Source organism: Mesoplodon densirostris, chromosome 4 (assembly GCF_025265405.1).
Source record: "Mesoplodon densirostris isolate mMesDen1 chromosome 4, mMesDen1 primary haplotype, whole genome shotgun sequence".
Lineage (NCBI taxonomy): Eukaryota > Metazoa > Chordata > Mammalia > Artiodactyla > Ziphiidae > Mesoplodon > Mesoplodon densirostris.
This window is the reverse complement of record NC_082664.1, coordinates 7,582,615-7,726,793: the sequence shown is the minus strand read 5'-3', so window position 1 is coordinate 7,726,793 and position 144,179 is coordinate 7,582,615.

The following is a 144,179-nucleotide window of genomic DNA, read 5'->3' as shown; positions in this document are numbered from 1 at the left end:
ATGAAGGTAAAATAAAGACAATGAAAATAAAATATTGTTATGAAATTCTAGCTAGATGCTGTTGCCTGCCAAGGTTGGAGCCTATGGCTTGCCATCTCTCTGTTAAGAAGAGAGATTCGGGGTTTGTGTAGAAAGGTGTTAAAAATATACATGCTTGTGGACTCCAACCTGAAGCTTTCTCCCTGAAGCAATTGAAATAAGGTTGAAAACCATAGACATTTTTCATCATGAGATTTGGTGTTATCTGATGCTATTGCCATGCACTGCCTAAAATCATCTCGGGTCCCATCTGTGTAGAGTTGTGCACTCAGAGAAGCATTGATAGGAAGGAAAGAGCACTGGGCCCTCATTCAGAGACCTGGTTCTATTGCCAGTTCAGACACACATGTCCTTCAGCCAGTAATTGAACCAGTGTGTCTACAATGAGGATAATAGCAGACATTACATTTATTTCCATGGAGTCATTCATCCGTTAATGTTTCAAATATCCATTGTACTCCTACTATGTGATAGGTTTTTTCCTGGGCTCTAGGCTGTTTTGAAAAACAGATGAGATATTGGATCTGAAAACACACTGGGAAGGGATAAACAGCCATTATCTTTACCATAACAATAAGCTTTGAAAATGTGTCCTCCTCTGCTGCTGCTATTTCCAGTCTGCCCACATCATGCTTGGAAGAAGGTTTTCTTGGCCCAGGAGTCCAGAGATGCTTGAGTTAGACCCTCTGCACGTGCCCTGAAGCATGGTCCTGAAGTCCAGGATGCTGCGTTGTCTTTGATGCACTGTCTGTACATCAGGGCAGTTACTGTTACTTTAAAACTGTGCCTGCTGCAATTAAAAAGCCTGTGAGATAAGATCAGAAGCTGAAGAGAACAGCTGAAGGGCAGTCAAAATATTTTAATAATGTAACCATGCTTCAAATGTTAATTTGGTTTTACTTTGCGTGCTTTATTATCTGAATGGGACAAATGGAAATGCAATAAATTTCAGAGGTTTGATCAGCTTGAGCCTTAAAATTCTTAATGATACTGAGTGTAAGGCTCCCTGGTGCTTCTCAACACTATAAGATCAGATTATAGAGCGCTCTGGATTTAGTGGGGGAAGGCTTGGGTCTGGTCTTACCTCTGACCCTGATGCTTGTGCCCTTGGGTAGGTCGCCCCTCTACTCTCAGCTTGCTTCCTCTTCAGTCAAATGGGAACAGTGCTCCCTGCCTGGTCCATGTCTCCCGAGGGTCTCCATAGACTTCAGTGATTATATCTCAGAGACATATCTGGACAGCATACAGAGAAGACAAGCCAAGCCCAGCATTTTGAATAATCCAGAAACTTGCCCCAATCCATCTTCTTATGTTGGCTCTTTCCAAAAGGGAAGATCTACTGATACCTGCACATCTGCTTGCTTGCCTCTATGTGTTCCCTTTGATTTATCTTATAAGGTTTCAAAGTTCACCTTTTCCCTGTAGCCTTTTCAAATTCTATCAGCTGGAAAGGACCTGTCCCCTCATCCCTCCACTGGAAACTCCATTCATCAGAGAGTTAGCACACTCTACCTGTAAGAGAGTGGTTAGCTGCTCACTCTTTTCTCTTCTTCCCATGCATGTAGCCAGACTATATTTCCAAGACTCCCTTGCAGATATGTGTGGCCATGACTGAGCTCTAGCTGATGGGATGTAAGCAGAAGTGATGTGCACCTCTTCCAGAACTGGTCCAGGAAAACCTCCCATGCATCACCCCACACGTCCTTTTGTTCTTCTGGCTTAATGCAGCTGCACATGGAAATCTAGGAGACCAGGTTTTCAAGATGATGAAGTCATGAGATAGGAGTCAAGAGCCTGAATCATCCCTTGGAGGAGCTGCTTGTCAGTGGGGATATCTGCTCTGGACTTTCCACGAATGAGAATTATGCGTCCATCATGTCTGAGCCATTATATATTCCACGATGTGGAATTGCCTTATGCATCTTTAATGAGGTGACATCCTCTGGGGGAGGGCACTTGCTCAAAGCAGGCCCCATTCTGATACTGTGTGTAATTGTCCTCACTAAAATATGGGTTTGGTGGAGAGTTTGATAACCTGAAGGGAATATACTCACCTTTTTAGAGGAATGTTGTGACAAATTCATACTTTCTACACTATAAATTAGGTGTAGAGTCACAGACTCAGAGTTGCATTTCGTATTTCCCAACATAGGTTATAGGCCCAGTTCAAAGGTGCATATGATAAAGAAATATCAGAGGGAAGGATATTTTCCATAATTGAGTACATAATAAGCATAAATATATAGATATATATCTTAATTTTGTAGATTATTGAAATATATTTTCTCACTTGTCTACCTTTCTTCCTTTAATTTCTTCATTAATTCATCAAATATCAATAATATCTGGGCCCCTACTCAGTGCTAGATGTTTTCCTGGGCTTCGGAGATATATCCATTAAGCAAAGTATTTGCTTGCATAGGGCTTACAGCCTACTGCACACAATAAATAATAAACAAGTGTATTTGTGTGATGCCAGATGGTGATAAGTGCTCTGGATAAAACGTAAGGAGGCAGAAGCTTCACAGACAAGATGACATTGAAGCAGAAACCTGGACAGAACGAGGGGGCGATCTATGTGAACTTCAAGGAAAAGAGTATTCTAGGGAGGTTTAATAGCAAGGGCAAAGGTCCTGCGGTGCGAGCATGTTTAAGGAAGAGTAGAGAGTGTGATGCAGCAGACTAAGCCAGTGGGAGAATGGTACCAGGATGGGAGGTGAGGTTGGATTCATAAGTGGGGACAAGAGCGGCAGATTACGCAGTCACTTGCCTCTGAATGAACTTTGTCTTTTACTCTAAATAAGATAGAAAAGCATTAGACTTTTCTATCATTAGTTATTAGACATTATTAATTAGACATTCGTTATTAGACTATCATTAGACATTTCTAGCGTTAGTTTTGAGCAGACTATGATGATGCGAATATGTCATAACCAGCTCACTCTGCCTGCTCTGATGAGAACAGAGGCTAGAGCAGCAGAACTTACTGTAATGATGGACATGCTCTATATCTGTGCTGTGCCATACAGTCACCACGAACTCTGCATTGCTCACTAGTGGCTACTGAGCCCTTGAAATGTAGCTAGTTCCACTGAGAAACTGAATGTTTAATTTTGATTTAAATTAAAATTAATTTGATATACCACAAGTACCTAGCAGCTAGCATATTGGATGGTGCAGCCCTAGAGAGACAGTGGCTAAGCAGGTGACAAGTTGGGCTGAGGTGATACCAAAGGTGTGAGAGGAAGACGCCCCAGCTCTGGGCCTGATGAATGTGGTGAGAAGTCTTCATAGTTCAGATGATTTTGGAAGCACATCTAATAGGATTTCCTAACAGAGAGAAGAAGAGAAAACAAAGATTCCTGAAAGACTTCTGGTCCAGTAGTAGAAAGGAAATGCATTTTCCTGGGATTGTAAGACAAGGGAAGGAGCAGTTTTGGGGAGGAGAAGAGAAATCAGAAGTTTAGGTTCAAACCTGATAATTTGGGGCTTCCTGGTGAGCATTGTCATGGAGCTGTTGGGAAGGCAATTGCATATACGTGGCTAAAGTTGAGGGGTGAGGTCCACAATGGGGCTATATGCATGAGAGCTGATATTTAAAGACACATGACTGGGTGATAACATCCGGGGAAATGAAAATGTAAAGAGAATAGACGTATCTGGAAACAGAGTTCTAAGTGCTCCTATGTCCAGAGATCTGGATGATAGAGAAGCATCAATAAATGGTGAAGACCTGGCAAAGGGAAGGTGTCGAGAAGGTGGGGCAGGTCAGTGGGATCATATCACTGACAAGTCACATCACTTGGGGAGAGGAACTGGACACTGGATTTCACAACAGGAGCCATGGGTAACCTCGGAGAGAACTGTCTGAGCAGGACAGAGGGGCTGGAAGCTTGGCGGGAGTGTGTTCCTTGGGAGGATGGAGACCTTGGGGGTCCAGTGCAAGGACTTTTGCTGTAACTGGGGACAGAGAAATACAGGTCGGTCCGTTTGTAAACATTTACTGAGTCTGCTCTGAAGCACGACTGGGGTGGGGATGGGAGAGACAATTCTAATTAGTTAGACGGAGGTTTCCTTCTTTCTTTTCCTCACTCCATCCTTTCCTGGACCTTGAATGGCTGCTAAACAGAGTGGCTTCCTCAGAGATATCCTCTGGCCACACAGGTGGAGCTGGAGCCCCCTCTATGCCTGCCCAGTGCCCCCATCACCCTTGCCTTGTCCTTGTCACCCTTTCACTGCCCCTCGACTAGAACAGGAACTCTTGTGAGATGAGTCCATCATCCTCATCTTTTCCTGCGTGGAGTGGGGCACAGAGTAGGTGCTCATTAAGTGCTTGTCAAGGAGATGACTATAAAAATGAATAAGACACAATTCCTTGCTGTGGAGTTGCTCAGGGTCGAGTGGGAAAGGGAGGGAAAGTTGGGAACTGTTAATGAGAGCCTGGAATAGGAGGGGATCTGAGAGAGAAGAGGAGAAAGCCCAGAGGCAGGTTAGTGATCACTGAGGCAGGGAAGGAAGGAAGACCTCAGTGTCCTGAGAGGGAGCAAGGATGCTCGGCTGTGCTGGAGAACATCCCTCTGGCTGGGCTCTCCAGTGGGCAAGATGGAGTGTTCGCTGTGCCCTAGAGACAGGCTTCCATAACTCTCTGGGTGTGAACCCAGTTTCCCCCCAGACCCCAAAAGAACACTGCATTGTCCTACTGCACATGAATAGCACATAGCTCTCACCACATGAGCCTCAGCATCTGCTTCAACAGGCAGTGCTGCCTTCCTGGGCCTGCAGTTTGCCCCGCTGGACCCTGGGCTCAAAGGCCCCAACACTCGGTTCCATGCTCTGTGGTCACCATTTCGAAATTCTTAGTTTTTGAGCAAATGACTCCATGTATTCATTTGGTGTTAGTGTCATGTATTATATACCAGTTCCTGTCAGCCTTTACCCTGTTCAGTAAGATGAGGCCACTGATACACATCTGGATATCTGGGCAGGGTCAGATTCCTAAACACATTTCTAAATGCTGACTCTCCATTTCTTCATACATCTCTTCATACATGAGCCGTTGCCTATGAACCTAGAACTGCCTACCCCCCAAGGAGTGGTGTGACCCTAAAGGATGACTGAGACTTGGGAAGGGCTATTGTTCCAGGTAGAAAGAAGAGGGCACAGTTTAACTCATCACATATACATATATGACAGGGACAGACACAGAGAGAAAGAGAACCTCCCAGGCATCTGGTTCGGGCTCGACACTGTACCATATAAACAATGGATACTGGATCCATATCCTGTCCCCTAGACAACAAGGGACACATCTTCCTTGTGATGCTTAGGGTGCCAGGATAAGGCTGTTTATAACAATAAATGCATCTTTCACATCCATTACAACAATCCTTATAATCCTCCCAGCAACATGTGCAAGGAGCGGGTAACCTTGGCCACATTTCCCAGGTAGGAGAACTGAGTCACAAAAAGTTGATTGAGCTGCCCCAAGCTCATCAATCAGTCCCTTGAATCCAGGCCCTCTAAGTCTGAAAGATGCATGGAACCCACTCTCTGCCTGTTGAGTGTGGAGAGCAGCCTTCCATTTCCAAATGTAAAAATGTATTCTTTTCCCCTTTTATTTCTATGAGTGAGCAAGCTGTCATTTTAGCAGGAGCCAGAAAGGTGAATCGTTCTGTGAAACTTTCTTTAAAGAATTTATGAAGATGAAGGCTCTGAGGACCCAGCCTGACTGCACTGGAGTCAGGAGGCGCTCAGGAAGGCACAGCCACTTCTCACCAGCTCACCGTCTATTTACCTTGGATTTGACCTCCAGCTAAAAGCCTCCTGCTTGGGGAAAGAGTAAAGAGGATTTTTCTTTCTCACCTTTAATGCTGTGCTCCCTTTCAGCAAGTGCCACTCTGCAGGACTGGGCTCTCCTGCTTCACCTTCTGAAGCCCAGCGTTGGCTATGGGAGTCTGAGCTTCTGCTCAGAGGCTCCCCTTAAACCTGAGTCTTAATAGGGCAAAATGCACTCTCAGATTCACTACTTTAAATAAATGCATTTAGCCAAGAAATGTCCCTTCTGCCACAGATGTTTTGCACTGGAACAAGAGTGCAAAGGGGAGTTTAATTAAAAGCTAACAATTCCCAGGTCCAGCATTGGCATGCTCAGCCAGCCTGAGTCTGGAAGTGAGATCCCTGTTGCCAGCGTGTAAGGTGGAGGCCGGGGCAGGAAGGTGTCCTTTGAACAGACTCCCGTGGAGCAGATGCTGCATAGCTGTTGGGAAGAGAGCTGAAGGAAGACTCCTCTGACTCTGAAGAATTGTTCACTGCGTCAGTGAGAGTTTCATTACATGTCAGGCACTGGCATCAGCATGACAGGTGAGCACGAGGGGACGAGGGCTTCTGGCATTCATTCACTCACTCATTCCTTTAGTCAACACTCACTCAGCCTCGACTGTGACCAGCACTGCGCCCAGAGCACCTTCCCATGGGTTACTTTGCATGGTCGTCATTTTGTCCTGCAAAAGATGTTGAAGGTGACCTTATTTAGAAATAGGGTCTTCACAGATGATCAAGTTAAAATGAGATCAATAGGGTGGGTGCAGATCCAATATGGCTGGTGTCCCTATTAAAGGGGGCCTTTTGGATACAGACACATAGAGAGAGAAGGCTATGTGAAGATACATGTGGAAATCAGGGTGATGCTTCTACAAACCAAAGAACACCCAAGATTGCCAGTAAACCACCAGAATCTAGGGGGGAGGCAGAGAGCGGATTCTCCCTCAGAGCCTCAGAAGGAGCCCTGCCAACATTTTGATCTCAGACTTCGAGCCTCCAGACCTGGGAGAAATATTTCTGTTGTTCTGAACCATCCTGTGTGTGACACTTTGCTACCGCCGTCCTAGCAAACTGACACGGCAGTCTGGTGGAGAAGAGCAGAAGGAGGATGTTTCTGTAAACTGCACGATGGAGGTGGGCGTGGAAACCTCAGGGATGTCGGGGGGAGGGACTTGTTCTGTGTGAGGACACTGGGGGGTCCTCCCAGGGATGATGACCTCCAAGATCTCCCTTAACCTCTGAGAAGACAGTCCCGTCCAGCAAGTGCACCAAGGCCACGGGTAAGGACAAGGGATGCGGTGCTCAAGAAAAGGATGAAACAGGAGGGGGTTACATAGAGCACAGGGCTGGCCCTTCACCTCTCTCCCCAACAGTGAAGTGCTGGAGAGGCATAAAAATCCATAGAAACACATGACAAAATGTTCATGAAAGACAGGAATCGACACATCTCACAGTGTTTGGGGGAGGCAATATGTCAGCCTCTCTAACATCACCCACCCCCCAAATATTCTTTTTTCACTAGGCCTTTCCAAAGTCGTGAGTTACATTCCTTGTTGATTTCATTAATGTCCTTCATTTCAAGCTCTCTTAAAAGCAATATGTGCTCTCACTTTTAGGGCCTCCCTGGTGGCGCAGTGGTTGAGAGTCCGCCTGCCGATGCAGGGGATACGGGTTCATGCCCCGATCTGGGAGGATCCCATATGCCGCGGAGCGGCTGGGCCCGTGAGCCATGGCCGCTGGGCCTGCGCATCCGGAGCCTGTGCTCCGCAACGGGAGAGGCCACGACAGTGAGAGGCCCGCATACCACAAAAAAAAAAAAAAAAAAAAATATGTGCTCTCACTTTTAAAAGACATCAACAATAATAATGATACCTGTAAACGCATCTCATTCAAAGGGCAGCGTTAGGATTTGTAAGGAGAAGAGCAATGATCTATCTTTGCTTCTAGGTCCCATGTTACTCAAAGACAAGCAGTGAAATGGGTTTATGGTGCTTGTGCCCAAACCTGGCAAACTATACGGAAAGATATTGGTCCAATGTGTCCTGTCTCAGGAAGGTGTCGGAAGTCAAGAAGTTCTTCCAGGCCAAAGTCAGATGTAGGGTCTGTGTCTTCTGCATGTTGGACTATTTTATTAACCATAACATCCCTGTCCAGCCAGACTAGACATTCAAGGTTACACTCAGAATCATGCACGTTCTCCAAGTACAATTGCACGCAGCTGTGCGTCTGTCGTGGTGCTTCAGTTTAAAAGGTTGGGTCGCCATCAGTGGCAGTGGCAGGAATGACTTTCTATCACTGTCAAACTATTGGTCAGTGGGTTTAGATTTCCATGGGTCCCTGGTATGAGTCTCTAGGACCCAGCTGGAATCTGAGAGGCTTAACCCTGTCCTCATAGCATCTTGGACGGTCACTCGCAATTCTGTTTTAGTACTCATATTCTTTTTCTTTTTTTTTTTTTTTGTGGTATGTGGGCCTCTCGCTGCTGTGGCCTCTCCTGTTGCAGAGCACAGGCTCTGGACGCACAAGCTCAGCGGCCATGGCTCACGGGCCCAGCCGCTCCACAGCATGTGGGATCTTCCTGGACTGGGGCACGAACCCGTGTCCTCTGCATCGGCAGGCGGACTCTCAACCACTGTGCCACCAGGGAAGTCCTTTAGTACTCACCTTAATCAGGTTTTCATCATATTTGTTATAAAAATAGCAACTAATAATTATCAAATATGCTAGAAACTCTGTGTTTTATATACAATTATTTTTTAATTGCCATTCACTAATCACATGCCAAGACACCAAGCTGGCATTGGTTAAGAGACCTGGCCCTCCAAAGACAATTCCTCATTTAATCCTTCTGATAAGCTGTGACTTATATCACCCCTGTTTACAGATGAGAAAATTGACATTAAAAGGGGCTAACTAAAGTGCCCAGCCTCATAGCTGAGACTTCAGGCCATCACTGCCTCTTCCACACACAGGCTATGTATCTCATTTCACATCCTCCTTCTCTTGGACAATGTTGCTCTACAATTGGGTGATGTTGCTTAAGGCAATGTTACATCCTTTCTGGGTAACTCACTGAATTTCCAAAATGGGATAAAGCAGACCCAGGAGGAAAAGAAGAGAATTGGGTCATAGCCTCAGTCACTGGGAAGCAGGAGGCAGAAGGTCAACGTTATCGGGGATATAAATTAGGAAGCAGTGAAATGGGGTCTCTACATACTGGCCACCTCTCTGACCCTCTGCTCATGGAGAACCAAGAATTTTAGGGAAAAAAAGTTCTCATCCACAGTAACAGCTAAAATATAGCACTGGGGTTGATTCCAGAAAACAGCTGCCTGAATAAACTTAGTGGACACACTGCAGGAACCTTCTGTGTGTATCTAATTTCCACACCCTTGAGGATTTCTAGCCAGTCCAAGTTGGCAGCTCAGACATCCAAGTTTTGCTGCGTGCTTGCTATTTAATACCTAGTCTTGTTCCCAGCTGTGTTCTGCAGACCCATAAAAATCAAGCAAAATTCCAATAATGTAGGCAAGGAAAAAGCATTCAGCCCTGCCATGTCCTGGGCGTGCATGTTGGAGCCATGGAATAAGAGCTGGAGGACTCAGATTTGACTCTAAGTTCTGCCACTTACTAGCTCAGTGACCTTGGAGAATTGATTTATCTTCTCTGAGCTTCAACTTCTTAATTTACCAAAGGGACAGTTCTACCACCCAGGACCTGGTAAGCATTAAATAGGCAATGTGTATGAAAGCCAGCTTTTGAAGCTTCCATAACACTTTTCCTGTGTACATAGTTTAAGACCTTCCTCTTGGCTTCCTCTTTATTTAGTACATGTTTCTCAAAGCTCTGTGCATACACCTTAGCACTTTATAACGAGCTGTTTACAGAGATCACCTGTTCCTGTTGTTGGCACGTGGTCAGGCACTGCAGAGGTAAGTAGGCGTGTGTCCCCCAGAGACACCCTCAGTCTAACACAGGGATGGATGTAATAATGCAGATGTCATCAACATCAACACAGTTGTCAATCCTGAGAGCTGTTATAGATGCAGGAACAGAGATTGGCAAAAACCAAGAGGAAAGGATGAGTCCCTCCACCTGAGAGAGTCTGAGAAGTTGACTTAGACCTGAAGAAAGTGCTCCGTGAGCTGAGGAGTGAGTGGAAGATGATAGACTGACCAATCAACAAACTCACAAGCCCAGGTCACACCAGGACAGAAAGGTGGGACACAGAGAAAGGGATGGCCATCTGGGATTTGTCATAGGGAGATGTATTTGAGTCAAAGTTTGGAGGATGAAGAGGGTTTGTGTTGAGAGGTGGACCACTACATTTCTCCCTGAAGGGTGAAGATAAATGGTCCTTAATGGTTCTGAGGGTGATTGAAGATTTAGATCATAGAGAGTTAGTTAAAGGGCACTAAGGAGCTTGGAATTCCTTCTGAAGAATCAGTTCAGGTTCAAGGGGAGCAAAGGAAAGTAACTTGTGCTTCATGTAGATACCTCAGGCTCTTGGTGGAAGAAGCAATGAAGCTTGGAGATAGTAAAGTCAAGAAGACCAGACAAAAGATGATGGTATTTGACACTATGCCTTTCATTCTTGTTCAATGGATAAATAGATAAAGAAAATGTGGCAATATATATTATGTATATATGTATATTATATATTTTATATATGCATATAATATATATATATTGTGTGTGTATATATATATATATATATATATATATATATATATATATATATATATATAATGTATATACTTAATGGAATATTATTCAGCCATAAAAAAGAAGTAAACTCCTGGAGGACATCACGATAAGAGAAATAAACCAGAAAGAGAGAAACGAATCCTTTGTGATCTCACTTATATGTGGAATCTAAAAAAAAAAAAAAAAAAAAAAAAAAGGTGAACTCAAAGAATCAGACTGTAGAGTGGTGGTGGTTTCCATGGGCTGAGGGCTGAGGAAAATGGGCAGATGTTGGTCTTCTTGTAATCTTTCACCTACAAGATGAGGAAGTTCTGGGGACTATAGTTTATAATACTGTGTTGTATACAGTGCTTGAAATTTGCTAAGAGAGTAGATCTTAAGTATTCTCACCAAAAAAACAAAAGTAACTATGTGAGGTGATGGATTTGTAACTTGGGTGTGGTAATCATATCACAAATCATCACACTGTTCACTTTAAACATATAAAATTTTATTTGTCAGTTATACTTCAATAAAGCTGGGGGAAAAGTAAATTGTGATCTACCATAGAAATTGCATTCTCCTTGCTGGTGATTGGCAAACTGGGGATGTGTAACCCAATGCTGACCAATGAAAGGTAAAAGGAACAGTTGTTGTTTCTGGGAAATATTTTCTATCTTATTAAAAGATACACAAAGCAGAGATATCCCTTGATGTGAGTTGAATTCAGTCCTCCAAAAGAATATGTTGAAGTCCTAACTCCCAGTAGCTCAGAATGTGAGCTTATTTGGAAATAGGGTCATTGCAGATGTAATTAGTTAGGATGAGGTAATTCTGGAGTAGGTTGGACATTTAATCCAATATTTCTGATGTCCTCATAAGAGAGGAGAAGAAACTGAGAGAGAACACCGTAGGGAAACATGGAGACACAGAGAGAAGACCGTCATGTGATGATGGAGGTAGAGGTTGAAGTGATGCAGCTACAAGCCAAGGAACATATGAGAAGATGGGCAGCAAATCCCAGAGACTAGAAGAAATCAAGAAGGGATTCTCGGGCCTCCCTGGTGGCGCAAGTGGTTGAGAGTCCGCCTGCCGATGCAGGGGATACGGGTTCGTGCCCCGGTCTGGGAGGATCCCATGTGCCGCGGAGCGGCTGGGCCCGTGAGCCATGGCCGCTGGGCCTGCGCGTCCGGAGCCTGTGCTCCGCAACGGGGGAGGCCACAACAGTGAGAGGCCCGCATACCGCAAAAAAAAAAAAAAAAAAAAAGAAGGGATTTTCTCCTATAAGTTTCAGAGGGGGCATAACTTCCATCCTCCAGAACTGTTAAACACTGTCTTTTTTAAAAGTTGATAGTTTGTTATAGCAGCCCTATGAAACTAACACACCCCTCATTGTGGGGTTTGCATCTTTGTAGTGTTGAACTTTGAAGGATGCTGTCCTGGGAACATTTTCCATGTGCTCAGGAAGGTCGAGAGAAAACAGAATGATCTTTGGCTCCTTAGCTGGGCTGATTTCTCCAGAGTCTCTCTACCATCCATCTCTTCGGAGTGTGATGTAGTATATCACCCAGTCCATTTGAGTTGTGGCTCCTATTATTTACTGGTGAAAACATCCTGTTTAGTCAGGTTGATGCTGCCTGGTCCAGCAAGGTGTATATCACACTCAAGAGAGGGGCTTTTTAACCTGATACTCTGCAAAGACAACAAAAGCAGGTTTTGAGAGTTACCATCCTTTCATTCTTCATAAGAACGTTATGTGACTCTTCGATGGACTGATGTACGATGAGTTCAGTGTCACTCTCCATTTCCTTTCCTAAAATAACACGTGTTCCCGGGAATGTGTGTCTGTGCCAGGCCACCCTGGCTTCTTCATTGTCTTCTAGAGTGTCCTGTCCCCTCACCTCTGAGCTGTACTAAAAAGGGCACATTTTCTTCAGTGCCTTCATTTATTAAGCCACATTCTTTACTCAACACTTGCTTAAAATGCAGCCCTTAGTAAAGAGCATTTCTACAGACAGCGTTGATTCCATCCCTTATCCTCTGCAAACAGCCAGCTCTCTGCTTGACTCCTTGACAACGAAGGACCTGGGACAGTGGGCTGAGTGTCTCTCCAAGCTCAGTGTCCATGTAGCTGCTGTGGCTCCATTCTCTCTGTCTGAGGACAGTGTCCCGAGGTAGCAGGGTAACTGGAAGGGCAGGATAAGCCCCTCTGGAAGAAAAGAAGCATCTCATGCTTGGGGATCTAGTGGAAAATGGACCCACCATTGCACAGGTCCAAAGTACTACCTGGGTGACACCAGGGATGTTCTCTTGTGCCAGCACCAAATGCACCCCACCCCACACTTCTGCTGCAACCACTGGAACACAGGAACAACTCAGATATATGGCTATTTCATCCTTTCATGTCTCATATTGCATGACTTATACATAGCACAGTACAGGGAGAGTGTCTCTATTCACTAAATGTGGGCATGGTGCCATGCATCTTGGTAAGGAATTTACATGAGTAACAGAGAGAAAATATTGCCTTAATAGAAAAACAATGTGGTAGATACTGTTATTATCCACAGTTTGCAGATGGAAAGACTGAGGCCCAAAAATGCTGAACATTTTACCCAAGAATACACATCTGGTATGTGGTTGAACCCTGTGCTCTTATTTCCCGAATATGTATTTTAGGGTACGATCAGAGAAAGCAGGGGCAATGGGCGACAATAGTGATCAAAAGACAGGGAGGGAGGGAAGCCACTTCAGACCAGGCACTGAGTTCTGAGAGTGAGGATGAGAGACAGCCTTGGTGGTCCAGTCCAGGATTGTAGGCATTTCTGGACTCTCATGAAATGGAGACTTATTTTATTCATAAATGAAAAGGAAGGGAAAACTAAAGTGCTGGGTGTTGTCAAGATTCTGGAGGAGTCTGATGTACCTGCTGAATATAAACGGAGTGGAACTAATGTTTTAAATGTCCAGTGTCAGACATCATGCTGGGAGCCTTGGGAGCCCAACCTCATTTCTCTCCACTTACCTTTCTCAGGTAAAGAGAACAGGGCATAGGAGGGTCAACAAGAAGAGTTACTCCAAGTGTAGCAACCTAAGTGTCCATGGACAGATGAATGGATAAAGAAGATGTGGCACATATATACAATGGAATATTACTCAGCCATAAAAAGAAATGAAATCGAGTTATTTGTAGTGAGGTGGATGGACCTAGAGACTGTCATACAGAGTGAAGTAAGTCAGAAAGAGAAAAACAAATACCATATGCTAACACGTATATATGGAATCTAAAAAAAAAAAAAAGGTTCTGAAGAACCTAGGGGCAGGAGAGGAATAAAGATGCAGATGTAGAGAATGGACTTGAGGACACAGGGAGGCGGAAGGGTAAGCTGGAACGAAGTGAGAGAGTGGCATGGACATATATACACTACCAAATGTAAAATAGATAGCTCGTGGGAAGCAGCTGCATAGCACAGGGAGATCAGCTTGGTGCTTTGTGTCTACCTAGAGGGGTGGGATAAGGAGGGTGGGATGGAGACGCAAGAGGGAGGAGAAATGGGGACATATGTATATGTATAGCTGATTCACTTTGTTACACAGAAGAAACTAACACACCATTGTAAAGCAATTATACTCCAATGAAGATGTTTAAAAAAAAAAAAAAGAAGAGTTACTCAAACTGTAATAGCCAGGAAGGAACAGAGAGAGGGTCAGAACCCAGGCTGGCCTGATTCCAGCATGTGACTTGTCCCTACTCACCCAGTCACCCACCAGGAAAGTGTTTCCCATAGCCCAGGGCTTGCACACAGCTGCCTGGTCATGATTTGACGAGGACTCTTCCTGTTGAGGGCAGCCTACTCCTAGAAAAAGATTTTGGCTTCCCTTGGGGAGCTCTTAAACCCTGAATCCTTCCTGAGTGCTCCCAGTTTCTCTGGAGCATGACTACAACCATCCTGGGAGGGTCCACGTAAGCTAGCATCTAAACAACTGTTCAGGCTCTATGATGTGGGGAAAAGTAAATCTACCCGCTGTAGTCACCAAGAGTCCAGGGCACCTCCACCATGTGCTTCCTGCATTGCTCTCTCTGTGTCAGAGAAGTGGAGATGTGCAGATGGCTGCATAGAGATTTGCTCTTCTTTCCCTCTTATTTGATTTTTCCCTCTTACTTTCTCAACCTCTCTTTCGCTTTACATTGGCACTCTATGTTCTCAATGAAAATGTGATTTCTCTCAGGTTTTCCTCCTCTGAAATTATTCGTTATGTTCAGAAAGTATGCTGAGGACACTGGAGGAGAAAAACCCTGTTTGGTAAATATGCTAGCCTGCTTGGTAGTTGAGTAGGTTGACCAGCTGATCCAACAATGGATAGATGATAGATGGATACATAGATATGGGCAGATATGGGTACATGCATATCTGTCTATCTATCTATCTATCTATCTATCTATCTATCTATCTATCTATCAGTCTATCTATCCATCTATCTATCCAATCTGTCATCTAGTGGAATGGGAAATACCTTTATCCTCCAAGCATCTACCCTTGAAAGAAGAGGGAAATCTGAGCTCCCACCTTTGTCGTATGACTCTTCTGCTTCTCCTTGTGCAATCAAGTCAAGCCCTATAATGTGTCTTATCATTGTCAAACTCTCCAGAGAGCACACCTCCCTGGGACCAGTGAAAGGATCTACACCAGGTCTTTTATTTTTACTTTTATTTTTTTAAGGCAGAATTCAGCACTGTTGGTGGCACCGAAAGAAACCACTGCCACTAGTTGAAAAGTTAATTATGGATTGCCCCTTGAAATAAAACATAAGTTTTATTGGAAGTCGAGGGATAAATAAAACCAGCTGGAGGGAGACTGTCATGAAACGGCTGTGATGAAGCCCATGATGTTCTACTTAGAATAAACAGTCCTTTTATTTTATTTTTTTAAAGCCCGGGTCTGCCGAGTAAAAGTCATCATCCCTTTCATGTGGGACAAAAGAGGATTTGGAAAGGGAATTTTCTTAAACCTGTGCATTGAAAATGCAGCTTATGGGAGCCTAAAGAAAATACATTTCGCCTTTTCTTACAGTGGGTGCCTCTTAATTGTGACTTTTATAAACCCCTTCTGCAGCCATCGTAACCATTCAATTAACTAACTTCGTTTTTGTATGATGAAAAGAGTCTCTCTCATTGAACATACGGCAGTTATTAGAATGTCTCTAAAGTCCTTTTTTTAAGTGATATGAGAGTCTTCTAGATAAAATAAGGTTTTATTTATACAATCCTAAAATATATGTGACTCTGAGAGCTATAAATAAATACTCTATAGTAGATGCAAAATCTCATTATAAGTAACACTTTTATTAGCATATCCATTGAGCAAAAGGCCTTATGATGTTAATGTTAACAAAATTAATCTGGAGCTTTTCCATTCAACTAATAATTCCTGAGCTCCACAAATCAGGCACTGTGCTAGGTACTGAGTCTATATACATACGTGTGCGTGCATGTGTTTGTGTAGGTATGTGTACTTTTTTATTCAAGAGTGCTCATTATCAGGGAAAACTACTTTGTAGCTAAATTAATGCCACAGTAAAACTAAGATTGATGAGAACTTTCTGTGTGCCAGTTCCTATTCTAAGTACTTTATATCTGCTAGCTCACTTCATCCTCACATCAAGTCTGAGAGGTAGGTAGTTACCCAGAGATTCTGAGAGCAGAAAGGGAAAGCAAATTGTCTGTGTTTACCTAGATACCATCTGGCTCAGCTGGGGTAGACAGTAAAGCATGTCTAACAAAGCATTCTACATTTGAACTAATAGACATTTATTTAGGTATCAAATTCAGAAATGTAAAAAGCCATTTGTTATATTTTGAAGAACCAAGAAAGCTTTGCTGAAGAGGCAAGTCCCAAGCAGGCCTGAGAAGATAAGATTGGACAGAGAAAGAGCCCCCAGTAAGAAGGAATGTAGATTAGATCAGTCAGAAAGATAGACATTGGGGTGTTTTTATAAAACCAACAACCACAAAATGAGAACCTAAAAACTCAATGAGAGGGGAATGGTAAATAAATTCTTATATAGTCACAATGGACTGCCAGTCATAAAAAGTTGTATTTCAGAATAATTTGAACACTTGCAAAAATATTTACAATACAGAGTCGAGTGAAAAAAGGAAATGAAAAAAATATATATTCAATATAATGGCCACAATGAATATAAACACAAGCACACATGAAAAATTCTAAAAGACAAATAGTATTTTTTTCTTTGTTAGGAGATTATGGGTGATTTGTATTGTCATCTCTTTATTGTTCTGGAGTCCAAGTATATATATATATATATTTTTCATAATGGCCAGGTATTTGCTTTAAAATCTGAAAAAGTCATGAAAATATGAAGATAAACAATTAAGGCACTTTGTATATTTGTCATCATTTTCCTGGCTTTGATGTGCCAGAATCTATACCATTCAAAAAACATATAGTATACAGTCAAAGCACAACTTTAGACACAAAGGATAAGCCTCCCTCATATAATATGCTTCCCTTAGTGCTCACAATATTCAGGTACTGGTTTCTGTAAATTAAACTGTTTTCTGCCCATGGTGTGAGTGGAGGTAACAAGGGGAGATTGTATTGACCACCAACTGTGATATATACATAGAGCAAAGAAATGGAGAGGGGTGGCAGGGATAGGAAATTCCATCAGTTTCCTTGGCTGGTAGGCTAGCAGCATACGATGGTAGTGAAACCAGGTATGGAAGCAGAGGCACGACCTTGAATTTCAGACCAACATTTGAGCCGGGGGGTTGTCTGACTGCTGGTGTTCTGTCTCTGTTTCTCTTCCTCTTGGAGATGATTTTCTTATGGTCAGAGATTTGCCCCCAAATTCCACAGTCTGTTAGAGGCAAACTGAACTGGATTATGTTTCTTCTCTGTCTGTACTTTCCACAACCCATTAGTGAAACTTGGCAATTGTTCCCTTCTTTTGTAACTCTTCTTTTCATTCTTCTCTTGCTTTTCAACCATACAACTGTCTCCAGGGCAGGTGGCTAATACTGAGCTCCATTTCTGCACCATTTTAAAAATTTCATGGAACACTTTTTCCTACTATACCAGGAATCCCTGAGTAATGAGTGAGAAAAACCTTCCTGAGTCTATTTTTTCTAATTAAATAGAAGTTATAGGCCATGCAAACTGTCACTATGTATCTGAAACCAACTCTTGTCCAGTTTGGGATGACTACAAAAGGAATCTTCTCCAATACCTGGAAAGGCCCAATAGAACTGAATTTAGTTTGAAGAAGCATTCAGAGCACATGGTAATTTAAATTTCAGCTTCCTAATCAAAAATCACTAGAGGATTTTTTTTTTTTTTTTTTACTGTTTTACAGGTGTAGAGTTTTGAACCAAAGTTATAATGTCCACAGTAAATAAAGGATGAATCTTAACCTGGCAAGGAGAATGTGCCTCTGATCAGAATTTGTGCAAGGGGCTTCCCTGGTGGCACAGTGGTTGAGAGTCCGCCTGCCGATGCAGGGGACATGGGTTCGTGCCCCAGTCCAGGAAGATCCCACACGCCGTGGAGTGGCTGGGCCCGTGAGCCATGGCCTCTGAGCCTGTGCGTCCGGAGCCTGTTCTCCACAATGGGAGAGGCCCCAACAGTAGGAGGCCTGCGTACCGTTAAAAAAAAAATGTGCAAGAACAGATGTATAACAACAAATTCAATATTTTATTACCTTTTATTTTCATAATAATTTTTAATGTATATGAATTCTAAATTATATTAGTCATAATAGTGGCAATTTATTTTGGGTGACAATATTACATTTATTGGACATTTTCAAATAGCAATCAAGATGAACAAGGTGGAGAAAAACAACACTGTTTTTTGCCTGTATTCCGTGTTATAATTCTCAGAGCACTTCTGTTTTGTAAAGTAAATTTTTCCTCAAATTAAAATGTGAAAAGGTATGAAATTCTTATTAGACTCATATTAAACAAAGGGAACATGGGTTACAAAAAATTAGGAAAAATAGTGAATTTAAATAGCTTAGAGAATTTAGATAATTAGATCATTTCTAAGGCTTGCCTTTTCATAGTTCATTCATCCATCCATCCATCTGTCCATCCATCCATTTGTCCAATCTTTTTTTGCAATACCTATGTATCTGTGTATTTTTCTCTATATATACATAACTATATGAGTATATGATTTTGAGTATGAATATATAAAAATACCAGTATATTTTAACAGACAAGCAAGGTCCTTGCCCTCATGGAGCATGGCTTGATGATCCAGTGGCTGGGACAATGTTAAATGTTAAATGGGACTTGAATGTGAATGTCCATAGTGATCCTGTGTCTTCTTTTAATACTGCTGACCTGGGGGAATATCCTCAAACTGAAAGCTATAATCCTGGGAGGGTCTCCTGGGGAATTAATTATAGGAGAGAGGGTCAGTTTGATGTGGATGACTAGGTAAGGAAGAGAAGAGCCTGGAGGTGAGGACTCTGAAGTTAACTGGGGCAAAGCAGGATTAGAACATCCTTCTTATATTCAAGACATATATTCATGTAGCCCTTGGATAAGGTAGAAAACAGAGTCTGAGAAGGGTAAACCGAACTGTATGACTTCTACACTTAAAGATTTCCTGGACCAGGGGTGGCAAACTACGGCCCTTGGGCCAAATCTGGCCATCAACCTGTCTGTGTAAGTAATGCTTTATTGGAAGCCAGCCACTCCCATTTGCTTATATATTCTCTATGGTTGATTTCCTACGAGCAAGAGACACCTCTGGCCTTGAAAGTTGACAAGATTTACTATCTGGGCCTTTATGGAAAAGTTTGCCAAGCCCTGAGGAGGGACAGTTGCCCAGGTAGGCATCTCAGCTAGGTAGCACCTTTATGTCTCAAGTTCTGAAAAGACACTAAACCTGGTTAGTGTGCCAAATAAATAAAATATTACAGACCTTCCCAGTCGAAGGAACAGAGTACAAGGAAGAAAGAAAAACACTAATAAAAGGTAATCCCATTGGATTTATTGTTTCAGCCCTGAAGCAAGGCGGGTGCATCTGAAGAGTCTTTTCCTTTGGGGACAGTAACCCCCCCACTGGAGCCGACAAGCCAGCTGGGATATGAGGACTGAGGACACAGGCAGGAGAGGGGCTGCAGGGACACACAGTCTCAGCCTCCCCAGGTCAACGCCAGGAGGGAGGCCACAGCTCTCTGAAGACTGGCCTTCATTCATCAGGGCTTTTTGGGCTCCCCGAATCTCACAACTAATGTGGGAGCGCTTCTCTGTTAAAGCATGATTTGTAATTAAAAGATGATCCATGCATTATTAATGCCAGGAGCCATTCTGGGTCGATTTTATTTACTCTTGTGCAGTCTAAAGATTCACACAAGAGTAAGGAAAAAGCAACAGAAGGACAGGGGAATCACGGAAAGAAAAAAAGGGAAAAAAGGGAGGTGGACAGAAAGAGAAAAAGTGGGAAAGAAAAGAGAGGCTCGCTTTTTTTTTTTTTTTTTTTTTTGATGTGTTTGCCTTCACGACTTCGAAGTTCTCGCTAATTCCATCTGTCCACAACAGAGCCATCGACGGCGAGAAAAAGCATTTCCATATGTGCAAATTAGCATCCAGCCTCCCTTAATCTGTGCCATGGTCCTCTGAAGTCGATGGTGAGCTCGCCTGCCAAACCCACTAATGGAATCCGAAGAGAGGCATGATTGGCTGGAGCTGCTGTTCTCCCTCCAACTCTGAGCCGGCCCTTCTCTCCTCTGTATTTTCCACTCTGTTCTAAGGGTGTCACTTTGCTCATCTTCCAGAAACACATGGCCCCAGCAGCACCGCTCCCTTAATGAAGGACCACTTCCCTCCAGACCTACCCATCTCCCTCCTAATGAGAGAAGACCCTTGTAGGGTGACATTGCAGTCGCCAGCCCTGCAGCAGATCACACACCCAGTCTGCCTGTCAAGGCTGTGCAAGGTGCAGCTGGCTGACTGCTCGGAGCCTGTTCCGGAGTCACAGGGAGTTGGGCAAGCCCTGCCCAAGTGGCCCAGACTGGCATCCACAGGCAGTCACAGGCCCCATCTCTTGTTCTCTTTTTGTCCCACTCTGAGTCTGTTTCCTCTCCCTGCTTCCGTCTTGCTCCTAACCTGGCACTTTATTCCTGCATCCAAGTCTTCAAGGTCCATTTATGGAATTTGTCTGCAGTGCAAGGAAACAGCAGAAAATGGACCTGGGTCCTTTTCTAACAAAGCTTATATTCTTGTAGAAACAGTAGCTTGAGAACAAGTCAGGAGAAGCTTGGGGCGCCTTTCAAAGCAGCTGTGTAAGGAGCTTGAGGGGTGTCAGCACCCCAACCCAACTCAATGTATGATTTTGGTTTCCTAGGTTTCAGCCTTGGTATTTCTGCAACATTTTTGCTTGAGCTCATCCTTTCACTGCCCGTCCACCCCTGCCCCCAGTCATGATCCCCTTGGGTGGCTGGTGTCTCCTTCCCAGCTCAGAGCACCTATCCCTGGCCCTGTCTTCCTTATAGGGTCCAAGCAAAATACTCCCATGCCTGGATGCTATTTTTTCTATAAACTCCTTTGGAAGCCTCCACCTGTTCATCTCCTATGGAGCCCACGGGGTAGCCAGAGAAATGGGAGGGGATGGTCACTTAAAGTCACAGAGCTTGACAACATCCTCCCCACCCCATCCTGGTCAGATTTTCCATCCACCTGTTGGGACTTCTTACGGTGCTGATGGCATTTTTGCCATTGCTGTTCTTTGTTGTTGTTCTAAAAATGAAGGGCCAAGGACGCACCGGCGGGGGGGAGTAAGACATCACTCCCACCTTTCTCCTTTTTTCTGTGCCCTTTTCATTCCCTCTAGATATCAACATGTGAGAATCAAGACCAATATAAATAAGTAGATAAAACATTGGTCATCACAAATGCCTCTTGGAGAAGAAGAAGGGGGTCTCAAGTGATCAGGGAGACACTCACTCACCACCAGGAGGGTGATGCTGTGTGCATTCAGGTCTCCTGGTTCAGAAGCCCTGGGACTGAACTTCAGCTGTCTTTCTGGAAGCTCCTACCTTGTCCTAATGCTGTCATCAGCCTCCCCTGGATCTCCAGATGATAGATGAGCCGCCATGCTCTGATTCATATCCTCAAGGTTACAAGGCACCACGGCCCCTCCCTCTACCCATGTTCCTACTCGTTGACCCTCCCTCACCCTCTTTCTGCATGAACCCAGATTCCCTCCTAGGGGACTCCACTCCACCTGTGGAGAAGTTCAGAGACCAATCCAGAAAATTCCAGAATGTGCAGGCTGCTAATGGGTGGGATAGGGCGTAGAGAGCACACTGTCTTCCTTTCCGACCTCTTATTTTACAGGAGGGAAGAGAAATTCCCAAAGAGATCGATGGAATGAGACAAGCACTTTCCCTCAGGGAGGACTTGGACAAAAATCACATCACTCTTCAGTGTATCCAAATCTGCTCTCAAAGACCCCAAGGACAGACTGGGAAGAAAGAACAGAGAATGTGGGTGCAGGACAACAGCCCTCAGACCCAGGGATGGTTGCCATGGGGAAGAATGGTTACACTTATTCCATGTGTCCTGAGAGGAAGTCCTAGTAAGGTGGATGGGAAATTGTAGGGAGACAGATAACAGGGCTTGAGTTAGAGAATTAGTCCCTGACACTCAGACCGGTCAAAATATGAAACCAGTGGCCTCGGTGTGAGTTTCAAATAATTACTGCTGCTAACAATGGAAATTATGTGATAACTGCTATTTGCGAAGTGTTTTATAGACCACTGAGCCCATCTCACACAATGTGATGTGTACCTTGATCCCTACACCATACCCATCGGGCAGGTATGAGCAGTTCACGCACCTTTGACAAATGAGGATACCGAGGCTCCCAGGGTTTAGTGAATGGTGTAAGCTCTCACGGCTAATAATGAGCAAAGCCAGAGCTGGCTGGACCTCCTCCTGCCTTTGAGCTCCAAATGAGTCATTATCATGAACACTTTATCACCGACAGGTTCAGGAACACAGTGGACAGTGCCGGGATGTTGTTGTACAAGACTCCAGCTTTGTGTGGGTGCCCACACTGGAGCAAGAGAACGTTCCTCCAGAAGGCTAAGAGCCAGGGGTTCTGCAGGTGAACCAATGGTCTGTGATCACACAGCAGGCTCTCAGAGAAGCTGGGGTGATAGATACTCGTGACTTCCAACATATGACCTTTTCTGTATATCATCCAGGAATGCTGCATGACATTCCTTCTTTCTGAAGTGTCTCTTGCTCTTCTACTTTCTAGGATTCTTAATAAATAGTAACTAAATATAGACACATAAATGTGGGAGAAGATCCTAAACTCAAATCAACTACCATCTTCTCAATGTCTCATTTGCAGGTGCCCACAAAATCCCTGCACCTTGCAATTCTCAAACTGGTCTGTAATTTGTATTACCTTTCCTGTATCTTTAATTAGAATATGGATTCTTTGAAGACAGGACGTAGGTCTTCTGTATCTTAAACAGCTCTGTCCCTGGCACAATGTAGATGAATAGATTTGAATGAATAAATGAATCACGTATATACCGAGATTATTAGAAACTGATTGCCTTAGGATATCCAAATTTTTTCTCCCCCATATGCCCATAATACTTGGGCTCCTTATCCAAGGAAGGTAACCGCACCTGATTGCCTGGGCCGCTCAGATCTGAGAAGGTCCCCTTTGTTGCTAATCCTGACTTGCCTGGTGGTGCCAAAAATAAAACCACAGCCTCTTGAGCATAGCAGACTCCATATGCTAGCCCCCTAGTCTGCTAAATCACCAGCCAGCCTAAATTTGAAACATTTCTAAAGTGTTATACAATGTTGCAATAATGTTTTTACAAAACAAAGGCTGAGTTACTGGAAGCCATTTTTGACCAATCAGCATCTTATTGGAAAAGGAGCCCTGATGGTACCATTGGTGACACAGTGGAAAAATATATATGTATCTATGTATCCCAGTCAAGGCTCAGCCAGGAAACATCTGCTTTCTAAGTGGGGAAGAGGTGACCAACGGGCTGTGGTTGAAGTGGAACTGGGGAGGAGCCAAAGAATGGGGGTGGAAAATGGTTAAAAGTGAAGAATGTCAAGGAAGACTCCACTCTTGGGTCCTGGGGAGATATTGAGATAATCTGGTAGATAAGACTTAGGCACAGAGTTAGGAAAATTGAGATCTTAGTTCACACTAGAACTTCATTCACATGGGGATATAAGTCCACTTAACAATGCTTCATGTTCTTAGACTATATTAACAGTGGTCGTGTCTCAGGAAAGGGAGGTGACAGCTTTGCTCTTGTCTGTGCCGGTTAGAGCACACTTGGCATTTTTTTTAAATTTAATTCTGAATGCTGAGCTTCACAGAGGATGTGCAGGGGAGACTCCTCAGGGAGGAGTGATGGAGATGCAGACAGCATGAAACATCAGGGCATGTAAAGAAAAACATAAAGAATATTAAAGTCAACTTAATTATCTTCAAATAGCTACAGTACTGTAATAGGGGACCTGAATTTTGTTACCCCAAAATTCTTTTTCGTGGAGATTTCAATTCAGGCTTCCATTATATTTTTAAATAAATTGAATTTTATAGTCAACACTACAAAGAAGATATATGGAAGCCAGGCTTGTGTGTGTGTGTATGTATACACACCCATACACATGAGGTTTTTAATTATTTTCATACAAATGAGGATATATTATGATATCCATATCAGTGTGGTGTGTGTCTGTGTGAATATGTACGTATACACACATATATCAATATTTATGTCTGAAGGCATGAAATGTATATGATATATATGTGTACATACAGAGAGAATATATGAAGAACTAAACGTATGAAGAGCTAAACTTCATTTCTTCATTCTTTTTAAGAACTATGCTTCCACTGTGTGTGTATGTCTGCATGTAACCGAATTTGCTTAAGCAACTTTCTGTTAATATTTAGGGCACTTATATTTTGATTCTACAGAAACTATTTCAGTAATTATCTTTACACACTTTTCTTCATACACACTTGCCATAAAGTGTCTGTGGATGTTTATTCTCACAGCACTCACTGCCTGGCCTCCCTCTAGTGGGGTAGCAGTGGTTGTCACTCCCAACAGTAGTGAAACACTACACAGAGCTGCCTCTCCTCAGCCCACACTTTGTTTTATTAGACTCTTTGATCTTTGCCAATCTGATAGATGAAAACTAATATCTCACAATAGTTGTAATTTGCATTTCTCTTATCTTCAGTAAAGTTTGCATATTTTCATAGGCTTAAAAGCCATGTGTATTTCCTTTTCTATAAATGACCTGTTCTTGTCTTTTGTCATTTCTTTCCCCTAAACTCATTAGAATTCCTTAGATGACTAAGTTCCAAAGAAATTAACCAAACTTCTTTGTCCCATCTTTTAGATCATGAAATCATCAGGAATCTGTACACATGTGACACAATTCATACCTCCTCTTTGTTCTGTGGACATGGGAGATATGCACAGGCAGGGATCATAGGTTGTCATCTTGTTTCCACACCAGATTTGAGCTGGGACTTGATCAAGCCATGGCCGCTCTGGGCCTTCACCTCCTGCTGGGTTGTGAATGCAAAATCCACAGGAGCAGTGCTGGTGCTTCATAGCAGTGGGGAGACTCCAAGGAGAGGATGAGTGAGAAAGCCCTTCCACACTCTAAAGCTCAGGGTGTGTGTCTTGGCTGTTTTAAGATGGGCAGATGGAGATGTTTCACTTATTTCCATCTTTTCTGGGCTCATCAGTTGTCTCCCAGATGTTCAACAACAAAGGCCAAGGATAAGGCAAAGACCTTGAATAAAGGATGCCAGCGGGATGACTGCTTAGACTGACCCCATTGCTGAGAGGTCCTCCTCTCAGACCTGGAGGCTCTGTGGGTGGGGTAGTGATCCGGACCCCTTGAATCTCCCTCACTGTACCCAATGCCTGACCTGAACCTTGACTTCCACCCCTCAGAACATGAGCTGCCTGGGACCACCATTCAAAAGCCACCAACTCCAAGCCATCAGAGGACTTTCAGCACCTGAATCCCCAGTTCTCAGTGGGCAGAGGTGGGTTCTGAGCAGAGCAGACAACTGTGGCCCGAGTCTAAATCTTCCTTCCAGCTTTCCCCGTTTCAGGACTTATGAATTATTAACAAGCCCTCTGTTTGTAATGCTGGGCTCTCTGCTTCTTCCAAATTAAATTACCGAGGGATATATTTGATTATAAACATACTTAGTAAATGTTTTCATTGTTGCTTTCTGTAGCTTTCTTTGTACTAAAGTGTTATAATGTCAAAAAGTCAACCACAAACATCTACAGCATGCCGTGGAAAACCACTTAAAGCAAACGTTGGGCAAATTAAGTAATCAGAAATGAAAACCACTTTAGGACAATAGTGAATATAATTTGTCATCTCTCAAATAAAATGGGGGGGGGTCACTTCTTCCAGCAGCTGAGCATTTCTGGAAAGGGAGCTGAAATTGTCATATGAAATCTGAGTCAGTGTCCAGAGTGTTCCCTCTCTCTAGTGATGTGACCTTGACTAAGGCAAAGTTTCTCTGTACCTCTTTCCTCATCTGCAAATTGGGTTAGGTCTCTCCTACCTACTCCATCAAATCTTCAAGAAAAGCAGTTTTATCAGCTGTAAATGATCTTCAGATGTGAATGCTAGTTACTGTTTTACCAAAAGTCAGCTACAAAATCTGGAAAGATGCAATTGAACAAGCAGTTGGTAAGCAAGGACTGTGTGCAAACTGGGCTATGGGTTCGGGGCTTCAGAGATTCAATGGGTGTGCATCACATGGACCCTGTCCTTCTGAAGCTATGGTCTCACAGAGGAGCAGACACACAAAACTGTCACTGGGGTTCACCTGGGAAAGTCTAGCCCTGTAGTACAAATCAACCATTCTAGGCAGAGAAGATGGTGCTATGTTAATTATCCTGGGGAAGTGAGGGGACAGCGGTCCATGTGTAGACTTGATAGCAAAGAGAAGTTGGACCAGAAAGGTGGTAAGGATGCTCCTGGGTGGACAAAACAGGGATAGAGTTGCAGGGAGGGGAGCAGTATGTGCACAAGTCCAGGAGTCTAAGAGAGCCTTGAGCTGAAGACCAGCACCCCAATCATGTTTAAAGGTGGTGTGGAGAGAATAGAACTGGACAAAATTGTCTGGGGCAGATGTAAGGGCCTTGAATGCCATCTTAAAGTCTGGATTCTCTTCTGTAGCTCATGGCAACCGCTAGGGTATTTAACTAACAGATCATCATCACAACTCTACCTTTCAGAAAGATAACTCGACAACGAAGAGCAATGAAATGGAAAGAGAATGGGCTCAGAATTGAGAGAGACCTAAGTTTAACTTCTTAACAGTTCTGTGACCTGAATGGAGAACTGAACCACTCTGCATCTTACTTTCTTCACCTGTGAGAAAATCATGCCGCCTCCCTGAGTTGTTGTGAGGATAGACGAGACCATGTGAGTAACATTTCTAGTCTGTGCCTCACAGAGAAATAGGCGACTATTGGTGTTTGTCTTCCTTTACCTGTGGAAATTCTGATCTTTTGTTCCCGAATAAACATAGGAGAAAAAACCTACGAACCCCACAGGAAAATGGTGAGCCTGTGAGATTGTGCAGACATCACATTTACCTGCCCAGCCTTGGTTTCCCCAGGCATAAAATGAGAGGTTCAGAGCAGATTCATTTGAAGGCCCCATCCAGCTTTAACTGCATCTCATGATAGCAAATGGACCATGTAGGAGGCAGAGTGTGTTTAAGGGATCAGAGTCCAGGGGCCCTTCTAAGACCATAGCATGACAAATGGCATTTAATACAGGCTACAAAGGCACCAGATGCAGATTTTAATGAAAAGAAAATGGTGTCACCATATCATCACAGATTAACTCCATCTATCTGCACAGCCTGGAGTGCTGAAGTCATAGTTTGAAATTCAGCGACACTTATGGCTAACACATGCTGTTTTAGTCATGTTATTTTCTTCATTGAACATTTAATGAGCACCTACTAATGCCAAGAACCATCCTAATTCCTGGGGATATGGAGATGAAAGATGTTGTCTCTTAATGAAGTTAACCATTCTCCCCAACCTCATCAGAGCTCCTGGAGGGCATTGGTGGTATTTTGTCAGCCTCTGCTGATATGGTACCAGCTTGGTGCCTGTTGGACATGAGGAAATCAATAACATTCTTGTTGATGATGGGGATGGAGATGGTGGTGGTACTAGTATGAGTTTTTTTATCATTGCTGTTGGTGGTGGCGGTTGAGGTGATGCTAGTTTGGGTGGTCATGGTGGTTGTGGTGTAACACTGGTACTGGTGTTAGTGGTGGGGTTGCTGGTTGCGTTGATGATGGAAGTTTTCACTTGAAGAATTATTTTGTTGTTCTTACTGTTATTGAAGCCAGTGTTTTCTAAATAATTGTGTTTTCACAAAGGAACACATGTTCGTTGTAAAATAAGATACTGGCCAAGAGAAAAAGATGGAAACCACCCATAATTACACTACCAACATTTTGGTTGTTTGATTACAATATAATACCATTACGAAGCTTTCTTTTTTTTGGGGGGGTGGGGCTGTGCCTCACGGCTTGCAGGATCTTAGTTCCCTGACCAGGGATTGAACCAAAACCCTCAGCAGTGAGAGTGTGGAGTCCTAACTAGGTCACTGCCAGGGAATTCCTATGAAGTTTTGATACACACACTTTTAAATGTGCACATGCATTTTAGAGAGAACATATTGTTTTATAACCTGTTTTTGTTAATTCCATCAAAACCATTTCATTTTGAGAAAACAAAAACATAAATCACATACAGCATTCCTTTATGGTAAATAATGTCTACACCTATTCTTTTTTTTTTTTTTTTGTGGTATGCGGGCCTCTCACCATTGTGGCCTCTCCCATTGTGGAACACAGGCTCCAGATGCGCAGGCTCAGCGGCCATGGCTCATGGGCCCAGCCGCTCCGTGGCATGTGGGATCCTCCTGGACTGGGGCACGAACCCATGTCCCCTGCATCGGCAGGCGGACTCTCAACGACTGCGCCACCAGAGAAGCCCTACACCTATTCTTAAAGACATTATATTATTCCATTGTTGGAAACTATCATTCTTTACTCAACCTGTTCTTGAGCATCTTCTTTCTAAGAGTGATGTGTATGGACTTGAGAAGGGAAGGACCAAGGCTCAAAATCAAAGTCCACTTAAAGGTGGGTGGCATTGGAGTAGGTTCCTTTATCTGGCATGGTCTCAATTGTCCTCTTCTATAAGATGGGTGTAAGAATGCCTACCTCCAAGGGCATTTTGAGGTTTAGGTATAATGTTTATATAAAATTTCAAGCCCACTGACTCAGACATAGATATCACAACAGAAAAAATTGTCCTGGTGAGAGAGAAACCTGAATATAAGGGTGACTTTATGGTATGGAAGCTTCCAAGATACAATTGAATCCAATAATGGTTTTAAATGATGAGGGGATAATCCAGGCATGTTTGAGGAGAAACAATTTTCAGGCATGTACAAGAGCACTGAGCAAGGAAGACAAGAATGTGTCCTGAGATGAGAGCAGCATGAGGATGGAAACATGGGTCTCTCTTGGTTGTGGGGTGAGTAACGAGGAGGGTTATGTACCATGAGGCCAGGTCACAGGAGTCTTTGGATTCCATGCAAGATATCTGGACGTTTTATTCCGGAAGTGTGTTTTAAGAAGACTGTCTGCAGGCCAATTGTACCTTAAAGAGATCTCTTAGCACGCAGCTCCCTAGACCTTCCAAGTCAATCCCTCTGTGATGGTGTGAAGACATTGCATTTTTAAGCTGCCACACTTCTCATGCACAATAAGATGGGCGGACCCACCTTCTGAATAACAGTGAGCCTTCAGAGGCCATTGGACAGTGGAATCACAAAGTTGACGGTAATTTACAGTAATTCAGCTAAAACTCATTTACAGTGCAGAGCAACCTTTCAAGAATCTTCCCAAACTCTACATGGAACATGGCCTTGGAGTTCACATCTGAGTTTAAACAACCTTTACTTCTTGTGCCAAGCTACTAAGTTAGGAATTATAATTTCTCTCTTACAAAGGCAGAAACCTGGGTCAAGGTAGCACAGTCTGATCACGGCTAAAGCCTCATAAGGAAAAGAAGCAGAGTCCAGGTGAAACTGAGCAGGAACGCAGTGAGGCTCCTGGGCATGGATGCCTTTCTGTGTAGGAAGTAGACTTCAGCCTCCATGATCTTCCCTGAGTTCCAAAGTGCAGGTTCAAACAGTTGTTAATCAGAAAAAGGAGGGTGTGCAGAGACAAGGGAGGAGCAGTCAAGAAGCAATAGTGCAGCCTTGGGGCAGGGTCCTGGTTCCTCCTCGAGGGATACACATAACAATACCTTTGAGCTCTTCTGCAGATCAAAAACCTCCACCAAATGGAGGATGTTAACTACTTGATGAAGCATTCTTCATTCCAGAGAGAAGGTCATAGTTTGTGGAGAGCCACAGAAGCTCATCAGGAGACCACGTGAGGCCAAATTAAAGGAGTGCAGGCCCTGCACACACCCTGATCCTTATCAGCAACAGTGCTCTTGAACCATTGCTATAAAACTCCTCACCAAATCTCCTCCCCACCCCACCGCCCCAGGGTTGGGCACACAGGTTTGAGGGCATTAGCCCACTGTGTTCCCCTTTGCCTGGAGAAGCAATAAAGCTGTACTTTTCTACTTCACCCAAAACTCTGTCGCCGAGATTCAGTTCAGCACCAGTGCACAGAGACCGAGCTTTGGCATCACAGGGGCCAGTGGTCTGTGCTTTTCTCACGTAGTAGTACCCCTTGGTGGGACTGGTCTGGATGTCCAACCAAAGCCATTTTGTGAATTGAGGAAAATTGAGGTGAGATGACCTTCAAAAGTCATACAGTAAGTCATCTGTAGACACAGAATGAAGCCTCATGTCCTTCTGCTCATTGGCCTCTGTTCCTCCATTCTCTTTGGCTGCCTGTCTTGAGTCTTCCCTTGACTCTCCCGCCTCTTACCACTGCCTTCTGGCTGAGTGGCAACATTCCTGGTGACAAGCAGAAACTAATCACTGTTGGTCCCTCCTCATTATCTCAGACAGCAGGAACAAGAACCATGGACTGTACATCCCTGTCATTTTTCTCTAGCATTTTGGGTGTCGGGATGAGAGAAGATTCTTTGACCAGATTTCTATAAATGGACATGGTTAACTATAATCCCCATGTATGCTTGTAAAATGTGTCACTTAAAGATGTTTTCATTGGCACTTGGAAATCTGAAATCAAAACCAAGAAACAGTTTAATTCAATTACAAGTAGAGAAAGTTAAAAAAAAAAAAAACTGAACAAAAGCTGACTTCTTCTAAGCATCCAAATGAAGAAGGAAAGAAACATAATGATTATGTGGCTTCATCAAAACCATGAGGGGTTTTTCACCCCAGTGCCATTCAACTTCTTCTTCTGACGTGTGAGAATCCACCTTTTCAACTCTTCGGGAAATAATGCATGTTTTCAATTTGGTTAAACATGCCCATTCAGCAGCTACAACCTATCAGACTCTCAGGGAAACATGATGCATTTTAATAAACCCAATATTTAGCGAAATACAGCAAAATCCCATAATAACATTTTTCCAGAGGGTGGGAAATGAGAATACATTAAGCGGGAAATATCAAATGTGTGACCACCCAACCATGTCTTGAAAAGGTAAATGTTACATGTGGGAAAAGATTATAAGTGTGATAAGTGAACTTGGACTCCTACGTGGGGGAGTCCTTTAGAGGAGGAGAAGGGGACTTTCATGCGTGGGTGAGGAGGGCAGTGAAGGGAGGGTGCCGGGCCTCCCTGGTGGCGCAAGTGGTTGAGAGTCCGCCTGCCGATGCAGGGGATACGGGTTCGTGCCCCGGTCTGGGAGGATCCCATATGCCGCGGAGCGGCTGGGCCCGTGAGCCATGGCCGCTGAGCCTGCGCGTCCGGAGCCTGCGCGTCCGGAGCCTGTGCTCCGCAACGGGGGAGGCCACAACAGTGAGAGGCCCGCATACCGAAAAAAAAAAAAAAAAAAAAAAAAAAAAAAGAAGAGAGGGTGCCAATCAGTGGTTCTCTGCATGCCTGTGACGGTCCCAGCCATCCTGTTGCTCCAAGTGACATTCAAGGCTCTTGGGAGTGAGTGTTGGAATGAGGCCTGGGACCCTGTCTAACCTGCTATTTCTCAAGCCTTGTCCCTTTGGACAAACCATTTGAGATCCCTGGGCCTCCTCTGATGCAAACATAAAGGGATTTAAAATACCCCAGTTTCTGGAAACGGGACCACCAGTTAGGATCCTCTTCAAATACCCCCCAACCCCGAAATAGGGTGATCTTCCATTTACTGAAAATACTCCCATGTAAACAATAAAATGCACTTGTGAGAAAGTTCACTTTATTCTTCCCTCCGGAGATAGTGAGTGTTCAAGTATTATTATCTAAATGTGCATTACAGTATTTGCTAGGCAGCATAGGAAGTCACAGATCAGCTGTCATGGTTGAAAGGGAAGGTGGTCCAAAAATGTGGCTGCTAGAAAGACTGTCCAGGCACAGGTATGCAGACACAGACAAGGTCTATGAACTTGGCTGCAGGCTCACACTGGCTGGCCATGGCAGCAGACCTCTAAGACTCTAGGTCTTTTGGTCCTGGTCCCCACGTCCCAGAAGAACTTACCACCCAACCATCCTGGAGTTAACTGATGCTGCCACCAGAACACACCATGCCTCATGCTTCAGGTCCATGCATCCTTCTTGCTTTCATGCTGATAAATATTTGGTAGGTTCATTCAGGCTGAGACTAAGACTTACTTTCACTGACACAGCTCCTGGTACCCAGTGTGCATGGGAGGAGAAGCAGCCCCCCTCCCTGGAATCATCAGAGGCTGCTGATATTTACCAAAAGAAACCATAAACTATTGAGTGGCCAAAAGGGCTTAGCACCATTCTCCATGCTTCCATGACATTCTACAAGTTCCCATCTCTGAGTCTCATCTCTGATCCACATCCCTGGCTCAGTAAAGACCAAATGAAGTTCTGGATCCTTTGGTTTCTCATTCAGGACTTTTGTTCCCACAGGCAGCATCTGTTACTCTCCCATCTTAAAGTATGCCTGTTGCTATGGAAAGAGACTAATTTCCCAAGTCCATTTTTGAACTTACCAGCCATCTGCATATTGGGGTAATAAGTCCTAACACAGAGAGCTACAGGCTGAGCAACTGAGTCTCAAAAATGACTGAATTTTGGTGGGCATGGGGGTCATCCTGGGACTTGGTATAATTCAGTGATTCTCAACCAGGGGCAACTCTGGTTGCATTTGGCAATGTCTAGAGACAGTTTTGTTGCCAGAACTGGTGGTGCAGGGAGGGATACTACTGTCATCTAGTGGGTGGAGGCCAAGGATGCTGCTAAACATCCTATAATACCCAGACCAGCCCCCTCATGACCAAAAAAGTATCTAGCCACAAATGTTCATATTGCCAAGATTGAGAAACCCAAGTCTAAATGGAATCTTTTCTCAAAGGCTTAGAAGTATTTTATCACTTAAAAAAAAGCACAGAATTCATACAAAAATGTTTTTTCTCACTCTGTATGTTCCATGTTCTCTATAAGAGGTATATATATATGTACTGTAATTATATGTATTTTATGTTACAAATATATACTTTATAGTATAAATATATATTTGTTATAAAATATTTATATAATTGATGACAGGTAATATAATTATTATAATTATCAATGTAATTATGCATTATAACATAATTTTATAAATAATAATGCAATGATACCATGATATATAATGATTACATAGCCAGCAAAATGGAGTAAGAAAATAGCCTCTTGCAAACTGAAGAGTAATACACGCAGGTTATACCTGGAGGGAAAAGTAAGCATCCCTCCTGCTTGCCATGATTATCCAATCACCTGCAGGAAAAATTCCTGGGCTTTGTGCCAATTCCTGGACCCCACCCCAGACCTGCTGAGTTGAGTCACTGGGACTGGAAATCAAGATTCTGCAGAAATTCTTCAGGAGATCATTATGCAGAACAAAGTTTGAGAATCACAGGACCAGCCCAGCGTCAAGTTTAAAGCAATAACAACTATAAGTTGATGTCAGACTCAGCTCTGAGCAATGGGCAGGAAAGGTACAATAATTATTTGATGTACAAACATTAGAGATTAGGGTTTTCTCCATTCACCAAGACAAAGCAGTATGTCCTAAACATTCCAACAAGGACCCGCACCCATGCTTCTGCTTCTCCTTTGCCACAGGGCTTTATGTCTGAAGGACAGTGAGAGATTATTCCATACCTCACCAAAGTATGCTCACCATTTTCTGAGAATGGGGCAGCCAGTTGGCTTTCTAACTGCTAGTATTTGCATATTGAAAGACAGTCATATTGAGTCTTAGATTGAGGATGAATCAGGCAGTCTTAACTCTCTCACTTCTGACTGGAGTGCAAAAATCAAATCAATTACTCATAAACACTTGTGATAAGATTAATTTAATTTTTTTTCTTAAACAAAGAGGGTAAATTAAAAGAATCAGCTTACTCCTTCCCACACTGTAGTGACAAGATTAAAAATTAAATTTATACATATTTCATTTCTACATAATAAAGCCTTTTTGCAAAAAGAAAAAAAAATGCCACAGTTCATCTAATTAAATCAAAGAAAATTGCCTGCAGTGATGTTATAGTATTACAATTAAGCGACTGCCAAAAGCAGCCCTTGGAATTCTTAAACACCACTCTGGGTTGAAAAGCCAAATCAGCTTTCAGTGTGTGAATTTTTGGGGTGACTTGAAAAAAATGTGGAGCCTTTTCCTCTATAGGTATATAAGGGTAGAAAAAAAGATTTTCCAGCTATTCTGGAGTCACTAATATATTGAAGATAGCAACAAGATCTAATTTTGGTTAAAATAAATAAATAAATAAAAGAACCCAAAGCTTGGCTAAAGAAACAAACCAAGGGTATTAACATTCCCTCCTTTTTCTCTCTCAAATATGGAGGCCACTGAAGTTGAGAAACTTGAAATAAAATCCTTGAGGTAGGACAGTTTCCCAAACCTGCCGAGATTGCCTCCCAATACTTTGGCCCATTGTTCATATAGACATCATCAGTGTGTGGCTCCAGCTTTTTCAAAAACTGCAATGTCCAAGCACAGCTAGAAACCCCTTGCATCCCTGCTTGGATTCGGGGAGTTGATAATATCGAGCTGGCCTTAGAGGGACTTCTTGATGAGGAGGCTGGACAGGTGGGTGGAGGTGGCAGTCACCCCTGCAGAAACAAAGAAGCATGGCACGTGGCCTCCTCCTCCCCGCACGCAATGAGGTCTACAGGAAGTTCCTCATTTGGCTTCTGATAACATTCTGGCAGGACTGAATTTTGTTCTTGGAAATCAGGCCCTGGAACAGGGAGAAACTCACACAAGCCTTGGCCTGGATCCTGGTTTTGGTGAATCATTCGTGCCTTCTTTTAGGTTAAAACAATGTCCCATGACAGGTGCTGAGCAAATGTTGACTGAATAGGTGTTTCTTTCAGCAGCGGCTTGGCAAGCAGTGTCGTGGGCCCAGTGGAGCCCATGCAGGTCATCACATTCCTGGTTTCTTCTGCTTGGTGGGGGGCAAGAGTTTGAGCTTGAGACCATGTGTTTACTCGGAGGCTGATAATTCACTATCTTTCATGGCAGAGACCAGCTACCACGTGGCTTTGCAGCATTTTTTTTTAAATCTTTATTCATACATAGATAGAGAGCAATGTTTATTTTTTTTCACTCGTTTTTAGATTCTTTTCCCATATAGGACATTACAGAGTATTGAGACTAGTTCCCTGTGTTATACAGTAGGTTCTTATTAGTTATCTATTTTATATATAATAGGGTGTATATGTCAATCCCAATCTCCCAATTTATCCCTCCCACCCTTTCCCCTCTGGTAACCATAAGCTTGTTTTCTAAATCTGTGACTCTATTTCTGTTTTGGAAATACGTTCATTTGTACCAATTTTTTTTTAGATTCCACATATAAGCAATATCATATGATATTTATCTTTCTCTGACTTACTTCACTCAGTATGACATACTCATGTCTCTCTTCAGATTGTATGACTCTTTTGCCTTTTACCTCTCCTTTTTCTTGTCTGATTGCTGTGGCTACAACTTCCAATACTTCATTGAATAGAACTGGTGAGAGTGGGCATCCTTGTCTTGTTCTTGAATATAGCAGGAAGGCTTTCAGCTTTTCAGTTGAGTATCTGGATTTGGGGATTTCAGATAAACTGTCATGGACTTTTGCCCATCCCCAGGGATGTTGTTGGGTTCAAATGACAAGGTGCTTGGGGAACACACTTAAAAGGCTTCAAATACTCAACTTTGCAGCTTTTTAAGTGTGTTCCCCAAGCACCTTGTCATTTGAACCTGACAACATCCCTGGGGATGGGCAAAAGTCCATGACAGTTTATCTGAAATCCCCAAATCCAGAAAGCTCTGAAACACAGATATTTGTTCATAAATTTAGCACAAGTATGACAGCAAACTCTAAATAAATGTAATGTTATTTATGATTTCCATGTATCCTACAGAATGGAAATAAGCATAGGTTTATATGTGGAAATGTTAATGATTTACTTAGAGGATCCCCTCTCAGACCCCATTGGAGGTGGTACAATACCTTGCATATGCTGTATCATCTCAGCAGCAGCAGCAGCCGAGTAATAGACTCTTTATTTCTATAGATGAAAAAGCTGAAGCTCAGAGAGTTTGAGCAACTTGTCTAGGGTCACACAGCTGCTGAGTGATGGGACCCAGAGTCAAGCCAGGGTTTACAGGGACTCCAGAGCATGTCGTTTTTCCACTAGGCTAGACTTAACCACTCTGAGGATGAAGGTCTTACACCTGAGAGTTTCTCCTAACCTTTGTTCACCTGTATTAGTCATTGATTGCTGAGTAACAAAGTAGTCCAAAACTTAGAGATTCAAACAACATGCACTTAAAAAAAGAGAAATTTATTGCAGTATAGTTGATTTACAATGTTGTGTTAGTTTCAGGAGTACAGCAAAGTGTATTGATTATACATATATCCACTCTTTTTTAGATTATTTTCCCATATAGGCTATTACAGAGTATTGAGTAGAGTTCCCTGTGTTGTACAGTAGGTCCTTGTTAGTTATCTATTTTATATATAGTAGTGTGTATATGTCAACCCCAATCTCCCAATTTACCCCTCCCCCTCCCTACCCCCTGGTAACCATAAGTTTGTTTTTTACATCTGTAACTATTATTGCTTTATAGATGCACTATTTACAATAGCCAGGACATGAAAGCAAATGAAATGTCCATCAACAAAGGAATGGGTAAAGAAGATGTGGTACATATATACAATGGAACGTTACTCAGCCATCAACAAGAAGAAAATAATGCTATTTGCAGCAACGTGGATGGACCTAGAGATTGTCATACTGAGTGAAGTAAGTCAGACAGAGAAAGACAAATATCATATGATATTGTTTACATGTGGAATCTAAAAACAGGGTACAAATGGCTCACGTGGTTATCAGCAGAATTCAGTGCTTCTTGGGATGCTGGACTAAGGGCTTCAGTTACTCACTGGCTCTTGGCCGGTTTCTCCCCAGATGGTCCTCTCTATCATTGCAAGTCTGTAAGAAGGACCAGAGAGAGAAATATCAGTAAGAGGAGAGTCAGAGTCTCTTGTAACATAATCTTAGAAGTGACATCCATCTCCTCTCCCATATTCTCTTGTTACATGGGAGCAACTCAGTCTATCCCATACCCAGGGGAGGGGACTTCACAAGGACGTGAACACTGGGGGTGGGGGTCTTTGGGAGCCATGTCACAACCTACTGACCACATTATCTTTCAAAATCTGAATCCCTGCAAACCCTGAGGGAGCTCCATTACCAGCTCCACTTGACAAGGATAATAAGTTCTGGGTGGTTACGGTTGTTCCAGGTCTTAAGACTCATGAGGGGTGAGTAAATACTTGAACCTGAGTCTGTCTTTGCTTATCTTTCCCACTCCTGTGTGACATGCTTCTAACTCCACCCTCAGAGTGGTTAAAGTTAACCTCGTAGAAAAGACATGCTCAGGAGTCTCCACAAACCTCGGCCAGATTCCATCACTCACCAGCTGGGTGACCCTGGGCAAGTCACTCACACTTGAGCTTCACTTCCAACAGCTCAAACCCTGGCAACACAGAGTCACTGCTTTACAAAGAGTTGTTGGAGAAATCAATGCCTGAGTCCCAGTTTTCCTCCCTAAACTGGTTCCTCAGCTGGACCAACCTAAAACGTGCAGCACTTACTCAGTGGCTTTGAATGACATGCAGGAACAGTGGTTTTGACAGTTTGTATTCATTCATTCAATCACTTTCTTTGCTGGTCCTAGAAAAATCTGAAAAAGTTATCAAATGAATGTACCCAAAGCTTAACAAATTCAGAAACTTTCAAAAAGGCTTTCAAAGACATTCTGAAGCCCATTCATAAACCCCTGGGTTAAAAACCCCAGTTCTAGAGACATATTTAAGTAGAAGTGTTTTCACTCTCATATAAGCTAGCCCACACATACCCAGCATTGCTGTTTACTGAAACAACCTCATGCAGTTAAAAGAGACAGAACGTGAGGTTCTACTGTGCCCAGTCCTCATGACCACTAACTTGGCTTTTAGGAAAGAGCCATATGTCTACTGCTCCTTCCCACTCCCTCACTCCCAGCCCTGGCAGAACACAGTCTGGTGCCAGCAGCACCTCCTCTGGGATACCAGAAGCCAGGATCTTTCCCATGTGGTCTTTCTCCCCATCCAGTGACCCCCTCCCAGACCTCATCACCTCCTGGGCCTGCTGCCTGCACACCAGTTCCTTCGGTGTTCCTGGATTTGGAACCCTTATCTGGTTCCAAATCCAGGGAGGGCTCACCCATCGGGGATTTTCAGGTGACCTGCCCCATGCCGGGGTTCAGATGCTTTAGCCTGGGGATGCGGGGCAGTGCCTCGGCCAGCCACCTAGCTCCACCACCTACTGACTGTAAATGACTTGGGCAAAACATTGACCTCTGGGGCCTTCAGCTTCCCTGTCATTAAAGACAGAACAGGTGGCCCCTCCCCACCTCACAGGCTTTGAGCGGGGAAAAAAATGGCTTATGGAACATAGAAGGGTTGACCTCGCTGTCCAGGACTAAATTTAGGGTTGCCAAAAAGAAGTGCAGCATGGTACTGCAGGCAGTTAGGGACATGGGGTCTATGAGTTCAAATCCCTGCCCTGATCCCTCGACTGTGTAACCTTGGGAAAATTATTTAACCTACCTGAGTGTCTGTTTCCTCATGTGTGACATAGGGATGACACCAGCAGACCTCATCTGCTGTTGTGAGGATTCAGTGAACACAAAGTACACAAAGCAGTTGGGGCAGTGCCTGGCTTATCATGGTAAGTAATTTAGGAATGTTCCCTGTCAGATTATCACGTTGGGTCCTTGATGACCCTGAGGCATGCCCACACATGTGCCTGGTGTGTGCAAGGGAAGCCCACACATCTGAACCACTAATGTCCTGCCCTGGGCCACATTATTTAATCTCTTATGGCCTCAGTGTTGCCATGTAAAAGTAATGAGTGGACTGCCTTAAGGAACTGTGTTATAGAAACAGGGTTCTAAAAATACCCTACTACTTCCTGAGCTTAGATTCAAATGAAGACTACATTCTCAGTCTCCTTTTAGTTAGGTGGTGTCTTGCCTTTGAGCCCTGGTCAACAGGATAAGTGTGGAAGTCCCCTTCCTGTTCCTCTCATTCCCAGTGCTCTCCCCTTCTTCAGAAGCCATGAGTTACAGATGGTCTGGCCACTAGAAGGAAGCATGTAGGTCCCTGAGTCACTGCATGGAAGGCAGCTGCCTATAAAGGGCACCCACACATAAAGGATGGTAACATGCCCAAGGAAGAATTCTAGAAGGGACTCATTCTAAAATGTTTATTGACCATTTCTATATATGGGATGAAGAGAGGAATCTAACATCAATTCTTCTTAAAAAAAAAAAAGAATATCTAAACTTTGAATGATTACCATGTGGCTGGGCTAAGTGCTTTTCTTCCATGATCTCAATTTTGTTTTAACAATCATTGAATCTGATATTGTTGGCATCTCCACTTTATAGATAAAAAATCAGATAGATAAAGAATTTAAGGAAATTTCCTGAGGTTCCAAAGGTAGTAAGTAGCAGAGTCTAAACTTAAAGCCTAGGCATTATGATTCTAAATCTATGCATGTTTTTAGTCACATTGCTGCCATGATCTTTCTTCCTTAAAAGGATTCATGATCTCCTTGTAGAAACATCCCATGGGCACAGAGAGCCAAGTTATAAAGCAGAAAGTCTTGAATACCATAAGAGAGGGCAGATAAAATGCTGTCAGGATTCAGAGGAGGGAAGAGTAACTTCAGGCAGGGAACTCAGGAAACCTCCCTGGTGGATGTCACATCAGCTCTATAAACCTGTAATATCACATCCTGAACACCTGGACTCTGCAGCACCATCCCTCAACTCTACCCCTCCCTCTATCAGTGTGGTCCTTCCTCCTCCTTCTCCTCTTCCTACCCAATCATACAAACATTGTTTGTCCAACTGACATCTCATGCCTTCTGGAAAGCTCCTCTGAGAAAATACAAGAATCCTTACATGTGTTTTGAAATATTAATAGAAAGTGCAGCTATCCATATAGGGGTGTGCTGTCATAGTTCACAGAAGTATCTCAGAGAACACAAGGGTACAGAGGGCCAATGGGCTGGTGCCTTGGAGAATCAACCATAGAGGAAGGCAAAAATGATTCTCTTGGCAGCAAAAAAAAAAAAAAAAAGAAAAAAAATCATCAAAAAGTCAAGCATGCTGATGTGAATGTGGTATCAGTGGCAGTTGGTTCCTGTCACCAACTGATGGGGATAAAGCCTGGGGGAAGTTGCCCTCAGGCCCATAGATGAAGTTATTGATTTCAACTGGGATTACCATAGCACACTGCATATTACTTTCCTTACAAAACAATTTGTGGCAAGTTACACTGGAAATGCTTTACATTACTATCTGGGTGACCTAGTATGTTACAGTTTTGGGGATATGGGCCAGGAGCATATATTTTGATAAAGCTCTGTAGATGATTCTGAGGCATTCTATTAGATTATAAAATCTGTTCTGGAATAGAAGGTCAGTGTCATGCTTCAGTTATACCCAAGAGCCTGGGCATGGGGTACTGAGGCACCAGGTACCTGAGTAGAGGTGCACAGACTCAGTGCACAGACCCAGACATGATACAAGCAAATCTCAGGTTCTAGTATGGGGATTAGACCTAATTGTCTGGCTGTATGCTTCTCTCCTTTGAAGTCTTTCCAGGTTATTTGTTCACTTGCTCGTGGAATGGGATTATTTGGCAGTCAATGCCAAGAGGAGAAATTTTCCTTCAGAGATCAGAATTAGGGATAATTAGTCAGTGCTATCGATGGTAGAAGGAGGATGAGAAAATGTAACTTCAGAGGCACAGTAGCTTCTGCTTAAACCGGAACATTTCTCACAGACTGGAGCAGAGAAATAGAACAATCCACCCAAACTCCCACTGGGAAAGTGTCTGGAGTAGCATGTAAGAAACAGAGGCAAAGCTGTCTTCTCAGAATGAAAATCGACCCATCCATTCACAAAGAGGTTGGCAACAAAAGAATTCCAGTGCCTATTTGACTCCACTATCTAGCTATGCGATGCAGAGAAAATTCATTTTTTTTGCCTGGGTCATTCTACTAAAATAAAACATTTTGGCCAACTTGGTAAAGCAATTCATAGCAGTGAGTTCCATACTTTGACTTTCCAAAGTGGCTATCTACAGTCAAAATCATTATATAAGTAATACTAATTATTTCTAATGAACAAAATTATGAGATCACTTTACCCAATACTATCAAGTTACACATGGGGAACCTGAGCCCAGAAAAAAGAAGAGGCTTGACTGTCATCACATAGTCAGTCAGTGGCCTGTGTTATCAAGGTCACCCATGATTTATAGTTTCCTGAAGGAACTTGCAAGACCCATGGCAGAATCTCAATTGTTGAAATGACCCAACCAGGCTGTAAGCAGAAAGAAACTGAAAAAAACACGTGGAGCAAACCATGCATTTTATAAAAGAAACGAAGACTTGAAGAAACAAAAGGCCTGAAACACAGCTTTCTGGACTTGATTTACCATGAGAAGGCCCATTAGATATTAGATGATACCATACAAATTTAAGCTATTATCACTGTGTTCGGTAATTTTTTAAAAACTCTTTATGGAATTGAGTACATCACATGTATTTCTTTTACACACTAGCAAGTTAGGAATTCTTGTCTCCATTTTGAGGTTGAGGAAGTGGGTTCCTGGGGGTGAAGCGACTTGCTGTGGCCACGAAGCTTGGCATATGTAAGGTCAGGACTTAACCCAGGGCTATAAGGATGCTTTTGGCACCATTCTTCCCAAGCCTGCCACACTGCTTCCCTCATTTAGGCTGATATGTGCATACTCAAAGGTCATGGGAAAGGAAGTATAATACTTCGGGGAAACTTTGGAATCAGGACAATATTGCCTCTTCAGGAAGTAATAACTTGCTGGAAATAAATGAAGAGTGAAAAATCCAGACAGCTTGACGTTTTCTCATACAACAATAGGTCGCTTTGCAGTTTTGCTGTGAAAAATGTTCATTCATTACTCAGACACTGGCTGAGTACCTACCACACATTAGCCACAGTGCCAGACCTTATAGAGGTCACAGTGGAATTGTTCCCAGACTCTGCTTTCCAGGAGCTCAAAACCAGGGTGGTAAGTCATGGTTGATTGCGATCATGGTTATCCATGTTAACCTTAAGCTGGGTCATCTTCATTGACCTTGGACTTGGCCAGTAGTATGTAGAAGACAAAAAGTGTATTATTTCCAAAGTTTTAAAAGACATTGCAAGTTTATTCCACTGCTCTTCTGCCCTTTGCCATGACAATGACAGGTCCTAGAGAGTGTTGCTCTATCTGTCTGGGTCCCAGAATGAGAAGACATCTGGCATTGAACCTCACCTCATAGAGTTGTATCCTGGAGCAGAGTCAACCAGCATCCTACATGAGTGAGAAATGAATACTGCTCTACACGGCTGGGCTTGTTTGGGGTTGTTTGTTAAAGAAGCAAAGTGGACTGACAGAGGACATGAAATTCTAATACAAGGTAGAAGTTCTGAGATGATGAGTTCTGAGAGAAATACAGACCCTTTTTTTTGAGTTTATAGAAAGAAATAGATTGCTTATGTTGATAAAAATCAGGAAGGCCTTATGAAGATGATGGTATGTGAGGTAGACACTGAAATTAATAGGACTTGAACATGGAAATAAGGTGCGATGGTTTCTGATGCTCCCGTTATTCAGGGCTGGGGCAGGAAGTTGGGGAGGGGACAGTAGAGTTAGAATACCTGAGAAAAAATCTGTTTCTTCTATGTTATCTTACAAATCCTTTAGGGCTGTACTCATTTTGGTGAACTACTCTTCATCTATAGAATCTCAGGAACTGATCATAGTAGACTAACTTTTCCCCAGAGATGTTCTGGAGAATAGGGTGCCTGATGAAATATGCAGATTGGGAAGCCTGCCTTAGATTCAGAAGGCAGGAAAAGTGAAGGAAAAGTATGAGACAAGACATCAGAATAGCTGGGCTCATTGCTGTTCTTGAGATTAAAGGACTTTGTGATTTGGGTTTATGTTCCTCCCCCTACCTGACCTCAATCCCCCCACCCTTTTACTGAGGGGATAGAGTAAGAGGCTCTGAAAAATCTGAGCAGCTAAGGATTCATTTTAATGAAAGACTCCAATGTTAGGTTTGACTTCAGCTGCCAATTAAGTGTCATGTCACACATGCATATAAGGTCGCCATGTTGACCTAGACAATGGAAAACATCAGCTTTGACTCTGATAAAGGTCTGCCAGTTAATTGTCACTCTCCTCACTTCCCTGGATCTTATTCTTTCATATCCATGTTAACCTTAATTTTTTTCCTCTATCATTTCTTAAAAACTGTATATATTCTTTAGGAAGCTTTTCTTTCCCTCACTCTTTAAATCTTAACTGCTTATAAACAAATACTGAATTCCATATTCAATTTCTTCCATTTATAACTCCTTCATCACTTCCTCTAATTCTGACAGAAACTAAAATTTCTCACTCTGTGACTGATTCTGAACTGTTCAAGCTGAAAAACCCGTTATTCCTGCCTTTTATCCCAAACACAAAAACTACTGTCTCAGAAAATTCTGTTGGCCCTATGTTAAAAAATAGATAAAAAATGTGAGCTCTTCTCACCAACTCCAATACAATCACTGTACTTTCCCATCATTGTTGCTGTAGTGTAATGGGTACTCCTTGTCCCTACATTCTACACTCCACACAGTTGCTAGAGGGATACTTTGAAAAGTAAATTAGATTTGGCAGCCATGAAAATGTGCGGCTCAGATCTCCTGTTTCAGGGAGCATAATCGATTGATGAACCCAGCTACTGTCCCTTAGATACATCACCATATCTGTGCCAAGACAGTGTTTCTCGAGGTTTGCTTCTAGTCAGTGACCACACAGAGTGGGGTACTGATGCAGGCCCATTCCTGCAATATGTAGGATACTACCAATAGGTAGCTTTGGCTCAAAGACAACCATTTGTTTGGCCAAATCCTTCTTAGAACAGTCCAAGACTCTTCCTATCCAATCCTCCTTTCTCTCTCTCTCTTATATTTTTTTTACAGGAATCAGATCTATATTGAGATCTGAAGTCTTTCCTCGACTACTCTAGCCTTCATAGGCATTTTCACCAATGCATTTCTTTTTTTCTTTAATTGAATTAAATTTATTTATTTTTTTATAAAGCAGGTTCTTATTAGTTATCTATTTTATACATATTAGTGTATACGTGTCAATCCCAATCTCCCAATTCATCCCACCACCACCACCACCACCCCAACCGATACATTTCTAAGTGAACTCCAATAGGATGAACCCAAATAACTCTATTTTCAGACACATAATAATCAAGCTGTTGAAAATTTAAGATAAAGAAAAAAGTCTGAAAAGAGCTAGAGAAAAAATGACACATTACTTCTAGAAGAACAATTACATGAATGACAGGATATTTCTCATCTAAAGCCATGGAGGCCAGAAGGAAGTGGGCAATATTTTTAAAGTGCTGAGAGAAAAGAGCTGTCAACACTGAAATCTATAGTCAGTGAAAATATCCTTCAGGAATGAAGGTGAAATAAAGACATTCTCAGATGAAAAGAAACTAAGTAAATTTGTCAATAGCTTATTGGTTTTTTAAAAAATGCAGAAGAATGTTTTTTCAAATGGAAGGAAAGTGATCCTAGAGGGAAACTTGGAGCATCAGGAATAAAGAAAGAGCAACAAAACATAGTAAAATTCTTGGCAAATATATTATTCTCTTCCTCTTAAGATCTTCAAAATACATATGATAACAGAATACAAAAATTAATGACATTGTCTGATTGGGTTTCTTGATGTTTTTAAATACAGTGTATGTAAAAACAACAACAGGAAGGGGAGAGTGTAAAAGGATGTGCATGATGGTAAGCTTTGAACGTTAACTTGAAATGGTAAAATATTAATTCTAGGTAGAAAGTGAAATGATTCATATGAATATTGTAATCCCTTGGGCAACAAATATAAAGCTATAAAAGAGTCAAAACCCCAATAGATGGATTAAAATGGGATACAAAATATGATTTAAATAATTCAAAATAAGACAGGCAATAGAAAACAAGTGAATAAAAAAGGTAACATGTGATACATAACAAAATGGCAGACTTGGCTCTAAAACAAACAAACAAACAAAAACAATAATTACATTACACATAAAAGATTTAAGCATGATAATTAAAAGACAGAGAGTATCGAATTGTATAATAAAGAGTAAGACCCAACTCTTTGCCGCTTACAAGGAACTCACTTTAAATATAATTATATAAGAATGTTAAAAGTAAAATAATGATAAAAGAAGATATACTTTGAAAACTCAAATCAAAAGAAAAATAGAATGGCTATATTAACATTGGACAAAGTAGACTTGAGAGCAAGGAAAAATGCCAGGTATAAAGAGGGAGACATATGATAAAAGGGTCAATTTACCAGAAGACAAAACAAAACTAAATGGTCATATACCTAACAACAGAGCTTCAAAATATATGAAACAAAACCTGAGAGAGCTAATAACATGGAAAACAGGAAAACAATAGAGAAAATAAATAAAACCATAAACTGTTTCTTTGAAAATCATCAATAACATTGATAAATATCTATCTAAACAAACAAGAGAAGAAAAAAGACACAAATTACTATAACAGAAACAAAAAAAGGGATATTATTACAGACTCCGTAGATAGATGTTTATTGAGATATAATTGACATATAATATTAGTTTTAGGTATAAAACATAATAATTTGATTATATATTGTAAAATGAGACTCCATAAATATTAATAATAAGAGATTATTATGAATAACTCTACATGTAGAAATTTTGACAACTTCAATGAAATGGACCAATTCCTTCAAAACCACAAACCATCAGAAGTCACCCAAAATGAAATTCACAATTTGAATTGTTCCTCATCTATTAAATAAATTGATTTCATTGTTAGAAACTTTCTGAAAAAAATTTCCAGGTCTAAACGGTTTCACTGGCAAATTCTGTGAAACACTTAAAAAGAAATTAAAAATTCTCTACACTGTCTTTCAGAAAATGAGAGGAAGGAACACTTCCCAACTTATTTTATGAGTCCAGTATTACCCTATCACCAAAAGTAGATAAAGGAAACTACAGAATAATATTCTTCATAAACACAGGAGTAAAAATCCTCAACAAAATCTCAGCAAATCAAATCCAGAAATATGTATAAATTATAATACACCTTGATTGAATCCACTATTTTAATATAGTAAAGAAGAAAAACTACATGAACATATCAATTTATACAGAAAGCAGAATTTAACAAAATTCAACATCTATTCATGATAACAAATAAACACTCAGAAATTTAGGAATAAAAGGGAACTTTTTTAATCTGAAAAAGAGAATCTACAAAAAAAGTTGACAGCTAACTTTATACTTAATGATGAAAGACTGAATTAGTTTTCCTCATACTGGGAACAAGGCAATGAAGTTTCCTCATCACTCTGATTCAACCATACAGGAAATCTAGCCAGTGCAATAAAATAAGAAAAAGCAATAAAGAGTATACCGCTTGGAAAGGAAGAAATGAAATTTTCTTTGCAGAAAAATCTAGTGGGATCCTATATTTATCAAAATTGCAAAGGCAGATCAATGGAGAAAGGATAGTTTAGTCAATAAATAATTTTGGAAATATTAGACATCCACATGCAAAAAAACCTTAACTTTGACTTAAACCTCACCCCTTCACTAAAATTAACCATATCAAAGATCTAAATGTAGAAAATAAAACTATTGGAAGAAGTCATAGGAGAAATTCTTATGGCCTTAGGTATGACAACAAAATCATGATACATAAAAGAAAAAAACGATAAATTGGATTTCATCAAACTAAAAAAACAAACAAACAAAAAACCCTGTGAATGACAAGGTTAAGAGAATGTACATATAAACAACAGACTGAGAGAAATACTTGGAAATGAGATAATGAATAAAAGAAACTTATATTCACAATATATAAAGATTTCTCAAAACTCCACAGTAGGGAGACCTTCAAGATGGTGGAGGAGTAAGAAGTGGAGATCACCTTCTTCCCAATAAATACATCAGATATACATCTACATGTGGAACAACTCCTTCAGAACACCTACTGAACACTGGCAGAAGACATCAGATTTCCCAAAAGGCAAGAAACTCCCCATGTACTTGGGTAGGGCAAAAGAGAAAAGAAAAAACAGAGACAAAAGAATAGGGATGGGACCTGCACCAGTGGGAGGGAGCTGTGAAGGAGGAAAGGTTTCCATATACTAGAAGCCCCTTCACGGGCGGAGACTGTGGGTGGCGGAGCAGGGAAGCTTTGGGGCCGTGGAGGAGAGCACAGCCACAGGTGTGTGGAGGGCAAAACGGAGAGATTCCCGCACAGAGAATCGGTGCTGACAGGCACTCACCAGCCGGAGAGACTAGTCTGCTCACCCGCCGAGGTGGGTGGGGCTGGGAGCTGAGGCTCGGGTTTTGGTTGGAGCGCAGGGAGAGGACTGGGGTTGGTGGCATGAACACAGCCTGAAGGGGTTAGTGCACCATGGCTGGCCGTGAGGGAGTCCGGGGAAAAGTCTGGACCTGCCTAAGAGGCAAGAGACCATGTTTTGGGGTGCGTGAGGGGAGAGGATTCAAAGCACCACCTAAATGAGCTCCAGAGACAGGCACGAGCCACGGCTATCAGCGCGGACACCAGAGACAGGCATGAGATGCTAAGGCTGCTGCTGCCGCCACCAGGAAGCCTGTGTGCAAGCACAGGTCACTATCCACACCTCCCCTCCAGGAAGTCTGTGCAGTCTGCCACTACCAGGGTCCCGTGATCCAGGGACAACTTCCCCAGAAGAACACAGGGCACGCCTCAGGCGGGTGCAACGTCACGCCAGCCTCTGCCACTGCAGGCTCACCCTACATTCCATACCCCTCCTTCCCCCTGACCCGAGTGAGCCAGAGCCCCCAGTCAGCTGCTAATTTAACCCCCTCCTGTCTGAGTGAAGAACAGATGCCCTCAGGTGACCTACATGCAGAGGTGGGGCCAAATCCAAAGCTGAACCCCAGGAGCTGTGCAAACAAAGAAGAGAAAGTGAAATCTCTCCCAGCAGCCTCAGCAGCAGCAGATTTAATCTCCACAATCAACTTAATGTACCCGGCATCTGTGGAATAACTGAATAGACAACGAATCATCCCAAATTGAGGTGGTGGACTTTGGGCGCAAAGATATATATGTATTTTTTCCTTTTTCTCTTTTTGGGAGGGTGTGTGTGTATGCTTCTTTGTCTGATTTTGTCTGTATAGCTTTGCTTTTACCATTTGTCCTAGGGTTCTCTCTGTCCATTTATTTGTTTGTTTGTTTGTTTTTTAGTATAGTTTTTAGTGCTTGCTATCATTGGTGTATTTGTTTTTCGGTTTGGTTGCTCTCTTCTTTCTTTCTTTTTCTTTTCTTTTTTTTATTACTTTAATTTTATTTTATTTTTAAAAATATTTTATTTTTCTCTTTCTTTCTTTTCTTCTCCCTTTTCTTCTGAGCTGTGTGTCTGACAGGGTCTTGGTGCTCCAGCTGGGTGTCAGGCCTCTGCATCTGAGGTGGGGGAGCTGAGTTCAAGACACTGGTCCACAAGAGACATCCTGGCACCATGTAATATCAAATGGTGAAAGCTCTCCCAGAGGTCTCTGTCTCAACACTAAGACACAGCTCCATTCAATGACCAGCAAGCTACAGTGCTGGACACCCTATGCCAAACAACTAGCCAGAGAGGAACACAACACTACCCATTAGCAGAGACCTGCATAAAATCATAATAAAGTAACAGACACCCCAAAACACATCACCAGATGCAACATGCCTACCAGAAAGACAAGATCCAGCCTCATCCACCAGAACACAGGCACTAGTCCCCTCCACCAGGAAGCCTACACAACCCACTGAACCAACCTTAGCCAGTGAGGGCAGACACCAAAAACAACAGGAACTACGAAACTGCAGCCTGTGAAAAGATGACCCCAAACACAGTAAGTTAAGCAAAATGGGGAGATATAAAAAACAGCAGATGAAGGAGCAAGATAAAAACCCACCAGACCAAAAAAATGAAGAGGAAATAGGCAGTCTATGTGAAAAATAATTCAGAGTAACGATAGTAAAGATGATCCAAAATCTTGGGAACAGAATGGAGAAAATAAAAGAAATGTTTAACAAGGAACTACAAGAACTAAAAAGCAAACAAACAATGATGAACAACACATCAAATGGCATTAAAAATTCTCTGGAAGGAATCAATAGCAGAATAACTGAGGCAGAAGACTGGATACATGACCTGGAAGATAAAATAGTGGAAATAACTACTGCATAGCAGAATAAAGAAAAAAGAATGAAAAGAAGTGAGGCCTGTCTCAGAGACCTCTGGGATAACATTAAATGCACCAACATTGAAATTATGGGGGTCTCAATATTTGAAGAGATTATAGTCAAAAACTTCCCTTATATTGGGAAGGAAATAGTTAATCATGTCCAGGAAGTGCAGAGAGTCCCATACAGGATAAAACCAAGGAAAAACACACCAAGACACATATTAATCAGACTATCAACAATTAAATACAAAGAAAAGATATTAAAAGCAGCAAGGGAAAAACAACAAATAACATACAAGTGAATCCTCATAATGTTAACAGCTGACCTTTCAGCAGAAACTCTGCAAGCCAGAACGGAGTGGCAGGACATATTTAAAGTGATGAAAGGGAAAAACCTACAACCATGATTACTCTACCCAGCAAGGATCTCATTTAGATTCAATGAAGAAATTAAAATCTTTACAAACAAGCAAAAGCTAAGAGAATTCAGCACCAGAAAACCAGCTTTACAACAAATGCTAAAGGAGCCTCTCTAGGCAGGAAACACAAGAGAAGGAAAAGACCGACAATAACAAACCCAAAACAATTAAGAAAATGGTAATAGGAATATCCATATTGACAATTACCTTAAATGTAAATGGATTAAATGTTCTCACCAAAAGACATAAACTGGTTGAATGTATACAAAAACAAGGTTCATACATACGTTGTCTACAAGAGACCCACTTCAGTCCTAGGGACACATACAGACTGAAAGTGAGGGGATGGAAAAATATATTCCATGCAAATGGAAATCAAAAGAAAGCTGGAGTAGCAATTCTCATATCTGACAAAATAAACTTTAAAATAAAGACTATTACAAGAGACAAAGAAGGACACTACATAATAATCAATGGATCAAACCAAGAAGAAGATATAATAATTGTAAAAAATTATGCACCCAACATAGGAGCACCTCAATACATAAGAAAAATGCTAAGAGCCATAAAAGGGGAAATCAACAGTAACACAATAATAGTAGGAAACTTTAACACCCCACTTTCACCAATGGACAGATCATCCAAAGTGAAAAGAAGTAAGGAAATAAAAGCTTTAAATGATACATTAAACAAGATGGACTTAATTTATATTTATAGGACATTCAATCCAAAAACAACAGTATACACTTTCTTCTCAAGTGCTCATGTAACATTCTCCAGTATAGATCATATCTTGGGTCACAAATTAAACGTTGGTAAATTTAAGAAAATTGAAATCATATCAAGTATCTTTTCCGACCACAATGCTATGAGACTAGATATCAATTGCAGGAAAAATATCTGTAAAAAAATACAAACACATGGAGGCTAAACAATACATTACTTAATATCCAAGAGATCACTGAAGAAATCAAAGAGAAAATCAAAAAATACCTAGAAACAAACGACAATGAAAACAAGATGACCCAAAACCTATGGGATGCAGTAAAAGAAGTTCTAAGAGGGAAGTTTATAGCAATACAATCCTACCTCAAAAAGCAACAAACATCTCAAATAAACAACCTAACCTTACACCTAAAGCAAATAGGGAAAGAATAACAAAAGAACCCCAAAACTTAGCAGAAGGAAAGAAATCATAAAAATCAGATCAGAAATAAATGGGAAAGAAGTGAAGGAAACAATAGCAAAGATCAATAAAACTAAAAGTTGGTTCTTTGAGAAAATATACAAAATTAATAAACCATTAACCAGACTCATCAAGAAAAAAAGGGAGAAGACTCAAATCAATAGAATTAGAAATGAAAAAGAAGTAACAACTGACACTGCAGAAATACAAAGGATCATGAGAGATTACTACAAGCTACTATATGCCAATAAAATGGACAACCTGGAAGAAATGGACAAATTCTAAGAAAAGCACAACCTTCTGAGACTGAACCAGGAAGAAATAGAAAATATAAGCAGACCAATCACAAGCACTAAAATTGAAACTGTGATTAAAAATCTTCCAACAAACAAAATCCCAGGACCAGATGGCTTCACAGGCTAATTCTATCAAACATTTAGAGAAGAGCTAACACCTATACTTCTCAAGCTCTTCCAAAATATAGCAGAGGGAGGAACACTCCCAAAATCATTCTATGAGGCCACTATCACCTTGATACCAAAACCAGGCAAAGATATCACAAAGAAAGAAAACTACAGGCCAATATCACTGATGAACATAGATGCAAAAATTCTCAACAAAATAGTAGAAAATAGAATCCAACAGCACATGAAAAGGATGATACACCATGATCAAGTGGGGTTTATCCCAGGAATGCAAGGATTCTTCAATATACACAAATCACACAATGTGATACACATTATTAACAAATTGAAGGATAAAACCTTATGATCATCTCAATAGATGCAGAAAAAGCTTTTGACAAAACTCAGCACCCATTTATGATAAAATCCCTCCAGAAAGTAGACATAGAGGGAACTTTCCTCAATATAATAAAGGCCATATAGGACAAACCCACAGCCACCATCATTCTCAATGATGAAAAACTGAAACCATTTCCACTAAGATCAGGAATAAGACAAGGTTGCCCACAATAGTGCTCTCACCACTATTACTCAAAATACTTTTGGATGTTTTAACCACAGCAATCAGAGAAGAAAAAGAAATGAAAGGAATACGAATCGGAACAGAAGAAGTAAAGCTGTCACTGTTAGCAGATGACATAATACTATACATAGAGAATCCTAAATATGTTACCAGAAAACTACTAGAACTAATCAATGAAGTTGCTAAAGTAGCAGGATACAAAAATTAATGCACAGAAATCTCTTGCATTCCTATACACTAATGATGAAAAATCTGAAAGAGAAATCAAGGAAACACACCCATTTACCAGTGCAACAAAAATAATAAAATACCTAGGAATAAACCTACCTAAGGAGACAAAAGTCCTGTATGCAGAAAACTATGACACTGATGAAATAAATTAAAGATGATACAAACAGATGGAGAGATATACCATGTTCTTGGATTGGAAGAATCAACATGGTGAAAATGACTATACTACCCAAATCAATCTACAGATTCAATGCAATTCCTATCAAACTACCAATGGCATTTTTCACAGAACTAGAACAAAAAAATTTATAATTTGTATGGAAACACAAAAGAACCCGAATAGCCAAGGCAAACTTGAGAAAGAAAAATGGAGCTGGAGAAATGAGACTCCCTGACTTCAGACTATACTACAAAGCTACAGTAATCAAGACAGTATGGTACTGGCACAAAAACAGAAATATAGATCAATGGAACAGGATAGAAAACCCAAAGAAAAACCCATGCACATATGGTCACCTTATCTTTAATAAAGGATAGAAGAATATACAGTGGAGAAAAGACTGCCTCTTCAATAAGTGGTGCTGGAAAAACTGGACAGCCACATGGAAAAGAATGAAATTAGAACACTCCCTAACACCATACACAAAAATAAACTCAAAATGGATTAAAGACCTAAATGTAAGGCCAGACACTATAAAACTCTTAGGGGAAAACATAGACGGAACACTCTATGACATAAATCACAGCAAGATCCTTTTAGGTACACCTAGAGAAATGGAAATAAAAACAAAAATAAACAAATGGGACCTAATGAAACTTAAAAGCTTTTGCACAGCAAAGGAAACCATAAACAAGTCGAAAAGACAACCTTCAGAATGGGAGAAAATATTTGTAAATGAAGCAACTGACAAAGGATTAATCTCCAAAATTTCAGGCAGCTCATGAAGCTCAATATCACAAAAACAAACAACCCAATCCAAAAATGGGCAGAAGACCTAAATAGACATTTCTCCAAAGAAGATATACAGATTGCCAACAAAAAACATGAAAGAATGCTCAACATCACTAATCATTTGAGAAATACAAATCAAATCTACAATGAGGTATCACCTCACACCAGTCAGAATGGCCATCATTTAAAAAATCTACAAACAATAAATGTTGGAGAGGGTGTGGAGAAAAGGGAACCCTCTTGCACTGTTGGTGGGAATGTAAAGTGATATAGCCACTATGGAGAACAGTATGAAGGTCCCTTAAAACTAAAAATAGAACTACCATATGACCCAGCAATCCCAGTACTGGGCATATACCCTGAGAAAACCATAATTCAAAAAGAGTCATGTAGCACAGTGTTCATTGCATCACTACAATAGCCAGGACATGGAAGCAACCTAAGTGTCCATGGAGAGATGAATGGATAAAGATGATGTTGCACATATATACAGTTGAATATTACTCAGCCATAAAAAGAAATGAAATTGAGTTATTGGTAGTGAGGTGGATGGACCTAGAGTCTGTCATACAGAGTGAAGTAAGTCAGTAAGAGAAAAACAAATACCGTATGCTAACACATATATACAGAATCTAAAAAAAAAAAAAAAAAAACAATGGTTACAGAGAACCTAGGGGCAGGACAGGATTAGACACATAAGTAGAGAATGGACTTGAGGACACGGGGATGGGGAAGGGTAAGCTGGGACAAAGTGAGAGAGTGGCATGGACTTATATATACTACCAAATGTAAAATAGATAGCTAGTGGGAAGCAGCTGCATAGCACAGGGAGATCAGCTCGGTGCTTTGTGACCACCTAGAGGGTGGGATGGGGGGGTGGGAGGGAGTTTCAAGAGGAAGGCGATATGGCGATATACGGAAATATATAGCTGATTCAGTATGTTATAAAGCATAAACTAACACACTTTTGTAAAGCAATTATATTCCAAAACAGATGTTAAAAAAAAATTCCACAGTAAGAACAAACAGTCCAGTTTAAAACTGAGCAAAAGACGTCAACAACTACTTCTCAAGAAGGATATACCAATGAAAAATAAGCACATGAATCTATGTTCAACATCATTATCCATTAGTAAATGCAGGATAAAACCATGGTGAGATACTACTACGTCCTTTTTAGAATTAGAGCATTGCCAAGTGCTGGTGAAAATACAGAGCCACTCGGACTTTCCTACGTTGATGATGGCATTTCAAAATGGTATGGCCACTTTGAAAAACACTTTGGCAATTTCTTTAAAGTTTTTCATAGACTTGCCATCTGATCCAACAATCCCACTCCAAAGTATTAATTCTAAAGAAATGAACAGTTACATCCACACAAAAACCTATATGAATGAGTCTAACAGTTCTATTCATAATTTCCCAAAACTAGAATCTACCCAAGTGTCCTTCAATGGGTGAATGTATAAACAAACTGGTAAATGTCTCCAAGTATTGGTATACCACTCAGCAGTAAAAGGCACTGAAATCTTGATACACACCACAACATATATATGTCTCAAAGGCACTATACTGAATGAAAAAAAAACATTCTCAAATGATTACAGGATAGATGCATGAGATGTAAATAATAAAGCTCAGTACCCTCTTATGATGAAACCTCTTTGTGAACAAGAAATAGAAAGAACTTTCCTTAATGTGATAAAGTATATCTACCCAAAGTTTATGGCAAATATTGCTTTTCATGGTTAATCATTAGAAATAGTCTCTTTAAAATTATGAACAAGACAAGGATGCTCACTCTCAGTGTTTCTATCCCACATTGCCACGTAAATCCTAGCCAACAGAGTAAGGGGAAAAATCAACATAGAGAAAGAAAAGGATGAAAAAATCCCCGGTATTTTATGGCTCATGATTGTCAATACAGCACACCCTAAAGGATCTACAAATTATTAAAAATAAGAGTTTAGGAAAATGGTTGCATATGAAATCAATATATTTTAAATTGCATTTCCATATTCAAGCAGAAACAGTAAAATACCATTTACTTTCAATAGCAATAAAAGCATATGGCCCATATACACCATTCTGTTAAAGATGCACACCTATATTAAAATAATAAAACTTATTTAAAGTTATTTTAAAGACCTAAATAAATGGATAGACATACCATATTTAGCAATACAAAGTCTCAATATTTTAATATGTTAAATCTTCTTAAGTTGATCTATAAATCCAATGCAATTCCAATCTAACTCCCAATAGGTTGTTTTAGAATTTGACAATCTGATGATAAAACCTATATGGAAGTGCAAAGGCCTAGGAAATATCAAGATACTCTGAGGAAGAATAAGCTGGGTGGGGCAGTTTACCCTACCAGGTTTCTAGTTCTATAGAAAAAGTATAGTAATTAAGACCATGTAATATTGGAGTGAGGTAGCTAAATAGTTCAGTGTAACAGAAGAAAGAGCCCTGATAGGGACCCATATGTTGAAACTTGGAATAGAGAACGCATTTTGGAAATTGGGGAAAATCGACCAACGCATGAATAGTCTAGATCTTTTGGTTATTCATATGGGGAAAAAAGAAAATGGATCCCCACTTTACAAGAATTCCACATATATTAAAGACCAAAATGTAAGAGATAACATTAAAAATGTTAAAATATATTTTTAAAATTTTTATTGGAATATAGTTGATTTACAATGTTGTGTTAGTTTCTACTATATAGCAAAGTGAATCAGCTATACATATACATATATCCCCTCTTTTTTGGATTTCCTTCCCATTTAGCTCACCACAGAGCACTGAGTAGAGTTCCCTGTGCTATATAGTAGGTTCTCATTAGTTATCTATTTTATACATAGTATCAATAGTGTATATATGTCAATCCCAATCTCCCAGTTCATCCCACACCCCTTCCCCCTTGGTATCCATACATTAGTTCTCTAAGTCTGTGTCTCTATTTCTGCTTTGTAAATAAGATCATCTATACCAATTTTTTCAGATTCCACATATATGTGTTAATATACAATATTTGTTTTTCTCTTACCTTCTAAGGGTGTTTATATAGAAGCCCCCCTCAACCCCCCGCCATCTCACCTAAGGAAGACATAATGACATAAAGGATGTGATTGTAAATTTTGTTACATTAAAATCTAACACATTCATCCAAAGACACCATACAGGTTACAAAAAGACAAGCCACAAAATAGAAGAGTTGCAACATACAGAGCAACAAAATACTTGTATTCAAAATATATTTGGATATATATTTTCCAAATATAATATATAAAATATATTTGGTCTAACCCAAATCAATAAGAAAAATACAACTATTCAACAGAAATCTGGATAAAATCCTTGAACAATCCCATTCATATATATTTAAATCTATATCTACCCAGTCTAAATAGTAACAAGTTAAATACAAATTAAGACCATTTACAATCAACAGATAGGTAAAAGTTAAGATAACCAGCAAAGCCAAGTGTTAATGATTATACTCATATCTTGCTATTAGGAGTAGAAATTGGTACAACCTCTTTGGAAAGCAATCTGGCATTATCTCATAAACGTACATTTCCATTCCCAAGTATGTTACATTCATTCTATTCTCAGGTGTATATACTCTTGTACATGTGACCTAAGATACAAGTACAAGAGTACTTATACAAGCAGTGTTCATAGTAGCAAAAAACTGAACCAAATTCAAGTATCTATCAACTGGAAAATAAATGAATATATTTAGGTATATTCACCCAGTGGAATTTGCATACTAGTTAAAATGAATCAATGTTACACACCAACATAAATATGTTTTAAAATATAAGGTAGGTTGAAAAGTGACAGGTGTAGACTGTTACATAGATAATGGTTCTGTTTTTATAAAACCAAAAATAATTTGAAAAAAACCATATATAGTTTAGGAATAAACATAAATAAGTAATACAATTTCAAAAGGGAAGTTGATAAACCCAAAATTCTCTGTGTGGGGTGTTCACAGAGCAATGGTGAGGTATACATTATGGCATTGTATAATCATGCTTCTTAACATGCACGTATTAAATTTGTTATTTTGTGTGGGTCAAATGATCTTTCTTTAAAAGGATAAAAAGATAAGAGCATGAGCAGAAAATGAATGAAGCATATAAGGGCTTAAGGAATGCAGAGCTCTTCGACTAGGAAAAGACAGATTGTGGATAGTTTTATGTGAGAGTGTGGCCTGAGTATTAAGGTTTTCCTGGGGCTTGGATTACCATAAATAAGGGGCAGAAGTGTGTTCTGGTTCTCCATTGCTACATTAAAAACCATTCCACAATCGAATGGTTTAGGCAACAGCAGCATTTATTTTGTTCATGGATCTGCAGTTAGGGCAGGGCTCAGCAGAGACAGCCTGAGTCTGCTCCACTCAGTGTCAGCTGAGTCAGTTCTCTGTCTGAGATGGGGGTCCTTAGAAGGCTTGTTCACGCACACATCTGAGACTCAGTCAGCTGGTGCCGGCAACATCAGAGGCCCCTGGCACCACCTCCTTCTCCCTCTCCCTCCGTGTGGTCTCTCCAGCTCAGTGGCTTCAGGGGAGCCAGTCTTCTTAGACGCTGGCCCAGATTTCCTAAGGTGTATGTCCAAAGACAGAGAGCCAGGAAGAAGCTGACCTTCCTTTTCAAACTGGGCCACTTGCAGCAGCATGGATGGACCTAGAGATGATCATACTAAGTGCCAGACAAAGACAAATATTATATGATATCACTTACATGTGGGATCCAAATAAATGATACAAATGAACTTATTTGCAAAACATAAATAGACTCACAGGCATAGAAAGCAAATGTATGATTACCGAAGGGGAAAGGGGAGTGGGGGAGGGATAATTTAGGAGTTAAGGATTAGCAGATACACACTACTATATATAAAATAGATAAACAACAAGGTCCTACTGTATAGCACAGGGAACTATATTCAATATCCTGTAATAAACTATAATAGAAAAGAATATGAACATATATGTATATATATAAAACTGAATCACTTCACTGTACACCAGAAATTAACACAACACTGTAAACTCTATTTTAATAAAACAAACAAAAAACAAAGAGAGAGCCAGGCAGAAGCAGTCCCTCCTTTTCAAACTCAGCCTCAGAAACCATGCACTGTCACTCTTGCCATGTGCAAGGCAGTTAAAAAGCCCACCCTCTTTCAAGGGAGGGAACAATAATATTTGATGGAGAAATAGAAAGTTTCTGGAAAAACAAGTAGAACCAGAAATGCTATTGTGGTCATTTTGCAAAAATGTGTTCTGGCACAGTGTGCTATGTAATCCCTCAGACTGGATGGAATTGGGGGTAAAGAGGTACATAAGAATCAAGGTTGGAAGGAGGCAGAAAGCCCTTAAGTATAGGCTGCGGTGCTTATGTTGGCAATAGGAGCTAAAGGGAGTCATGGAAATTCACGATTCAAAGGGTGGTGGGAAGAAAATGCCATTTGAAGAGGATGCTTTGTACCAATGTGAAAGCTGGTTTCAGAAAGATTTGAAGGATGCCTTGCCTAGCCCAACAGGTGTAAGGGGACCTAAGGGTGGCTATAGAAATGGTGAGAAGAAAAATCAAAGACAAAGGGCAGGGACATGGGATGTTCCTGAGTAACCAGCAGTTGCCAGAAGTCCACAAGGACACAGGTGACTTCATCACTAAACTCCATCATCACAAGGAAGAATTCCTAAAATGCCAGGCCCCTGGTTCTCAGAACTGTCTCACCAAGCAACTTTGCACCACCTCACTGCAGGCAGAATGTGATGTCCTGACAGGACAGGAACTGAATAATTTAGAGTGATGTTGTCCATAAATATTTAATGATATGAAAAAATGTTCATGAGACAATGTTAAGTGAAAAAAAAGGCACATTGCAAAATAGTATAAATGCCCAGAAAGAAAGAAAAGAAGATGTTCCCTAAAATATTAACAGGATTTATCTCCAGCTGGGGGAATTTTCATTTAGCTGTTTTTATCTTTACATTTTTATATGTCTAAATTTCTGCAATAAAATGTATTAACATTTTAATAAATAAAAGATAGCAATTGTTATAATAATTTTAAAAATATCTAGTCTTGTGCTAAATAAAACCAGATAGAGGATGTTTTAATGAGACTTATTCAATCAACCTTTTACTATAAAATTGTATTTCCTCTGTTAGGAGGTCTGCACAATTAAAGCTGAATTTTCTTACCTAATAAATAGCAGCTCTCAAAGTGTGACTTTTCTTGGATTCAAGGATGGCATAATTCTTTTTGTAATAATACTAAGATGTTATTTTTCTTTGTCACTGTGTTGACATGCAAAAGGGTGCAAGAGTGACACAGGGTAAAACTGAGGGTGCCTTAGCATGAATCAGGGTGGTGGCACTATGCTGTCCAGTGGTTATTGTATTTACAACCACAGGCAGTAAAAAAAGAAAACAGGAGGGAAAAAATGCCAGTTATACTTAAGCATATCCCTAATGGAGCAGTAAAAAGATATTAATTGTCTTGAATCTTGACCCTCGAGTACAATCTTCTTAATATTCTGTGTGATGAAATGGAAGTCAGGATAGGCCCTTGTGCTGCATGCCCAGGTACTTGGGAAACATGTATGTGCCTGACTTACAGATCAGACCAGCTGCTCTTTCCACATGCTCACCATCTTTACTTGAAAGAACAACTGACAAACTACAGTTTCTAAACTTGGGTATTTGGTAGATATTTTTGTGAAAATGAATCAAGTGAGCATTCCACTTCAGAGGAAAACAAATGGTAGTCTTTGCTGATAATGGTAAAATTTGAACCTTGAAGGAAAAGAATAGAATTTTTGGATAACTTTTACTTTCCACCATGAGCTTGACAGCTTCCCAATAAGTAAAGGCTTTGTCTTTTGATGGGATAAGCAGTGACTTGTTTTTTAAATACTGTATATGAAGTGCATCAACATTTGGAAATTCTGCATGACTCGGTAAAGCAATATTTTCCAAACAACCAATGAATGATGTTATAAGATTTTGAGTGCACAAAAGTTCCATTCAAAGTGCAAGAGATCATGAAAGAAAATATGAAAAGTCTATGGCTTCAGATTCCACATTGCAACTAACTTTCAAGAAACTACCACTTTTGGAGTTTTGGTGTAGTAGAAAAGAAAAATATCTACAATTAACTGAAAAGACTTCTAAAGTACACATTCTTTTCTCACCTCTGTGTGAGGTCAGGTTTTTATCAGATACTTCAACCAAAATGGCCTATCCAAGAGCTTGCATGCAGAAACTTATATGAGAATCTGGCTGAGTTCCATTGAGCCAGCTATTAGAGATTTGAGGAAACAAAAAAAAAAGCAATGCTATTTCTCACTAATTTTTTTTATTAAAAAAAAACAGCTGTGGTTTTTGGTTTAGAAAATATGGTTGCTTTTCATTAAAATGATACTTTATTAGTACACAGTGGTTTTGTTTTTATTTGTAAAGTAAAGAGATAACTTGAAATTATTTGTTTTAATTTCTATTAAAGTAAATGTTGATATATGTAACTCACATAAACAAACACTCTTTGGGGTCCTGAGACCAAACCATTTGAGAGCCACTATATTATAAGAAGACATATATCAGATACATGGGAGGAAATTCCCTTCTTCCTGGATATCTTTGTATAAGGACATGATGTGTGGAGGTGCCTTTGTCATCTTGAAGGGCAGATGAAAGATGAAACCAACCAGCTGAGGACGGCAGAGCAGAACCACAGGAAAAGAAAGAGCTCTTGATGACATCCTTAAGCCACTGAGTTGATCAACTGTGTTGACTTACCTTTGGACCTGTCATGTGAGATAATAAAAGTGTTCTGATCCTTCAAGCCACTCTTAGTTAAGGTATTCTGTTATTGGAACTAAAGGCATCCCAACTCCTGTAAGAGCCATCTCACAGTAGGAGGAACCAGGCATTTATCCAGCTGTGTCTGGTTCTGTGCTGTGTGATCTTTGATATATTATCCCACGTAAACCTCACGGCCAACATGGTGAGAGAGGTGGTACTATTCCCACTCAGATTAGATGCCTGAAGCACGGAGTGTGTATATTAATTATCTGAGGTCACAGATAAAATTTCAATCAATACTCAAACCATAATTTTTTGGCTTCAAAGTCTGTTCTCTATTATAACCTTCACCAGGTTTAATATCGCAAGTCTGCATTTCCGACTGTACCAAGTATAAACATCTCAGAGTGCTTTTCAAGCACCACAGTAATCTTTCAAATTTAATAATCAAATATAATTGAGCTTTGTTTGTCTGTTTTTAATTTTCAGTTTTACTTCATAATTACCCAGGCAGTTAGTTTTTCCTTGTGGCACTTGGAGAATTGTTTTCATATTTCACAAAACTTTTTTCACTCTGTACTGTAAGTATATCTTGCTATGTCTGTATTCCCAGTGGACTGTGAATTCCATCACAGGGCTTGACATATAATAGGGGTTTCATAACAGTTAGTGTAGTGATGATAACCTCATCGAGTATCCACTGCAGACTAGGTACTTGATATATATTACTGTCAATCCTGATGGTAGTTCTTTGCCATGGTTATTATTATCCCCACTTTATAGGTGAGGAAATCAAGTTCAATAAGGCTGACCCATACAAAGACACATGGATAGTTAGTGTGTGAGGGTGAATTCAAGCACACTTCCTTCTGGCAACGTTAAAGAGAAAAACTGGAAAAGTTATTAAGCCTTCTCTCACTTAATACCTCTAGTTATTAGAAAGTCACTCTTTACCAGGGAATCCATTCTTTTACAGACAAGCCTAATAGTGGCAAAAATCTTCCTTAGGGGGGATTTGCATTTCCACCCATAATCCTATGATGACAAGAATCTAGAGTCTAGTTACAACTAACTGAGCTCTGCAGAGACAGAGAGGGTGGGGCTGGTGTATGTGTGTGACTGCAGGATCCTGAATGGAGGGAGGGGTGCCAAGGGTGTGGTTAAGTTGAGAAGGTCTTTAGCGTCTGAGATACAAGATTTCTATGGTTTTTTGGTATTTTTATCTTTATCACCTTCCTACCTTTTCACATATTGGCTCCCTTGTATATGCCCAACGCCATGATAAGTACTCTACAATCCCTTATTTTTATTCTTCTAACAACTCAATCAGTAGGTGACATTATTTCTCTTTTATAGTTGGGGAAATGAGTCCCAGAGAGATGAATCCACTTGTCCAAGTTTACACAACTAGTGAGTGGCAGAGCTCCCCCAGGCAGTCTATCTCCAAACCAATGTTTTCCATCACTGGACTTCACTTCTTCTTCTACATTCCTGAAAATGAAGGGAGAAAAGAGGTACAAATCATGGAAGACCCCCCTCCCCTGGCATAAGATAAAATACTCAATTACAACAAGTTTTGACTAGTTTGTTCAAGTAGCCAAGTTATAGATTATAACTCTTCAAAAACAGAGTTTTGCGAGTGACCTAATGAGCAATTTTAATTTTCCCTTTGGTCTCCAGACTGTCTTTTATGCTTTTAACTGATTCTGGAAACAGAGTTCAACCAAATGAATTTCAGGAAATGAATGAACTTTGATATGCATTTATTAGAACTTCTTTCTTCTCGTGCTTTTCGTGCTTTTATTTCATATGCTGAACTAGAAAGTTTTAAGATGAAAATTCTCAATTGCCACAGCTTTAATTTACATAAAATGAGATGCACAGATATTAAAAGTATAGTTGGATGAATTTGGACAAATATGTACACTCATGTAACCAACACTTAAACTGTGTTAAATGGTGTCCAAAAAGCTGCCAACAGTCCTTTCTCTCTATATGTATGCCTGCTCTCCTTCTCATGAATAGACAGAATCTGTTTCTCCTTCCTTTGAATCTGGGATGAACTTGTGAGTTAACTTGACCAATAGAATGTAGCAGAAATGAGGCTCTGCTAGTTCAAGACCTAGCCTCTAAAGGAGGTTGCTTCTGTATCTGTCATGTTGTAAGAAGACAGTCCAGACAACTGGTAACCCCAGGACACATTACAGAGAGTCACAGAACTACCAAGCACAGAACCACACTGCACAAAGGGAAGAATTGAATCAATGTTTTAAGGCACTGAATGTTGATACAACAAAGGATATACAGGACATTTCATCACCACAGAGCATTTCCTCATGATCTTTTGCAGTTAATCCCCACTGACCCTCACAGCTAAATGCTTCACATGATTTCTATTCTCATAGCCTAGTCATTACCCATTCTTAAACTTCAAAGGAACTAAACTTCAAGTGATCTTTTATATGCAGGAAATGATGCAACATTTACTCTCGTATTTGGTTTCTTTCACTTAATATAACGTTTCTGATATTCATCCATGTTGTTTTTATGTATTTAGTTTAGTTTGTTATTTTTTTCATTGTTGTGTATTATTCTATAAGTATACCAAAACCTGTTTATCTATTCCCCTGATAATAAACATTTAGATCATTTTTAGTTTTTAACCATAAGCAATAAAGCTGCTTTGAAGATTCTGATACACATGTTTTTGTGGGCATATATCATCATTTCTCTCCCATAAATGCATAGGAATAGAGTGGCTGGGTCATAGGATAAGTGAATGTTGAACATTCAAAGAAACTGATGAAAGTTTTCTCAGAATGGTTGTTGCCAGTTCACATTCCCCCCAAAATGTATGAGATCCCGTTGCTACACAACCTCACTGCTATTTGTAGTAGTCAGTGTTTTCGTTTTACTCATTCTTGTGGGTGTGGGTTGATTTCATTGTGGTTTCAACTTATATTTCTTAGATGACATATAATTTTGAGCACCTTTTAGTGTTCTTTCATTTACCTTCTTTAGTGAAATAAATGCTTATGTTTCTTGCCCATTTTTATTGGACTGTGATCTTTTTATTTTGATATGTGGAAGTTAAATATTTATATATTCTGGATATAAATTCTTTGCATAACAAATTCTTTATTCCCACTCTGGTTTGCCTTTTTATTTTCTTAATATTTTCTTTTGATGACTGAAGTAATTGATTTACATGAAGTCAAATTTGGTGATTTTATTTTTCTCTTATGTTTAATGCCATTTGTATTCTAAGAAATAAGGTCACAGCATTGTTCTTTTTTTTTTTTTCTACAATCTTTAGAGTTTTAGCTTACATTTAGTTCTACGGTCCATTTCAAAATAATTTTTATATGTGGTATGAGGTAAGGTCCCTTTTGTTCCATATTACTATCTAGTTGATACAGCAACAATTCTTGAAAAAAACTTTCTTTTTCCCACTGTATTGCACAATGACCTGGCCAAAAATTAATTGGCCACATGTTTGTGAGTCTACTTTTGGATTCCTTATTAAATTCTAATGATGTGTCTTGATATTCTCACTCCAATAACACACCGTTTATAATACTGTAGTTTAGTAAGACTTGTAATCAGAGAATATAAGTTTTCTAACTTCATTATTTTCTTTAAAGATCATTTAAATTTCTACACTAATTTTAGAATCAGCATGTCAATTTTTATAATAAAATCTTCTAGAATTTTAACTGGGATTGTATTAGATCTATAGGTCAATTCAAAGAGATTTGACACTTTGATGGGTTGTCCCATTCATGAACATAGTACATCTCTCCATTTATTTAGGTCCCTAAAATATGTCTTTCAGCAGTGTTTGGCAGTTTTCAGAGTAGAGGTCTTGCAAATTATTGGAAAATATATTTTTATGTATTTTGTGACTTTTCATATTATAAGTGATGATTTTAAAATTTCACTTTTGAATTGTTCATTTCCCATATAAGTTCAAATATTTTTTTATATTTTTGTATTATATCTGCAACCTTGCTAAATTCACGTATTAATGCAAGCATTTGGGGGTTTGGTTTGTTTTTAGATTCCCTAGGGTAATTTTTTTGAATAATCAGTCATCTAAGGCTATAGACAATTTCACTTCTTTTGTGCCAATCTTACTATGACTTATTTATTTTTCAGACCTAGTACTTGCAAGAACCTACAGGATAATGTTAAAAAGAAATGCTGAATGTGAACATCCTTTTTGTATTTCTAATCTTAGATTATCAGAGCAATTATGATTTAATAAAATAAGTTTGGAAATGTTTACATCTCTTCTATTTGCTGAGAGAGTGTGTAAGAGTTGTTAATTGTGAATTGAACATTTGGTAGAATTTGCCAGTAAAACAATCTGAGCCTGGAATTTCTTTGGAAATTTAGAAAAATTAATTCAATTTATTTAATAAATGTAGGGATACTCAAGCTGTCTATTCTTGTTTTGTAAACTTTAGTAGTTTGTGTCTTTTAATAAAATTGTTCATTTCTTCTCAATTGTCAATTTACTGTTATAAATTTGTTCATTATATTTCCTTATTATTTTCTTGATGATTATAGAACAGTAGAATCTTTAATAATGTTTAACTTTTTTTATTTCTGATATTGATGATCTCCTTCTCCTCTTTTTTTTTCTTGATCAGTCTAGATATATAAATGTATATCATCATCTTTTTAGTTTTTACTTCTTACTCTGGGATGAGTTTCCCTCATTGTTCTTGTTTCTTAAGATGGAAGCTTAGATAATGTCCTTCATTTCTAATGCAAGAATTTGACTCTAAATTTTCCTCCAGACACTGCTTTATCTGTATCTCACATATTTTGATATTTCTATTTTATTTTCCTTTGTTTCTATCTATTTCTTTATAATCATATTTATAATCATAGTGTCATCATATTTGAAGGGTTCCTTTGTAAACATATAGTCAGTCCTTGCTTTTTCATCCATTATAGAATGCTATCTTTTTCTTTGGCGTATTTAGAACATGTATATTTTATGTTAGATTTAAATATACCATCTTGCTACTTTTGTTTTCCCATTTGTCCCAATTGTTCTTTGTTTCTATTTTTATTCCCCTGCCATTTTTGGATTAATTGAGTATTTGTTATGATATTTTTCTTAGGTAGAATCTACTTGCTTTATCTCTTTATTTTATTGTTTTATTATTTTAATTGTTGTTGCAGTAACTTATCTCAGTCTATTTTTAAATATTATATAACCTTAAATATAAGGTCAGAACCATATATTGGCATACTTCCTATTCCTTTTCACATCTTGTATGATGTTGTTGCCTTACATTTTACTTTTACCTGTCTTATAATGTCACAATTATTTTTGCCTTAGGCATTAATTATTTATTGAAGATATTAAAATTGTTTTTTAAAATTTCAGTGTTATTTTGCCATATATATACAACTTCTGGCACTCTTCCTTTTGTGTAAATTAGAATTTTCAACTGATATTATTGTCCTCTTCCTGAAGAACTTTCTTTAGCACTTCTTGTTGTGTGAGTTTGCTGCCAATGGACTTAGATTTTTTTAAAAAATATGAAATATCTTAATCATACCTTAACTTTTAAAGGTTATTTTTTTATTGTATCTGGAATTCTGAGTTGACAGATTTTTTTGCAGCACTTTAAAGATATAATTCCATTGCCTCCTGTCAGCTATCATATCTAACTAAAAGTTAGGCTTCATTATTATATTCATTCCCCTGAATATAGTATATATTTTTCTGTGACTACTTTTAAGATTTTTTTCTCTTTATTTATTGTTTGCATCAGGTTGACTGTGTTATCTGTTTGTGATTTCCTGAGCTTCTTTGACCTGTGAATGAATTTTTTTTCTCCAAATTTTGACATCTGATCACTATTTTTTCTCTATTTTTCCACCCCAGTTTTTCTCTCCTCTCCTCTTCTCCTTAATCACATGCACAGTAGAGAGTTTTATACTGTTCCACATGTCACTGAAGCTTTGTTTAGAAGTTTTCAATACTTTCTTTCATCTCTGGGCTTCACTTTATATTGAAGTGTTCACTAATCCTTTCTTTGATATATTCAAAATGCTTTTAAGTCCATTATCACACTATTTATTTCATATATTCTATTTTTCTGTTCTAAAATATCCATTGAGTTATTTTCTACAGTTTTCATATTTCTCCTGAGAATGCTCAACAGTTTACTAAATTTTTTCACTTTTTTTGTAATTCCTTTAAGAAAATTATAACAGCTGTATTAATGTCCTTTTCTACTAATCTAACACCTAAGTTAACTGCCTGTTTGCTTCTCTTGACTATATTTTCTCTTGATTATCAACAACATTTCTCTGCTTCTTCCTATGTTAAATAAATTTTTATTGTATATATGATATTGCGGATTTATGTAGACACTTTGAATTTATTGTCTTCCTCAAAATAATGTTGATTCTTTTTTTCTTCTGACAGGCAATTAAATTACTAGAAGATCATGTTGTATTGGATATATGCCTTTCTAGGGCCAGTTTGTTTTGTTTGTTTGTTTCTTTGTTTTTTTGTTTTTTGTTTCTTTTTGCTTAGTCCCTGGTTTTAGAGTTTGTTCTTATGACATAGTACTTCTGTGTTTTCAGTGAAGAGTCTATAGTTTAACCAAACTCCTGTAATTTGGTGGGACATCATCTCCAGCTATGTCTTCCAATGCTGAGTAACTGCTGAAATTACTCAGTTCTTTAGCTCTCATCTGCTGGTTTCTGCTGTGCTCCTTGGTGACTTCTTCATGAATATGAGGTTTAGGAATCAGTCAAAGATTTAGAAATAACTAGTATGCAGAACCTGGGGCTTCCTAAATGTGGCTTGCTCCACTTCATTCTCTTCCCCATTAATTTCCAACCTTAAATTTACACCTCCTTCTCCTCTTCCCAGTAACTCTTTTATGTCTGAGTTCTCTTCCCTTATGTCTACACAGAAGAAGTTGGTTAAATGTAAAACTTGTCTAATTTACTTCTCATTTCAAGTATCATATCTGTCTATTTGTACTTGTTCTCCAATGCTTCAAAATGTTTTAAATTACTTTTTCTGAGTTGTAATTGTTATTGTCATTATGTTAAGTGTAATACTAGTTACTCTGTTATGACCAGAATCAGACCCTTCATCAAAATACCGTTACTCAGGGCCTCCCTGGTGGCGCAAGTGGTTGAGAGTCCGCCTGCCGATGCAGGGGATACGGGTTCGTGCCCCGGTCTGGGAGGATCCCATATGCCGCGGAGCGGCTGGGCCCGTGAGCCATGGCCGCTGAGCCTGCGCGTCCGGAGCCTGCGCGTCCGGAGCCTGTGCTCCGCAGCGGGGGAGGCCACAACAGTGAGAGGCCCGCATACCGCAAAAAAAAAAAAAAAAAAAAAAAAAAAAAAAAAAAAAAAAAAAATACCGTTACTCACAGGAAGTTTTTTGTGGATATAGTTCTCTAAGTTTAGTCTAGAAATTTTCATTAATTATTTCTCAGGAATGCAAACTTGGCTCACACATGGTATAAAAGTACCTTATGGTAGAAAAGAACTAACATTTATTCAGACCCTATCTTGTACAGAAGATTTGGCAAACAATATCACTTAAGACAAATTACATCTATAGGTAGATAATAGATTTTCTTAAAATCATATGAAACAACTGAGTCATAAAAAATTGTCTTGACTTACTCAAAGCTGTAGAATTTGAATGTGAGATAACCAGGATTCAAGTAGTTATCTAATTCTAACATCTGTAATTATTCCACTGATCTTTCTATTAACCCAAATATTTCTAAAATCCCTGAGACTTTACCATATCAAAGATGTCAAAGTCCCCATTCTTCAGGTTCACCTAGGAGGTACTAAAACATGTATGGGAAATTGGTTTTATACTGATTTGCAAATGTTGATCAGCAGTGGTTTGTGTGGTGCTCTATGTTAAACAATGATGAGCTTTCTTTAGGATTCTGTGAAAAACATTTTGTGAAATATCAGTCATATTTACCATAGAGCCCAAAGTTGGAATTGTGAGTACAAGTGTCAGGTAATTGAAATGAATTGGAAATAAATCTGCATCCTTGGAGAAAATATTTTATTAATTTAAATAATAGAAAAAAGAAAGAAGATGGCAAGGGTCCTGGGATGGGGTGATTTCCATAACAAATGTTAATCTGTATTGTACTACTTTCCATGCTGAGTGAATTCGACTCTCTGGCCAGTAAAATGAGGCAGAGAGTAACTTAAGCATTTGAGTTCTTCAAGGCAGTCCTAGGATGAGTAACATGGATTACCAGAGAGAGTCACTTATGCCACTTCTCAGGCCAAAGTTTCATCCAGGAAGAGATGCTAACAGAATACTCAATGGGGATTTGTAACAACTATGATGTAGTTATCACACTAACTTTGACAAATCACTGGCTAGAACTCTGGAAAACAGGGGGTCAAGTGTATGCTTTTAGATGTGATTAATTCCTACTCTTATGATATCATTTTACCACGCTAAGCATCTTTGGAAGCCTAGGAAAACCTGATAGTCTTATGGAAATTTTAGGCACGTTTATTTATATAGGTTGTCATGGGCTGAATATTTCTGTACTCTCCAAATTAATGTATTGAATCCCTAATCCCCAGTGTGATAGTATTTGGAGACTGGACTTTGGGGAGATAATTAGTTCATGAGGCTGGGCCCCTGGTCTTATAGGAGTAGTGCCCTTATAAAAAGAGACAAGAGAGCTTTCTCTCTCTCTCTCTTTCTCTCTCTGCCATGAGAGGACACAGCAGGAAGGTGGTCCTCTGCAAGCCAAGAAGAGATCCCTGACCAATCACCAAATCAGCCAACACTTTCATCTTGGACTTTCCAGACTCCAGAACTATGAGAAAATAAATTTCTGTCTCTTAAGCTATTCAGTATATGGCATTTTGTTATGGCATCTCAAGCAGACTAATATGTAGATTTTGTAGTTATTAATAATTACATTAATTGCTAGTTTTGTAGTTATTAATTTTTATTATTTTCTATGTGTCACGCAACATTCTAAGTCCTTTGCTTACACTTATTATTTTAATCCTTATGGCAATCCCCCTCATAGCAATCCCATGATTTATGTCTGTTATCTCCATTTTACAGCTGAGGAAACTGAAACACAATTAAGCCAATAAAGTATATGTTTAAGTCTCAAACACAGATGAGTTTGGAAGAATATTTGGTTGCCCACCACCAAATGCACTGGTGTGGTGTGAATTCGAGCATTCGATATGAAATATTCCCTCTGGGTAGCGGCCATCCTTTATTCTCATCCTGCTGATTCAGGACATAAGCCTTCCGATGGAAACTTAATTTTCCTGTGTGGACTTCCTAGAATCTTGTCCTAATTATCCAGGGCTCTGGATACCTACCTAGCTCCTTTCAGACTGTTACCTAGGAAACACTGGCTCCTGCACTCTTTGTCACATGTGAGGGTTCTTCCAAAATGAGCCACATCATATGAAGATCTGACTTTGAGTATTGAGTAAGGCCTACTGTGTAAAGTCTTGTGAGTCCAACTAACCTGCCTGATCAGGTCCACGTGCTTACACCTATTTGAACACCACCCTTAGAGCCTGGTACTGTGGCCCATAGTGTCCCCCCACTCCCAATCTTAGCCTACACTCCACCCTGATCCATGACACCCAGGTAATGATGATATCACAGCAGAAAGAACAGGACAGGTTGTCTCATAGTTCAGGAGGAAAATGTCCTTTCTCTTAAGATATTAATATTCTCAGGTTCTAAGAGGTCCAGCCTCAGAATGAAATTATAAATCTGGAAGCTTCTTTAAAAGTCAAGCATGGAAATATCTGCTACATTTGACTTTCGTTGAACAAATTCAGCTCTTTTCTTCCTCTAATATCTGGAGTTCAGCCAAATGCAGGTCACTTGTTTTCTGTTCATTTGTAAATTAATATATCTGGAAGAGAAGATTGTCTCTGAAAAAAGCAGATTCACTTTCCTCCCAATATAATGAGATTATGTTTGGGGAAGCCTCTGTTGATGCCCAAGAATTTTTATAAGCCTTTTAAGGTCATTGTTTTCTTCTCACAAATGAGAACTTCCTGATGCCAAGGAGTAATGAACTGGAAAACACATGGTGCATTTGGTTTTTAAGCTGGCCCTAATACATGAGCAAGGCCTGTTGGGGGAGGAAGCCTGTGACTTCCTTACTTCTTGCTTTCCCTCTCTTTGCTATTTTTCCCTCTTTTATTTTCCCTCCTCTCTTCCCCCTGCCACTCACCGCCCCACTTGTATCCCTTATGCAATAAACACAAGATTTGGAATAGACTGACTTGGGTACAAATTTCAATCTGCCACTTGTTGTGTGGTCAGTTAGTATTGGGTGGACATGATCCTTAATCCCACTGAGTCTCAGTTTTCTCATCTGTACAATGGGGATGATACATCCATTCCTCACTTCCTGCCCCCTGAAAGAATCTATCTTAGATTCAGATGTCCCACTCCACCTTCTGCAGCTCTTGTGACTCACAGGGGTGGAAAAGGCCCCCAGATCCAGGAGTCGGACTTGAATTGTCACAGTCAGTAATGGCCATCCTGTCCCTCTGGAAAGCAAGGAGTTCAGGAACCCTGGCTCCCACCAATCAGAGTTTAGGATCACTTATAAGTTGGCTGTGATGTGGGGAAGTAGCCTTCTCACTCTGCTCCCTGAAAGCGTGCTGCCTTGGAGTTTCTAGAATCCATCAAATGACTATAGGTGAAACCATCCTGAGGATGAAGCTGTCACATCAAAAGGAGGCAGAAGAACAGAAGAGAAATGAAGTTCAGTCCCTGATACATTCACACTAGACCCTGACTTCCCAAATGTGAGATAAATTCCTTTATTCTTCAAGCCAGTTTTTAGGGTTTATATATATATATATATATATATATATATATATATATATATATATATATATATATATATATATATACACACACACACAAAAGCATCCAATATATGTGAAAAACTAAATGTAATAATTACACCCACACAATTAACAGTATTTACTATGTCCTCAAAAGAAGTTAATTAACTTCCTTCCTTCTATTTTGGATTTCACTCCTTTTTCATTGATTCTCTCCTTTTCTTCTCTCTGTAATCTAAACATATATTGACATTACCAGGCATTAAAAACCACAGAAAACATGAAGAGGTTGCTAGGGTGTCTCGGTTTCTAAAAAAACAGAAGATCCTCTCAATTTACTCAAGGCATGGAGGGTTTAGTGTAGGGAGACACATGGCAAAAAGAAAACTGGATTATTAGCCACTTGTCCAACCCCTGGATGGTTTCAAAACTATCTGGAAAGAACAGTAATCACAGTACTTCTGGGCCTTATGATTCAGTGTTTTTCCAGGCATTGGAACCCTTGAGTATTGTTTTTATGCCTTCAGCAGAAGGAATTGTACACCCATACTCTAATGGGACCTAGAAGTTGTTGTCCTACAAATTCTCTCTGTACCAATTGCCTCTGTCTCAGGATCTCCCATTCCAACCCCAAAGAAAAAACATCTGATGGTTACTTCATTCCAGAGAGGCAAAGCTCTTAGGCCACCTGCCACCCTATAGATTGGCTGTTCCTTCTTTAGTCCAGTCATCCTAGACCAGAGTTCCTGGGTCTTATAGCATAAGACATGACCACCTATACTTAAACAGCTGTCATTTATCAAATAGTTAATTATGTACCTTGTGCTAGATTATGTTCTAAATTCAAGCCATGAATAAAATAATCAAAGAACTTTCCATAGAGTTTCCTTAGAAATGGGGAGATGTGTGCAGATAGATTTAAATCAACTTGTAAGATGAAAAGGAAGCTCAAAGTAAGAGGGTAGAAGCGATGTGTGTGGGAGATGGGTATACTAGATATATGGTAGGCAGGCAGTGCCATTCTGGGCTACAGTTGAGTCAAGCTCTAAATGCAACATGGGAGTGAACCACTTGACTATTGGAAAGAAGAGTATTGGAAGGGAACCTCTGGGACCAATGTCCTGGAAAGTGCTTGTTTTTGGGGGAAACATCCCATAGGAGACTGTTGTTGTATTGACATTAGAACAGGGAGAGGGTAGAAGATTTGCACAAATGGTGGAGTCAGAGCCCCCACCTTTCCTGAGTCCTTAAAGAGTGGAATTTTTTTTTCAAGCACCAGTTTTTTTATTATATGACAATAGGCATAATCACGTGAAAGGAAAACAAAACAAAACAAAACAAAAACAAATAATAAATAGGCTAGTTTGTTTCTACTTTAATGTCAATATGTGAATATACATAGTTAATGAGTAGGGCCATGCTTACCACATTTCCCAAAGTGCCACATGGGGTAAATGCACAGAATGGGTTCCCAGGAGTAACTGGACCATTGGCTGTGAAGTGCACTCAAAGTAAAGCGCATCAGGAAACAGAAGCTCTGAATTCAGATGCCTGGGGTTCTGCATCCCAAAGTTGGCCATCCTCACCCTCCTCACCTCGCCTGAAACTTGGTGCTGAGCTCGAGGCTTTGGGGGGCTCATCCTCATCACTGGATTCACTGCTGATCACGATTATTTCAGGTGCTTGGTCACGAGTTCTCCTTGCTTTGGAGAGGGGTCAAACTCGTGTGGATATCCTGTGGCTTGGCCCCTCTGATAGAGGAAACTGAGAAACACATCTTAGACTTCCAGGTTTCACAGAGAGAGGTCATTCACCCCATTTCTTCCCATTAGGTCCTATTAATGGATTCAGTATTTTCTTCTTCAGTTCCTGCTACTTCCCTATGGCTCCCGTTCCTCTCAGACATACTTTCCTTCTGAGATGTCTCATTCTTCAGCATAGCATGCGTACTGCATGCCTCATGCAACCATAGCTGCTGGAGGACAGATTTACCTTGTGTCCGGGTGTAATCTCACAGCTTCACCTAGCACTTGGCATGTAACAGGTACTCAAAATTTTGGTGACTTACAGTCTCTCTGTGGGCAGCACAAATGTGCTTGACCCTCAGCTGAGCCCTTTTTCAGTTCTTGCTGACCCAGCATCCTGCAAGTTTAAGAAGGGTTTGTCCTCGGCCCAATGAATGAATTACTCTGGAATCTTGGCTGGGTTGAATGCACATGAGTTCAAATTCTAATAACTTTCTGTGGTATAATAATAATAAAGAAAAAATTGGTTTTTGTCCACAGTTCCTGATACAATGCTCCTAAAACCTTCCTGGGTAATGAGTGTTGCTTGTATTCTAATAAGATGACTCACAGAAGAGAGGGGACTAAGTAACTTCAAAATGAAAACTGGGGCTTCCCTGGTGGTGCAGTGGTTGAGAGTCTGCCTGCCGATGCAGGGGACACGGGTTCGTGCCCTGGTCTGGGAAGATCCCACATGCCGCAGAGCGACTGGGCCCATGAGCCATGGCCGCTGAGCCTGTGCGTCCGGAGCCTGTGCTTCGCAACGGGAGAGGCCACAACAGTGAGAGGCCCGCGTACAGCACAAAAAAAAAAAAAAAAAAAAAAAAAAAAAAAGAAAAGAAAACTGATCATAAGAAAGACCAAGCCATGATTAGAAAATTGGCACTTTCAGTCTTACTTCTTTACCTCCCTTGGAAGAAGAGAGGAGCTGGAGATTGAGTTTGATCCCCAATAGCCAATGATTTAATCAGTTATGCCTATGTATTGAAACCTCCATAAAAACCCCTAAAGGTTGAGGCTGAGGAGCTTCTGGGTTGGTGAACACAAGGATGCTCTTAGAGGGTGGTATACCCTACACTGCATCCCCTCAATGTCTTGTCCTATTCATCTCTTCTATTTGTCCCTCGGTTGTATCCTTTGTAATAAGCCAGTCATTGTAAGTGTTATCCCGAGTCCTGTGAATTGTTTTAGTGAATTACTGAACCTGATCAGGAAGTTGTGGAAACTTCCAAATTTGTAGTTGGCTAAATAGAAGTGTGGGTTGCCTAGGGACCCCACTTGCAGCTGGCATCTGAAGTCAGGGAAGTCCTGTCGTCCCTTAACCTATGGGACTTGCATTAACTTTACATAGATAGTGTCAGAACTGGATTGGATTGTCAGACATCTGGTTGGTGTTGGAGTACTGGTTGTTGATTCTGGGAAAATCCACACAGTTCCTTAGAGGTAGCCTATTAGTTCAGTATTCTTAAATTCCTCCTGTCAAAGATTTAGGATTAATTATTGGAAGATGATTAGAATGACAGTAGAGAAGTATGATCTAAGAAACCATATCTCTAGGGATCAGAGGCAGCTCAAAATAAGTCAGTGGCTGGGATTGGGTTCTGAGTTGCTGGGCTTGGCTGGAGATGTTGGTATGTGAAAAAAACAAGCTAAATAAGCCAGAATTAAGGTTGAGTCAAAGGCATAGAAAGTCCCAAGGATGAAAGCCTGTGAAAACAAGAACCAACATGTATGGCCTTGGAGCCATAAAAGGTTGCTTAATCCAAGGGTCAAGGTCTAGGTCAGGACTTGAGCCATCAGGCACAGCCTGGCACTGGGTGAGGGGTGAACAAGGGCAATAGTACTGAAAGGTCCTGGAGAGTCTTCATATCCTTTTTATCTCTTAGTTAGAGCAATTGAAAATCAACTTCACTTAAGGAAACAGAGTCATCAGACAGGTTACCTGGTGTCTTACTTCACCATGATGGAGAAGATTGGGAATAGAAGGAAGCGGAAGACCAAGTAAACAGCCAACAGAAGTCATAGATGCCCTGCAGGATAAATAAAAATAATTGTTCTTGTTCTCTGAATTTGTTAGACCACACTGCAGACAATGTGCATTTTTATTTCCCATGTCTGAGGATAGTTGCCCTGACGGCCTGGGAATATATTATTTAAGAGGAGGTCTGTTGCTTCTCTATTCCTGTGGTGTAGAGTCAGAGAAAGAACTCAGTGGTGCTAGGGATGGCCAAGGAAGCAAATCTGGAGACAGAAATCTTCTACCTTAAATTGCAAAGTGAAATAGCATCCTGGCTAAGTAGGCTCATGCTAGATTAAGACCAACTAAAGTCAAATGCTGGCTCTGCCACTTTCTGTCTGTGTGATTCATCAACAGGAACATCCTCCTGTTGAGAGGTTGCCTCATTGTCATTCGGTAAGTTTTTGTTGGTCACCCATAATTAAAAATAGACGATCAGGGTAAGAAAGCTCTATTCTTGATTTCTGGTGTCAGTTTCAACTGTGTGTGTTAATCCTATCTTTCCATACAGTTGCATGGTCTCACCCCATCCCAAAACATTATCTTTAGCTCATAAAATCTGTTCAGACAGGAGCTTCTCTTTGAGCATCTGTAACTTAAGTGGTCATGGATCAGTGAACACTCTTAAATAGTGAAATACCAAGACTAAGAAGAAAGAGCTAAGCATGAATCCATGTTAAGAAACAGGACAGAGAGTGTACACTTCAAAGGGTGGAACTTTTGCTTCCCCAGGGCATGGAAACTGAACATAAGGGAAGAAGAGTGACTTGCCTAAGGACGCAAGGTTGGTCAGTTAGTTGGCAGAGACTAGAGTAAAAGCCAAGAATCTCAATCTGCTGTTCACTCCACTTTACCAAGCTGCCTTTCTATTATTGGTGGGTAAACATTTCCTTTTTTCAAGGAAAGGAAAAAAAAATAAGGCATTTTTGATAGTTCTTGTTGTCATTCAATACTGTAATCTTAGCACATAAGTACTTCCTAGCAGGGGGAAAATGGAAAAATCCCATGCCACCCACCATTCACCCTCCCCTATGTGGTATTTATATCCCCTCATCAGAGACAAAATGTGGTCTATTGAGTCAGAGTCAGAATAAAACCCTTGTCATGCTCTCACTTGGCTGTCAACGAAAGAACCTTTCTTCAAGTGCAGGTTGCATTAAGCAAAAGTGGCTGTGTGTTTGAAATTAAATCACTCAAATATGATTAAAAACAGGATACGTGGGCTTCCGTTGGGGTGTCTGCTTGAATGGGGCGCCATACAAAATCAAGTTGTATTGTATTGTACAAAATAGCTTTGTATTAATGTTCGGAATAACAAGGTCCCACTGAGAGCCCTTCACATTTTTGAATGGTGCTTGGAGTTTGTCAAATTTTTCAGGAAGGGATCTGCACCGCCCTGACTGTATGAACAATAGTTTGAAGAAAAAAAAAGAAAAAGGTCGTTGAATTAAAATGACATTTTTTTACATTACTTTTCAGCTTTTGAGCTGCAGTTAAATGAAATCCTATGGAATCTCATGCCTGCGCATTCACCTTCTTCTTCGTATTTGTTGTGAGTTTAACTTAGCACTGCAGTGGGGCAGGAGGCACTTGGACTGTGTAGCCATGTATCAGAGGCCAGTTCTACTGCTCAGCAGCTCTGTTTCTGTATCTATAAAGAGAGACATAAAAATACCAAGCTTAAGAGGTTTTTGCAAATAAAGAAGAGCTACATTTTGTGGAGGATTACAGCATGTAGGAAGGAAAATCATAAACACTGAGAAAATGAAGGATGGGCAGGAAAGAAAGAAAAAAATAAAGTGCAGCATTCTTGTATTAGTTTGCTAGGGCTGCCATAACCAAGTACCACAGATGGGGTGGCTTAAACAAGAGACATGTATTGTCTAGCAGTTCTAGAAGATAGAAGTCCAAGATCAAAGTGTTGGTTGGTTTCCTCCGAGGTGTCTCTCCTTGCAGATGGCTGCTTTCTTATTGCTTCTTCCCATGATCTTTTTTCTGCATATGCACACCCCTGTGGCTCTCTGTGAGTCCAAATATCCTCCTAGCGACACCAGTCAGATTGGATTAGGGACGACTGTAATGACCTCATTTTAACAAAGCCCCTATCTCCAGAAACGGTCATATTCTGAGGTTCTGGGGTCAGAGCTTCAACATGTGATTTTTGAGAGAATGCGGTTCAACCCACAACAAACATGTCTTATAGTTTTAACTTTAGAACCATATAAATATATTATATATTTAAAAGCAAAAGCAAATCAAAACTGTCCAAAGCAATATCTAAACAAAATATAAAAATTAAAAAAAAAAAAACAGAAAACCTCCAATACTTACCAAGATGGAGTACATCAACTATAGTCTGATAACAGGTAAAATCTTTGAACATAATACAAAATAAAACTACTTGAGGATTCTGGAAACTAAACAATAACAGGTGGGTTATAAGCTGAACTAAGCACATGAATAACTTTCCATTACAGGGATATTTGCAGGGTTTTCTTTTTTCCCTCCCTTGTCTCCCAGTTTTGATTCAAGAATGGGTTAAATGATCAAATGTACAGTGGGCATGGAAAAAAAAAATCCTAGCGAAACCCTCTGTTTCGAGACAGAGGACAGAGACAAGATTATGTCAGAGAGTATGGGGTAATTTCTCCCTCCCCTTTAAAAACTTTTTTTTTCCTCTCCTAGTCATGTTTTGAGGGCAACCCTAGTAGTGAACTGTACTGCCAACCCCACAGCATCACAGACATCCAAAATTCTAAGAGGATACCCTGCTTTCTGTTAAGGGGATACTAAGAAAGATTTTGAGGAAAATCCAGAGAGGAGGGGTCTGAAAATGGCCCACTGTTTCTATGCATAAGCATAAGCTCAAGACCCATTCCTGGGACATGCATGGGTGAAGCAGCGCCAAAAGAGCAGAGCAAAGGCTTTAGGAACTGGACTGTGAAATTACCCACAGACTAAAGCCCAGACTAACCCCTGGGTGGTACATGTGCAGGCAGATCCAAACGGCAGAGCAAGGACTTTGAAAATGTAGCTGACGTTAGAGCCACCAGCCACAGAAAGTAAGATGGACGTTGCAGTGTCAGCCTAGTCAGGTTGATTGCCTGTTAAAACAAAACAAAAATAAATGTTCTCTGGGGGATTTTAACGGAACCCAGAACCTCACAAAATAATATTTAAAATGTCCAGGATGCAATCCCAAATCACTGGATAAACAAAAACAAACAAATAAGGAAAAATCTGACCAATTCTCTAAAGCTAAGACAATCATCATAGTCCAACTGCAAGATCAACCAGATGTCGGAATTACCAGGCAAAACCTTTAAAGCAGCTATTATAAAATCTCATCCTTGAAATAAAGGCAAACACTCTTGAAACAAATGTAAGGATAAAAGTTCTGAGCAGAGAAATAGAAACAATAAAAAGGAACACAATGGACATTTTAGAACTGACAAATTCAATATACAAAATAAAATAATTCACTGAAAGTTCTCAGTAGCAGAATGGAGGTGAGATAAGAAAGATTCAGTGTACTTGAAGATAGATGAATAGAAATTATACAGTTTGAAGAAGAGAGAGAAAAAGAAAATTAAAAATGAGCAGACTCAGGAACCCATGAGGAAGTTTTGAAAGTCTAACTTCATGAGATTGAATTTCCAGAAGAACAGAAAGAAATAGGTAAGGAAATAAATTTTTGAAGAAATAATGGCTAAAATCTTCTTATATTTTGAGATATATATATATAGATTCAGGAAATTCAGCAAAATGCAAACAAGATAATCTAAAATATGCCCAAAAATATAGTTTAAAATGCTGAAACCTAAAAATAAATTACACACACACAAAAATTCTCTTTAGAGCAGAGAGGGGGTAAAATAAATTACATATTAAAGCAAAACAATTCAGAATGAGTGTGAATTTTCCATCAGAAATCACAGAACAACGTTTGATGTCTCATTTTGAGAGTATAGGGTTTTATATACTTCAGTAAGTCAGGTTTAGTAGTTATGTTGGAACCAGAAAGCAGGAGAGTAGTATTTTTAAATTGTTGAAAGAAAATAGCTGTCTACCTAGAATTCTATATCTAACAAAAATACCTACCAGCAATAAAGATAAAATAGAGACATTTTTATGTAAACGGAAACTAAGAAAATTTGTCACCAACAAGTATGTTTTTAAAGAATTGCTAAATAGAATTGTTTAGAGTGATGGAAAATAATTGATATTGGGGGGAACTTGGAACTGCAGAGATAATAAGTACTTGGGCATATATATGTGTGTTTTCATCCATTTAAAATATTTAAAATATGAATGAATGCAAAACACAAAATTGTAATATTGTCTGGATGTTATTCTAAGTATATAGTTGTAATATATGCAACAACTTTAAAATAAAGTGGAGGACGTAAAAGATTAAATACAACTGTAAGTAAAACCTTAAAAAGTTTAATAATTATGTTGTTGGCAATAGTGTAGGACTTGTTATACTGAGGATATTATATACATGTAATGTGAGATCAAACAAATGGATTATTATTTTGGTATTATTGAGAAGTGGCTTCTTTGTCACAGGACAGACAAAATATCAAAGAAATTAAGTAAAAACCAGTCTAATAGAGATAAAAAAATATTTAAATGATAAAAATACTCAAACAAACAAACAAAAAACTAGATAATCCAAAAAAGAACAGAAAATTTAACAAGGACCCAAATAGAAATTATAAAATAAAAAATAAAATTGTAGAGCTTCCCTGGTGGTGCAGTGGTTGAGAGTCTACCTGCCGATGCAGGGGACATGGGTTCGTGCCCTGGTCTGGGAAGATCCCACATGCCGTGGAGAGGCTGGGCCATGAGCCATGGCCACTGAGCCTGCACGTCTGGAGCCTGTGCTCCGCAAGGGGAGAGGACACAACAGTGAGAAGTCCATGTACCGCAAAAAAAAAAAAAAAAAAAAAGAAAAAAAAATTGTAAAATTCAAAATTCAAGGGATAAGTTAAATAGTAGATTCAAATCAGATGAAGAAAACTGGTAAACAGGAGGTCAGATGTCACATGACCTGTATAATCAACAGTAACAACAGCAGTCAGTTGAGTCAGACTAGAGAACAGGTCACAGTTTCAAATTGCTGGAGAAAAGAAGAGTCCACCAGGAATTCTATAACCAGCTAAACTGTCATGAAAGTGTGAAGGTGAAATAAAGACATTTTAACACAAATGATGATTTACCAGAAACAGAACCTTGCTGAAAGATGAAAGAATAACTAAATGATGTATGTCAGAAAGAAACACTCACGGGGTGCACACGAACACACACACACACACACACATTCAGAAATCATGTGGTATTAAATTTTGAAACAATGTTTATTTTTTCAATAATTTTATTTATTTATTTTTAACTTTTTATTTTATGTTGGAGTATAGTTGATTAACAATGTTGTGTTAGTTTCAGTTGTACAGCAAAGTGATTCAGTTATACATAAACATGTATCTATTCTTTTTCAAATTCTTTTTCCTGATTAGGTTGTTACATAATATTGAGCAGAGTTCCCTGTGCTAGACAGTAGGTCCTTGTTGGGTAAAGTGAAGGTTCTTTTCTTGTTCCAGAAATGAGGAAAGATATTTTTCAATCTTTGATTGTGTTAAATCAAAGATGAAAGACAATAGTAATAGTAAGTACAGTTATAGTATGGTTAATTTACAGCTTATTGGGGGGAAAAAAGAATAAAAAAATTTTATCGATTCAAAAGAAATACAGAAATAAAAAATGGAAAAAAATCTTAATAAATAAAAAACATAAAATAAGAAATTATAAACAAATACAAATATATCAGTAGTCATAATAAATATAAATGGGCATAACCTGCCAGATAAAAAATAGGTAGATTGTACAAGAGAGAGAAAAAGAAACATAATCACTTATCAACTCTGGAAGTAAAGGATTGAGAAAAACTAACCAAAAGAAAGCTTGTGTAGCTCTTTTAATATCCAGAAAAAACAAAACAAAAATGCTGAAGTCCAAAAGTATTATAGAGAACAAAAATGCATCAGGAAGATGCTGCAATTCAGGACTTACATAATCCAATTATATACCCTCAAATTATATAAAAGAAATGACAGAATTGCATTAAAAAGCTGAAAAATCTAACATTATAGCAGGATAAATTAATATGCCTCTCTTGGTAACTGATGTCTCAGGAACAAAATAATAAAGATCTAGAATATGTAAACAACATAATTACTGAGTGTGATATAATGAAATATACAGAACCTTGTACCTTCTAAACTTGAGATTAATTGTTCGTTTTGAGCATGCATGGAGAATACACAAACGATCATTTCCTAGACCATAGATCCCAAATGTTTGCCAGGATGTGGAACAAAGGAATCTTTCTTGCCCTAATAGCTCATGTCTATGTTGGAACATCCATTTTGGAGAGCAATTTGACATTAGCTAATAAAACTAGAAAAGCATATACCCTGTGCATCACTACATGAACTTTTAGCAAATTTCTATTCATTGCACAAGGATTCATGTACTAAAATCACATTGCAGTACTGTATGAAATTGTGAAAAATTGGAAATACCCTAAATGTCCATCAAGCAGAAACTGAATAAATAAATTGAGTCATATCATACAATGTAATATTATCAAGCTGTTAAAGCTGTTAAAATTAATGCACTAGAGCTTTATGAATCAACATGGATTGATCTCAAAAACATGCCAGTCCAAATTTCTTTTCCAAAGCTTTCGGTGCCAGATGTGTTTCAGAATTCGTTTTTTTTTTTTTTTTTTTTTTTTTCATTTCAGAGAGGCATATATTTATATTTTGGTAACACCTCCACCAGAACCTGAGCCAACAGTACAAAACCATAAATACCAATATTTCTACAGAAAAAAAATATAAAAAATCTAAAGTAGAATAAATCAATGCCATAAATAGCCTCATATCAATTCTGGTCACGTTTTGCCACCTAATGAGTTCAGGTTAGGTTAGATTTGGCCGCCAAATACATTATAGACAAAAAAAAATGGTTTTGAGACCTTTTGATCCTTTGGTCTTAGTAAAGAGATTCCAGCATTATAGTCAATGAAAAAAAAAACAAGTTGCAGAATCATATATTCAGTATGATAGCATATACATAAATACTAAAACATGCTTCATAATACAATATATTTTATGGCAACATGCATATTTAGACATTTATAAAAACTACTCAAGGGACTGATAATTGCTAAGTTGAAAAGAGTGTTTTTATTTCTGGGGAGGAAAAAAAAAATGAGATCAGTGAAGGAGACCAGAAGAATTCAACTGTATTTGTCACATCTTCTCATCATTGTTGTGTTTAAATAAAAAGGTGCAGGGGGAGGCCTTCTTACAAACTATGTCACTAAAAGGAACAGAAGTATTTAATCAGATGGAAAAAGTGAGAAAGGATACTCCAGGCAGAGGAAAAAGAATGTGAAGGTCTCTGAAGTGTACAAGAGGATGACATAGATCAAGACCAGAAGATGGCTACATGGCTGGGGAACAGGCTTTTTGTTGGATGGGAGAAGAGGTGAAACAAAAGAAATTACCCTGAAGGTGATGGGATCCAGGGAACAGTACAGTGAAATTTGTGGCTTCCAAGGGATGGATCATCAAGGTTCATGTGTTACTAATGCATCTTTGGGTGGCAAATTCTTTTGACACACATTCTCCTTTTAGATCTTCCAAAAATTACTCTGAAGTAGGACAGGGCAGGAACTATGTCTATATTTTAGGAGGAGAAAATTCAGTTTGTAAAGATCACATAAACTTCTGTGAGTTATAAAGAGGGAACAAGCAAATTCAGATCTTCTGATATGATCCATACAATAGCCTGTTTTCTCTCCCAACAGTTGTCATCCCAACAGGAGGGCAAAGAAATAATTAGGGATGTCTTTGAGATAATTTTCTTGATTGCCAAGAAAGATGTTTTATTTTTTCCCCCACAAAAAGTGACAGAAAAGATTCAGTTGTTGAAAAGTTTGGATAGGAAACTCTTGAAATAAGCAAGCTCTTTCTGCAGAGTTTCCCCTGGTGGAAAGATGATGGAAGTAGAGTAAGAAGAGGACCCTGGGTATGATCTACTCTTACCTCAAAGGCCAAAGCCAGGCTCAGGGAGAAGACGTCATGCGGCCAAGTTGTATTTAGAATGTGGATGTCTTTATTACAAGTTCAGTGTCCAATTTTCCTCCTTTGTCAGTAGAAGGAGGTTTCAGGTAAAGACCAAAGACTTAAATTTGTGGACTTATGCTAGATAAGAAAATTACAACAGAGGCATATGAAGAAAATGTGGCATCAAGAATAGGAATGAGGACCCCTACCTCAATTAAGAGATTTAAAATTAGGGATTCATAAAATAGATCGTGTGTGTACATAAAGACAAACAGAAGCTCCTAGTGTGGGTGGAGAGCAGATCCAAATTCAACAAGAGCCTGTACTGTGTTCTCCTGGGTCTTCTTTACAAGAAAAATAACTTGGAATGCTTCTCCCTCTTTAAGACTTGAAAATATCTGAAGTATAGATTATACATGTTGAGGATAAAGTGTATGCCTTTATAATTGATTATATTGAATAGTTTTACATCTGTCATGAGCAACTGACAAATTATAAGGCCTTAATCTTAGCTGCCAGTTCTCCCTTTAAGAGCCGAGTGAGTTGAATTAACACCCAAATGGTCAGTTCAGCGCATCATATTGAAAATGTCCTTCTTACCACATGCCAATTCTCAGCTCCAGGCCAGCACCCATGTACTTACTCTCCTGCTCTTTCTGAAGTGATTTCTGCTTCCCAGCCTTTGTACTTCCTCCATTTCAAGCCTGCCTGCAATGCTGGGCAAAGAATCTCAGTTCTGTCCCCTGTGTTGCCTTTAAGGACAGCCTCACACACTCTTTTGTTCACTTTGAAGACACAGGGAACAAAAATGCCACAAAATGATCCCCAAATTTCCCTTACCATAAAAGCAAATTTTCAGGAAAAAAAATGCTATTTTCTTTCCTTGTGTCAGCTGTCACTTCAGTGTCATATTCTAACATCCATGAATGTCAGCGAGACCAGAAATCTTGTTCATTTGGAGACCTGAAAAAACAATTTAAGTCACATATCCTTAACAGTGAAGAGATATTAAGCCTTTTCTCTGGGGAGTATTATAAATAATATTCTTTTGTTTATTCAGTTGTACAAAAACATATTCAAGCCATGAAGTTTTAATATCTGCACCGAGCAAAGGTTATTGCAAATGCACAATATCGAGTTTCTATATGAAACAAACATACTTCTACGTGTACTCTATTTCTTAACCTCAGAGATCTCTCATCTCCGGCAAGACTTAGTGATGGTTTCTTCTTCTTCTTTTTTTCTTTTTTTTTACCCTGATTGATCATCTTTTTATTTATTTATTTATTTATTTATTTTTTGCGGTATGCGGGCCTCTCACTGTTGTGGCCTCCCCCGTTGCGGAGCACAGGCTCCGGACGCGCAGGCTCCGGACGCACAGGCTCAGCGGCCATGGCTCACGGGCCCAGCCGCTCCGCGGCATATGGGATCCTCCCAGACCGGGGCACGAACCCGTATCCCCTGCATCGGCAGGCGGACTCTCAACCACTTGCGCCACCAGGGAGGCCCGATCATCTTTTTCTGAATTGCCAATATATTAATTTGCTCACTTTAAAAAAAAAACTGCTGCTTAAAAATCCAGGAAGATTGAGATTCTGCATGCCACACATTTTGAACTGGGTTTGAGATGTAAATGTCCTGTACATGTGATGTTCTGGATTTGTCTGTATGATTTTCATACAATTTCATTTTACGATTTTGTGAAATCCTCTACCAAAAGGAACTGAGTGTAAGGACCCTGTCTCTGTGGAAATCATTATCACAACAGCAAGGGAAGAAAGAATGTGGGAAGATTTGAGTTTGAGGAACTCTTTCTTTCAATTTTCTTCCTTTTTAGCACAGTGGTATGTTATGGGGAAGAGCAAATCTCAAGATGCCCAGGTGTGGTTTGGAATCAGTCCCTAGGTATTTTTATCTTTTGGCCTAAGGTCATTCCAGATGTTTGTATCGGAGTGTATCTGCTTGTTCTGCAGTGATAGCACCAGTATGCACTGGGGCAGGAGGGGCTGAAGCTGGGGAGGCAGAGGGGATGCCAAGCAAGTGATGGAGGAAGAAGTCATTCCCATGACTTGTGCAGATGAGAATGGGGGTGAGGTGGGTTCCTCCAGGTCCTGACACCTGTGCTTTGGTTTCCACAGGCAGACCTAAGGCCCAGGCTTTAAAAATCGAGTATGAAGTGGAACAACCAAACCCTGAATGTCCACAGGGATGCCCTTCAGCTAAATTAAAGGGTAGAGTGACTTCTCCCGGACTGTAGCCATCTGGACTCTCACATTCTGGGCCTTCCACAAGTTACCTGGGGGCTAGCAAGTGAGAAGCAGCAAAGCCCCTCCTGGTAGACAGAATAATGCCCCTCCTCAAATATGCCCATGTCCTAAGCCTGGGAAGCTAGAAATATGGTACTTGACATAACAAAGAGGACTTTGTCGATAAAATTAAATGAGGAATCTTAAGATGGGGAGAGGATTCTGAATTTTCTAAGGGAACCCAATTTAGTGACAGCGTTCTTATAAGAAGGGAAACAGGAGGATCAGAGGAAGCAGGTGGTGTGATCATGGAAGCAGAGGGACAGGTGTGATGGTAGAGCAGGTCAGAGTAATATCACTGCTGGGAAGGGCCACAAGTCAAGGAATGTGGGTGACCTCTAGAAGCTGGAAAGGGCAAGAGACATAGTCTCCCTCAGAATTCCCAGAAGGAATGCAGTGCCGACACGTTGATTTTAGGAATTCTGACCCCCAGATAATAAGATAATATATATAAGATAATAAATGCATGTTGTTTTGAACCACTAAAGGTGTAGTAATCTGTTACAGAAGCCATAGAAAACTCACACCCCCCCTTCTCAGGATTTTTATTCTGAACGCCCCTCTCTTTGAACATGAGGGCTGAAAATTTTCAGTGAGTGCAAAGGTTGGTGTTTTTTTCCCCTAACATTTCAGGCTCCCTTTCCCTGAAATGGGTTGTTCTTCAAGGAATATATTGCACGTTGAAACCACGACACATCACGGATAAGCCTTACACCTCTGTCAGACCCCGATTAAGATAATTAACTTGATTCCCAAAATAACTAATAGCTAGGAATGACCCTAAAAATCTTCACACTAACCTTTTACAATTATCTTCCCTTTTATATCCCTAATACGAACTTGCTCCCCCAACGATCAGAGCACATTTGCAAAATCTGGACAGCAGAAGTGCATGCCCACTCCTCCCTCCCGTCAGCTGCAGTGGGGGACAGTCTGTGAGGGGGAGACAGGAGAAAAACCATCCATTTTGGCTTCATGCTTAACTATCGGCATTTTGGCTCAAAGCCAAAGCATTCAGCTTATAATAATAACTGGCAGCAATCCAGAACCTTTTAGAAAATAAGAAAGAAAGGCAGAAAGGACTTAAGAAAAGAGAACAAGAAATCCAAGTGGAAAGAAGAGACTCAGGCAGAGAAAGCCAGCAAAATCATATTGTTGATTTTTCTTAAAAAAAAAAAGAAAGAAAAAGGAAAGAAAAACAACCACATACAACATATTTTCAAAAACCATCTGTTTTAATCATACTCCATGGCCTGTAATTAAATTTAAGTGAACATCTTACCTTTCCTGCTTTCTGAAATCAGAATGTAAACATATTCAGCTATATGGTAGATGTCATAAAAATAAAACAACAAAGCAAAAGCAAACACACACACACACACACACACACACACACACACACACATCCCAAAATCATTTGCTCAGGAGCTTTTGTTGGTGTGAGTCATAGACCAGGGTCATATGTACAACCCTGGTCTTACTAAGCTCAGAAAGATGTCATGGGGATATGAAAGCAGGGGCTGTGGGCAAGGGAAGGATGGCTTGAGGAGTGTACGGGGACCTGGGGCTGCAGGCAGCATGTAGGCATGAATAAAGCATCTCTCTCTGCCAGACACCCTGCTAGGCACGAGAAATACACACAGTCAAATAACCCTCGAAACTACTGCAGGAGACAAAGAGTGTCAACTCCATTTTTCATCTGAGGACAGTGAAACTTGAAGGGAAGAATGGCTTCCCTGTGTCACATTTCCAACAAATAATGCAGCCAGTCTGAGCCCAGAATAAAACCCAGAACTTTCACCTGATCTTTCAGTCTATGTTTTGCACAGTCTTTCAGCCTCACTCTGGTTTTCAGGCTGTTCAAGAAATATCTTCCCTGAGCCACCCTGGGGAAATGGCACCATGAGATGCTGTGCTCTGTTGAGAGGGACCAAAGACCTTCAAACTCAAAGTCCCTGGGACTTATAGGGTTGAGCATAAAAATAAAATATCTACCTCCCTTCCCCCTGGAAACCCTAAAAACTGCCAACAGTCTCACAGTTTTCTCAACTGGCTGATGTTGTCTGGCAGTGTAGGAGTTTGGCTAAAAGGAGCAAGTTATTTCATCTGGAGAAATGAAGTTAAACTTGCACTGGTGGGGAAGAAAAAAGAAGGAAATGAAAAAAGAGAGGTGGGGAAAAGCAGTGCAATTAAAATCTAATTGTAATAATGGAAAAATTAATAACAAACACCAGTGGAATCTTGCCCATGGATTAGTCATTTCATTCATATAAAGGATATCAAAGTAAAGCATTTTATACTCCCATGTGAAATTATCTTTCGCTCCCGAGACTGTTGTACCTGGGCTAGAATATGTAGCCCAGGATGTGGATGAATTGTTTCAGGGAAGGTGTGGACATTGAATCTGGGTCCTGAGAAAAGATGATGGATGATAAGAAACCATGGTAGGAAGCTGACTTGGACTTGGTGGGCAGTGGGTCATAGCCTGAAGATGCCTGCTCGGGGAGATGGGGACGTAAATACCAGTCTGTTGTACCACAAACCCCTGGGGTGGATTTGAGAAGGTCCTGCTGTTCCTCATCTTCCATGTGAAAGACAGGTGTCTACCCTGAAAATAAGAACTGTTAGTCTGACACCCTAAGGTAAATGTGGAGAGCACATACTCGAGGTGAGCATGACTTTACCGAGTGCCACCTCTGAAGTGGGTACCTTATGCATATCACTTGCAGCTTCATTTTCCAAATTACCCAGAGTAAATACTAATTATTTAAATGTAAACTGAGGCCCCCAAACAGTAGATGACTTATCCAATTTCAAAGAGATGATATTCTTAGACTCAGAGCTGAGATTCGAACCCAGAACTGAGTCTAAGACATCTGTTTTTTGGAACTATAAACCTTGCCTCAAAATTGGAAGATAGGTTTTTTTCCACCCTAAGTTGTAGATATGAAAACTAAAGAACATCAGAGACCAGCCAGCTTCAGAGAAGGAAGGAGGTATTTGCGGTCGCATTGACTCAGGTAAAGATAGCAGGCCCAGAGATTAACCGAGTTCCCATCCTGCCAGCAGCTCATTCAGTGTTTGAGCTCCAGGCAAGTCTCTCCCCCTTTAGGGCCTGGTCTCCTTCTCTGTTCAGTGCAGCACTTGGCATAGAGCTACTTGAAAGTGTTGGTACTCAAAGTGTGTGGTACCCGGGACCTGTAGCATCAGCATCACCTGGGACCTTCTGAGAACTGCAGAATCCCAGGTCCCAGCTCAGCACTACCAGAGCAGAATCTGCATTTTAACAACCCTGGGTAGTTCATGTACACAGTAAAGTTTGAAAAGCTCTGTCCTAAGAGTCTTTCCACTTTCAGTGTTCTGAGGATTGATTTTATGTCAAAGGTGCTGACAAAGGCTAATGTAGGAAGGAGAAAGGGCATGAGAGGAAGAAGACAAGAAAAGGAAGAGGGGGGACGCTGAGAAGCAGTGAAGAAAGACAGATGAGGGAGCAAAGGATAGAAATTCCAGATGTTGCAAAGTCAGAGACAGAATACAAACATAAGATGGGGGAGGGACAGAAAGCTGAGCAAGAGAGAGAGAGATGCAGACACATCTAAAGTTAAAGAGAAAGGCCAGGAGAGAGAAGAAAGAAGAAAGGTAAAGAGGGAGGGAGATGCTTCCCCAGGGTCCAGGCACCAACCAGCTGATGTCAGGATGGGAACCTGGGAGTTCTGAGTGGCTGGGTGATGCTGATGGAGAGAGAAGTGCTAGACAATGTGCTGGGCTGGTGGTCAAGCACAGGTGGCCTCCCCAACCTGTCCTCTAGTGTCCAGCATGGCGGCTTTTATGATCCTAACAACTCATTTGTGTGGCAGATTAATCACTCAAGTCAGTTCTGTTGTTAATGAGAAAAATTACCATTACCCATTCCTTCCACACACACACACCCTTTTCTTGGATGTGCCCAGTTATAAATTAGCCATTTTCATTATTCATTTTTCCTGGATGACTCATGCTTCAGGAACTTGACATCAGCCTGAGTCTGGAGAGGTCGATTTCTGTGGTCATCTGCTCTCTTGCATTCCGACATGAGTTAACTGTTAAGAAAGGATGGGAGCAGCTGGAATAAGGATCAGCAATGACTCCACACATCACGCTGGAGAGCAGCTCACCAGATTCCTGGTTCATCTTCCCAAAGCAGCCCAGCATGGACAGGAAGCAGAGATAAGAACAGATGCTATTTCTCTTCTGGTTTTAGAGGGCAGCTATACAGGCGAGGGAATGGCCAGCATGAAACCTGGAAATAAGCTGGTAGAGGGTTAGTAGACTTCTTGCTTATTCATTCTTGAACCAGGTAATTTCATTTTCTGTCTAGCTTCAAACCCTGGGAGGACATCAGGACACAGGGAAGGACAGGGCTCAGGTCAGTGCTTCTCTTTGCTGCTTTTAGTTATGAACTTGGGCAGATTTTTGATACACCATTTCCTCAGGGGTCAAATGGGAAAGTGGTGCTCACCAATGCCGTTGTTGCAAGGATGAGGAATGATCTGAATTTTAACTGAATTAGAAAAAAAAAAAAGACTTGCTAAACTGAGTTTTAAAATTGAGTAAACAATTATCAGGGTATTAAAATGTCCTAAAGAAATCATCATTAAAAATGTTGTGATTGGGCTTCCCTGGTGGCGCAGTGGTTGAGAGTCCACCTGCCGATGCAGGGGACGCGGGTTTGTGCCCCAGTCCAGGAAGATCCCACAGGCCACGGAGCAGCTAGGCCCATGAGCCATGGCCACTGAGCCTGCACATCCGGAGCCTGTGCTCCGCAACGGGAGAGGCCACAACAGTGAGAGGCCCGCGTACCCACCCAAAAAAAAAAAAAAATGTTGGGATTAGTTTTGCCATATAGAAGTTGAATACGCCTTGTGTCCTAATGCAAGATTCTGGGGTACAGGATTAGCTTGTGTAAAATATTAAAATATAAGGCTACGAATAAGTTAGAGATAAACCTCAAAATGTATAGTTACTTTAATTTTTTAAAACAGTGAATAATCCAGAAAACCTGACAATCTGAAGTGCACTCCATGCGGTTTTCACTTTTGCATGGGGTCTGATGTTGGGTTGTAAAGAGACTCAGGGCATAGACTTTAGTTAAAGATCCATATCTAATGCTAGTTGCAAAGACAGCTAGTTCCAAAGACAAAGGGTATTGAGAAAGGGGGATGATGAGGATACCCTTCCCCTCATGAATCCCACCTTCCTGTATCTAAACTCTCCATTTGTTCCCATATTGTTATGGACCGGATGTCCAAAACTCCAAAATTCATGTTGAAACACTACCTCCCAATGTGATGGCATCTAGAGGTGAGGCCTTTGGGAGGTGATGAGGTCTTGAGGGTGGAGTTCTCATAAAAAGGGATTTGTTCTTATCAAAGGGCCTTGGGAGCTTCCTTGCCCAAGTGAAGATACAAGAAGCACCCATCTGCTACTCAGAAGAGGGTCCCGCCAGCATCCAACCATACTGCCACCCTGATCTCAGACTTCCAGCCTCCAGAACCCCAGAGGGACCAAGAAGCTCACCTCCATGTCCCACCCTCCTGATCTTTGCAATTTTATTTCCCACCTTCTAGTACTTTCATCTTTTCCTACTTGGCAAACTTCAATCCATCCATCAAGATCCAGCATAAACATCACCTTCTCTGATTGCGGTCGGTTCCCTTCCATTCACACCACATGAATAAGTCTCCCCTGGGGCCAGGGACTAGGTTAGGAGCTGGAGAAAGGCAAAGACCCCTTCAGGCAGGGCTCTAAGGGCTCCAGAACAGTGTGAACACCTCTATGCACTCAGGGAAATCCGGAGTCATCCCCCTGGGTTCTCTCTGTTAGCTCAGATCCCTTTGAGGAGAAAGTATGTCTCCTATTTTTTTTCCTCCAGTGTCAGAATATTGTCTGGCACATGGTCTGTACTTACTAATATTTGTGGAATTAAATACTGTGTTAATGATCTTTAAATGAGTTGTGTATCTTCAATTGAGTTGGCTTTGCTTGTGTTTGTCTGTTTCCTTATCTGGTTTTGTTAGTACCAGGGTGACTAAGCCAGATGTCAGTTACAGACACCATTTTGGAGGACAAGGACCACCACCTCCTTGGCAACATTATGAATCCAAATACTGTTGTGTGCATAAAAATTTACAATGAACAGGAACAAATTGGTCAGCTGCCTATATCTTTCAAGATAATATAAATGAGTTGGTTTGGGGGAGGATCCCGCAAAGGAGGCTCAACTCCCCATCTCTTGGATATCCTTGTTCATTCCGGTCCAAAAGCCAAATGCTAGGCTTGGTGCTCTGACCATGAATTGAGAGCTCTCCCCCTGAAAGCTGTGATTCCAGCGGTGTCTGGTGCATGTTGCATAGTGTGAGATCCCAGATAGATCACGTTTTCACACTTACCCATCTGCCACTGCCTGCTTCTCAAAGAACCACTCAGTCATACTCTTTAAAGAGACCTGGCTGCCACAGGAATGTATTTTGAAAATGAAGGAGGAACAAAAAGATGAATGATCCCCCTCTCCAGGCCCCTCCAGGCAGGGTCAGAGGCAGAGGCAAGGCCATGAGCTTTGGTCCCACAGCTGCCCTTTCTTCGCCTCCATGCCATGCTCCCTCCCTGGGGATACTTTGGAAAAGACACTTTGTGTCCGCCTGTTTGCAGTGGAAGCTATTCAGATACTCTGAGAAAGCAGCCTGAGTGACTTGGGTGCCTCATGTGAATTATCATTTTTTTAATTTGTTTCCATTTGGTTTCAGTAATTATGCTTTTGACTTTGCAATACATTCATCGTTGTCACTGTGCTGTTTTGTTCTCCACAATAGAGGAGTTGTTCAGAGATGTTCTAGGAGGGGACCTCGGTTCCCAAGGAAGAGAAGGGGGGACACACAGCTTGCAGAAGGTAATGGGCAGGGAAATGCAAGGGATTCAAGGATCCAGCATTGATATCTGGCAACATTTGTACAGAAAACAGGAAACACTGTTACTTCTGGGTTCCTAACACCAACTCAGAACAGGAGGCAGCTCTCTTTTTTACTTTCTGCTGAAATTAGATTTTATCCTCCACCAAAATCCACAGACTGGTTTGTTCTTATTCTTTTCTTTTCTTTCCTTTTTTTCACTCTCCTTTTTTAGTTCATTTAATGCTAAAACAGAGAAAACTAGAGTGCTCACTAAACAACCAACGCATCAGGACTCTCTACCACTCCTGTGTTTTTGTCACCCGTTTGGTTGACAGGGTATATTAGAATGTGTGCTTAAGACACAGAGTTGGGTTCCAACCCTTGTTGGACCTTCTGCAGAGAAGCTGTGTGACCTAGGGCAAGTCGACTACCCTTTCACAACTTCATTTTATTTGTTCAGTAAAATGGAGGTAATAAAACTGACTTCCTAGGATTGCTGAGCTGATTAATGAGACATCAGTAGATTATGTTTAGCATAGTGCCTCTCACAGGGTAACCCTGGAGAAAGTGGATCTTGTTTTCATCCATATTCTCTCCACTTAAACACAAATAAAAAGGCATCCTGGCTATAGCTTTGACAATCTAGCTAATTAAATATCATGGGAGGGGAGCAGCTAGCATCACAACCTCCTTACCCACCACGTTCCTCTCTTCTGGGCTGGGAGAGAACTAGCAGAAGATGGGCCGTACTCTTTCAGACATCTGGATTCCTATTATGCAGATTCACAAGCAAACTCCTCCAAGCCAGGTGTAGCCACTGTCTGTGTAATCTCATAACATCCCTTCCCAGCCATGCCCTGCTCTGTTTCCCTGACTTGACTGCCCTCTGGTTTCCTGCACAGTTGGTCTACAGGGAGGCACTGTTGGAAGACCAGAGTGTAAGAACAGGGGAGAAGCAAGAGTATATCTCCCCTTATCCTTCTCTGAGCATCTCCAGCAGTTGTTGTGTCTTTTATTGGCTCTGGTTCCAGTGGATAACCTTCCCTCCATGCCCCCCCCTCCCCTGGACCATCCCTGCTGTGGGCACCCCTTGATCCAGATGGAATTTCTCCACTCTCTGTCACATGTGTTACCAATTCCCATATTAAACAACATGATTCTGAGATACCTAGGATGGGGTTCACTTTTCTTGACTAGACCTTGAATCCTATTGGAATAGTTTGCACTTGAACATGAAATTGTCATCAGCTAAGGAAACTCTGCAGATGAGCCTCTTCTCCCTACCTCTCCCCTAAGCCATATGAGCAGTTTTTAGCCCAGATGATTGCTTCTTTGTATTTTCAGCTTGGTCTACTCCTTTGCTTAGTAGTTACTACCTGTTGAGAAGCCTCCTTAAAATTTTAGTGAAATTCAAGACAGATCCAAATGTGGGTACATGACCCAGTTGGTCTAATGAGAGTCAGTTCTGGATCTTTTTCTGAAACCAAAATGACTGGATACGCTGATTTATCCATGAGTTCTGTGTCTCCAGCAGAGCCTATCACTCCTCTGTACCCCTTGTGAAACTTCCCCCTCATGTGCTGATGTCAGAAATATCAGAACTCAGCAGTGGCACTCACATTGAGTAGTGAGGCTGAGTAGGTTGGTCGCCTGCCTTTGTTTTGCTGTTGAATCACAACTTCAGGATTATGTTTGTGACTCACATTTTTTTAGAGCCACATTTCATTACCATCTTATCCCACTACAGAAATCACAGAATGTGACCAGGACTTGGGGAAATCCTTTCTAAGTATTTTCTGACTTAATAACAACCCTAGGCATTCTTAGAGTACACATGATTATATGGTGTTTATAAAGGTGGAGCCTGTCACTCATAACTGTGAGAGGGAAGGAGATGAACCCAGGGCTGTCTACCTTAGAATCCCAGCTTCTTCTTGCTGGACCAGCTTCTCGCCAGTGTCCAGACTCACCTCACAAGCAAGAATACTGCCTGGTTCTTAGAAAGCATTCAGCCAGCCTTTGCAAAACATGGATAAAACTATTCAGGGGAAACTAACTCCGAGACCTCATTGTTCCTCATTGCTTTCTCATTGAGGAACTGAGACAGACTCAGTTTGCAGGGCTCTTTTTTTAAAACAATATTTAGGGCAGGTGGTACCCCCTTTGAAAGGCTAGCAGAGCAGTTAAGCACACTGACTCTGACTTAAAGGCCCAGCACTATGGCTTAGGGCAAATCAAGTAACCTCCATAAAATGTAGTTTCCTACAATGTAAAATGGACCTAGTAAGACCTATTCAGATTTGCCAGGGACATTTAATGAAAACAATAAAGTGCTTGCTATTATAAATATAGTAAATGTGAAATGAGCTGTCTCTCTTATTATTATTTTATAGCATACATATTACTAATAGGAGAATAGTCACAGATATCACCCTTTTCAAATTATACACACACAAAGGATCTAATGACTAGACTCACCAATTTCCTCCTTCCTAGGGGAAGTTTCTTTCCAGTTGAGAGGAGGGATAGGTGGGTCTACATTTTAAGGGCTGAGAGATCTGAAAGAGAAGAGAAGGCAGAAAAAGAGCCACGTGGATAAGGGACAGAAGACAAGATGTTTCTGTGTGTTTATTGTGGGGAGATGTGTTTAAGAAGAGTGACAATGCAGGACCAGGAAGCGGGGGCAAGGAGCATGCTCGTAACTGCTTCTAGGGACTGTCACCACATCCCTTTCAATAGACTGCAGGAAAATGGAGAGAGAATTGGAATCCTTTTAATTACTTCTGTTTCGTAAACTTTTTGGACATTAAAAAAAAACTCCATGGTCAAACTATGTGTGCCCAGTGATACTTATAACCTCATCAGTTTTGCGAATAGAGCATGTCTAGTAACAATAGACACTCGTAGTTTTGTGCCTTGGGACGGAGAACTCCTTATCTCAAAGGCCAGCAGTTTTTCACTCATCTTTTGTCCAACTGATATAAAGAGAAATCCTTCCCAGGCTACAGATTAATAGCAATTATCTCATTCAGTCTAAAAACAAAAAACAAAACAAAAATCAAAAAACCAAGAAAGCCCTTCTAACTCAAGCCCCCGCCCCCACCTGTAGTTTTTCATTGAGTAGTCCTCACCTGGCTGGGCTACTAACAGCTAGTCGACTTCAGGGATGGGATAGTAAAGTAGAATTTTAAGGAAACGCATCTTAGTAAACAACATCTGGACAAAGCAAAGAAGAAATGGGAGTGTAGTCGGGCATCACCCGTGCAGTGACAGATTGCATCTTTAATAAGCAGGCGCTTAATTAGAAAAGTAATTTGTAAGAGACATTAACGGAATGTGAGTCTTCAACTTTGACCAACACACTTGCATTGAAGTCTAGGCTCTGTCACATATTGAGGCGTATGTTTCAAATCTGAAGATGATGCCACCCAGTCCGTGAGCTCTCAGGGTGGACTCATAACTGTACTGGTTGAAGAATAACACCGAATATTTGCAAGTACTTTAAAAGTTACATCTGCTCACTTCCCTTTCCCCAGCAGAGAGCTAATCAAAAGATGAAGAAAGACCCTGGGGGCTGAGGGAGGGGAGAGTGCCCCTTACCCACAGTCACGGTATATGCAGTTAGGAGACAAATCACAGCCTTACCCGAAGGATTTCCTCAGTGTTGCCAAAAGAGGATACCTGAGATAAGTTGTCAGTCAAGGGACAAGGTGAATTACAGACTTCAAGGAAATGGAACAAAAATCCAGGCTGAAGTGCTACAACAAGAAAGAACAAGAAGCCAAGGGGGAGGGGACAAGGGAGAGGGATGGAATGGGACTTTGGGGTTGGTAGATGCAAACTATAACATTTAGAATGGACAAACAACAAGGTCCTACTGTACAGCACAGGGAACTATATCCAATCTCCTGGGATAAACCATAAAGGAAGAGACTATATTAACAAGAACGTATATATGTGTAAAACTGAGTCACTTTGCTGTACAGCAGAGATTCACACAACATTGTAAATCAACTATGCTTCAATTTTTTTAAATAAAGATATTTTTTGGAGAAAAAAAGAAAAATAGCAAGAAGCCACAGGTCAGGACAAGAAGCTCCATCCAAACAATTGTTTTGAACCGTGGTTGCATAGTAGAGTATAATTTTTAAAAACGCTCATAGCAGTACCCCATCACAGAACAATTTGATGAGAAACTTGGTCATTGAGACCAGACTTTGTTTATTTAAGTTCCCAGATGATTCTAATGTTCATCCAAGGTTGAAAACCATCAAATGAAAGTATCTGAGCGTAGCATGGTGTGGACATAGGAAAGCAGCTGTGGAATTGGCCAGATCTAGATTAATGTCCCATATTTGTAAAAAAAATTTTTTTTCTTAATTTTTGCTTATCATACAAGGAAGCAGGCTTTAAGCAATTTTGTCTGAGCCTTATTTTCCCCATCTGTAATATTGAAATAATAATGTTGCCTGCTTAAGGTTTTTACTAGTACTAAAATTCTGATAACCACTATGCCACTCAATCTGCCCTCTAGCAGAAAATTACTGTGTCAATTTCATAAATACTTATTAAACACTAAATACATGCTCAGATAGTCCTGGATCGATAAGACAGAAATGGTATTTATCCTCCAGAACAGTGGCTTTCAAAGTTAGCCTCCATCAGAATCACCTTGAAAAAAGACTGCTGGTACCCACCCCAGAATGTCTCCTGTAGGTCTGGGGTGTGACCTTACTATTAACTTTCCAATGACATTTCCTAGTGATTCTGATGCTGCCAGTGAGAGTGGACCCCACTTTGAAAAACATTGTCCTGGGAAATGATAAACTATTAGGAAGAACAGGCAGTTGAAAAATGGGATAAGTGCTATGAATAGAGAGTGTCTGGGTGGCAGATGGGAGCCTAAGGAGAAAAGAAGAGGTGACTTGAATTTCTTCCAGGGAGTGAGGACATCAGGGAAAATTTCCTGGGGAGAGGTAAGGATGAGAAAGAGTTAAGGGACAGAGAGATAAGAGTTTCTAGGTGGAGGGAATCGGAGAAGGAAGAACATACTTGGAACACAGGGGGACCCAGAGAAGTTGGGTGAGTCTGGGGCATGGATTGTGGGGGGCAAGTGTGCTGAGGGCAGACAGGTAAGGGGCAAAAATGGGGAGGGACCTTGATGCTTAAAAGTCATTTATGCAAAGGGCAATTGAAGGTCATTGAAGAGCACAGATGGTCAGGATTGTTATGAAAAGATCTCCGTGGCTTCCCCCGCCGGGGTGGGGAAAATATTGAGATGGAGATTGAGACTGGAAGTTCTCCACTCTGGGAGGGTGCTTGGGCTGGGGCTTAACTCAGATGATTTCTTATTATTAAATGGAACTGGCCTAGGGTAAAAGATAAAGACTCTGGTCCACCAGACAAGGAAACTTGGATATCCAAAGGGGAGCTCCTTCTAAGTCTTGGGACCTCAAAATCTTCATGGATAAGTTTCAAGAGGTTTGAGAGAAAAGTCAGGAAGGAAACCTGGAGAAAGCATATATTTCCACTTGGAAGGTGGCTGTGTGAGTTTTCTGCAGCTGCTGTAACAAATTCCCACAAACTTAGTGGCTTAAAAACTGTACACATTTCTTACAGTTCTGGAGGTCAGAAGTCCTAAAATCATGGTGTCACAGGACTGCATTTCTTCTGGAGGTTGTAGGGAATAATCCATTCCCTTGTCCTTTCCAACTTTCAGAGGCTTCCTGGGTAACCCAGGATAAGTTCCCTGTCTGAGGTTCTTAATTTAATCACATCGGCAAAGTCCTTCTTGTGATGCAAGGTAACATATTTATTTACAAGTTTTAGGAATTAGGAGATGGACATGTTTGGGGGCCTTTATTCTGCATATCACAGTGGCAAAAGGGTACATAGGTGATTGTTTGAGGGCACAATTTGCAACACAATGGAAGACACGAAGGGTCAGAATGCTAAAGATTAAGAAAGAAAATTATAAAATGAAATGAAATCCCTTCCATAAGCCAGGTTTGTCTTTCTTTTTAAAATAACTTAGTAGGACAGACTTAAGTCAAAGTCTTCTCTGTAATGACTGATGGAATTATTTTATTTCTTCTTCATTTATTGAATGTTTTAAAGCCCACCTTTCCTTCCTCCCTCCCTCCCTTCCTTCCTTCCTTCTTTCCTTTTCTGATGCTATTTCAGTGGGCTCCAATTTCAAAACTTTAGAAATAATACACCAGTAGCTGTGTGACAGCTCTGAGATAACAAACTCATTTTCCAATCATACAAATGTTTTTAAAACTCCCCGAATCATCCCAAATTTTACTTGCATTAAAAAAAAAAAAACATAAAATTATGGACTTTGTCTTTTCATTTCTTCTCCACACTGTTCTCTTATTTTTGAAGTTCACTTTCATGTAGCTTGAAAGGACTTATTATTCCATTGGAAATTTTCTCCTATATTCACTAAATAATACGATTTTAAAATTATATGTATTTTAAGTCTGAAAACAACTATCTTTATACAGTATTTTGATGAATCCCCATGGTTAAGTTTCATGTAAAGTATTTTTCCACTTCTAAAATAATTTTGCTAAACAAAATAAGACAGTACCTTTTCCCCCCTCTAATCCAGAAGTACTTTTTGATATATGATAAGAGTGTGACACTGGAATAAATCAGGTTATTTTAGGTTCTGTAAATTTTGAGGTAAATATGTACACACTTGCATATGTAAAATATTATTCCCTTATATCCAGACTCCTCTGATGCCAAAATAGTATTATATCCATTTGTGAACAGTTTAGGAATATCAGTTCTTTGCAAGCTAATGGGAAAGGATATCTATCTGTTGAAAGCATAGGATTATTTGAACAGATGTGAGTTTCTCAAGATGCACACACAGAGGAAGTGAATTCCACACTTAGCCATGTTATAGGTAAAGAATGAAGGCTATGAAGATATTTATCTCTCAAACAGTGTCTCAAACAATGTACCAACCTCAGAATCTCACCAAAAAACAAATAGAAAATCGTAATGGATGTAATTTAGAAAGAAGATATATGACATGAAAAACAAAAGACGAGATTCAGCAAAAGACAAAAATTAATAGAGGACAAAGAAATACGTAATAAATAATAATTATTGACAGTAAGGAAATGATTCTACAGTAGAAGATTTCATAGCTACAAATGTAAGACTGATAGGCAAAAAAAGAAAATAAAAATAATGTCTCAATACCACAAGGTTTTATTTTTATTTAAAATAAATTTATTTTTACTTAAAGTTTTTACCTGAAAATGGTTCATTTGCCCAGATTTTGGGTCGAGGTTTTCTAACCTGAGTGTGCCTTTGCTGAATAGTTTTCTATATGTTGTTTCTGACAAATCACATCTACTTCACATTGCTAATGTTTTTTTTCTTTTTCTTTTAATTTCTTTTAATTAGAGAAGAAATAATTAATTTGACAAGAAATCAGAGTGTCAGATCTTCCTAGTATTTTATAAATGTTTTCATTCTTTTACATTTATTTTATCTACATGTAATTAGACAGCATTTTTATGTTACTCAGCTTTTTCAAATCATTCAGTGTGGTTTTCATGGAAACAACTCTTTCCTTTTGCACTTAGGTTCCATTGATTTGTGTAATATTAATTAAACCACGTGGTTTACACCTGGTATAATCAGTTTTGAGGAGAAACATAAGTGGCACTTTCTATGGGAGCGGAAGAGCAGAGGCACACAAGGCAGCAGCTTTGTCCCATGGCAGTGGCCTCCAACCTTCATTTTACAGAGAAAATGCAGAGAACCAGTTAACCTGGCAGGTCAGTTAAGTATAGGTCAGCTGAGAAAGCCTCTGCTGTCCAACTGTAGCAATTACTATGAAATTGTACTTTTATGTGTTTAATAATAAACTGAAGCTAAATTTTTGGTAAAATGTAACATAAGAATAGTGAAGAGTAAATGAAAGTAAAAGGAGATTAAAGTCTGTGTCTTCCTCAGGTACATGGAGAACACAAAGATAAATGTAGGCTTTTAAAAAAAATTTAATGGAGTATAGCTGATTTACAATGCTGTGTTAGTTTCAGGTATACAGCAAAGTGAGTCAATTATACATGTATCCACTCTTTTTTAGGTTATTTTCCCATATAGGTCATTATAAATGTAGACTTTTTCAGAAGGAAAAGTTAAATGTGAGTGTTAATATATGAAAGTAGCCACAAAATTTATTAAATGAATCTCTAACTTCTATACCAAAAGAGCAGAAGTGTCTTTCTAATACAAGACTGAAAAAGATAAAAACCTAATAACAGAATAATAAGAAAAAAAGCAAAATAATATGATTTCTTTGTGTTCAAGTATATATTAAGTACAATAAATAAATATAGGTTAGACTCATCTGTTAAAAAAGAGACTAAGATTTAATTTTTAATTTAATTCAACTGTTCTTACATTTATGTGTCATAATGGCCTTAAGGTTATATAAGAAACAATCACAGTTTTAAGAAATGCTTACTGAATATGTATACAGAAATGAAATATGTGTGAATTTGCTTTCAATTATTTCAGTTCAGACAAACAAAAAGGCTAGATGAAGTAAATATGGTAAAATCTTAGTAATTGTTGAATCTAGGTGAAGAGAGCATAGAAAGTCCATTGCACTATAACCTATTATTAATACACTTGATATTTTTATTAAGAAAAATCTTGAGGGATTCAGCTAAAGTGGTGTTCAGAAAGAAATACAAAGCTGAAAAGCATTTATTAGAAAAGAAGAAAGTTTGAAAATAAACAAGTGTTCAACTCCACCAGATTTTTTGGTCAGCATTTTAAATTATAATTTGGTAAGTTTTAAGAAAATGCATACAACTGGAACACTTCACTGAAATTATGATATTGAACATGCAAGATTCAATATTTAAAGAATGTTACCTATCTCTCATTTAACCTATAAATTTATAATTTAATGCAATCCAATCAAAAGCCCAGTAGCAGTCTTCAGAATATATGACAAATTGAGTTAAAAATTTCACATGGATAATAAATGTGCAAAATAGACAATATAAAAACACAAATTTAAAAAAAATATGGTTGGATTTTCTCCACCAAATACCAAGATATATTATATGTTATGGAACTTAAAATGACAGAGTACTGTCCAGCAAATGATAAATAGATCATTGAACTATGATGAGTTCAATGATGAGTACAGAAGCAGACCGTTGCTTATATGAGAAATTAGCATGTCTGGAGGAGATATGACTATCAGTGGGTGTGACAGAAACTCTGCCAGATATTTGCCAAATCATTTCATTGTTTTCCTGGGCACAAGGGAACTGACATTCCCCATCTCTCCTTGCGTCTAGGAATGAGTCAGTGGAACATAGATGGAAGTGATATACAGCATTTCCAGATATGGCCCCTAAAATGTCCCAAGTGATTAGTCACATTTTCTCCACTCTGCATGATTGTAGGTGCAGGACTCCAAGATGGTAGAAGTTTAAGATGGAATGAACCCAATCTCTGTGACCTTCCATGGAGGGGGAGATTCCAGGAGGAGCAAGAAGCTGATCTGCATTGAGCTGTGTAAGTCAAAGAGAAACAAGGATTGTTACAACAGTTAGAATTTAATCCCTAATTAGTACAGTACAGGAAACAACTAACAATTTAATGTGTGGCATGGAGAAAATGCTCAACCATTGCAAAAGAAAAGAAAACAAAACAAAACTGCAATATAACTAGTATGCTGTTTCCTAGCAGAGAAAAATATTCAAGGAGGAATAAATACCCAATAATTTAAAAATACTTTTAAAAGTATAATAGGAGAATACCCTGTGACTGTGGAATGAAGAGGGCTTCCTTAAGCAAAGCACACAATGGAATAAAACAAGAATCTTAAAGAAAAAAATGGCATTTAAATATATCAAAATCCTAAAAAGAAATCTCAGATCAAAAATGTCAGTGAACACAATACAAGACATAATGCTAGGCACTAGGAGAGAAGACATTCACAATATATAAAACAGTATTATTATTCAAAATATATAAAGGATGTCTAAAAATTAATGTTGAAAATTCATGTTGAAAATCACGAAAAGGAAAATAAGTGAAAGTTATCAGTAGAAGAGGAAATTCAATGGCCCATGCATTGAGGAAAAGATGCTCAGCTTCTCCAGCTATCAGGAAATACAAACTAAACAAGAATTACTAGCATTTATCACATGTTACATTGGCAAAGATTAAATGATTTGATAATCCAAATGTTGGAGAACTCATCCACCACTGATAAGACTCAGAGTGCTGGAGACCTCTTGGAGCACAATTTAGCATTACCTGGGACAGCTGGACATGCCCAGCTACCAAGCAATACCAATTGTAATTGCTTTCCTAGACCAACATTTGCACATGTGCACAGAAGAACCATGCAATATATCCAATGCATCACAGTTTGCAAGAGCAAAGGGATTGGAGATTACCTTAAAGTCTATCAACATGGGAATGGTTAAATAAAACATGGTATCTATATCTGGTGGAATAGCTCTTAAACACACAAACTAGATAGATGGATTTCCTCCTTAATGTATATCAAAAAATATAATATTCTATGAAAAAAAAACATGTGGCAGAACACAATATCTAGAACTCTCCAATGCATAGTTAAATAATTACACAGATCGTATACATTAATTTTTTCTTTGGATTGCATGTCAATGTAAAAGTATAATAATGGGTTTACAAAAGCACACACTATTGTTGGAGTTCTAATGGATAACAGATGGTACACTGAAACCGGGGGAATTTGAGGGGAGTTAAGTCTGGGACAATCTATATTTCTGGTCATTTTTTAAAAAGTTTATTTTCTTTTTTTATGGGACAATTTATAAAAGTCTCGTCAGCTTTGGTGAAATTATCCAAGTATAGTACAAGAGCTGGGTCTGGTAAGAACAGGAAACTTGGGCCACCCCTAGGCCTGAATGGGTCCATGTAGGTAGTAGTTGCTGGAGAGGAGGTTGTATGGAGAGGGACATAGCCAGGCCATGGCAACCGTGCAAGGATGGAGCTAAGAGAACAAAAACTCCAAATTTAGTACCTTTCTCCAGAAACCTTGATAAAATTCCTGTCTACACTTCCTTTGTCTCTTTTCCTTCTTTCCCAAGTCTGTACAACATGATTGGTTCGTTGTTCTGATTCGTGATGAAATTTTTATTTTGGAATCTGAAAAAATAAATACTTTCTGCTGTTTCATTCTAATCCAGTATTCCTGTATTACATTGCATTGAAGGACTGGGAGGCAGAAACGTGGGTTCTTCTTATCTTGTGTCTGCTTCTCATTAGACATGAGAAACTGAGCAAGTCATATCCCCATTCTGGACCTCAGTTTTCTCATCTCTAAAATAGGGATGATAATAGTGACAGCAAAGGGTTCTTGAGAAGGTCACGTGAGATAAGATGATCCTCTGCCGTCTGAAGTGATAGGATGATCCTCTGTCATCTGAAGTAGTGTTTCTCAGACTTTAAGGTGCATATGAATCACCTGGGGAGCTCGTTAAAAATCAACATTCTGATTCACTGCACATAGGCTAGGGCCTGAGATTATAGTGCCCATGATGTTGGTGCAATGATCACACCTCTCATGGCAAGACATTGGACATGGAGATGAAAGTGTTGCATCCCAAAACAAGTTTATGAAATCCTAACAGTAAACAAGTATCTTTACTGCTGGACTTTCCAGTAGCTCAGATCTACTCGCTGTTCACAAGGACCCCTCAGGGAGACTGATAGTGCTCACAGAAGAATCTGAGAAAGAGTGGTCAACAGAATAGATCCCTAGCATGGGACTTATAGACACCTATGATTCAAAGCCTTCTTACCTGGCCAGACTTAGATAAGTCAAAGCAGAGAGTAAAATATGTTGCATGCAGTGAATAGATTTCACTGTTTAATAATCAAGCCCTTAATTAAAAATAAGTAATTCATAAGAGTGATTAATATTAGGTGCCTAAGTAGGTTTGTTCAACGCTCTTGGCATTTAAATAGAGGATGAAGATTAGAATTTCTTTCTTCTCCCAAAAAATATTTCTTTAAGAAACGAGTCTTGAGCAAATGCATTTTTTTACTTAGTTTGAAGAGAAATATAACCCCTACACTGGAGGCTACTATAATGCTAGGCTACTGGTAAACACATCCTTGAACAGGGCACTTTTAAGGATTTACTTATTCAGTCAACAAATATTTATTTATAGTCTACTAAGCCCCAGCCACTGTGTTGCACATGAGTTATACTGTGGCAAAGAACAGCCATGGAGCATATCACTGCCCTCAAGAAACTTACATTCTAGGCGGCCAGACCCTCACATATGATATAAGTGAGCAGGGAGCTCAGTGAAAAAATAAATCAGGGTGATAGAACACTAAGTCACTGGGGAGGTTGCTTGACTAGGAGGGCCTTCCAGAGGAGGTGTTCTTTACGAGGAGACCTGTAGGATGAGATGTGGGAGCTTTCCAGCCTGGGAAAAGTTGCCAAGGCTAAATACAGTTCGGTTGGCTAGAGTACTAGGAAACAAAGAGGTAAGTGGCATTGCATGAAGTTGGGAGAAGTACGTAAGCAGAGACCAATTTCTGTATCCTGTATTGTGCAGCATAATGAGGGCTTTGGATTTTAATCTTACTTCCGTGGGAAGCCATTGGAGTGTTCGCTTTAAAAAAAAAAATGATTGACAGATTTAAAAATGTATCCTGGTTCTCTGACAGGCTAGTCAGGAAGTGACCAGTCGGTAGACTATTACAGTAAGCACAGCAAGAGGTCATGGTGGCTTGAACCACCAGCCAGTATCATGACATTGATTTGGGGATTGGTGGGGGAACTGGAGATGTAAGTGTGGTACAGGAGTTGGACTGGGGTGGGTTATTGAGAGAATAGAAAGAGCAAGGGACTCCTACCTTCTGATATTAACATTGGGGTGAGGAAGACTAGGGAGGAGAAGGCAATCCAGGAAGACTAGGAGGAAAATACATTTAGGATGAACAGGGATTCATCTTGAACAAAGTATTTTTGAGGTTCCTATCATATACGCAAGTGGAGAGGTCAAACGTCTAAGAGCTCATTGAAGCCTGAGAGCCTTTGGTTTATACAAGCTATTTAGAGCCATGAAAAAGAATGAGAAAATCTGGAGAGAGATTACAGAGAGAAGAAAGAAGAGGATCCAGATGCCACGTGGTGTGAGGGTTCACCATATCTGGAGGTTGGGAAGGAGTATCCTGTGTACAGGAGGAGTACTGGGAGATGGTGTTGTCAGAGACTTAAGTGAGGATAGAGTTTCATGAAAGGGGGACAGATCAAAGCATTGACTATTCAGCCAAGGGGCTGAAAAAGGGGCAAGCAGAAGTGTGTCCCAGTCCTGGGTGGCGCTGAGTGGTGAAAAAGCTAAGACAGTCTCTGCCTCAAAGGACTAACCGTCTGGAGGGGACATTCGTGTCCACAGGTGATGAGTTTACATCTTCGAAGTTCAATGGTGATGCATTACCAGGGGCCGCTAGCCAGGTGTCCACTCATGCTCTTCTGAGAAGGTAATAGAGATTTACTTCCTTCTACTACATTTGTTTGCTTTTTGTTTGTTTGTTTTAGCTCTAACACTAGATTATAAACTCCCCAGTGCCATCTATAGCAGCTTCAGCAGAGAAAACACTCAATGAATGTTTACTGAATAATGAATAAAATATGTGGAAACTCTCGCAAAACTTTATGTTTTTAAATACCATATGCATAGAGTTATTTTATTATTCTTGTTGTGAGAATTGGTAAATTAACATCTTCATGGGACCTAGCACGATATCTGAGAAAATACTATGATAGGAAGCAGATGACAAGCACCACAAATTCCCCCACCCCTTCCCCAAATATAAAACAGAATTTGAGGCAGGGAAGAAACGACACACTGAATTGTTCCTTCCTCATCTATTTGTGCTTTTTCACTTGGGTTATTCCTCCTCTAGACTTCCCATCCCCTTTTCCAATGAAGGAAGATAGAGAAGAAGGAAGTGGGACATAGTCAAATGTGGAATGTGGCAGGAGAAGTGAGCCAGAGAATCCACAGAACTGTGTATCATACCAAGAACTGAGGAGTGGAAGTAAAGAGGCCAAGGGAAGAGGAACTAGTAACCTTGAACCTACCTCTCCATCAAATACTGCTTCCAGTCCAGATCTGCTTGCTGGCCAGCCCCTTTGTCAACACACCCTGATCGCCCTCCCACTGTGCTCACCCATTGCCCTTTCTAGGCAGCCATTGGAGTGGCCTCAGGGGACCCAACGCTTCAGGTTAAAATAATAGATTTGACTGTAGAAAGTAAATCCAGCCACTCCTAAGGCACAAAGCCAAACAACCACCACAAATAAAAGTCATCCTCCACTGCTTCAGGACATGTGAAAAATTCAACTCGAGAGCTGAAAAAACATAACTCCAAAGACTTTGGGAACACTGCAACATTTGCCACCACCAACAGAGGGATAAGCAGACTGGAAGGTCTACGTAGGGGAGGTGTCAAGATGATGACTTGTTTATTGTGTACAAAGTAACCATGGAGATGTGGATAATCAACAGCAATAACAGCAACAACAGCAACAAAGTTTACAGTTTCTATAAACCACTTTCTTGCATGCTCCACTCTGACATACTTTGAGTAAATTATCATCATCTCCACTCTACAAATTGAAAAACTAAGTAAGAATGAGGAATGCATGTAAAACCATGATAGGCTTCCCCTAACCTGGTCTGTCCTACCACAGTGCCATCTCAGGCTCCAGGCATAGGCTTCAGGGTAAGGGTGGGTGAGCATCAGTGTCTGGTGTTACTAGTTGGAGAAACAGTGTGTGGAAGATATATCTATCCTAGGAGGAAAGGGTGAATTTGAGTGGTTAAACCAAGGAAGCTTATTGGAGATTGCAATGGAAGATGCTAAACAGGAACCAGGTGCTGTGGTGTGTCTACTGTATGGCATATATACTGAGCTTGGAAAGGAATGGAAACCAAGAAGGGAGACTCACGCAAAGGCAGGCCAGTGAAATTCCAGCAGCCCAGCTCCTCTGCTTAAAGACCAGGAGCACACCTTGGTTGGCGCCCCTCTGCTCTGACTTTCTAGAAGTTCCAGAAGAGCTTCTAAAGCTTGTCATACTTTGGTTCCTCTGTATCTTTGCTCAGGCTGTGCCCCTCACCTGGAATGCCTTGCCCTCTTATCCCTCTGGCCAACTCTTTTTCTTCTTTGCTTCCCCATTCTGCTCATGTGGCACTCCTCCCAAAAGCTGCCTGGGAACAAATGATGTCAGCTATTTTGGCTGTTCCTCCACCTCCACATTGAATGGCCTCTAGGTCAGGGCCTGTCCCACCTTGGGTCATTGCCAAGCACCTCCCACATCCAGGTGGTTGGTGTCCTCATCCCCTTGGTGGCCCCAGCCCAGAGACCAGCACAAGATTCTGCTTCATTAATATTTTTGCACTAAATAATACATGAATAAATGAATGACTTTAATGATCATCAAGTTTACAGGAGCTTTCTAGACCCCAGCTAGACACTGCTATTTTTACTATTTCTTTCACACCACTGAGATCAGAGGTGATACAGCAACATCTTTAAAATAACAACTTTTGGTTCCAGATATAACTGGCTTGAAGTCTCTATTTGACTATTAACTAGCTGATATTTTTAGTTATTTAACTGATCTAAACCTTATTTGTAAAATGTATTACTATGAAAGGTATATGAGACCATGGATGTCAATTATTTATCACAGAGTTGTAGTAGTAGTAGTAGTGGTAGTAGTCGTGGTAGTGGTACTGGTAGTAGAAGTAGTAGAGCTAGTAATCACCATCATTGTCGCCATGGTAGCAGCAACAGCAGCAATAGTACTGTTAGTGATAACAATAGTAGTAGCAGTAGAAGCCATCACAGTAGTAGTATTGGTAGTAATATAAATAATAATATCGATAGCATTAAAGGTAATAGTAATAGTAGTAGTAGGCATAAGTATAGTAGTAATTATTATGTTGATGGTTCAGAAACCTTGCTTGTTTTATTATCTCCAGACATAGACACAGCCATAGTTTTGACAACTCAGGGCGCTATCAGGAGACAATCAGTCTCATAATGGGAAAAAAAAAAGTAAATTTTTAAAGGGGTTTCCATTAATGCCAATCCCAAAATATCAGATTTAAAATTATGATACTGTTTGTAGAGTTTTCTACTTAAAAGTTCTAAGAAATATTAAAGCAGTACATCTGAAATGAGAAACCAAATTTCCTATTTCAGGGAGAGCCATGAGGGCTGCAGGACTGCTAGTTGGGTGAGGCAGCTGCCCAGCCTAGGATTCAGCAGATAACTGGGAAATTGGCTGTCCTGCAGGGCACGGGTTTATCCTCAAAGCTGAACCTAGAAGAATTCAGATCTCAGTGGTGTCCACAGGCTGTGCCTCTCCCTCTGGCTTTCCAACTTGGCTCGTGCAAACAGTCTCATTAATCCCTGGTCAAGTGCAAGCATGCAAATGCTCTATGAAAGAGAATGAAAGAAAGGATGGTCCTTGGATCAACAGGAACATGAAGATTTCCAGGATGCCTCCCTTCTAACTTTAACAATAGCCAGAGAGTGCTTGACGGAGCAGCTGAGGGTGATGTTTGTGGTCCTAGCTGCCTGTGGCCCCACTCCCGCCGGCCAGACTCTTGGTTTGGAAAGAGCCTCTGGCATACTGATCTGATGTCGTTAAGAGACCTCTGCTTTCTAATGCAGGATGCATTCAAAATTGTTTGTGACAGTTGTGCCTCCACCCTCATAATTATTTAATCCTTCTGGAATGTGGAGAATTGGCATGAGACACTGGACTGGGAGTCCATGACAAGTCAGCTTCCTTCTCTCTTGACACAGGACATCTTCATACCTGGAGCTGCAGGAATAGGACAAAAGTCCATTGGAGAAGAGCTTGTTCATTCTAGTTGGAGCTAAAATCAGACTTGACTGACGTGCTAACTGCTGAAATTACTTGTGTCTACCTGGGAGACAATCAAGGGACAGAGACCAAACTAAATGCGCTTGTGATCCTCTTTCTCTCTGCTTCTCTTTCTCTCTTTTTTCTTAACACGCTAAAACTGAAAAGTCAAATCCACTAAACAATTCATACTTTGGTTTTCAAAAGACAACAAACATATACTCTGAACAAGGGAAGCAAGTCTTTTCTTGCATCTGAGTTAAGGAACACTGAGTCTTTCCATTCAGGCCCTTCAAGGTGCATCAATTTGAAGGGTGATCTAATCAGCTTTCAAGGCAAAAGGTGTGTTCATTGTCTGCACAGTTCTATTCAATAATTATTCCGCCATTGAACACACATAGACTCTTCATTTAACCTTGATTTTACATCTGCAAAATGAAATCAAACATCCTATTCAAAGAGCAAACACAGAGAAACTGGGTGCTCCCAACACAAGACTTGACCCTGTGTAGATGCTCAAAAGTATCTGTTAAAGGAAAGAGTGCATTTTGCTAAGTGAACAAAACAATGATTCATAGAAGTGAGAGCAGAAAAGGAAGTCATAATAAATACAGCTTAGCACTTCCACTTCACCAATGAACTAGACCCACACAGGTGTAGTAACTGAGCCAAGGTCATACGGGTGTATCACAGCAGAACACAAGAGTTCTCCAAAATCCTAGGCCAATGTCTATTAACTACAGGTCAATGGATAAAGTTGCTGCTAACTAAAGGGCAGTTGGAAATTCCCCTTTCTCTCTCTCTTTACATTTTTTCAAAAAAATTTTATAGTTGTAGTAAGAATAGAATTAAAAGAATAGCCTTCTTGACTACTTCTCATTTTCCTGCAATCTTTCAGAAACAATGATGCCAATAATATAAAATGTGATGCTGGTCCAGTGGTGTTTGGAGTTCAGTTCATGGACTCACAGCCTCAATATCCCTAGGTAGCTGTTCAGCCTGGGTAGGCCCAAGGAATTGGTATTTCAACAAGTTCTCTGGGAAATTCTGATTTATGCTACATTTTGAGGATCACTGATCTACAGACTGATGCCTATAAAAGCACCCAGAGCCCTGAACAACATGCTGATGATTGTGGCAAGGGTTGTTGGTTGATTACTTACTCTCTTCTCCTTTGTCTATCCTCTAGTACAGAGACTTAGAAAGTCAGGTTTTTTCTTGCAGCTAGATGTGGTCATGAAACTGAGTTCTCCCAACTGAGATGTAAGTAGGGATCTAGGGGTGCTTGGGAAAGATATTTCTTTCCTGATCAGAAAAAGGTACATGAGGAGAAACCTCATGTCTATGTCAACTTATGTTCCTGACTTTGAATGCAATGTGTGCAGATCTGATGCTTGTTGTTCAGCAGCTATTTTGTAGCCAAGAGGACAAAGTCAAGAGAATGACAAAGATGCCAGCCTAAAACAGTGACTTTGAAATGCCAAACTATGACAGTATATCCTTGAGAGAGAAAAACCGTGTTTCTAGTTATACATATATTATCAAAGCTACCATTTTGCTCAGTTTGCCTCCACAATAACTATGAGTAACTATTATATAACAAAATGGAGTATAAATTTCTGCATAACTTTGCATTAAAATGAAATACAATCAACTCATAGATTGAATGCTGGCCTGTAAAGAGGTACTAATTATGTAGCAAAAGGAAGAGGGAGAGAAGCAAACAACGAGAAAGCATGGGCTTGTTAAGGTATCTATTTCTTTCGTAGGGTGGTCATAGGAAGCTACTCACTATCAGAGTAGCTTAAAGCAACAGAACTGTATTTTCTCCTGGTTCTATAGGCCAGAATTCTGAAATCAAGATGTCAGCAGGGTTGGTTCCTTCTGAAGGCCCTAGAAGAGATGCAATTCTCTTCTTTTTGTTACAGATTGAATTGGTCTCCCCAAAAGATGTTGAATTTCTCAGTCCCAGTACCTGTAAATGTAACCTTATTTGGAAATAGGACTTTTACAGATGATCAAGTTAAAATGAGGTCTTTAGGGCAGGCCCTAATCCAATATGACTCTGTCGTTATAAAAAAGGAGAAATTTGGACACAGAGATAGACATGCATAGAGGGACGACAGAGTGAAATAGGGACAATGCCATGTATAAGCCAAGGAACACGTGAGTCTACAAGAAGCTAGGAGAAGGGCGTGGAACAAATACTTCATCACTGCCCTCAGAAGGAACCAACCCTCCAGCACCCAACCAACCCTTCTAGCTTCTAGTGGCTTCCAGCTGCCCTTGGAATTCCTTGGTTTGTAGAGCACCCCTCCCATCTCTACCTTCATCTTCACATGGCTTTCCCCTCTGTATCTCTGTGCCTCAAATCTCCCTCTCTTTTCTCAGGAAGGATTTGTCATCGGATTTAGGACTCATTCTAAATCCAAGATGAGTTGATCTGGAGATAGTTATTTACATCTGCAGGATCCTATTTATAAATAAGGTTACATGCATAGGATTGTACATATCTTTTGGGGGGATACAATTCAACCTAGTACAAGGTGTTAATATTCTAGCAGGAAAATATAATTTAATGGTTCATAATGTGATAACTCAGTAAAAGACCCAATGTATACCATCTTGTATCCTCAATAACCACAGTGTCAGAAAAGGGGAAGAGGAAAGAAAAGTGGGACAGGACAAGAAGTTGTTGACTTTGAACTGTTCCTTCAGTCCGAAAGACTTCCAAGAGAAGGTTTAAGTTCTACCTTGTTAGATTCAGGAAAAAGTTTTCACATCTCTGAATCTCTCTTTCCACCTTATGGCTTTACTTAAAGCAATAATTGGCCCTGCGATTAGAAGGATAAAAATCAGCACAGCATGTGAATTTGCCAATTATTCTTCCTTGCTACGGACATAGCCAGTTTCAGTTTTTGGTCCCATCCTAAGTATGACATCTCAGTGACAAAATAAATCAATTAAGTTGAGAGCTCCTGGAGGGTGAATAATAGACTGGGATAAAGATACCAGGGTTGAGTAAAAGCTTCACTTCTAATTAAGAAAAGGAGTATCCACAAGACCCTGCGCTTACATGGCCTTTCACTCCTTCATCTGTAAAAAGCCGGGGTTGGCCTAGCTTGTGTTTCAAATTCCTTCCACACCACGATTCTTTTCCACACACTCCCTTTGGAATTTGGACAGGAGTTGAGTAGTGTTTTTTGTTTTTGTTTTGTTTTTTTCTTTAATGCATATGATCAGTATGGAGATTTATGGAGACGCTTGCTTTTTATACAGCTAAAGAGGGAAACACACACACACATTATACACAATAGCAGCAAGAGAACTTTTGCCAGCCTAACACACATTTATAAAGCAATAGCAGACACAGTGACACCAGACTGCAAGTAGGAAAATTGACTCTGTCAATATTTACTGAGACAGAAATGGTAACGCAGGCTGTTTTTCCTTCCTTCACTCAACAAACATGTGTGGAGACCTCAGTCTCGGCCCTAGGTACCAAGCACTGGGGAGAGAACCATAGATAAGACATGGCACCTTCCTCAAAGGGCCCAGGGTCCATCTGAGAGGTGGACTGGATGGCAGAGCAAGGTGGCATGTGTGTTAGAATGGGGATAGGCTCCAGGTGCTGTGACAGCCCCAATCACAGCCTTGGGGACATTCAGAAAGACCTCTAAGGTGTTCTGAGCCAAATCCTGAAGGTTGTTTGGAGGGTAAGGTGTGGGTTGCCCCGTTGCTACCTCAAGTTGCAAGACAATTCGAAATCTACAGTTTCTCGACCTTTAAGTGAATCAAGCAGGAAGAATCTCATGCTTTCCTTTCGGCTGGGTTAAACAGCTCTGGATCTCTCCCAAAGTGTATGATTATCAATTAATTCCACCAGTTATCATCTTAAACCACCACTTCCAATCCAGTCACATCATTTCTCCAAAATGCTCAAGGATACATCCTAGCCTGGAGAATGGCATCACCATCTGGACTTTGCTGCTAGTCAAGACCCTTTGGTCTTTGGTTGACCTTTTCAGTGTCATCTCATACCACAAATTGCAATAAAACATGACACATCATACCAAATTTAGGAGTACCTTCACTAATTTTAGGTGTAGGGAGCCACACTGGTGTTCTGGAATTCCTATCAACCAGCCTGATCTGTGTGGTTATGACTGTTGATATTCAGGGAATTTGTATGGGGATGAACCCCAGGATAAGGAGCCAAAAGATTTTATATCCTCACCTTGCTCTGCCCCCTATGGACCTGGGTCAGCCTCCATTTCCCCATCTGTAAACTGGAGGGGGCAATTCCTGGTCTGGCTGCTTCCTGGTAGTGAAAACCAAAGAAGCAATGTGGAGTCTTAAGTGTACAACCTTCTTCATCAAGGCTGAGAACGTTGCGTGTAAAGTAAGAGGCTGGACTGTGATTTCGGGAGACCCGAGTTCCAGTCAAGGCTCTCAAACTTCCTTTAACTCTTTGTCCCACCTGTCCCAGACTCGATTTCCCATCTAGAAACATGTGCAGTCTGGCCTAGACCTAGACCATAGATGATCTCTCAGGTCCCCCAGGATTACTGGAGAATACTATGAGTCTATCTATTTCTTTTCCATTAAGAACCAACACTTCCTCAGTATAAGTGATGTGAAATCTTTTGAAAGTGTGAAAACACCAGAGAAATAATTTTGAACCCCACTGTTTGATCTGTGCATGCTGCTGGTCTGAGAGTTGCTGTTTCCTCATGGTCCAGGATGGGCATGGTGCTGGAAGGCTAGATTCAATGCCCAGCTGTGAGGACAGCCCCTGTTCAGAGTGAGGGTGTCTGTGTGGGTTAGTTGGCTATGATGTATACATCCCTCACTGCTCACCAGGGCAAATGGGCAGCCATGGGTGGACACATCATTGTGCTTGCCTGAGACCAGGACTTGGAGCTAAGGATTTGGAGATGTGTGCCTGGACCCTCCGTTCTCCAGGGCCCATATCCAGCCCATTGCTGAGCCAACTCGTGGTAGCCTCATGAAGGCTCTCCAGCCCCCACCATGGAAATTGAATTTCTCTCTGAACACAGGCATTCTCCTAGATCAAACATTTTGAGCAGACTAAACATCTCTGACAATGAGCCCAAAGTTTCATAGCAAAGCAATTTCACTTGGTAATTTGTTCAGCACTAAATGCATTTAGTTCCCCTAAGTTCATCTCTCACTAAATTATTTTCCCAAGACCATTCATTTTTAACAAAATAAGGCTAGCGTGCCTACGCTATAATAGGACCTTTGCAAAATGAGTGCATATGTTACAATGGCTTATTTTCTGTCATGGAGATTTAATCAAATTCACTAAGTTGGAGGACTATAATAGAGATTTCCAATATATGTTAAAAGGGTTTTTATATGACATCTTGCAACTTGTGAATAAAATCAGATGGAGTGTGTGTTTGGTACTTCCACCAGATGCTGAATTAACTGACCCAAGGGAGTCCATAGAGTTCCTCCTATGCAAGCAGATCATATAAGCCAGCACGATCTGGACGGGTTTGTTTGATCAAGTTTCTAAATAGAGGTGCATCTTATCACAGGGTAGAAATATACATTTTCACTTGGGTTCTCTAAAATCTAAAAAGAATAGGAAATGAACATTGATTGCAGATGAGCTCCTTTAACAGTCCACTTCACCATTTACTATATCAGATGCATTGTGGCTTTCTTGTTTGTTCTTATTTTTTGGCAAGCCATTATAATAACTCATTCAGGTTCAAAAACCTATCATTTTTTCCAAAGATAATCACTTATTAATTAAGTGAATAGAAAAAGGCCTGGCTCCTGCCTTTCAAATAGAAATGACATCTGTACACATTTTCCAGAAGCGCCTGTTACTTTTATACATATCATACCCCCATCATCCTGTCCCCACAGCTTGTATATTTGTGTCCTCTGCCTCTCATTGCTGTTTCTGTCTTTTCCTATACCTTAAATATTGAAGTGATGCAAAGTTATGAGGAGCTTTTACCTCTCTAAGGAGCAGAGAGGGACAAGGACCTCTGGAGTGACCTACTGAAAACATACAATACGTGAAGAGGATGGTGTTCTCTTCTCACTTATCTTTTTAGTGCAGCCACATTAAATGGTCTGAGCCACTTGCAATGGGGCAGAGCAGAAACTGTTGACATAGCAAAGCCCAATCTTTTTAAAGTTCAACTACACATATGCCCACAAGTGCATTTAATAAGTTCATCCTGTTTTGACCTCACTGGAATTACCTCCATCCAAGTATGTAAAGCCATCATATCACCTTTTGTTCTTTATTGAAGACTTTTAATTACTGACCCTTATATTGTCATTGTCCCCTTATATTGTCATTTGAGAGATTCATAGAATCATGGCAGACAATTCAGCGTGCTGTGATTTTACCACTACTTTTTCGGTCCTTTATTAAATATGTATTGGATCTGTACTCCATGCCAGGTGCATTGCTCAGCTTGTAATACATCAAAGCAGGTTGTGACTGTAAGTTACTTGAAGGTGATAATTCGATCCCTTCTTGTCGATTCCTGTGCCCACTGGGGCTGAGGCCATAAGAAGTAAACTCAAACAAGACCTGAAGACATAGTTCCCATTCTGCTTCTGGCATAACTTGTGTGTTTCAAAAAAGTGAATTAATCTCAGTGAAGCTCAGTGTTCTCACCTGTGCATGGGGATAAAAAAATAATGCATCACTGAAACAGAGGAGAAAATCAACTGGACAGCATTGATAACATTTAAAGTGATATACAAAGCCTAATGCACCACTATAAATACTTATCACTGGGCCAGAGAAAGGTGTAGACCCCCCAAAACAGCATTTTGTGGAGACAATAATTGGAATGAGTGATTATTCTAAAGACAAATAAGATGTTAATCACCAGCACCAAAAGGCAGCCTGTTTAGAAGGGAGATGCACAGACTATGGCATTTTTAAGTCCTTGATCGCAAACCCAACTCAGCAGCTAAGTTCTAATTGTGTGTTGATGGTAATAGGAAACAGCCCGTGCCCTCAAAGGTTTACCATTTAGAAAAAGAGTCAGATAAGATGTTCGTCACCAACCACCCACAAGTGGGAATCATGATTCTTCCGTTCTTTCATTCAATTAATATTTATTAAAGACTTAGTATGTGTCGGGGACTGTTTTAGGCCCTAAAGAAACAGTAAAAATAAGCCAAAGCCCACACGTTCATGTGCCCCGAAACAGAAAATCAACAGACACACATAATTAATCCTGGAAAAACCAGGAAGGTCACAGCTAAGAGGACTTAAAACATGTGCACTAGTGATAGAGATTGATGATGCTCATGGAAAGCTCAGGGAAAGTTGAGGATGAATGGTCAGGAAAGGCTTTATTAAGGAGACAACATTTAAGCTGGAACCCACCTGATGAGAAGGAGCCAGCCATCCATGGAGAATGGTAAGAAGAGGGCGGGACTGGGTACTGGGCAGAGTGGCAGCAAAGAGATGGACATGTTGGAAGAAATAATAAAAACAGCTTAGTGGGAGCTTAGTAAATGAGCAGCAAGTAGTGGAAGACGATGTTGAGGAGGCTGAGAGGAACTGCATGAGTTAGGACTCCTTTAGTAAGCAGTTATTGTCAGTCAGATATGATTACACACATAACTTTGCTAGGATTATTCAAAACCAGAAGCCATCTTCAGATGGGTGGACAGCTCCACGGTTGAGATATGGCTTTAGCTAGACTCTACGGGATGGGATTATGTTCATATGGGAACTAGTTCATTTTGCAAACCTGCCTACTCAGAATGCATCGAGTGTGTTTGAGAACCACGTTTGACTTTAGACCAAAGTAATCAGCCACTTCCTTCTCCAACCCACATTGTTGTTGACCTGTAAAGATGCTTCTTCATGTGCACATAGAATAAGTTATCAAGAACCTCAAACCGCTCACCCCTCCAACAAGGACGGAGGTGCCTGGAAAAAAGATGACAGCCGTAGCAGAAGGTCACAGACTTTAGGATCAGGCGGCCCTAGGTCAAATCCCAAGCTCTCCCCCTTGTGCTGTAAACTTGTAAACCTACTCCAACTCCTGTCAGCCTTGGTGTGCTCGTTTGTGAAGTGGAGATCAAACTTTCCTATCAAGGTCAGACTTCACCTTTATCCCTTCCTTTGGCTAACCCTTCTCATCTTTGAAGACTGGACCCAAAGAAACACTCTCTCTACTTTTCACCTTCCCCTTGGCCCCTAAAATAACTGTCTTTCCCAGGCAGGGATAAATGTCCTTTCCTGGGCCCATATTGATTCTGGGGGTTACCATTATTGTTAGGATAGCATTTACTTCATTATAAGGACATCATCCATATAAGTTTTTGGTGGTTGTACAATGTTTTCTTCAGCTTGGTATTCTTTAGCATAGAATAGGAACTAAATATGCTTGCTCAAGTGAACTGAACTCAACTTAGAAAATCTTTATATATACATATTTTCAAAAACTGCAATTTGTACTCAAATCAGTGATTTAGTGTAATCTAGGAATGAAAACACAGTAATTTTGAATACACATCACAGCTCTAGTCACTTCTTTTGAATACTTTAAAAAAATATATGTCAGTACTTTAATTATAAGAAATTTAATGTACATGAATATTTTAGTGTGCTTCATTTCATTAATAAAAAGGCACTTAGGATTAAATTGCATAACTTGTACTTTTATTTCTCTAGACTAGAGTTATAGATAGCTACACTATTTTTTCTATTGTTCAGAGTTTTTAATTCATTATGTCTGGGTGTGCAAGAAAAAAAAATCTGTAGTAAATATCTTGTTTGATTGTATCTCCTTAATTGCATGAGATAGTTCCTGCCTGGAACTCTAGGGATCTGTTGGAAAAAAGACCGATCTTCAGCATCATTAATGGATTTAATGTAGTAAGGTATTTCTCAGTCTGTGAAAAAACGTCCTCAGAATAGAGTCCAACAGCCTTAAACTAGGTTTGTGTTTCTCTCAGAAGTGAGCCCTTATGCAAGTTCCCCAGTGTATCCTCACCAAGACACAAGAGTCTACCCATGGTTTCACATTGGGAAAAGGGACAAAATGAGTAAATGATTCTAGCTAAACATGGGTTCCTAAAACTGGCAACGTAAATCTGAACCTACTCAGCAATGCCTCACACAGTGCCTTGGTCATAGTAAAATCTTGCCAAATATTTGTTAAAATAAACAGAAAGCACTGGACACCGGGGCTGTTCAAGGCAGAGACAAATATTCCTCCACTGCTCAAAGGCCATCACTTCATTCAGCTAGTGCCATAGCTTATTTTCATAAATTATAACTCAGAGACCTTTATCAGTTATCTATTGCCAAAATAATTCTAAGTAACAGACAGCCACAAACTCCCAGGGGCATGCAATAATAAGCAGCGAGTGTTTTTCAGGAGTCTATGGGTCCTGGGGGGATCTGGGCATTGGGGTGGGTTTGTTTCTCTCAGCTGGGCTTGACCATAAATCTTTGGTCAGCTGGTGTGTAGGTCACAGGCTGGCCATTCTAGGTGGTCTCGGCTAGGACAGTGTCTGTACTGCATGCACTTCCTCACTCTTGAGCAGGCTAGCCTGAGCTTGTTCTCCTGGTACTGATAAGGGTTTGAGGGAGCAAGAAAGCCCTCAAAGCCTCTTAAAATCTAGGCTCAGAACTGGTACAAAATCATTTCTGCTATGTTCTAATGGCAAGTCACAGGCTGGTCCAGGATCAAGGGAATGGGAAACAGACTCTAACTCATGATGGGAAGAGACAAAATCTTGTTGCAGAGGGTGTGGAAGGAGGGAGGGGAATTGGGACTTTCCTGCAATCTACAGGCAGTCACAAAGAAAAGCTTAGCTTATATACTTCACTATATCTTTCAAGGAAAACAGGGAAGTATGTGAAGTATTTTAGAGAGCTTTTCATACACATTGATGAGAGAAAGTTAAGCAACTAAGCATGAACTACTACGTATCTAGAAAATGCAAGATGTGGAACAAGAAAGATTATTTTGTAATATAACTAAAGTTATGCATAGTTTCTATATCAAATTTGAAAATTCCTAAGGGGCACAAAGAAGATAAAAAACATCCAATTCCCACTTCTCAGAGATAATTCTGCTAACATCTTTTTTAATCATGAAAATTTCCAAACATGCAAAAAGCACCCATGTGCCCTTTGCCCAGCTTTAGAAATTAGGGACAATTTATCAGTCTTGTTTCATTCATCCTCCTCCCATTTTTTTTTCCTTATGTTGGAACATTCTAAAGCAAATGTAAGATATCATGTCAGTTTACCCGAAGTGTTTCATCAGTGCAATTTTCTTATATGTAAGGGTAAAGCATACATACACACACACACACACGCATACTCTCAATAGATCACACTTAACAAGAATTCCTTAATATCATCAAATAGCTAATTCTTGCAATATCTAATTCATGTTCAATTTTCTCCCTTGTCTCAAAAATATATATTTTTATAGTTTGTTTGAATTATTAGTTAAGCAAACGTCACACATTGAATGCATATTATTATCATAATCATTATTATTTTCTTGTCACATATGATAAGCATCCATTCTCATGGATCTGCAGTTGGCTGAAGGTGGACTGATCCTGTTGAGCTGAGCTGGGGTTCTGTTCATGCTGGGGCAGCCAGGCAGTTCTGCTTCTCCTGGAAAACCCATGGTCATCTGGGGGTCAGCTGATCTACAGAGGGCATACCTAATTCATCTAGATCTGAACAGAATCAAGCTCCAGAATGAGTTAATAGAAGGACTTTAGGGAAATGATGACTGTTCCCTAGACCTCAGGCTGCTCTTTTCAAACAACCGACTGGAACAGTAGACACATGGCAGGGTTGTGATGCCAAAAACTCAGCGCTGTGTTTCAACTGGTGCTGAATCAAATCTCAGAGACAGAGTTTTAGGTGAAGTAGAAAAGAATAGCTTTATTGCTTTGCCAGGCAAAGGGGGACACAGCAGGCTCCTACCCTAGAAAACGATGTGTCCCCACCTGGGAGGATTTGATGAGGAGTTTTATAGCAACAGTTCAAGGGTGGAGGTGCTGATAAGATTAGGGTGTGTGAATTATCTCTGCAGTCCTCTAATCTGGTCTCAGGTAGTCTTCTTGCTGAGCTTCTCTGGTATGAAGAATGCTAAAATCTTCCATTTGCTGGGTTTTAATTCTATAAAGAGCTTAAAGACACTGTTATGTGTATCACTTGAGGGGAACCAGGACCCTGCCCCAAGGCTGCACTATTTTTTCTTGGCTGCCCCTCCCTTGTCTTTACATCCCTTCCCTTCCTGGATTAGCAACTGTTCGGATCTGCCCTTTGGAACTCAGGGAAAGTCCTGAAGGCTGGAGTCCTTTCCCTACAAGAAACAGGGGACAGAAAGGCTTCCATGCACAGGAACCCCACAGGGGCCTGCTCGGTTTCCATTGTCATGAGGGCAAAATGGGTGCACACATGTGACAGTGCCTGGAAATAAGTAGCTGGGCCGTTCCTTCTTTTGAAGTAGGGTCCAGGAGATAGTACTAGAGTTCTGGGTTTTCCAGACAATTGGTCTCAACACGGGACAGTGGTGGAGGATGGGGCAGCCAGTGAGGACCTCTTTCCCAGCATCTGTTATCTCAGAGGCAAATCAGCTAGAGAAGCTCCGATTCCACCACTCCCTTCTGCAGATGGGTCTCCAGGATTCAAACCCTGGGGGATTGGAGGCTGTGTCTAAAATGGCTCTCTTCCTTGGAACAGAGCACAGTTTCATTGGGGCAAGGTCCAAGCTCAAGCTGACACAAGGAATTTGCTCAAGGGAATAGCTCTGGGGTGGCTCCCTGACTTCCCCTTTCAGGCCAGATTTGCTGCTTGAGCCGATGAGATATGCTTGAGAAGTTATTTGTGCCCAGGCACAGTTTACGAGTACAATGAATAAGTAAGGCAAAGGTGCATCCTGCCAGGTCCATGCCTCCTGGCATCCTGAGGGTAGAAACACCCGCCCCCCCCCCACCAGGCACGTAGGTGGGGCCTCACCTGTACACACCTTTGACAGCCCTGATTTGTGGAGCTGCCAAATTGTTGCTGTACAATTAGTTCTGTTGGCAGGACCTGTGTCTCAGGCTTCTGTGCTTGCCGACTCTTGACAGCTTGGAGCTTTCCCTGGTGAGAATGGAGCACCAGGAGACCTGGCTCAGGACAACTTCCCAGCTCGGGAGGGAAGTGGACCCAGGAGTGGTAGATGGGCTTCATCCTTCAATGACAAAAACAGCTCCGCACTATGGTAATCTCCTGATCATCAGGGATTCAAAAGCTAAATTTCTTGTTGTATATTATCATCTTGTCTGAATAGGCTCACAAGAAACTCAAACAAATCTGTTTATTTGCTACAAAGTGTGATGAGTACCATTTTCCAAGACATAAGACTGTTGCCTGAGACAACATTTACCTCTAAGAACTCCCCATTGGTGGCAAGTAGTAGAGGTCATGAAACCAAGCGGGACCCTATGGGGTTCCCAGGCACAGAGACCTTTTTGTCCCGCATTTCTTGTAGGCAAGACTTCAGCCTCCATGACCTTCCCTGAGTTCTAAAGGGCAGATTTGAACAGTTGCAAATCAAGGGAGGGGCAACCAGGAAACCACCTGAGGCAAGATTAAAGGGACCAAAGAAGCTCATCAAGATCAGGAGACCACCTGAGACAATGCACTCACCCTAATCTTGTCAGCAACCCTACCCTTTTGAAACTTTGCAGAAGAAAGAAGAATGCAAGACTATTACTGCCTTGATCCTTATCGCATATCCTTGACCACTGACTATAAGACCTCTCCCTATTCCCCAGGGAGGGGGGCACAGTTCTTGAGGTGCTAGCCTGCTGTGTTCCTGTCCTTGCCTAGCAAAGAATAAAGTCACCCTTTCTTTCTCCTACAAAATTCTGTCTCTGTTTCTCATTTCAGCATTGGTGTACAGGGAGCCAAGATTTTGGCAACAGTCATACATTTCTACAGACTACAATAGTAATAGGGGAGTGGGGTTTGCAACGGGGCCTTGGGGAACAGAGAGGAGGGACATCAAACCTAAAACGGAGGACACAGTAGAGGCGTCCCAGGGGAGGGAAATCCTCACTTGAATTTTAAGAACAAAGAAAAGTCCTCAAAGCGAAGAAAGGCGAACAAGGCAGAGCAGTTCAGAGAAAGGAAACAGTATGTGTGGAGACTGTGAGGAATGAAAAGGTAATGCCATCCTCTGTTGAGAACTATGAGCACTTTGTCTATGGAGTGTAAAGTGGAGGTGGAATTTCCAGTGATTATTCTGAAGATGTAGGGTGAGGGCAGCTCATGGACTTCTTATCTTACCCCAAATTTGGACTCTTACTCTGTGGGTAATGAGGCTACCAAACAGAGGAAAGAACCAGGTTTTCTATTTAGAGTGGGTTTCCCCATTTAATAAATCAGAAAATGGAAAAGCAGAGAGCTTAAATGACTGCCAATGTCAAGTTGATATTAAGTACAAAAGCCAGGATTTGAATATGGATTGCCTCAGATGGGAAAGATTATGTAAGCAGAACCTCATAGACAAGATTAAATACAACTGGGTAACGACTGAGTGGTGTAGAAGAGAAAGATCAAATTCATTCATCAACTATAAGATAAAAAATTTAAATCATGAGCCCTATTTAAGCCTATTAAATTAACATGTAAAATGAAAAGGTTCAATGAAACTCATAATCTTGTACATTAATGATGGCCATATACTAGGTGCCACCCTTCTGGAAAGCAATTTGGCAAAAGCATTAAGTCTTAAACATATTTATTCTATGACTCTCAAGGAAATCATGTGAGATGGTGGGGGGAAACCTTTGAACATAGAAGACTCATTGCAATGTGATTTAAAGCATAAAGTTGAAAACTAAATATTTTAAAATAAAGAATAGTTAAACCTTCACAATCATAAGATGAAATAGTTTCCAGCTAATTTCGATTGTGAAGACTTAACAAAATAATATCACAACAGACTTATGTGTAATATAGGTGACAAGTGCAGGATATAAAATTAAATATGAAAGAAGTTCAAGATTGTCCCAGGATGAATTGGTACTGGAAATAAGCCATTTTAAATAATTGATTTGGAAAAGAAAAGAATAAAATTTCACAGGTAATAACAGTGCAAAATAGATTCAATTAGCAATTTATCTTGAAAAACAAAAATATCATTATGAAAATTAACTTATGTATTTTATGTATATAATATATATAGTTTATAATTATAAACCCATGTAAAATTTTAAAGTGAACAAAGAGTGAAAGAAGGGGGATTTGTTTTCCATTTTTTAATAAAATCGACTGATAGCATGATGAAATAAGCTTCATATGGTACTTACCTTTTGTGAGAAGTTCACGAAGACCTCACTTTTTGTAAAAATATTCGAGATTTGTAGCAATTTTGCCAAGGACCTCTCTTAATACTTTTCTTATTTAAGCTTGCTCACTAGAAGCATGTGTCATTATTTATTCATTCAACAGATGTCTATGGAGTCTCTATTGTGTGTCCATCATTTTTCTATAAGCTGAGGTGAAGGAGTAAACAGCAATAACAACAGCGAATAAACTAAGCTCTTGCCTTCCGTAATATTCTAGAAAAGAAAGGAAGACATTAATTTACTGAACACACATTGATTGACCATCTACTATGTTCAGACCACACTTCTAGGTGCTTGGAACACATTAGAGAACAAGAAACCCAAAGATCTCTGTGGCCCTGAAAAGTATTTTCTAGCAGGGCTAAAACATATAAACAAATATAGCATCACATATGGGGACAAACAGAGTAAGGCAGTAATGTGATGATGACTAGTCTTCCTCTCCCAGACTCTACACCTGACTTGACCAAAGTCTCCACCACTTCCATCAACTCTAGGACATCTTATATCTTTTGCAAGACTTGTAATTCATTTTGCAAATGGCATGCATCCTCTTTGCTTTGAATTGATAGATTCTTCCAGAATCTCTCAATCGGTGAGTTAGTATGAGATTGACCAACGAGAATGGTGACTGGCCATTGTCAAGCTTGTAAATGGGAGGCATGTGTGAGTGAGGTTATACTTTGATAAGTAAGCACTCTATCAGTTAAACATTTTCATTTTAGTGATGGTTTTGTGTTCCAGGCCACCGAGCAGGTATGGGAAATAACATGAATAGTCCTACGGGAGTCTTCTGTGTATGGGTGCATGGAACCAAGCATGTAAATCATAACTATGTACCTTGTGGATGGAAAGACTAAGGAAAACTGTACTCCATTCACTTTGGTTTTTCACCATAATGTGCCATGTACACTGGAGATATTCAGTAACAAATAAATGAGAGAAGTTGCCTTATGCTCCTAGGAAAGCTCTCCAAAACCCATTGTTTTCCCTCAGGGATTCAGACAGGCTGACCTTCTAATTTCCTAACAGGGAGTTCCAAATGGTTAAAAAGGTCCCTATTTCCAAAATATGGTAATATATAAGTTCCATCTTCAAAAGTCATCCTGTTCAATTAATGGAGGAAGACTAAACCAAACTGCTTCTCTTTCCTGAGGTTTCAATACATCTACATAGGATGGGTACATTTTTTTGCATCTTCCAGTTGGTGATTTAGACAGTTCCATTAAGCTTTAGAGGGTTGTTTTGCAATTTTCTATTATTTTTAAAGGTATGTATTTATCTTACAGGGATTGAGAAGGGAAACATTGTATGATGTCTTAATTAGAGTCCTAAATATTAAGGAAAATTAGAATACCCCCAAACTTTGTCACTTTCATGTTTAAATACATTCTAAAATGTACAATTTTATACAACTGTAAGTATTTTTCTTTAACATTAGTTAAAATCTTTAGACAAATTCCTATTGCCCCGAAAATAAAGTCCTTTCAGTACGGAACCCTGTGCTGTGTTTTCAGATGGCGCTTTCATGATCATCTCCACAGAATGACAACACTCTATGCTTTAGCCAAAACCAACTACTATCACCGTCTGGTCCCTGGAAGTGTCCAGAAGGCTCACCCCTCCATCTGTGTACACTCCTTTCTTCTTATAATTCTCATCTCCCAGCTCCACACTTTCTTCATGGTCTCATTCAAATGCCACTTCTTTGAGGTCAGTTTCCTTATCTTTTGCCATCTAAAATTTCAACTGGGGCCCTCCTCTCTGCTTCTAGGGCATTTTGTGTGAATTAAGACAGGCTATTCCATGGACTAGTGAATTAACCAACACTTTCAAACCCAAGCTTCAAACCTGACTTGCTATGGGACCTTGAGCAACTCTACTTAAACACTCTGTACTTCAACTTCCTCACCTGTAAAAGACAGGCAATAGTAGCTCATAGCTCACTGGATTGTTGGTGCTAATATCAAACATGCTGATATGTGTGAAGTACTTAATACAATTCTTGGCACGAAATAAGTCCTATGAAAGTGTTTGATTTTAAAAATAAACAAGGTGCTAACCTACAGAATTTCAAATGGATTTTTCCCCTCTGTTTGTGTATACACACACACACACACAAAGAAGGAGTCAGTAATCATCAGTGGAAGTCCTGCTTTTGAACGTGGCTCCCATAGTTACAGGGATGCTAAAAACCAATATGTATATAGGTGTGAAATGCTGTTACAATTACTGAGAGCAGCCACGGGCATGGTGGTCCCATCACAGTGTTTCCTAAGACACACTTCTGCTCAAAGATAGATGGAAACCCTTTTCTACTTGGACCCTAATCAACAAATGGCTTTTCTTATCAACATGTGTAGATAAAAACCACAGCACTGTATCAACCCAGGAATGCTAGAGCTTCCCTTCAGAGAGAGCCCTGCTAGGGGGCAGGGTTGATGTTCCAAGAGAAAATTCAGGGCTCTCATTTTTCAGGGGGAAGAAAAACCTCATTCTTGATCTATCAATACATACCCAACATCCAGTGGGGTATGATTTTTACATGATAACTTCGGCAACTAAATGTATCGACACCCTGACATTACATAGCAAAAGTCAGATCAATTTACCAATGTCAGCAGTGGCAGGAGACGAGAGGTGGTGACTATAAAAGATGACTGTTTGATAACACTGTGTTCAGGACTTCCATTCTTTCTTTGGAAAGTGTAGAGATGGTTGAGCTGTGCATTGTGACTCTGAAACAAAGTAGAAGTAATGCCAACAAGATGTTTGAGCAGGGGCTGCAGGAAAGACTGACCAAGGACAAGGAAGAAAGAGGAGAGATTTAAGGTAAGAGAAGAGAGAACTACCACAAGGCCCATCAAATAAAGCACTGAATGCAAATCACTAACAAAAGACATTGGAGGAACACTACACCTTGGAAGAGAAGTGGTGTGTCCTTGAGCCCGTCCATACTCATGGATACCACTGCACAGCACGCATGCTTCTCCTCCCATCTGATATAAATATGCCGTGAATACTCCAAAGAAGACAATTTCCCTTTATTTGGCCTCTACAGTGATTTCCAGGAAGCCCCAGCGGCAGAATTTTCACAGCCTCTGTTCATGCCTCTTGAAACCTGTATTTAATCATAGACTAAGCATTGCTCTCCCGGGAGGTCAGGTCAATCGTTAGACTAACGATCTCACGTGAGAAGAATCAGTGCATGCCTTGTTTTTGCAGTGAAATATATGAAAAAATAAATAAAATGCATTAATATTTTATTAACAACCATTAAGAGCTATTAGAATAGACTATATTATGCTAGTAATAAAAGTGATCATAACATCACTACAACAATAGTAAAAACAATTGCTTTCATACATGGCTGGGTTTCTCCACGTCAGGCACTATGATGGCGACTTTATAACCAACATATGGGGAAGGTGTCTGTACAAGACGTCTCCCCTTTTTTTGTCTGTTCAATGCCTCTTAGACACTCTTGACATTTCAAGAGGGATTTCTGGCCTTCTGGTACCCTCTCTCCTGCAGTAGAACTAGGCTATTCACTTCCCATGCCTTTGCTGCAGCCAGAACCCAGACTTGGTGTTTTTCCTCCAGATATGCCCCTGGCAGGTTGTGATGCTTAATTTTATGTATCAACTTGATTGGATCACAGGATGCCCAGATATTTGCCTAAACATTTTTGGAGGGCGATGTCTGTAAGGATGTTTCCAGATGAAATTAGAATTAGCATCAGTGGACTCAGTAAAGCCCATTGCCCTCCCCTGTATGGTTGGACATCATCCTATCTGTTGAGGGCCTGAATAGAACAAAAAGGCAGAGGAAGGAGGAATTCGGCCTTTTCTTGCCTGATTGTTTGGCTCGGATGTTGATCTTTTCTAGCCCTTAGTACTCCTGGCTCTCAAACGTTTGGACTCACAGTGAACTATACTACCAGGTTTCCTGGGTCTCCAGTTTGCAGATGGAAGATTGTGAGACTTCTCAGCCTCCATAATTGCATAAACCAATTCCTTATAATAAATATCTTCCTGTACATACAATAGAACCTGTTGGTTCCATTTCTCTGGGGAACCCTGGCTAATACAGATGCCGAGATGGGAAGTAAGAGACACAGAAGGAACAATTACACCCACTGCATTTTTGCCAGCAAGGCTGCCAGCCAAGACTAGGCTTTCAGAGAAGACAGCTCTTGCTGTCTCGGTGGCTTCACTAGCAAGTCTAGTAGAACTGGGTTCCTGGCCAGCATGCAGTACCACCATCAGAGTCTGCAGCGACCTTTTCCCATCAGGTCAGTTCTGAAAACTTAATATGAAACCCCATTCTGTAGATTTCCCAAACATTCTGCAAGATACTCAGCAGCCAGTCTCTTGTCTGTATTTTTTAAATTATGCCAAAGGCACGTAACATAAAATTTCAATTTACCATTTTAACCATTTTTAAGCCTACAGTTCAGAGGCACTAAGTACATAGATGTTGTTGTGCAACCATCACCACCATCATCTTCAGAACTATTTTCATCCTGCAAAACTGAAACTCTATCTCCATTAAACACTAACACCCTTTTCCCCCCTCCCCACAGTGCCTCACAGCCACGAGCCTACTTTCTGTCTCTATAAATTTGACTACTCTAGGCAGGTCATGTAAATGGAATCATACAGTATTCTTCATTTTGTAACTGGGTTTACTCACTTAGCATAATATCCTCGAGGTTCATCCCTGTTGTAGCATGTGTCAGAATTTCCAAATGGCAGAATAATATTCTGAGGTACGGCTATACCACATTTTATTTATCCATTCAGCCATTGATGAATGGATAAATAAAACTATATTTTGCTTCATAGTGTGTATGTACAACAGTGCTCATGCCTACAAATGTAGAAAATATTCATAATGGTCCATTTTATGTGTCAGTTTGACTGAGCCACTGGGTGCCCAGCTATTTGGTCAAACATTGTTCTGGATGCTTCTGTGAGGGTGTTTGTGGATGAGATTAACATTGAAATTGGTAGAGTATTTATTGCTAGACTAATATTAAGTAGATAACAAAGAGTTACATATAATTATTATTTTATTCTATTATTTATATAATAAAATATCTATTGTCTCTCTTGCTCTGGAGAACTCTAACTTATATGGCATCCCAGTCTGTGGTTTGATCATAGTGCTTGTGTTAGCCTCACAAAGTCTTAAGGTAAAAAATAATAATAAAATAAAAAAATCAAATTTGAAGTGCACAGCAAAAAAAAAAAAAAAAAAAAAGAACCACTGAGGTAGAGGAATCGGAGACAGAAACCTGGAAGAGTACCTCCTTGCAGAGGGATGTTGCCAAGATTCTGGTGAATAACTCTCCTTAAAAACTCTTGCCTTGGGCTTCCCTGATGGCGCAGTGGTTGAGAGTCCACCTGCCGATGCAGGGGACACAGGTTCGTGCCCCAGTCCAGGAAGATCCCACATGCCGCAGAGCGGCTTAGGCCCATGAGCCATGGCCACTGGGCCTGCGCGTCCGGAGCCTGTGCTCCGCAATGGGAGAGGCCACAGCAGTGAGAGGCCCGCGTAATGCAAAAAACAAACAAACAAACAAACAAACTCTTGCCTTGGTGTGTTTGCTTGCTAGAGCTGCCATAACAAAGTCCCACAGACTGGGTGGTATAAACATGAGGAATTTCTTCTCACAGTTCTGGAGGCCACAAGTCTGAGATCAAGGTGTCATCAGGGTTGATTCCTTCTGAGAGCTGTGAGGGCGACTCTGTTCTGTGTCTCTCCTCACTTCTGGTGGTCTGCTGGCAGCCTTAAGCAACCTTTAGCTTGTAGAAACGTTACCCTGATGTCTACCTCCGTCTTCATGTAGCATTCTACCTGTCTTTCTCTGTGTCCAAATTTCTCCCTTTTACAAGGAAATCTGACGTATCGGATTTGGGCTCACCCTACCTCGATATGACTTCATCATAACTTAACTAATTACAACTGTGATGATGCTATTTCCAAACAAGGTCACATTCTGAGGCACTCATGGTTAGGATTTCAGCATATGGATTTATAGGGGATACAACTCAACCAAAAACACCTTGGTGAATGTTGTTTGTTTCCGAGCATGTGACACTCAGCTATCTGAGCAAACTCACACCCATTTGCATGTAAGGAGTCTCCCCGCAAAGTGCCAATTGCAGACGCGACCTCAGCAAGGCCCAGCAGTAACACAAGTCCTTTCTCCCCATCCCCTCTCCTGGCCTGGGGATGGATGCAATGCTGCACATGCATTATTGATAGACACCAAGCTTGCCAAGCTTTCTGGCTCTGTGTGTGTGTGTGTGTGTATGTGTGTGTGTGTCTGTGTGTGTGACAGAGAGAAAGGAGTCAGACAAAAGGCGGGGACAAGAATGGCACCTCTCGCTGCTAGGGGGTCTGCTTTCATTAAGAACATGTTCTGCCTGTTTTCCAAGGGCGCCCTTGACAGTGGCTGTGAAGCAGTGGAGGGTGGAGGTGGCTTTGAACTCCAACAGATACACACAAAGCAAAGTGTTCAAGTCCTTGGTAATCTGCTTTCAAAGGCCCAGGTCAGCAGTGTCCTTCACACCCCCTCACTGGCCCTACCTCACCTCAGCGCCGCTTGGAGGCTGGGCACCCTCATATTCCTGTCCCGCTCTCCCTGCCCTCCCACCCCCTCCTGCTTCCCCTTAATGCTTGCAGGTCCTCCTGGAAGACCCAGCCACTTACAGTTGTTCAGTGATTAAATATTTATAATCAGGGCAATGAGTGAGGTGTTGAATAATAAATGCTAAGGTTGAAGCAGCCTTAGATAATTTCTGCAGATTTCTTCATCCATGGCCTCTTTGATTTGAAGGCACATACACACACACAAAATCCTTTAATTAACTTTTTTTGGGGTGCAGCTGTGACAGCCGATAGGCCTTTATCGCTGTTTTGTTCATGAACCACTGCCCAGCCATAGGGCCTTTCTGCTGTCAACCCCCCAGGCCCCCAGACATGGAGATACCACGTGGTGAAGTGGATCTTGCCTCATTCGTTTCTGAACACTCCAGGGGGTATGCATGTTTTTTAAGACTCAAATCCCTAGACCACAGATTCACTGTAACCATTCTTGGTTGTGGAATAAAGTCACTGAGGCTCACAAACAACAGGAAAGGATGTCCCTTTTCATGGACCCGCCTCTAATGTTTTAAGAACAATTGCGTTTAATTCCACCACAACTCTCTGGGGAAGCTACTGGTATTATTCTGAGTTTGTAGTTGAGGAAGCCAAGGCACAAAGAGTTTAAGTCATTTGCTCAAGGCCCAGAGCTGGTAGATGTTGGATCTCGGATGGAGGCAGGCACCATTCCAGGAAAGAGGGATAAAGAGATGGATCAGAAACAGCCTTTGCCCTGGTGGAAATCTCAGCGCCAGAGGGAAGAGATGTCTGAGCACATAGGAAAAGAGTGAACCACTGGGAGGAAGGTAAATGGAAGAAAAGTGAGAAGAAGAGCAAGTGATCAGCTCTGTATGGATGGGTCTGGGCAGCTTCACAGAGAAGACATGTGAGCTGAAAGTAAAACTTTGCAGGGAAATTTGCCTGAGGATGACCTTTGGGACAAACCGACTCTTCCATCTTTTGAGTGGTTCCAGCCTGTCCGCTTCAGATCCTTTCAGAGAGAACCTGAAATAAATAGTAAATAGTGTTGCAATCAAACCATCTTTTCCTTTTTGAATCAGCATTCTAGTCCTGGATTCAAAAAGCACAGAATCAGAGAGTATTTCAAGATAGTTTCACATGGTCATTGTGACTAGTAGAAAACTCATATTACCTGATCGATTGTGTCTCACCCAAAATTCGTATGTTGAATCCAAATCCCTAATGTGACTGTATAAGAGATGGGGACTTTGAGAGATGAATTAGGTCATGAGGTCAGAGCTCTCATGAATAGAATCTGGGCCTTTGTAAGAGTCCCTTAAGAGCTCCCTTGCCTTTTCCACCATGGGAGGACACAGTGAAAGATGGTACAAACGAAGAAGAGGGTCCTCACCAGACATCAAATCTTCAAACACTTTGATCTTAGACTTCCAGCCTCCAGAACTGTGAGAAATAAATTTATGTTGTTTATAAGCCGCTCTTTAATACTTTGTTACATCAAAGGAGCTAAGACATTCCTCAATCTATATAGTGATAATATCAGAAATCACCTAAATTTTTTTTTCAAGATTAAGGACATTCTCTCTACAGAAAAGAATGCTGGAAAAAAATCATCTCTTCTCTAATGCAAAAGGAAAATTATATTCATAACCAGAGCCAAAGCCTTAGGGACACATATTTTCATATCTGCTTTTATGTCTATTCTGATTTTAAATAAGCCCTTTTTTCATAGCATGAAACAGTAGCACAGAGCCAGGTTTCACCATGTTTGTAAATGGGTCCATAATCTACCGTATGCTGTATTCTGTCAAGTTTTCAACAATCTCATGTTTTTCTCTTTTCTTATATCCTTTGAGGGACATCAGCAAATCCTTTGGGAAGCTGGGATGTTACCTTGGGTAATTGATAGGGGGGCAACATGCTGGGGGAGAGGCTTCCATATCCTCAACAGTTTACTTATTGTTGGGACAGGAAGTTATTCCTTTTGGCATTAAGAAACTTCTCTCCTGGCTCTCTTAATGCAGAATATTGAAAAGTTATATTCTTGAGTGTCATCGATGATATTCTAAATAGAGGGAGATGATAAATTCACACATAAATCCTGTTTATCGAGTGCTTCTTCAGGCAAAACAGAAGTGTCTGATCCATTATACCATTCAATTTCTCCACATCTCATAGATGAGAAATCTGGATCTCAGAAAAAGTTCAGTGACAAGCCCAAAGTCACAAGGATGTAAATTTAACCTCAGGCTTCTTGAGTCCCTGATTCTAACTAAAATCCTCCCTCCACCAATATGTACTTATGTAAACATAAGACATAATAATGAGAACTTGGATAGGCTTCTTTTTAAGAGTCAAGGTATGGAAAGTCTTATTTCTCTAAAGCAGTATTTTCCTGAACTTATCTCTATAGAATGTTTGTTTTGTTATGAATTTGTGAAAGAAAGCCCTCTCTCAGACAAGTTTGGGAGATTCTAGTTTAAATAACGTTAAGTCAGTTTCTTTGCTGTGGACATTCAGAAAGCTTTTAATACACTGTTGTGCACTGTGGATTGCCAGGTTGTTAAATTTGTTGAACAAACATGTATTATGTGCAGGGCAGTGCTGGGGGCCCTGGGAGAAAAATGGTAACTACACCCCACAAAATTTCTATCAGAATGGAGCAATGTTGATCAAGTAATTAACACATCGGCTCACTTCTCTTGCTATTCTAATTGCCTTTTACTTCTCCCTCAATGATTTTCTGTCCCCAAACATCTATAGGCATTCAGATCTATTATTATTATTATTATTTTACAGATACTGAGATTTTAACCTCTTTGAGGCCATGCGACTACTTCTTATACGTGTTCAACTCGTAAGTACCTATCACAGGAGCTTACAGAGTAGACTATATATTAAATTTATTTGATGGAACTTTACAATAGCAGTTAAGAACACAGGTTTAAATCCTGTTGTTTCCACTTGCTACCCATATCAGGTGCATTAGTTAATGTTTTTAAGTCTTCATTTCCACCTCTGTAAAATATGGATAAATACAAACATTTAATAGGTCTATTGGGAGTGCCTCTTGCATGCCTGGTACACACTAAGTGAAGGCCACTTAATGAGGCCTCCTTGAATTCCCTGCTCAAAATTGCAATTTCCTTCAGCCCCCATCCCCAGCACTTCCTAACACCCAATGCAGCTCTATTTTTTCTCACAATTCTTATCACCTTCTACCATACTGTATGCTTTATTTCATTATTATGTCTGTTCGTTATTCATCTCCCCCATTAGCACATTAGCCCCAAGAAGCAGAGAACTCCATTTTGTTCATTGATGTATCCCATGGATCAAGGTAAGAGCTGGGCATATAGAAGGTGCTGCATTAATCTAGACAAAGACTACTTGTTTTTTCAAACAAGGAGTGAGCAATTGCCTCACAGGGGCATCGTTCTGGGCCTCCAGGGTGAATAAGCAAAGACCAGAGTAGAGAAGAGCTGTAAGTATTTCCAAGTCTCCAGAACCGCCTATAGTTAGGAACTAATAATACCTGCCCCTCTACTATAGGCAGATATTATTGAGACTGCATTATGGTTGAGAAAACTAAGAATCAGAAAGAAAGGCTAAATAATGTGCCCAAGTCTATGGAATGAGTTCCAGGCCCTGGACTTTAAAAGCCATGCAGTGCCATGCTGTCCTGAGTGTTGATGAAATGGTAGCAGTAAGCAGACATGGGAGAGAAGAGTGAAGACGGATGATGACAAGGGACCCACCTATGTGATCAGTGGGAAAATGTTTTAAAAGCAGCACCAGGTTGCCTCTGATAACGGCTGTATGCTCCCTTTTATCAGGCTCTTGGTATTTGGCTGTGTTCATTAACCTGTAGGAGATAGTAAACCCAAGACATCACACATGAAAAATCAATACCCACGTCAAAACTCTTTTGCTAGGGAAGAGCCATCCTTTTCAAGCACAGTTTGCTGGCTACAAAGTAGTATTTCTAAAGCCTTATTCTTGGCCTGGGATGCCCAGAGCAATCGCCCACCCTGCTGGCTCACAGCGAGTGGGGAAGGGCTCTCTGTTACCACGTTCTTTGTTTTATCCTCTTCCCAATGAGGGAAAGAGAGTAATTGCTAAGTCACCAAAGTCTGCAGAGATTTATCACCAGGTGCCAATGCTTGCTGATAGTTCAAGACATCCTGATCCTAACAGAGGCCATGACAGAGCATTAAGCAGGAAGCCCGGGAAGGTAAGGATGAGTGCAGGGCGGGGAAGCTGGCACCAGGTAAAGATGAAAAATGCTTCTCTGGGAGATTAATCTTTCCTGTAGTCCACTGTTAAAGTAATAAAAGGTTTATGATTCATTTCTTCCTTGATAATGGAGGAGACAATTAGTAATTACTGGATTTATGGTATTTGTTGTGTTAACTCAACCAATAAAGTATCTAGCAAAATTGTGTGTTGAAGCACCCTTGTTGTAGAAAAACACGATGAAAGCTTTAAAAGATAAAGCAGCTGCATCACGCATCACATACATTTATTTACAGGCAGGCGGGGGATTGGACAATGAAGATCTGGGCCCTAAAGATTCTTAGCCTTTTCACCCCTCTTTCCCCACGTTATTCCTTCCAGAATTAATTCAAAGAAATAAAATCCAGCCTGCAAGGCTACAACTTTGCTTTCTCAGGAAGATCTGTGCCCTCTTCCAGAGCACCATGGGTTACCCCTCTAGTGTCTCTGGAACGTGAATTTTACAGGTATTTGTGTCATTGTTTGATTGATGTGTCTCCCACCTTAGGCTAAAAGGAACCTGAAGTCAGGGACTATCCCCCTGACACTTCCCGTCTCCCCTGAGCACAGTGTAAGGCACATCGCTGGTGACTGGGGAATTTTGTGGAATAAAATGGATGTCTTTAAAAGACTCAGCCAGTAAAGGTTCCACACCTTCAGAAATGTTCAGGGTGAATGCTTAAATTCAGTAAGTATGACCATGGGTGTGTAGCTTAGGGAAAACTCTCTAAATACTTGACAATAGAATTATTTAGGCAGATCACAGTGGCTATCAGGCCACATTAAAATTACAGTATATAAATACTGTAGAAATACAGTAACATTCTTACAAATGATATTAACTGGTTAAAGTAGATTATAAAAATCTATACTTGGAATAGGTATGCACAGGCATTAAAACCAAATGCTAGCCCCAGTGCTTACAATATAGTAGATACTTTATAAATATTTGTGGAATAAATGTAAAAAATACAGAAAAATGAACACTTGTATTAAGACGGCAAGAATACATATGTGTATGAGTTTAATTAACATTTATATTGTAAAGCTATGTCAATTAAAATAAATGCTTAAATGAGTGACATTTCAGCTGGATATTTCATTATCTGTCTCCCATTTTGTTTTACAACTGTAGTTAACTATTGGGTCCCCTTATTGAGAAGGTTAACATATAATTTGGAAGAAGGAAACTGACAATTCTTGGCCCTTGCTAGGTACTTTGGTTCCTGTGACTTCACAGTTTAGTCATCTCACTCTCCCCAGCGGAGAAGGTCATTTTAAGCATAATCTCACTCCTTGTTTTCCTCTCAATGTTGAAGCACAGTGGGTCTCAAGAGTCCACTAAGTTTTGGGAAGAATAACCCCACATTCAGAATTTCAGGTTCCTCCCTCAAGAACCAAGTGAGAAACAAACTCAATTTACAGTCAAGTAACTTTCCCAAGGTCAAACCATCATGATGACACCCTTAAGGCATATACATTTTTGCTTCCATTGAACCTGAAGATTCCTCAAGTCACACTTTGAATGGTTGGAGCACTGAATGTTTGAAAGTAAAAACTATGACCTTTACTTTTGAAAACTCATAAGTGGGACAGAGGGAGATAAGCAAGGAAAATAAGCTGATTTATTGAATGTCAAACTGACCCAAGAATAGAGTGATACATTCCCCATCCTGATTTACGTGGTTAAAAATGGCTGTTTAAACAATCAGCTTCCACTGGCCTTGGCTAGGGTCCTCTGAGGCTCATGAACTTGGCTGTTAAAGTCATTATGCAGCAACTGTGGCCCATAGGCTAAGTCCTGTTAGGCAACAATAGAGAAACACATTAACAAACATGTCTGTCAAAAAGCTAGAGTCTTTACAAAGTACTGAGTAGAGTTCCCTGTACTATACAGTAGGTCCTTATAGTGGGAAGCAGCTGCTTCACACAGGGAGACCAGCTCGGTGCTTTGTGACCACGTAGAGGGGTGGGATAGGGAAGGAGGGAGGGAGACGCAAGGGGGAGGGGATATGGTGATATATGTATACATATAGTTGATTCACTTTGTTATACAGCAGAAACTATCAGAACATTGTAAAGCAATTATACTCCAATAAAGATGTTTAAAAAAATAGTTATCTATTATATACATAGCAGTGTGTCTATGTCAGTCCCAATCTCCCAATTTATTCCTCCCCTCCTTTCCCTCCTGGTAACCATAAGATTGTTTTCTACATCTGTGACTCTATTTCTGTTTTGTAAATAAGTTCATTTGCTCCATTTTTTTAGATTCCACATATAAGTGATATTATATGATACTTGTCTTTCTCTGTAATGACCTATATGGGAAAAGAATCTAAAAAAGAGTAGATATATGTAGCAGAGAGAATTTTAAATCTCATTTTTCAAGGAAGAAAATAAAGATCACAGAAAAAGTTCAAATTTGAGCACCCGTTAAGCTAATGAAAACAAGAATGCATTTCATTATCCCCAGACCAGCTTCAGTGACGCTGCTTAGCTTGGCACAGGTAGACTGAATCTTGGTGTTTTAGTAACCTTTAATTATGAGTCTGAGTCATTGGAATGTTTCCTGAATAAAGGAAAAAAAGAAATGGATTTGATTGCTCCTAGCTCAGGCAACAAGAAAGTGGACGTTAAGGGAACCAGAGCTTGAGCACATCTGTGACTTCGTTTTAGTTCTTGCAACACCGTTGGGAGGTAGATGTAAGAAGATGGAGAACCAGAGGGAGTTAGTCTGGCTTTACACAGTTCCATGCCTAGCAAATGGCAAAGATGTATTTTGACCCAGATCTGTCTGCCTTCACACTCTGTGTCTTTCTCTTCCAGCTCCAAAAGAGAGCTCTTGAATGCATTTCAGCTCTCTCTATGATGCAGTCTTTTCCTCTCTGTCCTGGAAGTCCTAGCAGTGCTATGGGCTTCCAGATTCCTCTATCCTGATATTTCAGACTCCAGGTTTCCCAGCTACCTGCCTCTCAAGTGGAGTGAAGCTCAGCTCAACCTAGTATGGCTGTCTCAAATTCTCAGTTGACTGTAACAGAGGTCATGAAAGTGCTTTTTCAAGTGAAAGTCACTTTAAATGAAAGTTCATTCATTTTAAATGAAATGATGGGTAAGAACAGGAGAATTGGTGTTCAGAACCCTTCTTATGCTTTTTTCCATGGTTCTTTTCCTAAGTTCTTTAGACCCCCTTGAGTTTCAATTACCCCCTCTAAAATGATTAAAAAGCTTGGGATGTGGAAAAAAGGGAAGTCTTGTGCACTGTTGGTGGAAATGTAAATTGGTACAGCCACCATGAAAAACAGTGTGGAAGTTCCTCAAAAAATTAAAAAATAGAACTACTGTATGATACAGCAGTTCCACTTCTCGGTATTTATCCAAAGGAAATGAAATCACTGTCTCAAAAAGATATCTGCACACTCATGTTTATTGCAGCATTATTTACAATAACCAAGAAATGGAAACAACCTAAGTACTATCAATAGATGAATGGATAAAGTTGTGACATATATATATATAAAATATTATTATATATTATAATAATATATAACATAATACATATAATATATATTATATATACATATATATATATATATATACATATATAAGTAACATAATTCAGCATAAAAAAGGGAATCCTGCTATTTGTACAACATAGATGGACCTTGACAGCATTATGCCATGTGAAATAAGTCAGACAGAAATACAAACACTGTATGATCTCATTTATATGTGTTACTAAAAAAATCAAACAAACAAAAATAAACAAACAAACAAAAAAACCCTAACTCATAGATACAGAGAATAGACTGGTGATTGCCAGAAGTGAGAGCAGGGATGGAGGGCAAAATAGGTGAAGCTGGTCAAAAGGTACTGAAAAAAAAAAAGCATGGAAAGTGCTTTAAATGGTTCCTTGCCCATAGTTTTTACTTTTTCATCTACTATTAGAGATGACTTTAGACCTTAGGCTACCAAATCTTTACTTTTCTGCGCCTCAGAGGCCTGATTTGAATGAAATGCTTTTTTTTTTTTTTGCACAAAAATTGCTATAGTAGATTAACACATATCTGTGTCTTTAATATTGTTCAGTTGAAGAAACACAGCCCAAAATGTCCAGGTGATTTTGCCAAATGTCTTTCCAAACAGTCTGAAACAGACTTGGATCCAGACATCCCAAGGTCCTCCAGCCCAACTAGGAGCCCTGGGGGCTTAGGGAACCCCCTCTAGACTAGACGTGTTTGCCCCCGCCTTTGGGGGCATTGTTTATGCCGTCTCACCCAGGCCCCAGACTATCCTTTTTGCTTTGCTGGTGTAAATACCATTCACAGCAAATTACAGTCAAGTCTGGAGAAGCTGCAGAGGGGAAAAGTTAAAAGCCAGTCTTTTCCTCCTTTGAAATTGTATGTGCTGAAATGTGAAATACACTGTCAGAAAAGTAACACTTTTACAGGGCCTCCAGCAACAGAACATCCTAGAAATAGTCCAGGAACAGGTAACGGTGAACGCCCTGCCAGTAGGCTCCCACACCTTCCCTGGAAGTCTACACATCTCTTCTCAAGTTCACGAACATGCCCACCCCTTGGGAAGAGGGTCACACTAGCTTCTTTCTCATTCAGAGTTGGGGACCATGAGAACTCAAAGCATACAACGTGTTGGCAGAGAACCTGGAAATGGGCTCCAGGAAGCCCGTGTCAGGTTGCCTCCTCTGACTTTATAAAAATAACTCTCTCCCCTGAGCCTCGTATGTGAGCAAAGTAGTTCAAGTGATGGATTTTCATGTCAGCTTTTTAATCCAAATGAGAAAAACATCCCCAGTCTGATTTGGGGTGTGTGTGTGTGTGTGTGTCTCTGTGTGTGTGTGTGTGTGAGGCAAGGAAGAGCAGTGGCAATGATGCAAATGCCAAGTGGGGAGTAGAAACTGATGGAGCAGACATGACCCTCTTGGCTGTGGTCTCCCCTGTCATTCGACAATTTAACAGACGAGGGTTTGCTCCAATCACAAAAGTGGAAAATAATGAAATTAGGAATAAAATTAAATTACAATTTACAAACTGAGTTATATATGACCCAAAGCTCTGTGCCCTAATCACTATGCCATTGTTGTATCTTTTGAATCATAACATTTTAGTGCTACAGGGGGCCCGTCACAAAAGCTGTCTGGTCCAACTCTGCAAAAATTCCCTTTCCAGTATCCCTGTACCTAAAGCCTCCCTGGAGTCCCCGCAGGGATGGAGACACCACCTGTGACTCTATAAGGTAGCTGACTGTTAACACATCCGTCCTTATTCTGGACCTAGACCCACCTCCCCTTTCTACCATTCTGAGTCACAGGGTAAGTATATATCTCTTAGCCACAAAGGCAACAGGCGTTTGATTCATTCATCCACTAACTACTTATTGGGCTCCTGCTCTGTTCCAGACTCTGGGTGTGGCTCTAGAGACTTAGTCCCAGACAGAAAGAAACAGTCCCTGCCTGTATGGATTTCAGTGGTTCAGTATTTCAAGATACATCTCTTACTCCAAACACGGACTCAAGTCTGCTGGACAAGGCCGGAATCTACTGTCAGAGAAAGGAGGCCTGGAGGGTGAGGGCTGGTCTCCAAATTAAGGAAAAAGCTCAGTTGTAGGAATGTTCAGTCAAAGTTGTCCACTGGCTGAACTAGATTTTTTTTGAAAATTACCAACTTAAATGAGGCTTGACTGCAATGCTATAGAGAACCCAGTGGGCTGGGTTCACAAGGAAATTATATGAGGCCAGTTTATAGGGAGAGGAGGAGGAATGGAGGCTGGCAGCCGGGTCTGCTTTGGCAGCAGCATTTCTACTCATCGAGATGCTCTCTTCGTTGCCTACACTCCATTCCCTCCAGCGCTGGGTTTGCTTGTCCCATCCTCTCCTGGACTCCTGTGGGAATATCAAGGTAAGTGGCAGTGCATCTGGAATCTTAGCTGTCTTCCTAGGGTACAGACACTTAATCTTGACCCCACCAGCAAACCCCAAAGTCCATAAACTAACCTTCTCTTGAAGCCCTGCTAATCTGCAGAGACTTTTACCTCCATCCAGAGGTTCCACATAAAGGGGAAGAAGTCTCTGCTCAGATGGTCCTGCAGCAGATCCTCTCCCCAGTGGGTGGAGAGCTTGTCCATCCACTGCTGATGCCCCTTGGGACAAGAAGGGATTAATCCAATTAAGCAATTAGACTTAATTAAACAATTAACCAATTAAGAGCAGAAGGGAGTCCCTGCTTATGACAGAGGAATAGCCTTTCTACTGTTGCGGAGAGATGAGAGAAAATAAATATTTCCTTTGAGCCTGGGGAAGCACAGGAGAGCTCTCCCAGAATCCACAGATGTAACACCTTGGGAGGCAGAATAGGAGATGGCCAACTGCCTCTACTGGTCCAGTCAACAAATATTGCTTAAGTACCTATTATATGCCAAGCAATATACCAACCACTATTCTGGCTCTCTCCAATTTATTTATTTATTTATTTATTTATTTTTACTTTTGGCTGTGTTGGGTCTTTGTTTCTGTGCGAGGGCTTTCTCTAGTTGTGGCAAGCAGGGGCCACTCCTCATCACGGTGCGCGGGCCTCTCGCTATCACGGCATCTCTTGTTGCGGAGCACAGGCTTCAGACACGCAGGCTCAGTAGTTGTGGCTCACGGGCCTAGTTGCTCCGTGGCACGTGGGATCTTCCCAGACCAGGGCTCGAACTCGTGTCCCCTGCATTAGCAGTCAGACTCTCAACCACTGCACCACCAGGGAAGTCCGCTCTCTCAGATTTTAAAGTCTAGCAGAGAAGCTATGCATTAAGCAAATAGTTACATAATTAATCGATTGTTTGGCTACAAGTGAGATCAAGATTTTGATGTATAACGAATGGATGCTGTGGGCATGTTGTTATCAAGGAGGGCTTCCTGGAGGAATAAAGAACTAAATACCTGAATAGGAATAATCAGTAAAGAGGAGAACTTGTGGGTAAATCAAAGAATGCATGAGAGTCCAAGGTGAGATCAAAGGTAGACTGTGTTGGCCTCAGTGGGATAGCCCAGAGGCCCCCATCTGGTCACCTAGAAAAAATGTCCAGAGAAGAGGCATGAAGAGTACAGGTCTTCCATGTCACCTGGAGAGGACAGGCCTGTCCTCATATTCTAGGAATTAGCACCACATGGTAGGAAGGACACTGCCTTCTCAAGCTAGCACACTTGAGTTTGATTCCTAATTCCTCCACATTTTAGTTGTGAGAACTCAATTAATTTATGCCAAATTCTCTCATTTTCATTGTCTGTAAGATGACCATAGTTACTTCTTTCCCAGAAGCTTGTTGAGAAGATTAAATCAGTCAATGTATGTAAAAGCTAGTTTTGTACTGTCCACAGAAACGGCCTGGAAATAGTGATACCCAGTAGCAATGAGCACTCCTAGAACCCAGATTTTGGTTTCTAGGTATCATCCTCCAGCAAAGGAAATCAGTCTGGAGAAATGGTTGATTCAAGGACTGGTGCAAGGAAAGTGCATGATGAGCCCAGATCATCTTGTGGTCCCTAAAATATAAGAACATGTTCAAGAAAAGACGGAGACTTCTTAAATGAACATAGGAACCAGCATGAACTTTGCCCTAATGGCCAAAACTAGAACAATTTAAACAATAGGATATATAATGATAGTGATGGACTCTAACCCACAGGACAAAACCAGAACCCATGAATCCAAACTGATATAAATATTTGAATAAATAAATACATGGAGGGGAAGGGAAAGTTCTTCCTTATAAAATAATCCCAATTTAGAAATATAAAAAAATAATGTAAAATTTTTAAAAATCACCTTTGTCAAACACTGTAGTAAAAAGCGTTTCACTCAAAAATCCTCAATGGATGATAAAAGTAGTGGTTGAAAGAATGATGAGAGACAGGATATTTACATAGTCTCAAAATCTGATGCCATGAGACCTTCACTGATTGTAACGGAATAAAATTAGTGACTTTTTTAGTAGAGAGATCTGGCAGATGCCACTTGAGCCCAGTGACCAAAGTGATCAGAAGTGAGACACATTTATCTCAGGGACACTTGATACTGAGAGGAGAACTAAATCACTTTTCTCGTGTTTCTGCAAAAAATGTATAACTTGAATCTAATCATGAGGAAACATCAGACAAACCTAATTTGAGACAAAACCAAATCTACAAAATAACTGATCAGGACTCTTCAAAAGTGTCAAGGTCACGATAAACAGGGAAAGACTGAGGGAAGATGGCTCCAGATTACAAAGATAAAAGGACATGGCAAGCAAATGCAGTCTGTGATCTAGAATTGGATTCTAGAACAGAGGAAAAGGGAGGTGGACAGTCTTTGAATGAGATCTGTAGATTCCTTAATAGTAGTATGTGAATATTGATTTGCTGTCATTGATCACTGTCCTGTGGGTGCGAATATTTGGGGTAGTTGGGTAAAAGGTGTATGAGAATTTTGTACTCTCTTTTCAACCCATTTATAAATCTAAAATCTCTCAAAACGAAATCTTTAACATTTTTCATTAAAAAGGGAAACAAAC